Source organism: Sciurus vulgaris (genome assembly GCF_902686455.1).
Source record: "Sciurus vulgaris genome assembly, chromosome: 17".
Classification (NCBI taxonomy): domain Eukaryota; kingdom Metazoa; phylum Chordata; class Mammalia; order Rodentia; family Sciuridae; genus Sciurus; species Sciurus vulgaris.
The window spans coordinates 26,599,670-26,722,776 of record NC_136478.1 but is presented as its reverse complement, the minus strand read 5'-3'; the positions used below and the strand labels follow the sequence as shown (position 1 = coordinate 26,722,776).

The 123,107-nt window shown below is 42.3% G+C and overlaps 3 protein-coding genes across 6 annotated transcripts; 1 reads left to right on the top strand and 2 right to left on the bottom strand.

The window, feature by feature from the left end:
• Nucleotides 1-29,263: 29,263 nt before the first annotated feature.
• Nucleotides 29,264-34,906, bottom strand: LOC306647739 (transmembrane protein 41A-like; the record flags this gene model as incomplete). The annotated part of the gene is made up of 2 exons (XM_079117224.1): nt 29,264-31,706; nt 34,900-34,906. The coding sequence occupies 2 exons, from the start codon at nt 34,904-34,906 to the stop codon at nt 30,865-30,867; spliced, it is 849 nt and encodes a 282-aa protein (XP_078973350.1). The 3' UTR covers nt 29,264-30,864.
• A 1,590-nt stretch (nt 34,907-36,496) lies between these two features.
• Nucleotides 36,497-59,810, top strand: CFAP263 (cilia and flagella associated protein 263). Of its 2 annotated transcripts, XM_079117256.1 has the most exons (9): nt 36,497-36,692; nt 38,266-38,392; nt 39,148-39,309; nt 43,586-43,741; nt 44,790-44,870; nt 47,083-47,238; nt 51,825-51,932; nt 57,937-58,092; nt 59,295-59,810. In XM_079117256.1, exons 1-9 carry the CDS (start codon nt 36,592-36,594, stop codon nt 59,379-59,381), a joined length of 1,134 nt encoding a protein of 377 aa, XP_078973382.1. In that variant the 5' UTR covers nt 36,497-36,591; the 3' UTR covers nt 59,382-59,810. The 2 variants fall into 2 exon arrangements, with proteins under 2 accessions (XP_078973382.1, XP_078973383.1); XM_079117257.1 differs by lacking the exon at nt 51,825-51,932.
• Nucleotides 59,811-59,821: 11 nt separating this feature from the next.
• PRSS54 (serine protease 54) lies at nt 59,822-117,125 on the bottom strand. Of its 3 annotated transcripts, XM_079117255.1 has the most exons (12): nt 117,026-117,040; nt 108,462-108,531; nt 106,323-106,404; nt 104,157-104,296; nt 102,236-102,444; nt 81,259-81,482; nt 80,601-80,839; nt 80,401-80,492; nt 76,864-77,039; nt 64,436-64,690; nt 63,771-63,902; nt 59,822-60,365 (listed from the first exon to the last, which is right to left on the bottom strand). In XM_079117255.1, exons 8-12 carry the CDS (start codon nt 80,456-80,458, stop codon nt 59,823-59,825), a joined length of 1,164 nt encoding a protein of 387 aa, XP_078973381.1. In that variant the 5' UTR covers nt 80,459-80,492; nt 80,601-80,839; nt 81,259-81,482; nt 102,236-102,444; nt 104,157-104,296; nt 106,323-106,404; nt 108,462-108,531; nt 117,026-117,040; the 3' UTR covers nt 59,822. The 3 variants fall into 3 exon arrangements, with proteins under 3 accessions (XP_078973381.1, XP_078973380.1, XP_078973379.1); XM_079117254.1 differs by lacking the exon at nt 106,323-106,404 and having other exon boundaries at nt 117,026-117,061; XM_079117253.1 differs by lacking the exons at nt 106,323-106,404; nt 108,462-108,531 and having other exon boundaries at nt 117,026-117,125.
• Between the last annotated feature and the right edge of the window lie 5,982 nt (nt 117,126-123,107).

Here is a 123,107-nt window from a genome sequence, read left to right as displayed (position 1 = left end):
TCTTTTAACATTAATACACATTTTTCAAAGAATTCAGAGAAAAACCAAACTTGCTCCTCGTTGCCTTTCATAGTCCCACAGTTTGGTGTGTATCCTTAGGGCACTTGACCACTGAGCCATGTCCCCAAACCTATTTTGTATTCTATCTAGAGACAGGGTCTCACTGAGTTGCTTAGGGCCTCGTTAAGTTGCTGAGGCTAGCTTTGAACTCACAATCCTCCTGCCTCAGCCTCCCGACCTGCTGGGATTACAGGCATGCACCACCAAGCCCAGTTCCTGTGCCTATTTCCAGGCCTTTTTCTATACAATAAGAATATATGATACAAGCTACATTCTTTTGCTTTGCTTTGCTCAGTTTCAAAGCAAAATACCCAATGTATAGCCAAATGTTTGATAAGTAAGATTGCGGGCACAGAACAAATGCATGAAATGAACTGGAAGGAAATACATTAAATGCTTTTCGGTCTCTGAATACTAAGATTTTACTTTTACAAGCAGGAAGGAAAAACAAAAACAAAAACAAAACCTCAAGTTTACAGGCTGTTGACAGATTCTAGCCTTTCCCCTCACAACTTGTGGGTTAATGAGGGCTTCTCAGCAGTTGGAAGTTGGTACAGGAGGAGTAAACTCTCTCTCTGTAATCCAGGGAGCCCTCAGGCAACACTGGCCTTTCAGGCAGATGAATAAAATGTGTTCATTAGAGCCCAGTGGACTGCACTCCACCCGGGTACGTTGCACACACATTCCTTAAGGATATCATTGTTGGATTCTTTATGCCTTCATCGTCCTTACAGTGTGACCCACTGTGTCCTCTATCCAGAGAATGTGCCTGAAGAGGCTGGAGAAGGGACACATCCTGGCCCAGGCAAGAGAGCCATAGAAACTGAAATTTTCTGCCAGTGCACCAGTGGGGACCCCTTTCATTCAGTCCATCTGGCTGGGCTTGGGAGCACATTTTTAGCATCTTCCCATAACCCTTCTATTCTCCAAAGCTCATGAACTTGAACTCTTCTCTACTATCAGGGAAATATAAAGTCATTCAGACTAACATGCAAGTGCAAGTTGAACATCCCTAATCAAAAAAATTGAATTCCTGAATTCCCCAAAATCCAAAAGCTTTAGAGTGCCAACAAGATGCCACAAATGGAAAATGCCACATCTGACTTCATGTTTTGGGTCACAGTCAAAACGCAGGCTGGCTAATTACCTTCAGACCACATGCATGCTATGGCACGTGTGAAACATGAATGGATTTTGTGTTTAGATTCGAGAGCTATCTCCAAGATACTTCATTACGTCTATGAAAATATTTCAAAGTCTTAACAACATCCAAAATATTTCAGTCCAATTTTGGACAAGGGAAGCTCAGCTTGTAAAAGTGATCTCAAAGGGATTTGCATTTTAAACAGGGTCAGGACTAAGGTATCTAGGAGATGTATCATTGGTCCTGCAAGGGAGTATTTTGGAGCGTAGTCCTTCCCTAGGGGACACACCCACTCCACTTGGTGGGGATGAGCATTTGGAGGAGTGGGCTGAACTCTGCAGGAGCAGACACCTGTACCCTGGCAAAGCCAGGGTCCCTCTTCCTACCAAACAGCTCTTCCTTACATTCTCTTGGCCCAACCAAACTGCCTAGAATCACCATCAACTCCCACATTCACCCATCACAAGGCCAACTGGCTTTCTCTTCAGATGGCTGCTCGCTTCTACCCTCTTGTCTGTGCCCACAGACTTTGCCCCAATTTAAGCCCATATCATCTCTGCTCTGTGGGCTTTCTATAGGGCCCTTTCTGGAATGATCTCTGCTCTTTCTGACCTGCCACATGCTAGCCCAGGGGTCCTTAAATGGGGTGGGTGGTCAGAACTTTGTAGGTTATAAACTTGTACAAAAAGTTTACATCATTATTGATTAACCTCTAGGTAAAATTTAGCATTTCTTCCCATTCTAAATGTAGTAAAACAAAACAAAACAAAACAAAACAAAACACAGAAGTAACAGCAGTACCAGTGACTTTGTGACTGTGGAGATCGCAGGTGGTTGCTTACCGTTGGTATTATTTTCAAGGTGAAAAGTTTGTTCTCTGGAAAGATCAGCTGGAACCTAGAGGACCCCTCCTGAGGTTGGGCTTTCTCCTGAATTCCAGCCCCAACCCTTTCTCAGCTTAGCGTGTTCATTCAGAAGAAGCTCAGCCTGAGGTTTGATGCTTTTTATTTCCCCCAGTAGATACTAGCTGTTCTACCCAAAGAAAAATTAAACTAAAAGACGGTGAAAACACAAGTCGGGCTTTTCGTTTTTGGAAGCGTGCCATTCTGAATGCCTGCAAAAGTCTTCACGATCAACTGGAAGATGATGGAAAAGCCCAGCTATTAGCGATGAGCCCTGTGGATCTGGGGATCTGCTTCCTCTGCTGCTCACAAGAGCACAGAGTGCAGCTGAGCATAGAAGCTTCCAGAGGTGATCGGTCAACTCCAAAAAGCATAATCCAAGCCTAAAAAGAAAATCAAAACTCTGACATGCCTCAGGTGATGACCAATCCATCCACTGAGAAAGTGGAGGAGCCAGAGATGACAGTGGGGAAAGACGGTCAGGAGAAGATGGCCCCAATGGCAACCACACAGGACCTGGAACCATTGCTGAGTCAAGGAGGGTCCCTCCCTAATCCTCTAGGTGTGTCATTTAGCCGGCACCTACTCGTCATGACTGCCCCATCCTAATACTCCATTCTAACATTGTCACTCGGCCCAGTCATGTCTCTAGAGCAAAAGGACCATTCCACATGCTCTTAGTATCTTTTGGAAGATTATAGATTATTTTGGGTAGAATATAACACAGTTTGAGGCTATCTGATGTTTCTTAGTAATTTAGTTCAGATTATGTATCTTTGACTGAAACACAAAAATAAAAATTGTGTTCTTCTCATGGCCTCCTACCAGGTGCACACAATGTTCTTTGTCCCGTTTCTGGAGTTAGTAACTTCAATTATGTTGATTCTCAAGGTGGCGACTGCCAGATTTTTCCCCTGGAAATTTTCACTTTTTACCTTTTCAATGAATACAGATTTGGGATGTAGGAATTTTCCAAAACCATACAATTATCCTGGACCTTGTCAAACTTTCTATTGATTTATTACATTATGGAATCGTGGATTCCTATTTTATTCAATGAGTTATAATCAAATATTATCATAATTACTTTGATGCTCAAATTGTCCCCTTCCAAGTAGCTCCTGAATCCTTTTGACAGGTCCCCATCATCATTTGAGTACTTTTTTTTTCTTTTTCTCTTTCTTTCTTGCTTTCTTTCTTTTTCTTTTTTGTTTTCTTTTTTTTCTTTTTTTTTTTTTTTTAGTACAAAAGATACTCCAGGCTCATTTTGTCTGTTTCCTGCTCCAACTTTGGAATCAACCATTGTTTCCAGGGGTTCTGATTCCCTTTTATGGAGAATAGCATTTGGAGGTCAAATCAGAACATGAAGTGTGCTCATGTTATTGAACTATTGTTGCTCCTAGGCTTCTCACGCAGCCAGAGAACACCATTTCCATCTTTACCACACACCATTTACATCTTTATTTATTTCTATATCTATCTATCTATCTATCTATCTATCTATCTATCCTTCTATCTAAAGCTGAGTTCACTCTATATCTCCAATTCCAACCTAACACAGTAGAATTCATTCTAGTTTTATCCCTTTCTATATTTGTAACCCTCCTTTCTGACAGTGAGCAATCTGGCAATGAAGGGCTCCTAAGTGGAGGAGGAAGTGTTAAGAAGAGCCCAGGATGAGGAGGCATTCAGTGAGAGCATTTACCGTGCAGACTCTGGGACCCAAGCGTTTTAGCAGAACACGGCCATCATTGCCCCTGCCCCAGTGGCAGCTCACTGGAGCCCTGCGGACAGCCAGCCAGCACAGGACAGCAGCCAAGTAGGAAAGGGTAAGGGAGGCAGCACTTCATAGACCATCCTGAGGACTTTTGGTTTGTAGAGTGACCGAGATGGGAGCCATCAGAGTACACTGAACACAGGAGAGACCTAGCTTTAAAAAGGATGGCTCGGACTGCCAATGTGGGAGCAGAGAGACCCTCTGTAAACCAGGCAAAGGAGAAGAGTGTTTGGGGAGGGGTGAGGAATCTCAGATCAGGCATCAGTTTTGAGGGCTTGCCAACAGGATGTGGCCCACAGAATGTAAGAAATAGGTGGTGGCACAGGGTGCCATATAAGTGATTGTAAAAAGAAGCAAACAAATAAACACAGTAGGAAAATCATATGCAAAGCCCCTAGCATAATGTGTGGCCTGTAATAAACTACGTCCATTACGTTGTCAGTCCCTGGGAGAATGAAGATGCCTCGTCCCCATGCCGTGTCCTGGAACCTTACCTTTTGAGCAGTTACCCCTTTCCAACCCAGACTCCTTCTTCTCCCTCCCCCATCCTTCCCAATGAGTCAAAACTCCCACTTCCTGTGGGCAAGGTCAGGCAGGGTGTGGGTTGGCATCTGATAAGCTAATTAACAATAAAGTATTGACTTGCAAATGCCTACTCCCTCCCAGTAGGATTCACATTTTTAAAAAGGCGGCCAGGTATTTACTTACTTCTGTGAATGTGGTGGAATCTCTCATAGGATGGCAGGATGGTTAAGGAGGTCATTTTGTTCTGGGCAGCCCTCAAATGACACCTTACAGAGGTCTGGGACCTCCTGGAAGGGGCCCAGCCCAGGACCGGGCTGCATTCCTCTCTCCCTGCCTTGAACAACAATCCTTGGCATTTACTACCCTATTTCTCATGAGAACTTGATCACTATGTGACAGGAAGATCAAGAGTAGGCCTGGTGTAGCTGCCCTGCCCCTTTGTGAGTACCCACTGTTGCTGAAAGCTCGGACCTTGTCCCTGATGTCAATCCAATAAAAGGACATAAGGACAGGGTTCTGAGAAAAAGGGAAACGAAGGTTTATTATTTGCTAGCAAAGAAGAAACACAGGGGACTCCTGTCCCAAAGACTGTGATTCTGCCCATCAGCAGGAACAGGGGCCTTTTAAAGAGGTGACTCACAGGCTACATGTGTTCTCTGTTGGAGTTGTAATTCACTTGTTAATTTGGGAGACAGTCATTTCTGAGATCTTCTGGTAACTTCCCCAAAGTTTGGATTACTTCAGTCCTATGGTGGGTGTGTCCTCAGGGACAGATAACTCTGCCTAGGATGGGGAAGAAAGGTAATCCTATTTTCCCTGAGATTAGGGAGGGGGAGAGATTAGGGAGGGACAGGGAGAGAGGAAGAGAAAGAAACATGTCCATTTTAAAAATAAGTGGCAGTGGCAGAGCAGCAAGGGCTACATTCAAAGCATAAGGTGGGCCACTGTTACATTTTCCCACAGTCAATTTCTATATTCCATTTCTATTGAAAAATGGGTGACAACATCTCCAAGCTGCTTCCCATGGAGTTGGAGAAGTAACCCAAAGTCCTTGTTCTCTATCAGGTGGAGCATGGACAGTTAAGGGCATTCAGCATCAGAACAGTCCAGAGGTCCACAGTGGCAGGTGGCAGGTGACTGGGCAAGGCCTACATAGGGCAAGGATCATGCTAAGAAAACAATAAAGACAGCAAAGCATTTTTTTTGTAAATAATTAGCACAAAAACAATTAGCATTTCAGTCAATCTCTGAAAACTATGAGAACAGTAACTCATAATCTCGTCAGTGAAAAAGAGATCAAGTTCATCAATGTAGGAGGTTAGGAAGATTTGTAGGTCAATGAAATCAAACTCAAATTAACTCAAGACAAATTTGCGACCTTTGTTATCATTATTATTGGGCACTCTCACACAAGAACCCTTCCTTTATAGCCTCTAGCTTTACTTACTTTTGGTAGGACTGACATAAGTGTACATCTTAAGTTACATTAAAAAAACAAACAAACAAACAAACATTGTTTTTCTTTTTAAATGTCCATGTAGGACTGTGCTTTTAGGCTGTATTCTATTGCCAGGTGTTTAAAACCAAGTGGGTCAAAATTGACCTTGTTCCTATCTACTCTTAAGAGTTAGCCAAGATTCCTCAGAGATCACTCTTGGGGACATGTGCAAAGCCTCCTGGCTCCTTTACCTTTCCTCTACCAGTTGTGCCATCTGCTAGAATGGGTTATACATGGCTTCTCTTGGAAGCACCAGAGACATTTCCTTTTCCAATGATACTCCTTTTTGCAGAATGTGCACTGGTTGCCTTCCTGTTCTCTAGGGTCCTCTTGATCTCCCTGATTGGCAGATTGGGTGACTCATAAGATTTCAGGACCTAGCGAGGGGTCCTATTGTTCTCTGGGTCCTGGCTGACCTTAGAGGGAAAGGGCCAAAATGTTGACTGCTTTTTCCTTGGTCCTTTTACTTCCTTGACTTTGACCTCCAAGTTTTTGGTTTTAAACACCCAGCAGGCCAGTTTTACCAGTCTTAAAGTGGGAGTAACAGGTTATAAATTCAATATCTCTAATTTTAGAGTCATCCTTTTCATTTAATTGGGGATAGTATTAATACTGGAAGTCAGCATTATATACTATCTGTCCTATAGGTGATAGCTTATTTTATCAAATTAACTCAACTTGCTTTATTAGAAGCAATACCAATGCAAAACACTAACAGGCAATAGTTATAAACTTTACAAGGAAAATACAAATGAAATTAACAGAGCAAAAAAATATTCAATTTGTATACTAGCTATGAACTGAGAAAAATTATTTTTATAATCTTAAACATTTACTTAGTTGTATACTATATTCCCTATTTATTGAGATCACAGTAATCTTTACAACAAAAATTGATCTTTGAACACAAATTTAAAAGAACTCAAGTCTAGCCTATTCTGGAGCCTTCTAACATGGAGTAAGATGAGAGGCAGAGTTTTATCTCAGGTAAGGCAGGGCTCTTTACAAATAATAAAATACAGTATTACATCTGGAACATGAATCAAACAAAGGCTAAGAGTTTTAACTTTTTGTGTGTGGAAAAAGTGGCAAAATGCTTCCATGTTTTATAATTCCACCTTTAAACAGATCAGGCTTTCCTTATTACCTTCCAAAAATACATTTAAATTCCTATTCCAGTGTAAAGAGTAACACAAAATTGTATATAACTGATTGACAACAGATTACTTTATCCAGCTATAAAACATCAAATGACATGAATAAATATCAACCAAATTTGTTATTTCTATGCAAATCTGAGACTATTGCTACAGATAATTTTAGTTTGGAGAATATCAACTTGGTAAAGTTGTTCTCCCCTAAGCTTTACATTTAACTAAGTTTAACTTTTAAGGTACAATTTAGAATCCATAGTGTACAGTAACAATAATCACAGGTCTGTGTGGGTTAGCAGTACTAGCAAAAGTCAAATAATAGCCTTAAATCTCTTATACATTGAGGAAACAGTGTTAATGATCAGAAATAGAACTAGTTGAAGCAAACAGATATAAGATAGGTCTTCAAATGACAGTGGGGTCCTTTTGTGTCAGACACAATGTATAAAGGAGAGCACTTATTAGTTACCTTGCCAGTAATCCTAGATAAACTTCCATTTTATAAACTTTTACATAACACTTAGACAAGGCTCAGGTAATATAGTTCTCAGATGTATACTTATATGTAGTCACATATATTTAGAATGTCAGATATATGGTTATAACCTAAAGCAATAGTTGTTTATGTAACCAGTTACAAAGAAATTATTTAAAAGACTTTAAAACAGGTACAAATCCTAATTCCTTTAAGATATAGTTTCTGTAAGTGGTAAAACCTAACAGATACAAGAAAATTATCTTAATAGATAACATCAGATTAATGTTTCAGACTTTGCATCATATCAGTGCATTAAAGTTCAAATAAAACCTGTCATATCTGTTTGCTTCAACTAGTTCTAATTCTGATCATTAACACTGTTTCCTCAATGTATAAGAGATTTAAGGCTAAAGTTCAAATAACTGTGACTGTGCTTATTATAGCCAATTTAATCACAAACACAAACTTTTTGAGATTTATCTACCGCAAACCTTCCGTGACTTCCTTAGACAGTTGCAATTTGTTTACATCCCTAGTTTTGTCTTCTCTTTCATCCAGGACTTTAGTACAAGAATATGACTTTACCAGACAACATACTTTCTCATCCAGAAATATTTCTTTGACCTTCTAATTTTCTGTACTAAAATATATTTCCATACCTATACCTTTCCTTTATCATTTTTAGTTTTGGACCCTTTCTTAAATTCACCTTTTGAATATTATCTGTGCATTTAATTTACACAACAAATTTCATCCCAGGAGAGGGTTAGACAATCCAGCATATACAAAAACTGTGGCTTAATCTTTTTTCCCCCAAGTTGCATTCAAGGGATTGGTACACAGGATATTTTTGAGCCTGATCAGTCTCCTTTATCATTGTCACAATGCCATCAACTTTAAGTAGGTTCCCCACTGTTGATTGTGCCCAGAGGCTCTTTTTGGACCTTTTTCTTATACTAGGCATATTGATTCTCAATGGAGAGGAGGCCTTTTCCATTCTTTTCTTTAGGTTTCTTTGAAGATCCCTTTGCAGAGGCTGCCTACAAAATATGGATGGGTTGGCCTTAGTTTCTGTCTTTTTCTTTTCTGGATTCAGTTGTATATTCTGCCAGTCTCCCCATGCATTTAGTTTGATGGAATGCTGTCATAACAAGAATTGCTTTGCCCCCGTGATAAATATCTCCTGGCCAAATGGGGTGTCCTGTCAGATCTTAAAAGGGCAGATTATTCCTGTTCTCAGGTCATAAACTAGCAGTGCTGGAACCTACTGCCACACCCTTTGTGGCCAGTTGTCTCCACCCACTGTGGGCAAAAGGGGCTGGAAGGCAGGGCAGAGGACAGGTTCTCTTTGGCCAGTTTTCTGCAAGCCAGAAAGGTTTTCTGGGATTCCCCACCACATGCTCGCACACCCCCCACCACCACCACCTTGCTAGTGTCCTGCTATGCTTGCACACACAGGAGGCCCTGCTCTTTGGCACCTTCAACTTAGTCTGTGACATTCATGCAACTGTATAAATGTCTGAACATACAGATATCTCTTTCATATACTTTACCCCTGGCAGACCAATTTCAATATCAAGATTTTGTAATAATCCAGAAAAACCATTCAAAGACCAGACTAAGTTACAGCAAACTATCTTTCTCTTAGACAGGCTTATACCTATATGTGGCACATTCAACCACAATCTCTCTGCTCAAGAGACTACTGGTAAGATCAATGCAGCATGGCCCATGTCTTCTAGGGCCTGTAACATACAAGAAACAGATGAAAGAAGATCACAGAAACCAGGGCTGGCAGACAGGAACCTTTAAAACAGACAGACCTGCACGTACAAATTTCTTCAACTTTACCTTTGACAGACCAACTCCAACTGTAAGATTGTATAATAATCCAGAAAGCTATTCAAAAGTCAGATAGGCTAGGTGTGGTGATGTATGCCTATAATCCCAGTGGCTTGGGAGGTTGAGGCAGGAGGATTGTGAGTTCAAATCCAGCCTCAGCAAAAGTGATGTGCTAAGCAACTCCCTGTCTCTCAATAAAATACAAAATAGGGCTGGGGATGTGGCTCAGTGGCCAAGTACCCCTGAGTTAAATACCTGGTAACACCACCACCACCACCCCCCAAAAAAAAGCCAGAGAGTCACAGCAAAACATTATCTTAGGTTTATATTTGTAGGAGGCCCTTTTCTTCAAATTACTTTACCTTTGACAGACCAACTCCAATTGCAAGATTGTACAAAAAAGAAACACAGAGAGAGAAAACCAGAGAGGAGCCCCAAAACTATGGCCCACAGACGTGAACCTTTAAATTGACCAACCAAAATCTTTCCCAAGAGATTACCTATAGGATCAATGCAGTATTGGCCATGTCTTAAATGGGCAGTAACAGATACAAACAAAACAAAAAGACAGACAGACAACCAGAGGGAATCTCCAAACCCAAAGCCAACAGACAACAACCTAGAACAGACGAGGGAGTAAATATCCCTAGGTTCTCAAGTCCCACTTACCCATGATTCCTACACCAGTGGTACCACAGGTGTCCCCACAAAGAGGGGCCAGATGTTCACACAAAGAGGAACCAGATATACAGAATCACGGGTCTCAGCATGCACACCGGGGGACTCACCAGATAGCCAAGAGTGTTGTGATTTACTGAGTTCTGTTTCCTTTTTCTCAAAGTGGACCATGATGGAGCAATCTGTACCATTCAGGGAGGGAAGGCAGGAGTTCCCCAAAGCAAAAGGAGCTTTGGCAGCTGCTGGGACAGTCCCTCATTCCCTCCTTCACTCACAGGAACAGCTCCTCCAGAGGAAAGCTCACCCGTCTCCTGACTCTCCTGCAGCTGGCTCTCAGTAAGTTCACCAGCACCTCGAATTCTCAGCATGGAAATGGGATTCGTTGGAGAGCCAGGCCTGCCCAAGAAATCTGGAGTCAGGGCTGCTCTCAGGACCCATCTGAGGTGCCAGATTTTTTACCGAAAGTTTGTCCGATAATGAGGACATGGTTTTGAGAAAAAGGAAAAGGAAGGCTTATTGCTTTGCTAGCAAAGGAGACACACAGGGGACTCCTGACCCAGAGGCTGTGGTTCTCTAGTTTTGTCCTTTTCATTAGTTCATTAGTTTTTTTTTTTTTTTTAAACTGAAGTCACCACCTGGGGTCCCTATCAAATCTAGTGTAACCAGGTAGCTCATTACCCCTTCTAGACTGTGGCATAGGTTTGCTCTATAGAAAAATGGGACCAAGGAGACTCCAGAGCTAAAGACACCGGGCATGGCAAAGGGCAGGGAGAAATGCTATACTAAAAACAAGAGATGATATGTGATAGTCCATGTGAACCTGTCCCCTCCTGCCACATGGTTCCAAAGATTCTGCTAGCCAGGCACATATCCTGTCATAGCTGCAGAGTCTCCAATGGGGGAAAAAATCAGAAAACTAACCTGCAAATACTACAGGCCACACCAAGTCTCCATGTAGCAGAAAGAGTGAGCTCGGGGAATGGCGATAAGTAATCAATCAATATTAAATTTCATTTTAACCAATATCTTAGAGAGATAACTAGATGCGACCTCCATAAGACAAGAATAAGATTCTATTTTTAAAAGGGGGAGGAAGTTGTCTTGGTTTGGGTTTCCTCAGAAGTGAAACCTGAGACAATGATTCCACCACTAGTAATTTTTGGCACATAGTCCAGGAAAACACTGGCTGAGGATTGGGGATGTAAGATAGGGAAGGGAAGGAAACCAATGAAAGGTGTGTTATTAATCTATTTACCACTGTGAACAACTGGAGCTTGGTCTTGCTGGAGAAGTCTGGGAGATGGTGGGAAGAACATGCCTTGGAGGTATCGATGGGGGACAAGGATCCACTAACTGCTTCCAGGGGAATCTGCCATTGCTTCTTGCAACTTATCCTGCACTCAGGCCAAGGATACCACCTGGAAGAAAACAGTCCTTGGGCAGAGTCATAGATATTCGCAACAAACAGCCGTGGGCAGCAAGCAGGGCGAATGCCAAGGGTGTGCAGATAGGATGCCAACCGCATCTGCTACGAGAAGCAATTAGGAAACAATAAAGAACTCTTGTAAATGAAAAGTGAGAGCAGAAATAAAGCATTCAACTGGAAGTAGAAGAGGAAAAAGTTAAAGAAATCCTTTGAAAAAGTAGAATAAATAGTCAAGAGAGATGGAGAGATAAAAACAGGGAAGAAGAAAAATTTTAGTGAAACAACATATGACTATTAAGAATTTAAGAAAAAGAAAACAGAGTACAGGAAACTGTTCTAAGAATAATTTACGCAAAAAAAATTTAGAACATGACTTTCCAGATTCAAAGTGGCCATTAAATGCAAAATGAGCTGGGCATGGTGACACGTGCCTGTAATCCCAGTGGCTCAGGAGGCTGAGACAGGGGTACCGAATGTTCAAAGGCAGCCTCAGCAATTTAGCAAAACTCTAAGCAACTTAGTGAGAACCTGTCTCAAAACAAAACAAAACAAAACAAAACAAAAAAAGGGCTGGGGATGTGACCCACTGGTTAAGTGCCCCTGGGTTTCAATCCCCAGTACAAAAAAAAAAAAAAAAAAAAAAAAAAAAAACAATAAAAACATATTTGTGACACCAGAGCACATTGTCACAAGATTTCAAGCAACAGGAGTTTAAGAGAACAGTCTAAAAGCTTCCATAAAAACAAGACAGACCAGGTGTGGTGGCACACACCTGTAATCCCAGCAACTCAGGAGGCTGAGGCAGAAGGATCTCCAGTTCAAAGCCAGCCTCAGCAAAAGTGAGGTGCTAAGCAGCTCTGTGAGAACCTGTCTCTAAATGAAATACAAAATAGGGCTGGGGATGTGGCTCAGTAGTCAAGTACCCTGAAGTCAAACCTTAGTCCCCCTCCCTAAAACAAAACAAGACAAAACAAGACAGAACTTACACAAAAGACCAGGAATAAGCACGGCATTGGACTTCTCTAAAGTCACACTAGAAGTCAGAACATAATGACTTCAAAATTGCTTAGAAAAAATTATTTCCAAGTCTAGAAATCTAAACCAAGACAAAATTTCAATCTATTAAGTTTGAAGGTGGGATAAAAAATGCTTTGGGGCATCTGAGGTCTCAAAACATATATTCCCATGTACCCTTTCTCAGGAAGCTACTTCAAGGATGTGTACCACTGGAACAAAGGGAAGATCTGTAGAGAGTATTGGGGGCCCAGAAAACAGGGAATGCAGCTCAGAAGATGGCCAAGAGTTGCATGGTGGGCTACCATAGAAGGTGACCTTTCTGTAATAGAGAAGGGTATTGGGGCACTCTGGAGGTCTTGGCTGGAGACAGAACCGCACATGTCATGGCTGACAAGGCAGACATTCAGAGGGCTTTGACATTTCTATTGGGAAGAATTAGTGATAGAGAAAGCAGATGGGGAAATAAAAGAGGGAACATTTTCAAGGGAGGAATACTAAACAAGGAAAATAATATACTCACACCTGGCTTAGCAACAGTGGTCCTTACTCTTGGCTAAACATTGGAATCACTTTGTAAGTGTCGAAAAGTCCTGATGTCTCTGGGTCCCACACTCAGAGAGTCTGACTTAAGGAATGTGGGATGCAGTTGAGGCTTGCGGATTATTGAAAGTTTAGTGTGCAAAACTGAGAACCCCTGGTTGGCAGGGAAAAAGACGTCTGGGGTCACAATGATGTAAACAGGGAATCAGCCAGAAAATGTCGTGTAATTCTATGGGAAGGGCAGAAGGAGGTGAGGCAGAGAAGGGGGCTGGTGAGTGGGAAGCATTCAACTACTTTTATCACGATAGAAGAGCTGTCAATCATGCCTGCAGTGGATAAATCAAGTGGGGTTGATAAACCAAGAAATTGCTTATAAGCACTTTATTTAGAAATATGGAAATAAATACCGGAAGAAACAGCTGAAAGAGTAGCAAATCATCTTAGAGGAGCATCATGCAGCGATGGAAAGTGTGTATGTGGATGGGAGGTGGGGAGGCATCTCTGATTTTATCTGTAAGTTTTGTAATATTATTTGACCCACTAGTACTGTGAGCATGCATGAGTTGGATCAGAGTTGAAAAAGTATTTTTTTTTTTTTTAAATAAAAGACAAAAGGAAAAATTGGAAACAACCTAGATATTCACTAATAGGGACAAGGATAAGTAAATGGTGACATATCCATCTAGTAGGATACCATGTTGTGCCTACAATGAGATCTTTGGGTTGTCCAACAAGGGGGTGGGGAGATTGTCAAGACTCAGGATGACTAGGACTAGCAAATAATAGATGCGATATCAGTATTTGTATAAAATACAGGCATAGCTAAGCGTGGTGGTGCACGCCTATAATCCCAGAGATTCAGGAAGCTGAGGCAGGAGGATCACCAGTTCAAGGCCAGCCATAGCTACTTATCGAGACCCTGTCTTAAAATAAAAAATAAAAAGGACTGGGGATGTAGCTCAGTGTTAAAGTGCCCCTGGGTTCAATCCCTAGTACCAAAACCAAAACAAACAAACAAAACCTCCCAACCAACCAACAATCAACCAACCAATGAAAGAAAAGCACACAAAGATAGAGCCATGTATTTCCTATGGAAGTAGACATGTACACATAAAAACAGAGAAAGGTGGGAAGAGGTACAGGCATAGCCAACAGACCGTGGTGAGAGTGGATTCTGAGGTGGGTAAAGTTCAAGGCATTTTTTATTTTGTTTCATGTTTTTTTTTTTTTTCTCAAAGAAGATAAATTTCCCTTTCTATTTTTGGAGGCATTGCTGGGGATCAAACTCAGGGCTTTATGCATGTGAGGCAAGTGCCCTACCACTGAGCCATACCCCAGCCTCTCCGAATTACTTGTAAAATTAAATTTTAATTAAAAACTCAAATATTTGTAAGACAAAATCTGCATTATTCCACACCAAGCTCTTAGGAATGGTTTCCTCTGGGCTTGGGATGGAAGGAAAGCAGGGAGGGAAAGTGTTCTCTTTTTATTCTAGTTATTCAGTGATAATTGCTGTTGTTCTGCAGTCTGTGATAGACCTTTGACTAGAACAGGATTTGGGAGCTCTGGTAGTTGTGGCCTGTTGTGGGACTCCTGCTTTTGACTTGGGAGGAGGGTGGAGGGCCAGAGTTTTGACTTGGCAAGGGTAAGGGCAGGCCCCAGCTCCAGGGGGATCTGGTAGAACCAGCTGTGACATCAGAAGGGCATGTTGACAGAGTGACTCACTGTTCAGGAGGGTGGAGTTGGCTTCCTCCTCTCCTTCCTGATCAGCCACCCACCACGGAGCTGGAGACTACAGAGTGCCTTGTTTCAGTAACCCTAATGGAGCAGTCCTTTCCAAATCCATCTCAACCTGGGCCTTGGACTGAGTTCCCCTGCAGCCCGGCAGCAAGTAGTAGAAAGTTCATTGATTGGAGCCAAGCATGAGAGAAAGAGTGAAAGGGAAGCTGGGACAGAGTCTTGAGATAGGGCACCCCAGGGCCTTTGTATGTGAAACATTCTAGTCCTCCCTTGAGTATCTTTAGTCCCTTTTATCTCCCAAGAGCTCCTAATTCTAGTTGTTTTCTATTTGGCCCTCAGGACCTCTTGTGAAGCAGATGGAACTAGAGTAAAATCCTCATTTTCTAGAGACTGAGGCCCACAGAATTGAGAGCATTTATCTGAGAGGTAGGTTAGTAGTCTTCCCAGTTCATTCACTCTTTGGCTTTTTACCAGCCCCAGGGCAACTCCTTGAGAGAGAAACAGATACTACCACCCCAAGACAACAGGCTACCTCCTTGGGTCCAATATCAGTTTCACAGCTGGTGCCAGACTAGCAGGAGCAGAGTGACCCTCGGCCAGTCTGGGGCTCCCAGCCAAGAGCTGGTGGCTCCCTGTGAGAGGCTCCCCACAGATCTGCCCAATGCTAGCTCAGCACATGCTCTTGGTCAGGCAGTGCAGAGTTCTTCCATGCCTGATCCCTTTTCAGTCTCCCACAAATCCCTAGTCCAAGTGATCGTGTTGTCCCCATGGCTAGGACGGCCACCCAGGAAATTTTGTATTTTTTCTTTTCCTTTTTCTTCCTTCCTTACTTCCACCCTTCCTTCCTTTATCCATCCCTCCACACATCTCTCTCTCTCTCTCTCTTTCCCTTCCTTCCTTCCTTTCTTCCTTCCTTCCTTCCTTCCTTCCTTCCTTCCTTCCTTCCTTCCTTCCTTTCTTTCTTTCTTTCTTTCTTTCTTTCTTTCTTTCTTTCTTTCTTTCTTTCTTTCTTTCTTTCTTTCTTCAACCATGTGGGTTTTTCTTGATTCCCATCTTGCTCATTCAGCATCTGTTCATTAAGCACCTGGTCTGGGCTGGTCTCTCCTGGGTACAGGGATGCAGCAGAGGACAAAGCAGATGGTATCTCTGCCTCCAAGGAGCCAGCAATCTCCTGAGGGTTGGGCTGGGACAGAGAGTTCAAAAACGTGTCCTTTCTCTTGATCTCCATGACACGCTGGCAGTGGGGCGGGGGCGCCAGTGGTTCCCTCTAGGTCTGCAGAAAGTGGTTAGCAGAGGATGAGGGTCTTCTGTAGCCAAAGGGACGCAAACGTAACCATGGCAAGAAGGAAAGATCCCCTGAGGGTGTCCCGAGGGCCTGAGGTTACAGCAGACCGTGAACAGAACCGAGGATGTCAGCAGTCCTCCACCGCCACCCTCTTCTCTTGTGAGTGACACTGGGGGAGGCAGACAGTAAGGGAGACCCAGAAGCCGAGTGACTTGTCCAGGTCACACAGCTAGCAGGTGACAGAAGACAGAGGAGGTTTGGTTGGCTTTGGACTCCAGATCCAGTTCCCTTCCTCTCCCATCGCTCAGAGCACCTCAGAGGGAGCAGGAGGAAATCCACACTACTAGGGACTCTGGCTTCCTGGGGCAAAACATGGTCTGGTGCTTGGATGTTTAGAGTCGACTTCAACATTCACAGCCCTGCTGCGAGCTTTGTCCCTCCTTTTCTGGTTGATTGGAGTGGACCTTACCTGTGCCCTGGAAGTGAGCATCTGGATTAGCAGGCAGCACATTCAACTGGGTCACCAAGGCCAAAAGGGGTCTCCTTACAAAGGGTTTGGGGAAACTAACCCAAACTGGCTCACTATCCCGGGTCTGGGATAGCAGGGAGCCATCATCCACCCAGCCTAGAGGGAAAACTGGGCCCAGGAAGAATGGGGATGCAGGGAAGGCACCTCGGCAGGGGCCGGGAACTTCAGCAGACACGCAGCCAGCCAACGGAGATCTGGGAGGGAAGATGCTGGAGAACACACACCTTGACTTCACTGTCTTCTTACCTTCCAGTCGCCTGTCTGTGTGCCTCCGATCATTGAATCTAACCTAAACCTGGAAGGCAAGGGAGCCTGATTTAGTCATCTAGCCGGGTCTGCCTCTCAAGAAATAGAGCAGGATGGGAAGGTGGAAAGCAGCCTCGGAGGGGCAAATGGAAGAGCTCCAGCAAAGCACGTGGCCCGGGATTGGCTCATGATCAAGTGTGCATGATCCAAACAGACCAATAGGCACCAACCTTAGGACCTTTATGAAACTATGGAGAAAGACCCACACCTTCTCTTTGCTGGGGTTGCTCAGATGCAGGGAATAGGAGCCTAGGGCTACTAATCATCTTGCTGCCTCTTAAGAAAAGCCTGCCTCAGGGCAAAGCCAAGATAGAGGAAAACTGAGTTCAGGAGAGATGCAGGAGTTAGAATCTTGGTGGCATAATTAATTGTGTCCCTGGATCCATCTATGCCTGAAGGTGGAGGAAGTACCTTGGAACCAGTGGATCCTCATTCTCTTTAACCTGGTAGGAGTTGGGATTCTATCACTTGCACCAGAAAGGGCCTTGACTGATTCAGGTGCCCGATGCACTGATAAGCAGGTATTCAGAACTGAAGTCAGGCCAGAGTGAAGGGCCTTGAATTCTGAGCCATGGCAGCACCAGTCCTTGTGGGTCAGGCATCGCGACGGCCCAGCTTAAGTGATGACCTAAGAATGGGGAGAGTCTCCAAAAGAAGCAGCCTCCACGTGAAGTCATGGCAACTACCAACATCGTATTCAAAACTCTTCTTTGCCAGGGACTGCTCCTTGTGCCTGATGTACATCAAGAAATGTCACCCTCTCCAAAACACTGTGGGGATACCACATCCTCACTTTCCATTCACTCATCAGAGCCAGGATTTGAACTCAGGAAGTCTCAGCTCTTCTGAGTCACCTCCCCCTCCATCCTCCCCTGAAACTTCCCCCAAATAAAGCTCAGTGAAGTCTCCATATACCAGTACACAAAACAGATTTTTTGAAGCTGTTCTGGGATCAAGAATCAAGGCCAGGGATTGGAGAACCCCAGAGCTGAGTGCCTGAGATGTATCACAATGCTGGAATTGCCTTCCCCTCCTCATTTGGGCGTGGCCACAGATTAAGTATTCCTTATCTGAAATGCTTCGGACCAGAAGTATTTTGGACTTCGAATTTTTTTCTTCAGATTTTAGAATGTTTGTGTCCAAATAACAAGATATCTAGGGGATATGAGCCAAATCTGAATGCAAAATTCATTTGAGTTCCATTAGGCACCAACCTAATCACACAGCCTGAAGGTGATTCATACAATGTTTTAGGTTCACCTGTGTTTTGACTGTGACCTGTCACTTGAGGTCAGGGGTGGAATTTTCCACTTGTGTCCTCAGGTCAACATTCAAAAGGTTTTGCCTTTTAGAACATTTTTGGTCTTCATATGTCAGAGATCAGGGATGTTTGACCTGTGGCATGGGGCCTGTTATGGAGTGCAGAGGTTATTTGGACACATTCTAGAAGAAGTGCAAATGTAGATTTATAGAAGGCACAAGGTTTGCATGGTATAGACACAACTGGCTCACTAAATGTAAATGTTCAGAACATATTGCAGTATTTGTATTCTTTTTCTTTTCTTTTTAAATTTCTCCTCCTCCCCTGTTTTCTTCCTGTTCCTCTGTTTTTAATGTTGAGTTATAAATTCTCCACTGAAAAGAATTAGGACTGTTTGGAGAAATGACTGACTCCAGATTTGTGTAAGAAAAATATATGAACATCTAGTTCTCCAGGAAGTAAGCAAGTAGACAAAAAATGATGGGGACATGTCAAAAGGACAAGGTTCCAGTTCCAAGGGGGCACCTATTGGCCAAAACTGGGATGATTTGAGCATCAGATAAAATAAGAATAGCCAGGGATTATAGCTCATGAAGTAAGAATCCATGGGTCCATGTGGATATTAACAACCAAAGCAGCATCCTGACTGAGGAATGGCAAGGGGATGATGGAATCAGAAGAATCACCATTTGACAGTGGTCACAGTGACCATTTATTTGGGCAAGAATTAACAAAGAAGGCTAAAATTGCTGGGTGAAAACAGGTCGAGAAACAAGATATCAACATGGACTCAAAGTATCTTCCCACGAGATACTTAGACATTACAAAGAAAAAAGAAGTAACTTTATAGCAGAACAACCCTGCAGGAAACATCTTAACCAAGGAATCCAAGTTAAAAGCCACCCCCATGGGAGAGGGGCAAGAATGGAGGAAGGAGGGACTGTATACAGGGAAAAGAGGGGTGGGAGGGATGGGAGGAAGGAAAAAATAACAGAATGAATCAAACATCATTACCCTATGTAAATGTATGATTACACAAATGGTATGCTGTTACCCATGTACAAACAGAAACAACATGTATCCCATTTGTTCACAAGAAAAATAACTTAAAATAAAAAATTTTAAAAATGCGGAATATGGGAGGCACTGGGGAATGATATGGATCAAATCATGTTACATGCATGTACAAATATGTTACTATATCCCACTATTATGTCTGATTATGATCCAGCAATTTTTAAAAATTATTTAAACTATAGAATATGGACATTTCTACCACCTGTCAGTGTCACATGATCTAGAGCTACCCCCATGCCTGATATTTCAAAGACCTACAACAGAAGACAAAGTATATATTTGTTTCCTTTAGGGTCTCTTAAAAAAAAAAAAAAATGTATCCAGTCTGTATTATAATGATTCCCTGTAAAAATGTCTCACCTGAGTTGTGGGTCAATATGAAGTCTTCAGCTTTTATAGAGAATCAGTATTAAAAGGTCTATTTGTCTGTATCTTTTGGGGAAAAAAAAAAAAAAAAAAGCCACCCCCAGACAGGACTCAGTGCTACATTGAGAATGACACTTCCCTACCTGAGATCCCTGCCCAAGAGGCTAAACCTGAACAAATCATGAAAACATCAGAAAAGCCCAAGTCCAAGAGCATTGTCCAATAATCAGCCTTTGCTTTTTAAAAATGTTAACATGAGCCAGATGCAGTGGAGCATGTCTGTAATCCCAGGGGCTTGGGAGGCTGAGGCAGGAGGATCACCAGTTCAAAGCCAGGCTAAGGAACTTAGTGAGGCCCTAAGAAACTTAGTGAGACCCTGTTTTAAAAAGGGATGGGAGGGGGGAGGCTGGGAATGAGGCTCGGTGGTTAAGGGCCCCTGGGTTCAATCCCTGGTACCAAAACAAACAGACAAAAAGGATACCTCAAATATTGAGATTATTAATATGATCCCCCAAAAGGGCAACTTAATGACCTAAGGCAAGTTATCTAGAATAACAGGTAAATTTCTAACAAATATTATTTTATCAGATAAAACAAGCTAATTGTTGGTTCATTAAAACCGAAGGTTATGGTTTATTTTCAGTCTGTTAATTATCATGAATAAGTAAGTACATGATTGAAAAAAAAATCAAAGTGTAATGTACATGAGATGAAGTATAACTTTACATTATACATAGATGAACTTGCATACATGAATATGCATGCAAGAATATGAATAAATATTATGTATTTATGTATATATATATAAAACAACATAGATATGTAATGTAAAGTTGCACTTCTTTGCCTGTACGTACACAAACACACACAAGGGCTCTTCCACTTCACGAAGGCTTGTTCATTATCTAATTCCCTCCAGAAGTTCGCCAGGTGAGTATCATCATTTTCATTTCATAGTAAAGGAAATGGAGGAAAGTCACATGCTCATAAGGGGCAGAATCCCAAATTCAAATGATTGCCTTTTGAGTTCCAAAGCCAGTGTTTTAATCTCTCTGCTATACTATTGATGTTACAGTCATCAACAAATTTTGTTTGGGTACCACTTACTTTACCTCCCTGTGCCTCAGTTTCCTCATCTGTGGAATGGGATTATAATGACCCACGCTTGACAGATTAAAACTCAACGAGTGCTCAGGACAGTGTCTGCATGTCGTAAGTGCTCATGTCTGAGTAATCACTGCTTATTGTGCATAAGGCACAGGGAGTACCATGAGGTGTCAGAGGCCACTCTCCACTCCAGAACTGCTTCCGAGCCAGGAAGACGTAGCTCCTTCACACAAAGGTCTAGAACACAGCAGGCTGTGGACTGGCCTGTGGATCTCTGGCATAGAACCTGAGGGATGCCTCGGAGAGAGCAGCCTTGGACAGCAGGACACGGAGGGGGGCACAGCAACATTGCTCCTTGATCTGGGGGGAGCTACTGTCCCTATTTAATAGTGGTCCTCTTGGTAGTCCCCCAGGAAACCTAAAGTACATACAACCCCTCCTGCAGCAAGTCCCACCTGCCACCACCAGCGTGATGGTCTTGATGAATGAGACTTGTCCTTTTGCCTGGACATGTCCCTACTGGCCCTGGGGGTCCCAGCCAGGATCAGTAAAGGTCCAAGTCCAATGGCAGAAGGGAACCCATTTGAAAGCACCTGAAGAGGGCATGCTGTGGGGAGTTGAATGTACCAATAATGGCAGAGTGGGGAAGACGCTGCCCCCTGCTAGCTGGGGAGCAACGGAGCAGTGACGGCCCCAGAGCCCAAGGAGGAAATCTGCCACAGGAAGGGGTGCTACTGAGGCAGAGAGAGGCGGGAGTTCCCCGAGCTTCTTCCCTTCTGCTTGCTGGGCTCCGCTTCTAGTTGACCCAGGGGCCTGGGAAATCCAGTCTAAAGGGCTCAGTGCCACCCCACCCATCCCTGCCACACCTCTCTCTCTCTCTCTCTCTCTCTCTCTCTCTCTCTCTCTCTCACACACACACACACACACACACACACACACACAAGGAGAGGTGAGGAAGAGATCACATCTCAGGGCGGATGGGCCAGCATCCTTCCATGGCCTTTCCACCTTGACATTCCAATGGCTTGTCTGTACCTGGCACAGGTAGGGACTTCATAAGTATGCATGAACAAATGATTGATTGTTTAGGAAGGAGGGCACAGTGCCCCCGTGCCTCTGACTATTGTAAAAAGTGAACATCTGGTGTGACCACTCGGGAAGCCATTGGTCAGCGTCTGCTCAACGCTGGTCAGTTGAACACGCTGTGACCTAGCCTAAGGCCCTCACCCATCCGCCTCAGATTCTAATTGGTAAATGGGAACCCCCTTGCCAGGGAACAAGCCCAGCTTCGAGGCTCTGTGGGGACTTTACGACTCTGTCTCCTCTCGGCTGGCACGAAGAAAGTCCTGAACACCATGATGCCTGGCCATACCAGATGCCCCCGTCTGCTTCTGGATGAGGCAATTCTATTCCTAAGTGTATACTTAATAAAAGTGTGCACATATGTTTACCCAAACGCATGCCGGAATATTCATAGCAGCACGTACTGTAATAGCCCCAAACTGGAAACTCCCCAAATGCTCATCAGCAGTGGAATGGGTGACCACAATGGAATACTACACAGTGACAAGAATGGGGCTGGGGATATAGCTCAGTTGGTAGAGTGCTTGCCTTGCAAGCACAAGGCCCTGGGTTCAAATCCCCAGCACCACAAAAAAAATGACAAGAATGAACAGCCTGTAATTACCCACCGAGGGTGGATGACTTTTATCAGTACGATGCTGAGCGCTCGGCCTGAACAATTAATTCCATCTCTGATTGATAGAAGAACAGGTGACGCTAATGTCAGGCTGCAGAAGTGGGGTAGAGGTTGCCGTGGGGGGTGGTGACCACAGGTAAGGCCTCCTTGCGAGGCTCTAGGATCCGGTTATGTTCTATTTCTTCAACCATGTGCTGGTTACACAAGTGGGTTAATTTTTGATGCTGTGTCAAGATGTACATTTGTCATTTGTGCACATTTTCTCATATGTAATTCTTTAATAAAAAGTGAATACCTTCGTGGAGGGACTATTTTCCCTCACCACTTCCTGTTTCCCCTGTATCAGTCCATAGAGCTTCACCAGAAATTGGATGAAGGAAGAGGCTGGGCTTGGACTCACAGCCGAAGAGGAGAAAGAAATAGGTCCAAAGGATTGCCCTGTGGGGGGCCAGAGTCCTATGCTGAGCTCCTAGGGGAAAGTCTGGTGACGCTGCCAATGCACCCGTGGGGACACACCCCTAGAGGCCAGCGCTGTGACTATAAGCAATGAGTCTCAGAGTGGTCACACAACTAGTGAATGGCCAGAGCAGAATTTGAACCCAGATTACATTTGCTTTGGAGCTCAGAATCCGAAGCCCTTTATTCCTCTCTGATCCAGACGGAACAGGAAGCACAGGTAATGCTGCCTACAGCTCATTATGTGCCTCTGATTTGGATTTTTAAAATGGAAGCTCCCTTACCAGGGACCAAGCTTCAGTGTTAAAGCTCTGTGGGGACTTTATGCCTCTGCTTCACTCCTAACTGGGACAAAACAACTTCTGGACACCAAAGAGGACTGGCCACTCCTGATGCCACCATCTGCATCTGAATGGGGTCAAAAGTCTTTGTCCCGCAGATCAGTCCTAAACAGGGCTCCCTGGAACTCTGAGAAGAAGGGAGTCAAGTTCAACATGGACACCAACAGAAATCATCCAAACAGCTTTCACTAGAAAAGAGGCCATCGGGAGCCACCCAAGGACAGTAGGAAAACCAAAAAGTGGATACTAGACGTGACCTTCTCTGCTTCACCCTTCCAAAGGGGTGGAGCATGGACTGACCTTCCTTCAGTTCTCTGCTCTCTTTGATCTCTGGGACTGAGGACAAGCGCTTCCCTTCCCAGACATGACTCTTGCCTTTGCTTGGGGACTCAGCTTATGGTTGAGTTTGGACCAAGAGTCGGCTCACCTGGGTTCTCATTCTACTCATTCTTGTTCCAGGAAACCTTCCCTGATGCTCTGAAATCTGGGGAACTTATACTTCTGCTCTGGATACCCACCACCCAGGTCCATGATTGTTGACACTAGACTGACCATTGATCTTGATGCTCACTACTGCAAGCCCAGGGTCAAGCACACATTAGGTGCTCAACAAACATTTGTTGAAAGAATGAAGGAAAGCCCTCTGGCAGCCGTCAATGAACGTCTACCTCACATGGCTGGTACTGTTTCCATAATTTGCAAATAGCCACTTGTCTATGAGCCCAAGCTCCTTCATTTGATTTTCAAGCATCTCCCTTTGGGGAGGAGTAGGATAAAGACAAGCACTTCTGATTTATGGTTGACATTTAATACTTTGTGAATCTGACCCTATTGTTCAAGACAAGCTCCTGCAAAGGTGCAGGCAGGGGGCAGAAACATGGAGACACTGGGAGCTAAATCAGTGGAAGTGGTATCAGAAAAGTGGAAGGGGGGGGCAGGAGGGAGTGGCCTCTGGACTTGAAGCCACTCACTCTGAGACACTTGCTGTTTGTAGCAATCTAGATAAGCAGAGGAACCTTCTTGCTTCTCAGAGAAGAGATCTTTCTCTAGAGCAGGGTTTCTCAATGCATTGATATCTGGGCGCAAATAAGTCTTTGTTGTGGAGACTACATTTCAGGGTGTTCACCAGTGTAGTAGTTCAAGAGTTCCTGTCCCAAATTCATGAAGAATTGAGAACACACAAAGACACAGGGAAGGAGGCCATGTGCAGAGGCAACAGAGATAAAGCCAGGTAGGCACAAGCCACACAATGCCAAGAATTGCCAGAAGTCACCAGAAGCTAGGAGGAGTCAGGGAAGAGTTCTCCAGAGCCTCCAGGGGGAGACTGGCCCTGATTCCAAACTTCTCCACCTCCAGGACTGGGAGAGAACAAATCACGTCTGCTTTTACGGTCTTTGTTATGGAAACCCAAGGAAACTAATGCTGGCTGCAAATCTGCAGCTACCCACTGGATCCCTGCAGCCCCCTTCTCAGTTAGGTCAAACAAAAACATCTCGGATATTGCCCAAAGTGGGAGGTGGGAGTTGTGTAGGAGCCCTTACTTACTGCTGGGAACCCCTGCTCTGCCAGAATGAATAGGCTGGGAGGACTGAGCAGAGCCAGATGAACCTGGATTTCAACATCAGCCCCGCCCAGAATAGCTACGTGACCTTGGGAAGTTATTTAGTTTTTCTGAACCTCAGTCTCCTCATGAGTAAAATGGGGTTTTGAAGGTCTCTGTATCTGAGAGCATCTTCATGATGAAGAAATGAGATAATGAGTAGAACGTGCTCCATATGGACAGACAGCTAGCACTCAATGAATAGTAACTGAAACAGTAATTGGTATGTGTTTTATTAAGCAATAATATTACCTAATAGGTAATAAATATATAAGAAATAACAATGGAAATTATCACTATTATTATTTAAGCCTGCAAGCTGAGTCAGTGTGTCACATAGTAATCTACTATGAACTTCTGCCAATCCGGGGCAATGCCTCCTCCCAGATAGAGAAGATGCGGGGTGCCATCTTGGCTTCATACCTTTTCTTACTCCATCCCAAGATAGTGATCACTGATAGTGATATCATCACTGATAGTGATTTTGTAAGACTTTAAAATGTATTGTCCCCATTCTCCAGAGGTGGAAACTGAGGGACCAAAAGCATTGGGAGACACAAGTTTTAAGCAGCCAGTCGCCAAACCAAGGCTGGAACCCTGGGCCATTAAAGAATCTGCTTCTGACTCCCCCACCTCCCCTCCAAGCCATTCCCTTCCCCACTTCTAGACACTGGCTACCACCTTCAAGAGCCAAACTCTAAGAACAGAAACCACTGACTGATGGTTTAGAGTGACTTGCATTTACCAGTTCTCTCTTCTGGGAGTATCTGTAGAGTACATCTCTCTGTCCTGCGGGCAAACAGTTTTTGAAGTCTAGATGTATTTTGAGTCCAGATGCGTTCGTTAGTCAGGGTCCTCTAGGAAACAGAATTCCACTCAGTGCCACCGAACAGACCTTAGTGAAGGGGCTCTTGGTACTCACACAGGCAGAGGTGAGGGAACCAGTAGGCATGGTAAGGCCCTCAAGGGACCACAGTATTCTCAGATCAGAGGGAAAGGGAAGGTCGGTAGCATTGAGTGAGGCGCCACCAGACCAGAAGTGTGCTTATACAGGGACTGTGCCCTTCAGAACTGCAGCAGGGAAGAAATTCCTGGGTGCTCTCTCTTCCTGCTTTCTGGTCTTCCATGGATGCCTCTTGTGGACAGAAACCAGTCAACCAGCAAGGAAGCCTGGGAAATCCACAGGCGCCAGCCTTCCAGGGTATATTAGCAGCTTTCTGTCACTGTTACAAATACCTCAGATACCCAACTTGTGAAGAAAAAAGGTTTATTTGGCTTATAGTTTTGGAGATATCAGTTCATGATCAGTTGTCCCCCTTGCTTTGGAACTGTGTTAAGGCAGTCCATCATGGCAGGAGTGTGTGGTAAAGCCAAGTTGCTCATTTTATGGCCAGGGAATGCAGAGAGGAAGAAGAAAGAGCTGGGATCCGACTGTCCCCTTTGAGGGCGCACCTGAAGACTTGTCATTAGGGCCTCTCCAAAGCACCAAAGCTGAAGTCCAAGCCTTTACCACATGGATCTTTGGGGACATTCCATATGCAAACTACAGCACAGTGTCTAGGGCAGTAGGAACAGGATTTGGGGGAAGGGACAGAGGAGGGAGTATTGGTGGCACAGACAAGAGGAGGGTGCTGATTTGAAGGGGCAAAGGGAGGATCAGCAGCCCAGGAGTGGGTGGGGGGGATAGGCTATATTGGGGCAAACTCTTCTGCCATGAGAGGGAGCCTGAAAATATACTGACTCTGACTCCTGTATTCTGGGTGCTGGTTTCACAACCAACCTACTTTGCTTGCTAAGTTTCCAGGACTGAGAAACAGAATGGAGGAGATATCCTTGAATAAGAACAGAATCCCAAGGAAGTGAAGGGATCAGCCATGTGGTTTATCTGAGAAGAGACTGTCCAGGCAGAGGGAATGCCAGGGGAAAGGTCCAGGTCAGGAGCATGTCTGGCATGCTTGAGAAATAGCCAGGAGACCAGTGTGACTGCAAAGAGAAGGTTAAGGGGTTGGGCAGGAATTGAGGTCAGATAGGAAACGGCAGGTGTGGGGTGGAAGGGGTGGACCACCATAAGGGACTTTGGTGCTTACTCTAAGTGACATGGGAAGTCATTGGAGGGTTCTGTGCCAAGGAAGCATGATCTAATTTTTGTTTAACTGGATGCCTCTGTTGGGTGGCGAATACACTACAGGAGGTGGAGGTGAGATCAAAAGGGGACCAGGAATTGGGAGTTGGCAGAGTCTCCTTCCCTTTCTCCCTTCCTTCCCTTCCTTCCTTCCTTCCTTCCTTCCTTCCTTCCTTCCTTCCTTCCTTCCTTCCTTCCTTTCTTCCTTCTGCCTACCTCTCTTCTCCTCCTCTTCTCTCCTTCTTCCCTCTCTCTCTTCTCCACCACCTCTCCCCTACTTTTCAATTTTATTGGCATGTAACAAAGTACACAGTGGAAAGATAACTGCAGTAATTCAGTCAAGAGATGATGGTGACTTGGGCCAGGATGGTTAAGCTATGAGACAAGGTCAAGTTCTGAATTTATTATGAAGGTAGAAAGAATGGAGCAAGAGCAGATTTGGAGGTGGGTGGTGGGAATCATGACTTTAGAGGGAAACTATTAAGATTGACATGTCCATTACACATACAGAACAGATGTTGAGTTGGTGGTTGGATGTTCAGGGCTGGAGTAGGGAAGAGAATATGTTTGTTTTACGGTTTTATTGAGGTACAATTGATAGGTGATAAATGCACATACTTAAAAAGTATACAGGGTACAACCTGATAAGTTTTGATGTTTATTTACATCCATGAAAATCATCGCCCCCAAAAGTTTCATTATGCTTCTGAGCAATCCCTCTTCCCATAGTCCCACCTCCCTGCCCCTTCTGTATCAGGCAATCACTGATCTGCTTTCTGTTTTCTTTTTGGTGGGGTGTGGGATACCAGGGATTGAACTCAGGGGCACTCAACCACTAAGCCACATCCCCAGCCCTATTCTGCATTTTATTTAGAGACAGGGTCTCACTGAGTTGTTTAGCACCTCGCTTTTACTGAAGCTGGCTTTGAACTCTCGATCCTTCTGCCTCATCCTCCCAGTCCGCTGGGATTACAGGCAAGTGTCACCGTGCCTGGCCCACTGATCTACTTTCTATCACTGTAAATTACTGTGTATTTTTTAGAACTTCATACAAATGGATCCTTACAGTGTGCACTCTTTTTGGTTTGACTTCTTTTCATTTGACATAATTAATTTGACATTTATGCATATCGTTGCCTGTATTAGTAATTAGTTCCTCCTTCCTTTTTGAAGAGTATTCAATTGTATAGATATGTCACAATTTCTTTATTCTTTTTTTTTTTTTTTTTTTTTTTGGGATATTTGGGTGTTTCTAATTTGGGGCTTCTAAAAATAAAGTTTTGAACATTTGCGTCTTTGTAGATGGGCACAGGTTCTCAAGTCTCTTGGGTAAACATTTCAGAGTAGAATGGCTGGTCAGATGGTAAAAGCGTTTTTAGCTTTTTAAGAAACTGCTAGGCGGCTGGGGAAATAGCTCAGTTGGTAGAGTGCTTGCCTTGCTAGTACAAGTCCCAGGGTTTGATCCCCAGCCCCAACAACAACAAAAAAAGAAACTACTAAACTGTTTTCCAAAGTGGTTGTACCATTTTATATTTTGACAAGTAGTGGGAATATTCACCTAATACTTGGTATAACTAGTCTTTTAAATTTTTGTGCACTCTAATAAGTGCATGTCAGTAGCTTGTAATTTTAATGTTCATTTCCCTAAAGACTGATGATGTTGAGTGTCTTTTCATGTGCTGGTTTACCATTCATATAACTAAGTATTTCATACCTTTAGATGCTATTGAAGATGGTATTATTTTTTATTTCAATTTCAAATAGTTTATTGCTAGAATATAGTAATACAATTGATTTTTGTATATTGATTTTATGTCCTGTAATGTTACTAAACTCACTTGTTCTGGTAGATTTTTCTATAGGAGTCATTGGATTTTCTATACATACAATCATGTAATTTGTTAATAAGCACTGTTTAATTTCTTCATTTCTGATATGGACATATTTTACTTATTTTTCTTGTCTTATTACACTGTCTAGAATCTTCCAGTACACTATTGAATACAAATGGTAAAAGTGGATATACTGGCCTCTTCTTTTGATTTTAGGAGGAAAGAATTTATCTATTATCATTAAATGGGATGTTAAAAGTTTTTTTTTTTTTTTATTTTTTTCTTTCTTTTTAAGGTGTCATTTGTCAGACTGGAAGCTCCCCTCTATTTTTAGTTTGCTGACAGTTTTTTAAAAACAGAAATGGATGTTGATTTCATCAAAACCTTTATACATGTATTGAAATGATGATATGCTTTTTTCTTTTTTCTTTTTGTCTGTCAATGTGGTGAATTACACTGATTAACTTTCTTTTTTTTTTTTTTTTAAAGATTTAGGTCCATTTATTTATTACAGAACATTTATATCCATTTATTTGGTAAATCACTTTACTTGTAAACTCATAAGTACTTTACTTGTAAACTGATAAGGCACATTGTTGCAAAATCATGCAGGAAGGATGGAAAGAGGCAAAGATCTGAAAAGGGGCAAAGAACACATGTTTGCAACAGTGTGGAAAACGTCCTGGCTCTTCCCTCCCTTTATTCCCCAACACTAAAAGCCACTGATTACGAAGTCCAGATAGGCCTCCTCCTCACCTCAACTCACTTTCAAGCCTTTTTTTTAAAAAAGCAGCACATTCTTGAAAGTGAAGTCTGCTGTGAAAAGATCATACCATGTCCAAAAAACACTACTTGGGAATCCATTCTTCCTATGGAATGTAAGTTCCAAAGAATTCATGTAGAAAAAGAGGCTCAGATGAAAGCCTTGGCAAGATTCTTAGCCAATCCAAATTAAAAAAAAAAAAAAAAAACAATGGATGATGCCCAAGAGTAGCAATTCTGATAAATTATGATGAGGATACAATATTGCAGAGCTGGTCAGTTCAATGCCAAGGGTCATTTGTCCTTAGAGGCAATAATGCAGGTCCCTGCCAATCCAAACTGCAGCTATAGGAAGCAATGACAGCTTTAAATAATTATAACATAACCAAGTCATGAGACCAATGTTTCCTCTTTGAATTAAAAAAACACAACTACTTATCAGTTTTTCTCAACAAATAACAAAATGAAAAACATTCGCAGGTATATTGGCTAATAGCCTAGCGTACTGAATCCATTCTCCAAGCAGAAGGAGGTAGAAGGGATTCCCAACTGAAAGGACATATTAGATAATGTACAGATGGACATTTCAATCAGGTAACTCAAGGGCCTGGCCCTGTCCAGATAAAGATTTCTCTACAACAGATCCGTAACATGAAATCTGCTCCATTCATATTTAATAGTCTGACTGTAGTCAGCATAATTGTCAGGACATACAACCATGAGGAGATATGACATACATGGTTAAGAGCATCACAAAAATCACCAAGCATTTGCGCTACATGTGGAAGTCTTAGGCAATTTCCCTTGGATCATGGAAGAGGTAGATCAGCAGCAAAAAAAAAAAAAAAAAAAAAAAAAAAAAAAATACAGAAGAAACATCTCAAGAGACTAATAGCAGGTGGAAAGTCATGTCAGCAATATGGGTTCACAAGTCAGCAATGATCCTAATAACAGAACTTAACAGAACAGCTGTCACACAGCCTATCATTTTTCAAGAGGTACTCTGGACAAGGACAACCAACAACTTCTCCCAAGACAGCCCAGGAGTGGGCAAGAGGCAAATCCAACAGACTACCCTGAGTTCTTTTGTATTTAATAAAACAGAAATGGGATTTTTCTAGGAGGCCATCCAATTCAGTCCTGCTAAACTGAGGCCAGACAAAACCTAATACAATCAACTTTTAAAGCTGAGTGCCCTTTGTGACAATACACTGCACACAGATGAATAGTGTCCAGATCGCCTGGTGAGAGTAATTAAAAAAACAAGGAGGACCTTCAAAGGATCACATCCATTACACAAATCATCAGAGTCCAAGGATGTGACAAACAGAAAATCCAGATCACGTGTCTTTTCTACTATTTATAAGATTAGTGTTGCTTGGCTCATTCATTTGAAGGTGTTTCTGGCTAAATTTTTTAATGAGAGTTCCAGGAAATAAGGCCACTAGAGCAATGGCCAACAGCTTAAAGACTGTTTCCCAGGAGAAGAGAGCATCCAGGGAGGTCAGGGTTGACAGGATGGAGCCTGTCTGCACACAGATGAAATTGTATGGTATCAAACCAATAAGAACTGAGAAGAAGAATTGCACAATAGGGATGTTCAGAATTGGGGCCGAGAGGTTCAAGAACCAGTTTGGTGTCATAGGGAAAAGTCTCAAAAACAGTAAAAAGAAGAACAAGCTGTTTCTGTTCTCCTCCACCTTCCTCTGCAGCAGGGCCACTTTATCAGGAAAGTAGGAGACCACCAGCTGTTTGCCAAAAATACTGGAGAGCAGGTAGCAGCATGTGGCACCCACCGATGTCAGTATACAGCATAGCACAAGTCCCAGCCATGGCCCAAACAAGGCACCAGCTAATACGTTCAGGAAGCTGGAGCCAGGGATGGCAAAACCCTGTTTGTAGAGGTAGGCGCTGCAGAAGAGCAGGAACACATAGGCCTGGTGCTCCTTCCTGTACTCTCGAAGGACCTCGGAGAGCTCCCGCAGCTCTGCTAGGTCTGAAGGGAACCAGAGCAACCTGCCTTCAGGCTCCTCGGGGGAGCCTCGTCTCTGCGCACGGGGTAGACGCGTCGACAGCACGTACAGGGCAAAGGTGCAGCCGGCGAAGACCAGAAGCAGGCCGAGCAGCCGGCGCAAGTCGGCGCCGCACCCGGCCCGCCGGGCCACACGAGTGCTCTGATTAACTTTCGAATGTTAAAACAACCTTGTATTCCTGGGATATATCCCACTTGATCATGATATATTATCTTATTTTATATATAGTTTGATTCTATTTGTTAAAATTTTAAGAATTTTTGTGCCTGTGTTCATGAGGTATATTTATCTGCAGCTTTTTTTTTTTTTTTTTTTTTTTTGTTATGCCTTTGTCCACTTTTGGTATCAAAATAATGTACATCTACTAGAATATGTTGAAAAGGATTCCTTCCTCTTCAATTTTTCCCGAAGAGTTTGCATAAATCATTTTTATCTTCTTTACTTGTTTGGTAGAATTCCTAAGTGAAGCTTTTTGAGCCTGGAGGTGTGTAGTTTTTTTTGTGTTGTTTTTGAAGGTTTTTCAAATATAAAATCAGTTTTTAAATAGTTATAAGGCTATCCAGGTTGTCCATCTCTTTGGGAATTTGTGTCCTTCAAGAAATTTATCTGGTTCATCAAAGTTACCAAGTTCATTGACTTAAGTTTTTCTTTTAAGATATTTTTTAGATGTTGATAGACCTTTGTTATCCTTTTAGTATCTTAGAACCTATAGGAATGTCTCCTCTCTCGTTCCTGTTGGCAATTTGTTCTCCTTTTTCCTGATCACCTGTGCTAGAGGTTTATTTACTATTTGCAAAGAATCAGTTTTGTCTTCACTGATATTTTTCCTTGTCTTTAAAATATTTCATTGGTTTCCACTTTGATGTTTATTACTTCTTATTTACTTTGGTTTTTGTTTGCCCTTCCTTTTCTAATTCCTATTAATTATTTTTTTAAATTTGTGGTAAAATATGCATAAAGTTTACCATTTAAACCATTTTAAGTATATAGTTTTGTGACATTAAATACATTCACACCACTGTGCAGTTTCTACCCCTATCTATTTCCCTTTTCAAATTTTTTAAGGTAGAAGCTTGAGTTCATTGATATAAGGCTGGTTGGCTGTTTGTCCTTTCTTTCTTTCTTTCTGTCATTTTAATACTTTATTTTTGCATCTAAATACCACTTTGACTACATGCTATACATTTAAATATATTTGGTTTCTTTTTTCTCTTTCTGTTTCTTCTTTCTTTCTTGTGTGTGCGTGTGTGTGTGTGTGTGTGTGTGTGTGTGTAGGAGGGGCTTTAGGGATTGACCCCAAGGCTTCATGCAAGCTAGATTATGCTTCATTTTTACTCAGTTGAGATTATTTCTTAATTTCCTTATTGCTTTCCTTTCTGACTCATTTGTGATTTGAGTGTGTTGTATTCAAATAGTATTCAGATATCTTTCTGTTATTAGTTTCTAATTTTATTTCAATGGTGTGAAAGTACATATTTTGTATGATTTCAATCCTTTTGAATTTATTTAAATTTATTGTTTTGTTAATATGATCTTCTTGGTAAGTGTCCTGTGTGTACTTGAAAAAACATAAATTCTGCTGTTGTAGAGTAGGGTGTTCTGTAGATGTTAGTGAGTTGGTTTATAAAGATGCTCATATCCTCTAGTTCCCACTGGTTTTTATTTACTTGCTCTGTTAATTACTGAGAGATTGGCAGTGATGTCTTTAAAATCTTTGTGGAGTTTTCTGCTTGTCTATTTCTTCATGCACTACTACTAATTTTTGCTCCATGTATTTTGAAGCCCTATCCTTTCAGTAGGTGCATAAATAGTATATGTGGGACCCTTATTTGTTATGAATTGATCCTCTTTATCACAGATAACATTCTTTGCTCTGAAATCTACTGTATCTGATATTAACATGGCTATTTCAGGTTTCTTCTACTTAGTATTTATATATCTTTTCCCACTCCCACTTTTTTTGAGGTGGGAGGGGTCTTGCCATGTTGTCCAGGCTGACCTCAAACTTCTGGGCTCAAGTAATCCTCCTGCCTCAGTCTCCTGAAGAGCTGGGACTACAGGCATCTGCCACTGCATCTGGATCCCACTCTTTTTACTTTTAACCTATTGTGTCTTTATCTTTAAAGTGCATTTATTTATTTCTTTCTTCTTCTTTTTTTTTTTTTGGTGCTGGTGATTGAACCAAGGGTCTTGTGCATGCGAGGCAAGCACTCTACCTAAACTGACCTATATCCCCAGCCCATAAAGCACATTTCTTATAGACAGCATATAGTTCGGTTTTGCTTTTTTAAAATATTATTTTTAGTTGTAGATGAACACAATACTGGATGGAACCCAGTGTCTCACACATGCTAGGCAAGTGCCCTGCCACTGAGCTACGACCTCAGCCCAGGTTTTGCTTCTTAATTCAATCAAATAACCTTTGCCTTTTAATCAGATGGCTTAGACTAATTATGTTTGATATACATGTTGATATGATTAAATTAAGCTTACCATCTTTCTGCTTACTTTCTTCTTGTTTTATTATTATTATTATTATTATTATTATTATTATTATTACTATTACTACTACTACAGTGCTGGGGATCAAACCTAGGGCTCCAAGCATGGCAGGCAAATGTTCTACCACTGAGCTACACTCCCAGTCCCTACTTGTTCTTTTTAAAAAAACAGCTTTATTGAGATATAATTCACATATTTTAAAATTCACCAAAACCATACAATTCAATGGCTCTTAGTATATTCAGAAGTTGTGCAATCATCACCATAATTAATTTTAGAATGCTTTTTCTTACCCCAAAATACATTCTACGTGCCTTAGCAACCACTCCTCAACCCTCATTTCTGCTGCCCCATCCCTAAGTAACCACTGATCTACTTTTTCTACATATATTTGCTTATTTTGGATAATTCTTAAAAATGGAATTATACAATATATGATCCCTTGCAATTTGCTTCTTTCACTTAGCATAATGTTTTTATGGTTCATCCATCTTAAAGTACATATTAGCACATCGATTCTTTATTTTAAAATTATTTTTATATACATTTTTAGTTGTTGGCTTGTTTAGGGTTGGTTTGTTAATTTTCCTCAATTAACTTTATTTGTATTCATTTATTTATATGTGGTGCTGAGAATCGAACCCAGTGCCTCGCACATGCTAGGCAGGTGCTCCACAACTGAGCCACAACCCCAGCCTCACATCATTTCTATTTATTGCTGAATAATAATCCATTGTACAGACATACACTTTGGTTGGTCTACTCATCACTTGATGGACATTTGGGTTATTTCCACCCTTTGGTTGTTATGGATTATGCTACCATGAACATTCATGTTACAGTTCATGCGTGAATATATATTTCTATTACTCTCAGGTATATACCAGGAGTAGACTTGGTGGGTCATATGGACATTCTATGTTTAATCTTTTAGGATTTACCAAACTGCTTTCCAAAGAAGTTATATCATTTTACACTTCTATCAGAATTTGGGAATTTGCCCCACATTTAATTGTTTTTATTTTTAAATTGTAATAATCATCATTTATATGTTCCAAATACAAGTCCTTTATCAGATTTATGATTTGAATTTTTTTCTTTCACTCCGTGGATTGCCCTTTCCGTTCCTCGATAGTGTTCTTTGGAGTGCAAGGTTTTTAGTTTTGATGAGTTCAATTTATCTATTTTTCTTTGCTGCTTGTGTTTCTCTTTGTTCTTTGTTTCATATTTCTGCTTTCCTTTTCTGTTTTCATTTGGATTAATTGAGGGTTTTTAAAATACGTAATCCTATTTAATCTCCTTTGTTAACTTGTAAATTCTATTAGCTTCATGTGACTACTGCCACAAACTTGGTGGCTTAAAAATACACAAGTTTATTCCCTTATAGTTCCAGAGGCCAGAATTCCAAAGTGGATTTCAGAACTAAAACCAAGGTGTCAACAGGCTGCACTCCCAAACCAACACACAAGGACAAATTTCAGTCTTAAAGATATTATTCAGGAATGCGATTGTGGCTCAGTGGTGAAGCGCTTGCCTAGCATGTGTGGGGTCCTGGGTTCCATCCTCAGCACCACATAGAATTAAGTAAGATAAAGGTATTGTGTCCGTCTACAACTAGAAAAAAAATAATTTAAAAAAGATATTATTCAACTTCTGTAACGTATTACATGTGTGAACTAAAATTTGCACTTACCCAACCGAGAGACTACATCCTGAAGTTCACATTTGGTTTCACTGCTTTACTTTTTTAAAAAGTTGTGGTTAAAAATCACAAAATACGAAATTTACCATTTAACCACTTCTAAGTGTACAGTTGCGTTAAGTATGTTGTTACTGTGGTCACCCAGTCGAACAGGCTGCATTGGCTTGTGTAGGGGTCATTTTTCTCAATTAACTAGGAGACCTTCGAGGGCCAAAATGTCTTTTCTGCATGTTCCCCCAGGATACTAAGGACTCTGCAGAGATGAGTGCGTATTTAGGCATGTCTCTTGAATTTATACCAAGGTGTTGATACCTGAGAGAAACTGCAGTTAGCACGCATGAAACAGCAGGTGGTGGACAGAGTATAGGCTTCACAGTGAAGTGGGGAAAGAAGGCGCTCGGCCAGACAGACATATCAGACAAATCGTTTTAGCTTTCGGGATCTCAGGATCCTGTTTTGGAGAATAGACGGAATAATATTACAAGGTTGTTGCAGGATTTTCATAAACTGCTTTAACACAGTGCCAAAGACATAAGAAGTGCTTAGCAAACGGTAGCTGCTAGAGTTGCTGTCAATTTAAAAGCTACTGTTTGAAAAAAAAAAAAAAAAAAAGCGAAACTAAAAGCGCTCGGGTGTCTGGGCGAGGCCTCCGGTCAGCGCGGCGATAGGCTGGAAGGTCTGGGCGGGGCCTTCGGAAGCCCCGCCCCTTTGCTGGCGTCCGGTTGTCCCGGCAACGCGCCCTTTGGGTAGGAGCCTGATTGACGCGTGGCGGCTAGCGTCCGGCGCTCCTGGGCACACTTGGCATTGGCAAGGGCCGCTTGGGCACAGCGATGACTGAAGAGGACTCTGAGAGCGTCCACACCGATTCCCAGGCCGGGGAGGAGAGCGAGCTTTCCGTTATCCAGCTGTGCGGGCTGGTGGAGGAGCTCAGGTACCCGCCAGCCGGCTGCTGCTGGCCGCTTCTCGGTACCGTCGACCCCTTGCCAGAGTGCCCTCGGACCTTGGCTCCATCCTGGAGACCGTCCAAGCCCACACTGAACGCGGGGGAATCTAAGATCCCCAAAGTGGGTGTTATGCCTGAGGCTCCATGAGCCTCTGAGCTCCTGAGCCACTGAGCTGACAGGACTGGGCGAAGTTGCGAAGGGGCGAAGGGGCGGGGCCTGGTGGGTGGAGAGCCCGGAGAGTAATTGGTGAAGGTAGAGTTTTCACCTGGGGTCTGCCTACTGCCAGACCATGTGTGCCTAACTGCTCCCCTGTTCTGCACCAGAAAAGCCTTTCCAATGCTGAGATTCTATGGTAAAATGAATATGGAAGCAGGATGGAAGAAAGCTAATGAAATGATTTTACTGTGAGGCAACGTGGACTTGAAAGAGAGTAAGCATGGAGGGAGACGGTAAAGAATGACTGGTCCGGTATTCTGTGCTTTTAGCAGTCTGTTTTATGTCTACTATAGTTAGTAATGGGATATTAAGATTCTGTGATACTGTGAAGGTAAATTGCACAACTTACTGGTTTTGCACAGAATAGCCTGACTGGCAGTTAAACAGATGTTACTTCTATACATCTACAAATAGTTTTGTCCAGAATTGAGGTATTATTACCATGAGCAACAATTTTTGTATTTTGAATTTATGGCCCTATATAAATGACACAACAATCCTAGGAAGCACACAGGATTAAGTCCCTTTCCTAAGTTCACAGAACTCATGAGTGCTCATGCTGGGATTCAGATTCAGAAGCAATTCATCAGGTACACTGGAAACATGATATATGCTGAGAAAGCAAGACATTTTGGTATTTTGTGTTTTCTATTCAGTCTTCTTTACTAATCTTAAAATTCAGTCAAACAGGAAGTAGCTTAGTAATATATGAAAACCTCAAAGTCATTTCACTCATACGTATGTATATGTAACATGTATGTATTATAACACATATATAAAACATATGTTATATATATATGAGAAGTTAAGACACTACACTAGATTTGTCATCTTTAGTTGTTTACAAAAACATTGTTCAAAGTTTTTTACAGTTGGTGATAAAATTCCAGCAGATTCTTTCATCTCTTGGGTGCTAGAAATAAAAGAATTGAGAAACATAAACCAAAGGAAATGTCTGGAGTCAGTGGATATGTGTAGTTTCAAAAAAGTCGTGCTTAGGAAGGAATTTCACAAATGAGTTAGATGATACTTGAAGATGGAACCAGTAACAACAATTTTCAATAGAATACCAGTGCTGTGACTTTTGTGGCTCATTCAATGTGATAGTAAAGATATTGGAGCCTTAAACAGCACTTACAACGTGGCCAGCAGCTGACCTAAAATCTTTGCAACTCTTATTGCAACCCTAACAGGCAGATGCAATTCTTATTTCCTTTTTATAGATGAGAAAAATAAGACACCAGAGGCTACATGTCTTGTGGAAGGTCACACATGGCCGATAAGTTGGTTATTTGGGGCTTAAACTCTTTTTAGAACTTAACTTCAGTACTCACTCTCTTGCAGCTATGGAAACTCTGCTCTCAAAACGGAGACAGAGATGTTTGAAAAATACTGCAGTAAACTGGATTCCAGAGATCACCGACCTCAACGAATTTCAGATGTTAAAATGTCAGCAGCAGAGTTTGCACAGGTACACAACAGAGATCTGAACTGTACTTTATCCTGTCTGTCCCCTTAAATGCAGGAGATTTCTTCCTTTGGTGTTTCAGAGTTTCTATTTCAAGTCAATGTGAAGGGAATCAGGTTCAATTAGTAATGAATCGACTCTCCCAGAATATCTTATTTTATCTGAAAGAATTCCCTTAAATTGGAGGATTCAACCATAGAAGACCTGGCCAGCTGCGTAGGGGAGTGAAGTGGCCTTGCTAGGAGCCCTTGTCTCAGAGGGCCTATCTGTGTAGGCTTATCCTTTGAAGATCAGATAAAGCTACTTGGAGGCCCATGCACTGCCTGGAACACTTACTTGTGACCTTTGCCTTAGATGTCTAGGAAACCCACAACTTTGATTTATTTGTCTGTTTTGCTGAACACTGTGCTCCTGGATGCACTTTCTCTTTGGTGTTCAGTTTAGGAAGCACTGAGCTCCAGGTTTCTCCTGATCTTGATTTAAATGTTGGTCTACAGTGGTTCACAGTCTTTTCATCTTCAAGATGTTTTCAGTTTGGAATTTTTAGTTCATTTTTAGTTCATAGGCCTTCAAGGAAATTCACATGGAATCTTAGACTGACTTGTGAAATAAACCCCACCTCTGACCAAATATCCCAAATCCTTTCACCGTGAGTTTGTTCCCATTCAGGCTCTCATTTAGGATAAGTTCTAGCAGTTCTGAAGGATCATGTCGATGCTCACCTCTTTGACAGTGGCTCTGGTTTTGTTGGGTTGCAGTTACGGAGCAGGCGTAAATCCAGATCCCGGCCAGGTGGTGAACGCATGATAGGCCTCACTGTCGAACAAAAACTTGACCTTGTGCAAAAGGAGCTGGAAGATATGAAGGACGAGTTGAGGCACATGAGGGCAAATGCTGAACGGGACCTGCAGTACCATGAGGTGACCCTCCTCTCAGTCTCATTACCTTCTTGCACTCCCACTTCCTCCTGGTCAAGAAGTTCCTGTGGTGTGTCTGTGCTATTATTGGTGCTTTGGAAGAAACAGACGTAGGATAAGACAAATCGAGGGCATGTCTTTAAAGAACTTACCATTTGCTTGAGGATACAACAAAATTGAAACCTTTTTAAATGGAAAATTTCAAATGTACTCAAATGTAGAGAATTATCCTACGAACCCCTATGTACTCAATATTCAGATGCAGGTAACATCAACATATGGCTACTTTTGTATCATCCGTGTCCCAACCAATGTCCCCCTCATCCCACTGGGCTGTTATGAAAAGAATCCTAGACATCATTTATCTCTAAATATTTTAGATATGTCTCTAGGATACGGATTCTTTTAAAAAATATAACTACAATAACCATACATGCCCTTAAAAATTTGTAATAATTTTTTCATAATTCAGGGGTTTGAGGTTTAAGGCCATGAATTAGGTGAAAAGTCCCTAAATCATCATGTTAGCTTTTCATTGGTATGACCAAAATGCCTCATAAGAACAACTTAGCGGAAGAAAGATTTATTTTGGTTCATGATTTCAAAAAAAATCTCAGTCCATGGTCAGCCGACTCCAATTAAGAAATATCATGGCAATAGGAGGAAGGCTTCTCAGCTTATGGCAAGAGGGAAGGGGGAGAGAGAGAGAGAGAGAGAAAGAGAGAGAGAGAGAGAGAGAGAGAGAGAGAGAGAGAGAGAGAGAGAGAGAGAGAGAGAGAGAAAGAGAGAGAGAGAGAGAGAGAGAGAGGACGTGTGCAAGGGGACAGGGATAAGATAAGCCCTTCCAGGTCACATCCCCAGTGACCTACTTCCTCCAACTGGGTCCTACCTCCAATAGTCTAACTCTCAAAGGATTATTTCATCAAATAGATTAATCCACTGATGAGGTCAGAGCTTCATGACCCAATCTCTGAACCTTGCTGCTTTGGGGACCATGCTTTCAGTACGTGAGTTTGTGGGGGACATTCTAGATTCAAACTGTAACAGTCATCCTTTATGTACACATGCATGATCATGGCCGAGTCCTTGGAGACCACCAGAGCATCTCTCAGTGAGTCAAACCAAGTCAGTTTCCCTCCAGAGAAGAACTATCCCTATTAATTCATTTGCCCATGGAAGGAAGTTGTTGCCTTGCATTTGAGAGCCATGTTGTATGAAAAATAGACACTTCTTGTGTGTGTGTGTGTGTGTGTGTGTGTGTGTGTGTGTGTCTGTATTTAGACTTTATTGGAAAAAAGAAAGAAAATCTCCTAAATTTTATTAACTTTTTTTTTTTTTTTTTTTTTTTTTTTTGTACCAGGAATTGAACTCAGGGGTACTCAACCACGGAGCCACAACCCCAGCCCTCTTTTTTTGCATTTTATTTAGAGACAGGGTCTCACTGTTTGTTTAGCGTCTTGCTAAGTTGCTGAGTCTGGCTTTGAACTAACAATCCTCCTGCCTCAACCTCCTGAGTCACTGGGATTCCAGGCATGTGCCACTGTGCCCGGCTGGTAACTTTTAAGAGTGCACAAATTAGAATGTCCCAATAATACAGATATGTGCAAAGTAGAGAAGCTGATTCATGCCATCATAGGGGACCCAAAATAAGAAAACTTAAAGTTTTCTAAATTTTCCATACTTATGCTTAAACACTAATAGTTAAGCAGCCTGAAGTAGCTTCTTTACTCTTTCCAAATATAGTAATTTTTTCTATTTTTAAATTTTGTTCTTTTTAGAAATGTATCATAGTAGAGTATGTTTTGACATATTATATATACATGGAGTATAACTTCCCATTCTTATGGTTGTACATGATGTGGAGTTACACTGGTCAAAAAATAGACACTTCTTTTTATTTATTTTTTTTGTTCTAATTAGTTATACATGACAATAGAAAAATAGATACTTCTGTTCTAAATTTTTCTGTTTCTGTTTTTCTAATGAAAGGTAGACACACATAGAGTCACCCTCATTGCCTGCAGAGGGCCATATCATCTGTACCACATAAACCAACCCCACCTCTCTCCCTTCTCTCCCTCCCTTTTGACTTGCCCCATCTCCTTTCTCTTTGTAAACATGCACTGTTAAATTGTAGCAAGCTAAAATATCTTAGGATATGATAGGTAGCATTGTCCTAATCTGCTAGTTTGTGTGACATCAATGTCAAATGCAGAGAGAGATTGGTGTGGGCTGCTGAAGTTAAAAGGGCTTTTTTTTTTTTTTTTTTTTTTTTTAATGGTGCTGGGGATTGAACCCAGGGCCTCACACAGGATGGTCAGGTACTCTACCACTGAGCTATACCCCATCCCCAAAGAGGACTTTGTTGAGGAGGTGGGGCTTAACATGAGACTTGGCATGACCTTGAAGAAGGATGGCTTTTATTTCAGGAATAGGAAAAGAAGGGCACCCCAGATAAGGTGAATGACATGAGTGAGGAAGGGGAGATGGGAATGGGATTGGCAAATTCATGATGTTGAGTAGACGGGATTGATTAGAAAAGAGGGTGCTGTGTTAGGAAATCAGATTGAATAAGGCGGGGAGACATAGAGAGGCAGGAAGAGGAGTTTATCTTGGATGTGTTGGAAAACTGGATCCCACTGAGGATGCCTGGGTGGGGAAGCAGCACATCCAAAGCAGTGTGTAAGGTGATCTCTGTTCCAGCACCTGAATGACAGGCTGGCAGGGGACTGCAGCCTGAGAGGTCCAGAAAAGATGCTTTAGTGTCTTGCTGTCATAGGGGAGAGTCCCAAACTGAATTGATTTGCTGTGAGACCATAGATACCTTCTCAGTTTATGCTTTAAAATGATGTGTGAGTATGTGTTTATTCCAAGGCAATTCATATTTGTTATACAACATTTTATATAACATTTTAAAATATAGGTTTTGAAAACATTCACAATGGTGTCTCTAACTAGAAGTAATTACGGTTGACCATTGGATTCATCTCCTTCTGGAGTTTATATCATTTCCTATGCATATATGAATTTCTTTTTTAAAAGGTATCATTGTTTTGTGCACTGTCTCTTTGTGTGTGTGTGTGTGTGTGTGTGTGTGTGTGTGTGTGCCTAACAATGTCTTTCTATGTCAATTTACCAGTTCCCCTTAACTGTCAGAGGATACGTTCCAAGACATCCAGTGAATTTCTGAAGGCTTGGACAGTATCAAACCCTATGTTTTTTCCTATCTTATGATACAATTTAATTTATAACTTAGGCACTGTAAGAGATTAACAGTAACTAATAATAAAACAGAACAATTGTAACAATACACTGTAATAAAATTGTCCCAATGTCAATACAAATGTCATTTGTCCTTTGGGGCCATTATTAAGTAGAATAAGGGTTACATGAATGCAAGTCCTGCAGTGCCACCACAGCTGATCTGAGGCAGATACTAAGTGACTGATGGCCAAGCGGTACATTACATAAAGTTACACTGGACAAAGGACGATGCATGTCCCAGGCAGGACAGAGTGGGACAGCATGAGATTTCATCAGAATGGTATACAATTTGAGACTTATGAATTACTTATTTCAGAAATCTTCCATTTAATGTTTTTAGATGGTTAGGTTGTAGAAAATGAAAATGAAGATAAGGGGGGACTCTCTGTATGCATACATATATATAAATATAAATATATATATATTCATGGATAACATCTTTTTTTTTTTTGTGGTGCTGGTGATTGAAACTAGGGCCTTGTGCACATGAGGCAAACACTTTATCAACTGAGTTATATCCCCAGTCTGATGACATCTTTTTAAATTTTTTTTTTAATTCTTTTTGGATATACATGACAGTGGAGCATATTTTGACGTCTATGGAATGTAACTTCCCATCATTGATAACATCTTTTTTCAAGTTACATAAGTACATAATGCTTTATCCCACTACTTCATCTCTTTAGATTTAACTGGGTTCACATTTTGCTGTGTATCCTCTCAGATATTTTTCACATAACAATTTTTAATGGATGCATAATATTTCAGATATGGAAATACATACTTTTACCTGAGACCTCATTTTTGATTGCTCATTTTTTATGGATACTATCACTTTCCTGAAGCATGCTTTTTAATAGTAATATTCACATAGTCAGGTTTATGCCTTAAGGACATCTTTCTAAAACTAAGAGGCATTTTGCCCTGGGACAAAGACCTGGGAACTTGGGCATCCTCAGAGGATTTGTCCTTGAGAAGCTTTGGAAACACTCCTTTCTTGTGCTGACTCGACCAGGCTATCATCGAGGAAGCTGAAATTCGATGGACTGAAGTCCAGAGAGCAGTGCATGACTTTGAAAAAGATATTCTAAGAACCATATCCAAGAAGAAAGGGAGTATTTTGGCCACCGAGAAAGTGTTGAAGTACATCGAGGACATGAACCACCGACGGGTGAGTTGACTTGGTGGTTAGAGCTTCAAAAGGGAGACTGGAGTCATAGCAATGGCACAAATTATCCGTGTGGGGCAGCCTAACTTCATATATGTTGCCCACATAGGCAGTTTTCACATCTCCTGAAGTGTGTGCGTGTGTTTGAAAATGCATATTTAAAATGCATATTTATCTAGGCTAAAACCAGTCAGGCAGGATGAATATTGGTAGTATAACAGACTGACTTCCTTTCTTTTCTTTCTTTTTTCTTTTTCTTTTTGGTACCAGAGATTGATCCTAGAGGTGTTTAATCACTGCACCACATCCCCAGCCCTTAGTGTTTTTTTTTTAATTTTGAGACCCAGGTATCACTGAGTTGCTGAGGCTGACCTCAAACTTGTGATTCTCCTGCTTCAGCCTCCCAAACTGCTGGGATTACAGGCATGCACCACCACACCTGGGTGACATCCTCTTTTCTGTTGTTCCTATCTGTCTCAAGAGCAAATGTATTTTCTTGAAAAAGGTGTAAGACTGGGCTAGTCAGATGACTACACGGAATGGGACAGGTAAAACTCAAGCTTTTTGAATTTCCTTACTATAAGGAAGTGGACCCCAGGCTGACATGGCAAAGGAAAGAAAAGAGGATAGGGAAAGGGCATATGTGTTCATTTCCAGAGATTTTATAGCATGGCAAGATTTGGACCCAGGGGACAGCTAGATAGGCTTGCTGACTCTAACATGAGATGAGTAATAGCTACCAGAAGAATACAAGACCCACGAATCAGAAGATAATTTGGTCAGGAAAGTCCTCTACACTATATCCAAAGAATCTCGAATTTAAAAGCAATGTGAAATGCTCACAGGGCAGACCCAGCTTCCTCTGCATCTTGATCGTAAGTGAAGTGCCTTCACATGGCCATCTTGGGCAGAATAGAAGGATCTGAAAACAGAAAACCGAACATTAGGGTTCAAGGTTTGATTTGCATCCCTAGGTCTACTTTTCAAAACAACAGAAAAGAAATTCATTAACTTAGGTTTTTACTTTTTTTTTTTGTTTTTTTTTTTTTAGGATAATTTGAGGGATAAATTACGTTTGAAAAATATTTCCCTCAAAGTTCAGAGGAAAAAACTGCTTTTACAATTGAGGCAGGTATGTAGCTTCTTCCTTTTTTCCTTCTTTCCTTCATTTATTTATTTCATGGACTGAATGATATTGCCCCCACCACGATGTCCCTGTCCTACTTCCTGGAATCTATTAATGTGTTGCCTTCCATGGTAAGTGAGTCATTTAAGAATCTTGACATGGGACATGATCTTAGATTACTGATTGGGCCTAATATAATCTCCCTTCTTATCAGAGGGAGGCAGGAGGATGAGAGACGATATGGTAAGGGAAGCAGAGAGGGGAGTGATGAGATTATGAGAGAGGAAGGGGCCCCCAAAGCCATGGGAGGCAGGGAGCCTCTAGAAGCTAGAAATGGCAAGGAAAGACTCTCCCAGAGCCTCCAAGAAGGAAGGCAGCCCTGCCAACATCCTGATTTAAGTTCTAAACCCATTTCCAAATTTCCAACCTCCAGAACCATAAGATGATAACTTTGCCTAATTTGAGTCATTGATTTGTGGCAATTGGTTTTAGAAACCATAGCAATCCAACGGATACTACGCAGGCAAATCAGGGTTCTCTGTGGACAGAGCTGGTCTGAATTTAGAAGACTCTGTTGGATATATTCGTTGGCCCCTCTGGGGATGGGGAAGGGGTGGCAAGCTGTGTGCATGATGGAACATGCTGTGCGGCACCTCCTCCTGGACTTTTATCACCAAGTCAAATATGAGCACTGATGTGCCAGATATGGGCATGCGCATCAGAGGCGGCCATGGATGGCGACACAGAATTGGGCAGGAGAATTAACATACTTGATTGGCTCAGGATCCATAAAGATCTCAACCAGCTGGAAGAGCTGGCATGACATGATTAAGGACAAATGTGAGCTCCAGCACTTTGATCTCCCCAAATACCTGCACAAGCACGGCTGGCTAAGCGACAGAGTGCCTGAGAGTCAGCTTGGCTGAAAAGCTGTGGCTTAGCTGCCCTCATGGAAACACCGCGCCCAGGCCAGGAAAGGGCTGGCCTTGCTCTCTGTCCTGAGTAGCCCTGACCTGGAGTTTTACATCCAGCGTGAGCTGCACCCTAGAAAGAATCACAGACTAGAGTTCATGTAAAGTGAGGGATGATGGCGAGGGGAGGAGAAAGCACATGGGAAGGCCAAGGACGGTGGCCCAGGACGGCCATGACCACCATCTCTGAGTGCCCACGGAAGGTGAATGCACCGACTGGTGGGGCCTGAGGGCTGAGCTGGGCCCGTCTGGAGGTGTCAGGAAGGAGGTTCGAGTCAGGGTAAGAAGGATTGTTGCACCAGGGGAGCTGCCTGCAGAGCATGAGTCCTTGTTCTTGGAGTTCATGCAGATTTAGCCATTTTGAAACAGGGATTATCAGGTTAAATCAGGGAGGAGAAAAATGACAAGCTACACCCCATTGCTGCACAGAAATGACACCGATGGGGGCCCTGCCCTGCTAAGCTCAGGTTAGTGTGTCGTGAGAGAAGGGAAGGAGCCACAGTGCTGTACAGAGGCCACAGCAGTAGCAAGGACCCAGGGCTACAGCTTCCAGAGGCTCGGTGGAAAGAGGCTTACTCCCAGGTGTGAAGAACAGGTTGGCGCACTGGAGCAGGAGGATGGGTCGTATTTGGGCTTAAGGACATCATGTTGTTTGGGGGGAAGGGGAAGAAGCATCCCTGGAACTCACACAGCCAGACCAGAGCTCTGTGGGGAACAGCAGCCCGAGTTGGGCTATTGCCACCACAAACATACATAAGATGGCAGAGGCCTGGTGGGGCCAGGTCAGAGAGGATGCTTGGACACACCTGCTCTACAGTAATGCCATAGGATCGGAAGAGAGGAATTTAGAGGCTGCTTTTTCAGTGGTTTGAAATGACTTTTAAATGGCCTGACTCCTAATTTTCCTTCACAGCCTTGTCTGGGCACTGTCTCCTCTGGGAAGCCTGCCCTGGCCTGGCTGAGGGGCCCTGGGTACATTCTGCCCCCGTCCACCCACTGCCCCTCACCCACACCACTCTTGGGTTACCTGTGATTTTGGACATGTACTCCTCGAGGCCAGGAAGCACTTTATTTACTCAAAATCTACCTCCAGTGCCTAGCACCATGCCACCCAGCAGATGTCCAGTACATGTTCATTGAGTGACAGAATAATGACTGGCCTCCAGAGTCTCACCAGGTTGCTAGTGTGAGCCTACGTTTGGAAGTCAGACCTGATTGTGCCATCTTTTCTTCTTTCTGGGCTGTAGAAGGAAGAGGTAGGCGAGGCCCTCCACGATGTTGATTTTCAGCAGTTGAAGATCGAGAATGCTCAGTTTTTAGAGACGATTGAAGCACGGAATCAAGAACTGATCCAGCTGAAGCTGGCATCCGGAAACACCCTGCAGATCCTCAACGCGTACAAAGTAAGGCCCACCCCAGTGCTGGGGACCCCCACCAGGCCTACTTACCCAGCTTCCCAGCCACAGGGTTAGGACTAGGTTTCAAACCCAGCACTGAAGCATCCCAAATGCAGCACATGAGAACCACCTGCGGGGGTGGTTTGTTTTGTTTTGTTTTTGGTACCAGGAATTGAACCCACAGGTGCTTAACCACTGAGCTACAACCTCAGACCTTTTTAAATATTTTATTTTAAGACAGGGCCTCACTAGGGCCTCACTAAGTTGCTCAGGGCCTCGCCAAGCTGCTGAGCCTGGCTTTGAACTTGTGATCTTCCTGCCTCAGCCTCCTGAGCCTTTGGGATTGTAGGAGTGTGCTACCACATCTGGCAAGGTTTTCTTCTTTAAAAATACACCAATGTCCTAGTCCCAACCTGACTCATTGAAATAGGGGTAAGGGTCAGGTATCCTGCTTTATTTTTAATTCACCAGGTGAATTTTATGCACAGAGTTGTACACACTACCACCTTTAGGGCCCTGTTTAATTTAGGCATGTACTAAGTACTTCCCTGCTTACAACCCTGTAAAGAAAAACAGTCTTAGCTCTAAATCAGGAAACTATTAAATTATTTATCATCCAAATGCAATGCTTTTGGGAGAGAAAAGGCACTATTAATAATTAAGCAGGGATTCTGGGCATGAGTAGGGCCTGACCCCAGCAGACCAGGCCATCTGGTCACCTTCTAGCAACCACCTAATGTAGTGGTCAACAAACTGGGCCAGTGTATTTCCACCCACTGACCTGTGAGCTAAGGGTGGTTTTCATAGAATATCTGCAAGTGATTGCATGATAGAGAATACTAACTTTGAAACCCAGTTAAGCAAAATTATTTCTCCCCCAGAAATTCCATTCTTCTCACTAGTAGACTTGTATTCCAATATATTATACTCAACTATAATTTTTGTCAATAAAACATACTATCATCAATTAAACATTTGTAGGGTTTGGGTCTTTTCTCTTATTAATATAAGTAATCATGTTAATAATTAATAAATAATTAATAATAATAATTAATAAATAATAGTCATTTTGCCTCTGGGCCTACAAAGTCTAAAATATTTACTATCTGGTCCTTTACAGAAAGTTTGCTGACTCCTGGCCCAGTGACCAGGTGGCAATAGTGGCTGTGAGCCTAGGTAGCTCACAGGTGACCTTCAATGGGTCCACAGTGTCATTTAAAAATGTGAATTTGAATATGTTTAGACCAGGCTTATGTTTGTTAATATTTTTCTATTATGAATGGAAAAGACTGAGGCTCCAAGATGCAGAGTATTTGCCAGATTCAAGCTTCAGGTTAGTAGCAGAGCCAGGACTCCTCTCACTGCCTTCTCCTGGCCTAGAGTATGTGGAAAATATTGTGCTGGCATGACACGTTTATGTGTCATGAGCGTCCAACAGGTCACCTGCTTTTAGGTTACCTCATCACACTTGGCATCTGATCACTGTTAGTTCAAGATGAAACAGGCCCCTTGCTGCTAACCACCTTGGATAACTGGCTGTCAGGTACATGGGACCTGAATCTCATTCTGTGGAATCAGTTAACTAGCACAGGACCTGTCGGGTCTTGGGATTTTGGAAGTGGAGCTACTGCTTTATAAAATGGATCTGCCAGGTTGCAGGGCCTGAGGTCCATAAGGCTGAATCTAGACTCAAGGTGCGGTTTGTTATCCAATACCAGAGCAGTAGCAGCCGCATAGGCCACTGTGGGCCAAACAGGAGCCACTTTGGTCCAAAGACCAGTGGCCACTGTGTCCATAGACCTCTTGCACATGATGGCAAGCAGATGGCAGAACTTGAGGAGAGGCCCCACAGGAGTCCAAAGGTAGAGCAGGTTGAGGGACAAGCCGAGTCGCTTCCTCCATGACTCACTTCAGCTCTCCTGGGAGAAATGGAGGCAGAACCTCACCTGGGATTGGAGATGGCTCTGCTGGGGGAGATGCTTCATCTGGGCAAGACGCTTCACCTGTCCGAGGTGAGGGTTTGTGTCTTACCACCAGGATGGAATTTTGTGTAGTCTATGCTGTGTCCCCAGCACCGAGGACAGTGCCCAACAGAGCAGGTGCTCAGCCGATATTGTCAAATGAACTGCTAGGAGGAGATGAGATGGCAGCAGAGTCGCAAAGTGGAGGCAGAGCGGGCTGTGCAGGGGTGTCGCTCCAGGATGTCAAAACTGGCAAAGCAGAGCCAGAGCCCCTGCCTGGCGACCTTAGGCCCTGGGGGTCACTCTCCTCCCCACTGCTCATCTCTCCAGCCAGCACTTCTTTAAGGCTCATTTCCTGTTCCACATCCTGCACTTGAATAGGAGACCAGACTCCGGGGGTCAGCTTGGGGAGGGGGAGGCAGTTCATTGACAATATTGGCTGTGTTTTTGGTGGGGAAAACAGGTGACAGGAGGGGCCATTTTGATATAAATATCAAAAGACCCCAAAGTGGACCTTGTTAAAAATACACAGAATAACTTCCCTCTATTAGCAAAAGTATCAATACCTGTGTTCTGCCAGGCACAGGGCCGAGTGCTGAGGGTCTAGCACTTAGACAGCACAAGACAGGTAAGGTGTCTTCTGTGACCTCCCCGAGTGATCCTGAATCAGAACAATGGTGTCTTTTCCTGTGACTTTATGCCCTCAAACCTGCATGGTAGTACCTGATAGAGCACAAGCCAATAACTATGGCTGCAGTAAGTTGCTCTTGACCGACTGAACTAGTGATAGGTGCCTACAGAAGGTAGACCGCTAAGATACCCGCAGACCCTGCCCTCAGGTGCAACTGAGGGTTGAATGCTCATGAGGCTCTGCCTGTTACATCATATGGCACATTCGACCTGAAGATGGGGAGGTTATGCAGTTGGGCCTGACTAATCATGTGAGCCTGTTGAAAGCAGAGTTCCTCTATAACCCTGAGCCCCAGGTGAGAACCACAGTCCTACAGTCCTGGCCACTCCTTGATTTCAGTCTGGCTGGGTCATGGGCAGAGAATCCAGCCACTCTGTGCCCAGACTTCTGACCTAGAGAAACTGAGAGACAACAAATCGCTATTGCTTTAAACCTCAAAGTCTATGCTAATTGGCCACACCACAAGAGAAAACTCTGGAAACCTTTCCAGCAGCAGCCTCCTCAAGTGACTGGCATCTGAATGGAGCATCGGACACCAGCTCTTGCGGCACTTTGTGAAGACCCTGCCCCAACAGAGCCAGTCCTTGTCTTGCTGTGGCCCTTGCAGGTCCACTCTCTCCTGACCCTCCTCTCTAAGTTGCTGGCTGCACTACCTTCCCTCTGCTCTCTTTCCCTCCCTGTGAATGGTTGGCTGGCAGAGGAGTCTTGTCCTGCACTCCCCGCCCCCCAAGCTGACCCCTGGAGTCTGGTCTCCTATTCAGGTGCAGGATGTGGAATAGGAAATGCACCTTAAAGAAGTGCTGGCTGGAGAGATGAGCAGTGGGGACCCCCAGGGCCTAAGGTCACCAGGCAAGGGCTCTAGCTCTGCTTTGCCAGTTTTGACATCCTGGAGTGACACCCCTGCACAGCCTGCTCTGCCTCCATCTGTTACTCTACTGCCCTCCCATCTTCTCTCCCAGCTTGTTCACACCCTCTCCCAGGCCCTTTCCTTACCTTGGATAGTTCCTCTCTTCCCTCTTCCAGCGTTCCTTCCTCAGGACCACCTCCCCTGTCATTCTGACACCTTGGTGCAGTTCAATTCTGAGTTTCTTCTTGCATTTATTTGCCTCCTGGAGGCAGGACCTGGGTGGTTACCCTGAACAGTATCTGGTGCAGGGTGGGTGGGTGGATTATCTGGAAATCACTGGCTCCTTCCCTTGGCCCACTCCTCAGCCAGGCAGAGCGTATCTCACCTCCTCTGGTTGACTTCCCCCTGGGGGACAGCACCCAAAGGGGACCAGACTGAGAAGCGGGGACCATGGGGAGCTGGTGGAGGGCAAGTGATGAAATGGGAACCTTTAAGGGGGCTTTGAGGATCCTCTCCCTACCCCATGACATCAGCAGGACTAGCCTCTTTGGCAGTGGGTCCATGGTAGATGGAAGCGGGGGGCTATGGGGTCACACTGCTTAGGTTCAAATCCTGCCTCCCCCATCTTGAGATCTTGGACAAATTGCTTCACTGCCCTAAGTGGGGATAGTGGTAGCACCACTTCCTGTGGAGTGTCCCTTCTTCTCCATCCTCACCAGGTAGCCATGACAACTGTTTGTCGAATATCCTCCATATGCCAGGCACAGTGTCCAGCTCTCTACCAGGATATCTCCTGTAACCTTGCCACAATCCTATAAGCTGACTGGATCAAGCTCGGAGAGGTCTGGGACTTTCACAACGTGTCCCTTAGTAAACGGTGGGTCCTGGTGTATTAACCACTCTCCATCTGAGGACAAAATCCTGAAGTCCTCTCCTCTTCTGCCAGTTCTCAGACATGAGGACTCTGGAAACCTGGGACCCCATGAGAGGGGTAAGCCCAAGTTCCTGGATGGTCCTGTTTTCTTCCTACTACCCTTCCCACCATCTTGAGAGGAACTCTGGGCTCAAGACTTGCTGTGTTACTGTGTTTCAGAGCAAGCTTCACCGAGCAGTGGAGATGTACATCTGTTTGGGCAAGGAGATCTTGCTGAGAAAAGAGCTACTTGAAAAAATTGATAAAGAAACCATACAAGTAGAGGAGGTAGGAAAGGGAGAAACGTTTCTGACATTTGTCTTTTGTCTGAGAGGGTTCGGGTGAATGTCCACCAAAATCCAAGATGCCTGGTTTTTGATCTCGAGAAGTCTAGACCATCCAAATCAAAATAGCTCTGAGCCATCAAAACAGAAGGTGGACGTACAGCCCAGGAGTGTTACATTTACTGCTGAGTGAGGTTCTAGAGTGAATTAAAAATCTCGTAGAGTCGTAGAGTCCAAATAGCGCAAGAATCTGTAAAATACAATATTTAAAGTTTTGTGCCTACAACCCCATAAAAATGTTTATAATGCATGTCATGTACACCTGGCAAAATATAATGTTTTGAATAAAGGAGAGAGAGAGAGAGAGAGAGAGAGAGAGAGAGAGAGAGAGAGAGAGAGAGAGAGAGAGAGAGAGAGAGGATGCTCTTTTAAAACACAACTCTTCCTTGGTGCAGTGGCTGCCCTGAAGGACAGCAGTCCTTGGTTCCTTGGTTCCATGCCTATCTATGAAGGATGGCAGACCTATGACTTCTGCCCCAGGCTCACTCCAGAACCTGTGGTCACTGTGTGGAAAGTGAGAGGAATCAGCTGACCTTCCTACATATCTGCCTTGCAAGTTATCTCGTGCATTATTTTCTGAGCACATGGAGCTAAATTTTTGTAACTTTAATGCACACAGGATGTGACTCAGCTACACACAGGATGTGAGTTTTTTGGAAGGATGGAGGAAAAAGAACACTGGACACCATAGTTAAATGGCCTGGCCTCGGGTTTCATGCTGCCAGCTTCTGACCTTGAACAAAACTTTACATAATTATTAATTTTATTTTTGGCATTGCTGGGGATCTAACCCAGGACCTCACATATGCTAGCTAGGGGCTGTAACACTGAGCTATATATCCCTCCTGAACAAGCCTTCAAATGAGACAGGACTGTTTCCATATATGTAACACAGAGGTCACAGCTCTTCTTGTGGCAATTAGATGAGATCACATATAATGATGCTTTGTCAACCTCAAAAGCTTTGACAACAATTATTAGTGCTTTTGTCTTGAGTAGGTCTCAAGTGTACCCATCCGTGTGGCCCAAGCCTGCCCCCAAGGGCCAGAAGTCCAGAGGATTACTTGAAACAGTTTTGTCATGCCACTCACATCGTGTTTGCATCAGTCATGTTGTCATTGTGATCAAAATACTGAGAACAACAACTTAGAGAAGGAAGGATTTCTTTGGGCTCATGATTACAGAGGAGCCAGTCTATAGTCAGCTGGCTCCAAGGCAGAAACATGGTGGAATGGCATGGTGGAGCAAAGTCATCAGCTCACAGCAGCCAGAAAGCAGAAAGAGAGAGAAGAGGGGGTTAGGGATAAAAGGCAAACTCTTCCAGGACTCGCCCCTAGTGTCCTACTTCACCTGGGTCCTACTTCCCAGTGGTCCATCCATGTATCAATGGATTAATCCATTTCATTAACCACTGATGAGGTCAGAGCCCTCATGATCCAATCATTGCTGAAGAGCCCCACCTTTGAACCCTTTTGCATTGGGAACCATTTTAACATGAACTCGGGAGGTACATTCCAGGTCCAAACCATAACAGTAGCCTCAATGGAGAATCAACACTTTCTACAAAAGACCCAGCCTCCGTATAGAGTGACAGGTGACAAAACTGAAGCAGAAGACTGTGTTCTCTCTCCATGCAGGATTTTTGTGCACTTACTTATTTTGTCTTTGGGTTGATAGTTATTAGATAACAAGTAAAGCTTAAAATAGACTTTTAAAAGCCTAGCATTCACTACTTAGTGTGTTTAAAAGGCTGGCATACTGTTTATTAGCTTTTTGAAAACAGCTTCATTGAGATATAATCCACATACCATATCATTCACTCATTTCATCCATTTCAAGTATATAGCTTAAAGGTGTTTGGTATATTAAGAATTATGTAACTATCAGCACAATAATTTTTTGTGACATTTTCATCACCCCCAAAAGAAACCCTGCATCTATGATAAGTCCTCTAGTTCCCACCTTACATCATTCCCTCTCTCCAGCTCAAACAACTACTAATCTACTTCCTGTCCCTTCAGATTTGTCTGTTCTGGATATTTCACGGAAAAGGGGTCATAGAATATGTGGTCTTTCCTGTCTTGTTTCATTAACATGGAATAACATTTTCAGAGTTAATGTTGTTGTAGCATGCATTAATTCTTTGTTTCTTTTTTTGAATGAATAATATTCTGCTGTATGGCTAGACCACAGTTTATTTTCTATTCATCAGTCGATGGATATTTGGGTTTCTACTTTTTGACTAAGATGGATAATGCTGATATGAACTTTCTTGAACAGGTTTTTTTTTTTTTTATGTGAATATGTGTTTTCTTTTCTCTTGGACATATACCTAAAAGGAGATTGTGAGTTATATGTGGTAACTCTATGTTTAACATTTAGAGAAACTGCCAAATGGTTTTGTAAAGTGGTTACACTATTTTACATTCCTACCAGCTTCCAATTTCTGTACATTTTCATCGATACTTGTCATAAAAAAAAAAATTTTAATGGTCATTGCTGTTGGTATGTACTAATATCTCAGTGTGGTTTTTATTTGAATTTCCCTACTGATGAGCATCACTGGTCATGTGTCCATCCCTATTTTGGAGAAATGAATATTCATGTTATTTGGTCAGTTTTTAATTGGGTTATTTACTTTTTTATCCTTGAGTTATAAGAATCTGTTCTGGACTCAGTCTCTTATCAGAAATATAATTTGCAAATATTTTCTCCTGTGGGTTTCATTTCATTTTTTTGATGGTATTGTTTACAACACACATAAGTTTTAATTTTGGCGAAATCCAGTTTATTATTTTCTTTAATACTTGTTCCTTGGTTTCATATCTAAGAAGTCTTTGCCTCACCCGAGGTCATCAAGATTTGCCTCTAAGTCTTAAGAGTTTTATAGTTTTAGTTCTTACATTTGGGTTTATGATTGATCTGGAGTTAATTTTTTAAGTGGTATAAGGAAAGGGTTCAAAAGCCAAGATAAGAAAGAAGATGAAGTTTGTTCACAGATTTTGTTATATTAACTTTTTTTTTTTTTTTTTTTTTTTTTGGGTCTCTTGTGTTTTTCTTCATTTCTTCCTGTGGATTTGAGTTACCATCTGCTGTTACTTTCTTATTCAAATATAGTTTTGTTTCAACCTGCCTTCTTTATGCCATTACTGTCAAATATATTACAATTTTATGTTACAGACCCCCTGCATACATAGTATTCTATACTCTTGCTATTTAAATTGGTTGAGACAAAATATGAAATTATATTATCTTTTACAACTACCTCCATAAGTAGCTTTTTTATAAAAAAAAATGTGAATTCTGAATTTACTTGTTTTCAGTCTAAAGAACTTCCTTTACTATTTCTCATAAGGAAGGTCTGCTAGCGATGAAGTCTCTGGGTTTTTGTTTATTTGGGAAGGTTTTTATTACTTCTTCATTTAAAGAATATGAAGAAATATGAAGTGCTTATCTTCCTGGCACTACAGGATGCTCTAGGTTCATCTTGGAGAATTCCTGCTCCAACCCCCAAATTAACCATTTCTCCAAGAAATGGTTCCTTTCAATCATGGCATTAGTAACCAAGATCTCTGTGTGCTCATTGTCTGCTTTGATTATTGAAAAGCCATTTTGCTGCGTATAAGATGTGTGGTGGCTGTCACTTTTCTCTCCTTTCAGCATGTGTGTCATCCCTTTGCTTTCTGATCTGCATCATCTCACATGAAAGTTTGCTGTTAATCTCATCAGGCTTTCATCTTATATGTGGTGAATTGTCTTCTCTTGCTGCTTTGAACAATCTCTCTTTGCCTTGTGTGGATTTCTTTGCATTTATCCTACTTGGAGTTTGTTGAGTTCTTTGGGTATGTACTGTTTAAATCAAATCTGGGAAGTTTTCAGCCATTGAGTAAATATTTTTTTCTGTTCCTTTCTCTTGTTCTGTCACTCTCATTACATGTAATTTGGTGCACTTGGTGATAATCCACATTTCTCTGAGATTCTATTAATTGGTTCTTTTTCTCTCTGCTGTTTATATAGTATCATCTTTATCAACCTACCTTCAAGATTACTGGTTCTAATTTTTTTTTTTCCTGATGGCTTAAATTTACTGTCAATTTCCTTGTGGTGAAATTCTACTTTTGGTCATATTGAAAAATAACCCAAATTTTCCATTTGGTTCTTTTTAAATAATCCCTGTCTTTTTATTGATATTCTCCACTTAATAGAACATTATCATCATGTGTTTCTTTAAGTCCTCAAACATGATTTACTTTGGTTCTTTGAATAGCTACTTTGAAGATCATCAGCTAAGTCCACCATCTGGACGTCCCCAAAACAGTTTTTGTTGCTGATTTTTTCCCTGTGTGGGTTGCACTTTCCCATTTCTTTGCCTATCTCGTAATTTTTGTTAAAAACTGTACATTTTAGATATTGTAGTGACTTTGGATAATCCCTCTTCTCCTTTCTTGGACTAGTCATTGTTTATGACTTGGTTAGACTAGGTCAGTAGTTTGCTTCCCTTGCTGTTAGCAGAGGGTGTAGCCTTGGTCTTGGATATAGTCTCCCTGACAACAGGGTTGATTTCTGTTTCAGCTGACTTCTCTTTGGTTTTTCATCTTTATGCCAAACTTCTGGCTGCTTCTATTGGCATCAAACCTAGCTATTAGCCTCTATTAATTGCTACCCAATTTTTCTATTGCTTTCAACAACACCCTGAGACATCAAATCCAATTAAAGTCAGGACCCTTTGCAGGTGCAAGGTGCTGCTAGTCTTTGAGGAGGCTTGCTCCAACCACAAGAGGACTCTGCTTTTTATTTATGTGTGTGTGGTTCTGTGGTGCTGGGGATTAAACCCAGGGACTTGCACATGTTAGGCAAGCACTCTACCACTGAGTTACATCCCCAGCCTTTCTTAAATTTTAATTTTGAGTCAGGGTCTCACTAATTTACCCAAGTTGGCTTCAAACTTGTGATCCTCCTGCCTCAGTCTCTGGTTTGGCAATAGTGCTTTTCTTAGTGGTCTCTTTCTCTAACTCTGCTGGGCATGGTGGTGCACATCTGTAGTCCTAGTGACTAGGGAGACTGAATCAGGATGATCACAAATTTGAGGCTAGCCTCAGCAACTTAGCAAGATCCTTGACAACTTAGCAAGACCGTGTCTTGAAATAAAAAATTAAAAAACTGGAGAAGTAGATCAGTAATAAAGTACCCTTAGACTCAATCCCCAGAACAACAACAACAAAAAATCAGCCTTAAAAAAGGAAGGACATTCCGACACATGCTATACTGTAGATAAATCTTGAGGACATTATACTAAGTGACATAAGCCAGTTAAAAAAATACAAATACTGTATGATTCCATTTATAGGGGTTACCTATAATAGTCTAATTCATGGGGACAGAAGATTGGTGGTAACCAGGGGGTGAGGTGGGGAGGAAATGGTGAGTTAGTGGTTTAGTGAGTAGAGTGTGTCAGTTTGAGAAGATGAAAAAGCTCTGGAGATGGATGGTGGAGAAGTCACACAACAACGTGAATGTATTTAATGCCACCGAACCAAAGGCTTAAGAATTAGTTAAAATGGCGATTTTATGTGTGTTTTACAATAAAAGAAGACAGGAAAGTGAAGTGAGACTGATCAAAGTGTACTTTAATACCCAATTTTTTACCTATACACCAAATTAAGAAATCAAAATAAGTAAAGCATATTCCTAAATAAAGAAGAGAAAGGAAGAAAGAAAAGGAAATGGGGGGAAGAAAGGGAAAGAAGAGTATTGGATGAATGGGATTAAGACGTCACAATCTGTAAAAGTCCAAACCTCCCAAAATTCAGCAGAACCTCTTGACTGCCCCACCCTGTGAACATGTCACCGTTATTATCAGAACTACACGGAGAGTCAGTGGGGCCAGCAAGGCCCCAGAGAAAGAGCCACCAGGGTTCCCTTGGGGTCATTGGTCCTTTCCAACCCAGGACCGGGCCAAAGCCGAGGCTTCCAACAAGAAGTTACGGAAGCAGCTGGCTGAGTTCCGGGCACCACAGGTGATGATGTACCTCCAGGAGAAGATCCTAAATGGGGAGATGGAGAAGACCATCAAGATGTGGGAAAGAAAAGTGGAAATCGCAGAGGTGAGCCCCCGAGAGCCCAGTGGACTGGGACTCCTCATGTCCAAGGGTTTGTCCAGTTTTTAAGTGTCCGTGATATCTTGTTTAGGATTTTATTTGGGGAGCTAAGAACATGGATGTTTGGGTAGATTTTATCTGTGGGAAATCTCAGCAGTTGCTTCAATTATTAAACCAAAATGAAAGATAATTAAAAACTCCCTTCTCACTATTAGGGGAACAGTATTTTCAGGTATCAGGGAAATACTCTGTAGTAATTGAGTGGTGTTAGCTGCTTGTTTTTTTTTTTTTTTTTTTCTTTTTCTGTTTTTATTTGGTACTAGGGATTGAATCCAGGGGTGCTTTACCACTGAGTTACATCCCCAGCCCTTTTTATTTTTTATTTTGAGACAATTACTGAGGCTTGCCTCTAACTTGCAGTCCTCCTGTCTCAGTTTCCTGAGGTATTGGGATTACAGGCATGCACCACCAACTCCAGTGAGTTGTTTTCTTAATGAATTCTAGAAGCTTCTGAATCCCTCCACATCATGGGTAATGTAATGATTGCTACTTTATACATGGAGAAGCCAGTTTTTAAAAAATGAGATAATAATGGATTTTTAATATCACTCAGAACCCAATTCCATACATTTACAGAGTTACCATGGGACTTTGTCTTTAACTAATACCATAGCCTTTGAATATGGTCCTGTGTGTCCAGAAAGTGCCCTGGCTCCTTGTGGGCTGTGGAAGAGAAACAGGCAACATAAAAACACTGTGCTGGTGTCAAGACTGCCACAGCCAGGTTGCAAACCAGGGTCACTGGGAAGACATCATTTGAATAGCTTCCGGGTCAGGCGGCTTGGGAAACTGGGGGCTTGGCGTTTTCACATCTAGGCCCTCACTCCATTTCCCATGTTCCCTTCTCCTGCCTTTCCCCTGTTCACTTGGTGGCAGGGAGAAAATTAGATCCAAACTCGGGCTCACTAAATCTGTAGCCGAGAATTGCAGCAGGAATCTGCAACTCCTCGCCTCATGGGGATGAAACAGGCTCCTTAGGAAGATCTCCTGACGGGCACTCACTTCCCCTTGGTGGCATGTGCAGGGAGAACACTGCCCCCCACAGGCGGGCCCACACTTTCAGCAAGGCTGGATGAGTGCTGCATTGGGTATAGGCACTCAGACTTCCCCAAGTGACCTTCTCCCCCTCCCCTCTGTCCATTTTGCAGATGTCCCTGAAAGGCTATCGCAAGGCTTGGGATAAGATGAAGGCAAGCAATGAGCAGTTGCAAGCAATTTGCTCCCCTGGGAAATAGCCAGGGGTAGGCCACAGCTCACGGACCAAGAAATGATCCATTAAAGCACTCAGCTCTTTTCTAGTCACGGGGTCCTCTCACTGGTGTCCCCAACTCCCCAGCCAGGCTGACCCTCACCTCCCAGGCTACATCTGCCCACGGGGGGGGGGGGGGTCTTCACCGCCTGGCCTCTGGAACCGTTGTCACTGAAAGAACCACAGGGCACGCTAACGGTTTGACACTTGTTAGCCCACGTTTAGTTCACAAGCACAAATGAAAGTGACCTTTCCGCATGTGGGAGTGGGACAGAGGAGGGAGAGCCAGCCCCGTGTGTGCTGTGGGGCCATCTGTGGCAGCCCAGGTGTGCAGCTATCAAAAACAGACAGCCCAGCAGCATGGCGAATGCCCAGCACTTGGCATCCTGAGCTTCCTCTTCAGTGTGGTGGGTGAGCTCCCCTTAGACTAGACACCGCTGCCAAAGAAAACAAGCACGAAGAAAACCAAGATAATTTCTTGGGGCTGATGTAACCTGTTCTGACCTGCAAAAGACCCCCCCTCCCCAGCCTCCCCGCCGTAATAGTCATAGTACATGGGTTGAAGGGCCGCCTCCGAAGATCTGCCTGATTCCCGGAGACCCTTTTCCCGGAAGTCCAGCCCATCTCTAGTGCTGTTGGTCATCTGTGAAGTCACAGTGGAAGCGGAACTACTTTGTTCTTGGAAGGAGGTTTGGGACCATCCAGTGTGGCTCACTTCAGAATATGAATTCCGTGTCACAGCAGCGTGCTCTTCGAAATAGGGATGAGGGATAAAGTCCTGCCAGTGGCGGAGGGAGGACAGGGGGTGGTCGTCCATGCGAGTCTCGGACATGATCCAGTCGCTGTAGTCTTCCACCCTGGTGTACATAAAGAGGCCTGGGCATGTATCTCCACCTTGGGTCAGGATTCCTCTCAGGACCCACAGGTCCAACTGCTGTAGCTGGCACATCATGGGACTTCCTGGTTCCCCCTGCAACAAAGGACAGAAGGCATCAGGTCTTAGAAGACCTTGTTTTCTTTCTTTTTTTTAATAGGTTCTTGTGCAATTTACTGTTTGTTCTAGAAATATTTTACACTGGTTCTCCCTGGAAATAGGGCAAATTATAGGATACTATTTCAAATCTAGTCACCACCACAAATTCCAACATGATGGTTTTTCCTGTTTATTATGCAAAGTATTTGTGGACTGAAATTTCCTGGTTCATATTGCATTTTCTTGTCCCCAGTACTTTGTCTAGTGCTTCCTTCTTTGGGCTCCTCATTCCTCAAATACTGGTATTATTCTTCTTTCTGGCTTGGAATGCTTCAGTCCCCCCTTCTCTTCCCCAGCTTGCTCCCATCTTTCATCTAAATTGATCCTTTCCACCTGCAGTCCCAAAGGGAATGGCTAGGGAGGGGTGCAGAGCCAAAGTCCCCAGGGAACGCACCCTGGGCTAGCCTTAAAGCTTTCCCACCCAATCGCTGTCTGACATCCCAAGGGGCATTCCTCTGGAACTCAGGGATTCTGTAATACACCCTATCTTACATATGATGAGTGGGTAGAAATTTGGCATGCTTAGCTAGATGGGTGTCCCTGGGCAAGTGACCTAGTTCTTTCTGAGTCCAAGTGGGGACCCAGTTAATGCCTCTAACACATGCAAATCACCTAGTATGGCACCTAGCACACAGCATGCACTCTCTGAAGTGTTAGCTACTATCATCTTGACATCTATAAAAAGCCATCGTTTTGGTACAAAAAGTTGAGAAAAATGGAAAAAGCAACAAGACAATTACTAGGAATGGTTTACCTTACTTGTCCCATCCACTCGCCACCCCAGGCCTCCTCTTAAAGGAATATCCCACGCCCACCCCAAGCCCGTGGTCCATCTTTGGTCTGAGAAGGGGGTTGTCTTCCAAAGGCTAGTCGGCCACATTGGACCTGTGAGGCCTGCCTGGCTGGAGGAGCCAAGCAATGAAACGTTGCTCTCACTGTTTGATGGAGACATGGAGTGTCTGACAAAAGGAGCAGAGAGGCAGAAGAGAGGCCACTGCGGCTACTTCCTATCTGAGGCGGGGGTGTTTGGTCTGTTTGGGGTATCCTCCCTCAGTAAGCACCCCTTTTCCTGAGGAAGTCACACCAGAACAGAGGTGAGGGTAAACAGAAGAAAGGAGCAACTCTGCAGGAAGGGCAGTAGGGAGGCACGCCCCACAAGGCCGCCATCACGCCCTGGTAGCCCCTTGGAAGGCCAAGGCCAGATGCATGAGGAAGACAGTCTGGGCTTCACTCTGTGCTCTCATCTAAAGGAAGGAGTGCTGTGGTAGCTTTGATCTTTTTCAGTTTCACCCCACCCTGACAGAGGATAGAGATCTCATTCCACAGTTCTGGTTGGTTACCTAGGACTGGTGAATGGGTCCTTTTCCCCACCTCACTGAGTTTGTGTGAGGCATGGAGACTCCCTGGTCAAGAAAGTATGGGTCCCTCCTTTCCCAGACCCATTATCAGCTGATCTCAACTGTGCTCAAGGAAGGGGAAAAATTGCGATTCAGGACAAACAGATTGAATGATGGTGTGGTGGATGTCCCCGGCTACTGCATGGTTTTGCAAGTTGCTTTTCCACCTGGCTCCAAAGATGCTGCTCTTTCTTTTCCACACAATCCTGTGGGGCTGTGAAGCAAAAGAGCTGAGAGAATTAGCATCAGGTGCCTCTCTGGAGCAGCCCTACCTCATCTCCCAGGCTGGGTAAACACAGCACAGAGGGGCTTTCATTGAGTGATCCTCTCCCTTGACATTCTTCAAAAGTCCCCAGAGTTATAAAAAAATAAAACTAAGTGGTGTGTGGAGTGAATTCAACTTCTGTTGGGTTTCTGAGGAAGTTTAGCTACTAAAACTGGGAGTGTCTTTGACATGTGAGAAGTACGTCTTTGAGAATCTCTAGATAGACGCTAGATCCCATTTCCAAGAGAGGAGGAAATTCTTTTTTTGTGGGGGGGGGCGGTGCTGGGGATCGAACCTAGGGCCTGTGCTTACAAGGAAAGCACTCTACTGACTGCGCTATCTCCCCAGCCCCGAGAGGAGGAAATTCTAAGTAGACACCAATAGATGGGTTGCAAGCACAGTTCTGTTTTGAAACAAAGGACTATTTACAGATGTGCCCCAGTTAAAAATAAACAAACAAAAACCCTGAACTTCGAGGGATGTAGAAGGGCGATCATTGCATGCGTAAACAGCTTATCAGATTCCATTGAGTGCAAGATACACTTCAACATTGACATCCTTAAGACTAAAACGGGTCTCTAATGAGTTGATATCAGAGTTTGTCCGGGAGCATTCTTTACTTTCTTGGCAATACTGTAAGAACTGTGGATTCTACCACGGGCGGCCTCTTAGACTTGACACAGTATGCCAATGGACTGATGGAACGGTTGGCAGCCAGGTTTGGTTAGCTGCTGTGTCCTCTACTGTATTTTAACACATTATCTGATTTAGGAAGTTGCTAAGGTTGCCTACATGGCAGAGGGCCCAGGACAAAATAGGCTCTCAAGAAACGTTGAACAAACCTCAAAGAGTAAACTTATTGCTTCACAAGAGGCAGGCCTTCATGCTTTTGCAATAAAAACACTTTTAAAATGAATCATCTGTATATGTGTATATGTCCCCCTTACCCTAAAAAGTTTGCCCTTTTCGATCCTTGGATGAAAAATTATGTCCCCTTGAGAGAGTCCTGAAGGTCATTTAGAGGAGAGTGAGTGATAAGTACCTTAAAAAGACTATTTTAGAATAGAGGAGACAAACTCTACCTGGAGTAGCACCCAAGTCTACTGGCCCTGTATTCTTGTCTGTCCCAACATTCCTTGACAGGCCCTGATGAGTCACACTTTGTCCAGCCTTGGATGCCAGGGTGCCTGAACCAGATATTTGTGAATACTACACATTTTCCTGAAACACTAGGACACCAAATCTGTACAGCCCTCAGGTGGGGGAGGGGCAGGGCTTCTCGCAGAAGAAAGCCCCAATATCTGATATCAACAGCACTAGAGGAGAGTCTAGATTCCAAAGATGCTGGGTTCAGTGATTCCTCTCCTACAGACCTGCTCAAATATATCTGCATGTGGAATCGGGCACAGATTTTCAGCCCGTTTCACATTTTTAGCCCATTTAAAAATCTGTGATTTAGACATGTTTAATCATGTCACACTGAAAACGTAACTGTTCAGTCAGCAGATTTTTATTGAGCACCTGCTATCTGCCTAGTGCTACTCCTTCCATGAGACAGCCATGAATCCCAAGTCACGCCCTCACGGAGATCCTCATGCAGTGAGGAGGAGCGTCAAGGCTCTCCTGGACGTACCCAATGCTCACTCTCAGGATTTAGGTTCTACTTCATCAAGTTCTTACCAAGCAGACGGCTTCAGTTTCCTGTTGTGTGTGACTGCCGCATCCTGTTTTCTGGAGTAGGTGTAAGGGACACAGGTCAATGTCTTTCACGGAGATTCTCCTCAGGATACTCATTGTCATGTGATTTCCTGTCTGGAGCATGCAACAGAGAGCCCAAGAATTATTAAGAAGACGGCCGTCCCCTGTGTCAGTGCAACTGCAACTCACAATCCAAATGACAACAAGCAGGAGATGTGCCCAAAAATCCCTTTTCTTTCTAGAAACCAGAACCTATGTCTGAGTTTTTGTCTTTGCTTTGTATGTGTGAACAGGCAGAGAACAATACACCCTCCTCCACATCTTGAGAACATCTATTTCCTTGTTTCTTTTCCAGAAATGACTGGAAAATTAGCTCTAGGCCAGGGAATAATATCCCCATCCCCACCCCCTGCCCTCCATAACCTTGTGCACATTTCAGACAGTCCACTACCAATGCACTTGTAGTTTGGATATAGGCCTGGAGGAAAAAGGACCAATGTAATATAGAGATTCCATGATTGGGTGAGGGTTCCAGCCCGACTCCAGAACTTCAAACAGCCTGCATTATTAAAATAAGCCCTAGAACAGTTCATCCAAGTCACATCCAGCACACACACAGCCTCCTCCAGGAGGAGGATTGCCTTAACTGCAGACGTGGGATTCCATCCTGACACCCAGCAGTTGCGCAAGACTGGCGGCTTATGCAGTTTTCTGTCCAGGAAGCAGATGGACTGGACCAGGTCGTTGAAATGCATGGCCGAGTCTGTCCTCAGGAGGGCTATGTTATTGCTCATTGAGCGGTTATCAAATTTCTCGTGGATGATGATGGTATTGACGGGATACTCTGTGTGAGCAATATTTCTGTGATCCATGTTAGCTATACCAACCATAACTATGGCGGCCTTCCTGGAGAGAGAGAAAGCAAGAGAACATTGAGAAGCCATGGCTGCCAGGAGCTTCACATTTCCTCGTTTTCCTACCAGCATGAAATGGGCATCCAACTCATCTTCCCTGGGCTTATTTTTACTCATTCCTTTTGATTCCTTTTGGTCTCCAGGAAATATTTTCCAAATCCCTAGGCTTGTGCCCTCCCTTGGGAGCCTGAAGGATCTTCTATGTCACACCCTTTGTCCCACCCCCAAAGACAATCTTGTTACCACGTTGAACTTTCTATGAATGTTTTTAAAAACATATCTGTAGTCATGCCAATTATGTAAGCCTCCTGTTTTTAGCACTTGACAATTTAGTACAAGCATCTTTCCATCATATACTTTGTAAATACACTCTGGGGGAAGTTCTGGTTTTACTAGTGATGGGGTTAAGTTTAAGTTAAGGTGGCAAGGAGTCCCTTGGTCATCCGGATGAACAAAATAAAGTCATTCTACATTTGGTCATATCATTTATTCTCTAACACAGGGAACTTGTGAAAAGGAAAGGAGAAGCTAACAGCAGGAAGCTGGAGCAGCAGGTATAAACCAGACTTCTCCCAGGTGGACTAGAACGAATGGTCACTCTACCCTGAGGTAGAAAAGAGCGACTGCAGACTTCTCTATAACAAGAGCCAATTCCAGAAGCCAGAGTTGGGTGGGGTGGGCTGAAACCTTTAAAATCCTCAAAAAGAAAGAAGTCATGAGCCATGAAATCTGTCCTTAAGTGATGATTCAGGATTAAGGACAGCACAATGCTTTTGAATATGCAAAGACCCAAGGAAACATGGTTCTTGGGAGCCCTTTTGTACACTACCCGAAGACACATTTCAGCCAAACCTAGGGTCCAATGGAGAAAATCTAGAGAAAGGACTGTCAGGAAGTGTGAAATTCATTATAATATTGGACTAAACTTAAAAAACTTTCAAATCTTATAGATTAAAATAAAAATGTAAACCCTGGCAAAAATCAAATAGCATAACAAGTTAGAAAGTAAGTCAAAGGCAGGTATGTAAACCAATGTTTTCATCTTTTGAGGAGTCTTAAACATTTTATTATTTTTGTACAACTAATATATGTAATAATGCAACATGCAAATACATAAATGAAATGAACACATATTAATCCATTAAAACTGGATGATGAAAGAGGAGAGAAGTGGAGAGACAGGAGTCCTGGCACTGGCCACCGCAGAGTCTTGGAAGGACTGTCTAGAAAGAAGCAGAGGATTTGGGGGTTTTACACGAAATTATAGCTCTAAGCCAAAAAAGGTTTTTCATTCTGAAAACCAGAATGAAAAAACAAACTTTCCAAATTTGTCAGCGGAGACATCTAAAGCAAAAGAAATGCCATAGAGTGAAAAGAAAACCAGAACACACAACCAAAAACAGGAATGAGAAGCAGGGGTCACATCCCAAGCATTGACTCAGAGAAGAGCATTAAGTAAGATGACAATCGTCTCTTAGAAACAACAATGAATTCAGTCTGTAATGAAGTGACCCAGGGCTCATAAAATAAAAACCACGGGACACAGGAGGAGAAAAAGCCAGAAGCTTGCTCTTGGTAGGAGATTTCAACTCACCTCTATCAGTCCAGTAGATGATCAGGTAGACTTCCTCTTCCATTTTTTTTAATGTACTAAATTATATATCAAAGACAGAGAATGAACTTTTTAATTTACTTTTGGAAAATATTACCATAGTCCACATATAGCAGACTACAGGACAATCCCAAAAAATGGCTACATAACTCACCATGCAGCATAACTCAAAATGAATAAAGTTAGGGAAAAACCGACAAATGACCCTAGCATCTGGATATTTTAAAACTCTGTCTTTAATAAAACATTTGAGTCAGAGCAAAACTCAAAACCTGAGCTCAACACTTAAAACCAGGACTAAGTGATAGCGAAGAGCAACAATGAGAACTCTAACAGAAAGTAGAACTTCCACGCAGGGCTTGTTGGCAAGAGCAATGGAGATTATATAAAGGCGTGTCTTTTTAATTCCATCTTTCCACACCTAGGTTATTCATACAACACCATATTTGCATGTGTGTGAAATAATATTTGTACAACTCTACTGCAGCATTTTTGATATTAGTAAAAGATTGGAACCATTCAAATTTCCATTCTTAATGGACTGTGTGATTATGGCATATCCAAAATGGGATATTGTACAGTTGGCCCAAAGAATATAAACTATGCAAATATGATTCGTATCTATAAGATAAGTTCTCCAAAATTCATGATAGAGTGAGAAAAGCTAAGAGAGGAATAAGGTGGATGGTGAGCTAGCAGTTGTATCGGGGGTGTTATGGACTGAATTTCATCCCCCCGCCCAAAAAATTGCATAAGTTGAAACCCTGACCACCAGTGTGACTGCATTTAGAGAGTAATTGGAGTTAAAGAGGCAGGGCTGTAATTCAATAGGACATATGTCTTTATTGGTGGGGAGGATACACCAGGGGCATCCACATAGAGAAAAGCCACACAATACAGCTAGAAGCAGTCACCAGTAAGCCAAGGAGAGAGGACTCAGGAGAAACCAAACCTGCCAACACCAGAACTATGACAAATAAATTTCTTTTGTCAACTTTAGCAAACCGATACAAATTTTAGCCCTGGAGTCCCACCGTTAACCCCACAGCTCCTATGGTAGCCTTGAATGGCCCTTTCCCATCCGGCTTCCTCTGCTGATTGATGTTCTAGTGGTTTTTCTCCTGTCCTTGGTGTCATAAGGCAGAAACAAGGACCTCAAGTCTCCATCCCCTACCTAGTTTGGCAGCAGGGTTTTTTGTTGTTGTTTTGTTATTTTGTTCCAAAATTAAATTACTTAAAAATGTGAAAGTGCCTTTGAACTGGGAAATGGGTAGAGGCTGGAAGAGTTTTTGAGGCACCTGTTTTCAAAATCTGTACTGCCTTGGAAGGACTGGAGATAGAAATATGGTTGCAGAAGTTTCTTCTATCGAGGTCTCAGATGGAAAAGAGGAAACTTATTGGAAATAAGAAGAAAGATGATCCTTGTTATAAAATGGCCAAAGAGGCGGAGGAGCTTTGGCTGAATCGTGTGTTTGCATTTTGTGGAGAAGGTACCATTGCTACCTTAGATACCTGAGGTTTCTAAGCCAAGCATTGAAGACGCAGCCTTACTTCTCCTTATTGCTTATAGTAAAATGTCAGAAGAAATTGAAAACGTAAGTGTTAAGCAAAAAGGAACCAGAATTTAAAGATTTGGAAAATTCTCAGCCTGTCAATATTGAAAAAAAAGAATAAAAAAGCATGTCCTAGAGAGAGCATTAAGGATGTGGCTGGACTTCTACTTGATAAAGAGCTTATGGGATTCTCTAATACCAGGAGAAACACAGCTAATCTGGAACAAAGGAGACAGAACAGGATGAAATAAAGGAAGGTGTTAGATTTCTTGGATTCTTCAGGACAGGGTGTTAGAGTGAATGTGCCTTTTCCTTCAGAGAAGGGAAGGAAGACCCCATGGGTGATTCAGAGGCCAGCAGGGCTGCCACCCCCACCTTGGGCTCAGAGTGCACAGGCCTGGATGCAGGGCTGTCTCCTCAGTTTCAGTGGACGAGGCTGCCACAGACCAGTGCCCCAAGGACAAGGCCTCCAACCAGAGCTCCGGTGTAGGAGTCCCTGCTCAAGGGCTGAGCGGGCAAGGCTACTCCAGTGAGGCTAGAGGGCAGAGCATCTATCCTAAAAACGGTTATTCTTAAACCTTCAGATCTGGGGCAGGGGGAAAGAAAGATGGCGGAATGAGACAAACATCATTACCCTATATTCATGTATGATCACACAAATGGTGTGATTCTACATCCTGTACAACCAGAGAAGTGAAACGTTGTACTCCATTTGTGTACCATGAATCAAAATGCATTCTGCTGTCATGTATAACTAAAAGGAACAAACAATAAAAAAAAAAAACGAACCTTAAGATCTAAGGATTTGCCTTCATAGATTTTAGACTTGCTTGGAATGAATCACCCCATCATTTTGATTTGTCCCCTTTGGAATGGAAATATCTATTTTAGGTCTGTCCTACCATTGTATTTTGTAAGCATACAGTGGGTTGGGTTTTTCAGGTTTCACATGTGGAGAATTTTGCCTCAGTAAGAATCACACCTCTGTACCACTAATACCTGATTTAGATAAGATTTTATACTTGGAGTTGATGCTGGAATGGGTTAAGACTTTGGTCTGCTGGGATGGGATGAAAGTATGCCAGAAGGATAAGAATTTTGGGGTTGACTAGGCAAGAACGAATTGTATCCCTCCAAAATTCATAGGTGGAAGTCCCATTGGCCCCAGTGTGACCATAATTGGAGAAAGAACTCTTTTCTCCATATTTGGAGATAGAGGTAACTAAGGTCAAATGAAGTCATAAAAGTGGAGTCCTAATCCAATAGGATTAGTGTCCTCTTAAGAAGGGCTACAGGTATAACTTAATACTAGAGCCCTTGCCTGACAGGCATGAGGCCCTGGGTTCAATTTTCAGAAGAACACAAACATTATATTCTTGGACTTTTAGCCTCCAGAATCCCCCAAAATGCATTTCTGTTGTTTAAAACACCCAGCCTATGATGTCTTGTTATGGTAGCTTGAGATGGCTTAAACAGGGGCTGGAGGGAAAAAAATTCCCTGTCAATAGATACAAGAATCAATGGGGGGGGCCTTCCAAGATGGCAGACTAGAGGGTGGCTGCATTTCATGTTGCTCCAGGACTCAGGATTCAAGAAGAGGAAATACTGAGAGACTTGGGACCAACTCAAAGCCACCCGGTGAGTCTCTCCCATTGGGGAGGCATCCTGGATGGGGTGGTAGTCCCAGAATGCAGGGAACTGTGTGAAGTAGAGCTGCCCAACGAGACACCCCTCCCCCGCTGGAGCAGTGAACTCGGACAACTGGGAGCATCGTAGAGGAGACCACTCAGCACGACGCTGGGACTTGGAGCAACCCACCAGGGCTCCAGGCGGCTGCCCAGAGGAGGAGCTGCATGGCGAGCTGTTTGGACTCAGAGCGACTGCTCCTGAACACCAGGGGGCTGCCCGGAGGAGGAGGAGGAGCGCAGCGGGTCACTTGGGCTCAGAGTGACTGCACCGGGGCTACGGGCAGCTGCCTGGAGGAGGAGGAGGTGTGCGGTGAGTTGCTTGGACTCGTAGCGACCGCATGGAACACCGGGTGGCTGCCCAGAGGAAGAGGCGTGCGGCGGGTCGCTGGGACTTGGAGCAACTGCACGGGGCTCCAGGTGGCTGCTCAGAGGAGGGGTCGCATAGCCAGGCGATTAGGTGCAGAGCAGGGTCCCAGGACCTAGGCAGCTTCTTGGTGGAAAAGCCGCACAGAGACAAGCTGAGGGGCAGAGCGAAGGTTCCAGGACTGTGGGCAGATTCTCGAGGAGGGGCAGCCTAAGGAGACTCATCTACGAAGGGCGAGACTCCCAGGCATAGGAGGTAGGTCCGGGCCCCTGGGAATGTTGCAGAGGAAGGCTGCCCAACCCAGGAGGTAGTTGTGGATTGAGGGGAACCTCTAGGAGGGGAACCGACCAGTGAGACCTCCCCACTGGGTGAGTCTTCCCTGCCGGGTGAGGTTTTCCCACAAGGATGGTTAAACCAGAGACACAGGCCCAAACAGGCCTTGCCTCAGCCCACAGCCTAGTTCCCCTTTGGATGACCATTGGTCAACAAGTGGAGGCACTTCTGCCCACTAGCAGGGAATATACCCCACCTGAAGGCCACCACCCCTAGAGAGGCAGCTTCCTTGTGGAGCACCACATTATTAATTTCATCCAAGACTTCAGGCTACTGAAGGCTAAGAGGGGATATACTAGAAATCTTCAGGGACATTATAAGTCAATAGAGGAAATCTGCAATATCTCAGCGGTCCACTGATACTGAACAATATGAGAAAACAAGGAAAGAAAATGCTGCAAACAAATCTAGATGTTACATCAATGAAACCCAATGACAGCATGGCAGAAGAAATGACAGAAAAGGAGTTCAGAATGTACATAATTAAAATGATCAGGGAAGCAAACAATGAGATGAAAGAGCAAATGCAGGCATTGAATGATGAGATGAAAGAGCAAATGCAGGCATTGAATGATCACACCAATCGACAGAAGAGCAAATACAGGAAGCAAAAGATCATTTCAATAAAGAGTTAGAGATATTGAAAAAAAAACCAAACAGAAATCCTTGAAATGAAGGAAACAACCAAATTAAGAACTCCATAGAAAGCATATCCAATAGTATAGAACACCTGGAAGACAGAACCTCAGATATTGAACACAAAATATTTAACCTTGAAAACAAAGTTGACCAAACAGAAGATGGTAAGAAATCATGAACAGAATCTCCAAGAACTATGGGATATCATGAAAAGGCCAAATTTAAGAATTATTGGAATTGAGGAAGGCTTAGAGAAACAAACCAAAGGAATGAACAATCTGTTCAATGAAAAAATATCAGAAAATTTCCCAAATCTGAAGAATGAGATGGAAAATCAAGTACAAGAGGCTTATAGGACTCCAAATACACAAAATTACAACAGACCCACACCAAGGCACATTATAATGAAAATACGTAACATACAAAATTAAGACAGAATTTTAAAGGCTGTGAGAGAAAAGAATCAAATTACATTCAGGGGGAAACCAATACGGATATCAGCAGATTTTTCAATCCAGACCCTAAAAGCTAGAAGGGCCTGGAACAACATTTTTCAAGACCTGAAAGAAAATGGATGCCAACCAAGAATCTTATACCCAGCAAAACTTACTTTCAGATTTGACGATGAAATAAGATCCTTCCATGATAAACAAAAGTTAAAAGAATTTACAAAAAGAAAGCCAGCATTTCAGAACATTCTCAGCAAAATATTCCATGAGGAAGAGATGAAAAACAAAGAAGCAAATCAGCAAAGGGAGGAATTATCCTAAAGGAATTGTCAAATAAAGGGGGAACCAAGTCATGTCAAAAAATAAAAAAAAAATTTAAAAATGAGCCAAATGACCGGGAATACAAATCATATCTCAATAATAACCCTGAATATTAATGACCTGAACTCATCAGTCAAAAGACATAGACTGGCAGATTGGATTAAAAAGAAAGATCCAACAATATGTTGCCTGCAAGAGACTCACCTCATAGAAAAAGATACCCATAGACTCAAGGTGAAAGGATGGGGGAAAATATACCATGCACATGGACTCAGCAAAAAAGCTGGAGTATCCTTCCTCATATCAGATAATGTGGACTTCAAGCCAAAGTTAGTCAGAAGGGATAAAGAAGGACATTTCGTACTGCTTAAGGGAAGCATAAATCAGCAAGATATAACAATCATAAACATCTATGCCCCAAACAGTGGCTCATCCATGTATGTCAAACAAATCCTTCTCAATTTCAGAAACCAAATAGGCCCTAACACAATAATACTAGGTGATTTTAACACGCCTCTCTCACCACTGGACAGATCTTCCAGACAAAAATTGAACAAAGAAACCATAGATCTCAATAACACAATCAATAATTTAGACGTAATGGACATTTATAGAATAAGAGTGAATACACTTCCATCCAACCAAGAGCGAATACACTTTCTTCTCAGCAGCACATGTATCCTTCTCTAAAATAGACCATATATTATGCCACAAAACTAATGTTAGCAAATACAAGAAGATAGAGACACTACCTTGTATTCTATCAGATCATAATGGATTGAAAATAGAAATAAATGAAAGAGTAAAAAACAGAAACTACTCCAACACCTGGAGATTAAACAATATGCTATTATATGATGAATGGATAACAGAAGATATTAGGAAGGAAATTAAAAAATTCTTAGAGGTAAACGAGAACAAAGAAACATCATATCAAAATCTCTGGGACACTATGAAAGCAGTACTTAGAGGAAAATTTATTTCATGGAGTGCATTCAATAAAAGAAGTAAAAATCAACAAATAAATGACCTAACACTACAGCTCAAAGCCCTAGAAAAAGAAGAACAGACCAACACCAAAGGTAGTAGAAGACAGGAAATAGTTAAACTCAGAGCTGAAATCAACGAAATTGAAACAAACAAACAAACAAAAAATACAAAAAATTGACAAAATAAATAGTTTGTTCTTTGAAAAAAATAAACAAAATTGATAAACCCTTAGCCACACTAACAAAGAGAAGATGAGAGAAAACCCAAATCACTAAAATTCGGAATGAACAAGGAAATATCACAGCAGACACGAGTGAAATACAAAACGTAATTAGAAGTTATTTTGAAAATCTATACTCCAACAAAATAGAAAATTTCAAAGACATCAACAGGTTTCTAGGGACATATGAATTGCCTAAACTGAACGAGGAGGACATACACAATTTAAATAGACCAATTTCAAGTAATGAAATAGAAGTCATCAAAAGCCTACCAACAAAGAAAAGTCCAGGACCAGATGGGTTCTCAGTCGAGTTCTACAAAACCTTTAAAGAAGAGCTCATTCCAATACTTCTCAAAGTATTCCATGAAATAGAAGAGGAGGGAACCCTCCCAAACTCATTCTATGAAGCCAATATTACCCTGATACCTAAACCAGACACATCGAGGAAAGAAAATTTCAGACCAATATCCTTAAATGAACATCGACGCAAAAATTCTCAACAAAATTTTAGCAAATCACATACAAAAACATATTAAAAAGATAGTGCACCATGATCAAGTGGGTTTCATCCCAGGGATGCAAGGTTGGTTCAACATCAGGAAATCAATAAATGTAACTCACCATATCAATAGACTTAAAGTCAAGAACCACATGATTATTTCAATAGATGCAGAAAAAGTATTTGATAAAATACAGCACCCCTTCATGCTCAAAACACTAGAAAAAATAGGGATAGTGGGAACATTCCTTAACATCGTAAAGGCCATCTATGCTAAGCCCATGGCTAATATCATTCTAAATGGTGAAAAACTGAAAGCATTCCCCCTAAAAACTGAAACAAGGCAGGGATGCCCCCTTTCACCACTTCTATTCAATATCGTCCTTGAAACTCTAGCCAGAGCAATTAGACAGACGAAAGAAATTAAAGGGATACGAAAAGGAAAAGAAGAACTCAAACTATCCCTATTTGCTGATGACATGTTTATATATTTAGAGGAACCTGGAAATTCCACCAGAAAACTCTTAGAACTCATAAGTGAATTCAGTCAAGTAGCAGGATATAAGATCAATACGCATAAATCTAATGCATTTTTATACATAAGTGATGAATCTAGCTTCAAAAAAAATAAAATACTTGGGAATCAATCTAACAAAAGAGGTGAAAGACCTCTACAATGAGAACTACAGAACACTAAAGAAAGAAATTAAAGAAAACCTTAGAAGATGGAAAGATCTCCCATGTCCTTGGATAGGCAGAATTAATATTGTCAAAATGGCCATACTACCAAAAGTGCTCTACAGATTCAATGAAATTCCAATTAAAATCCCAGTGACATACCTTACAGAAATAGAGCAAGCAATCATGAAATTCATCTGGAAGAATAAGAAACCCAGAATAGCTAAAGCAATCCTTTGTAGGAAAAATGAAGCTGGGGGTATCGCAATACCAGAACTTCAACTATACTACAAAGCAATAGTAACAAAAACGGCATGGTATTGGTACCAAAATAGACAGGTAGATCAATGGTACAGAATAGAGGACATGGACACAAACCCAAACAAATACAATTTTTTCATACTAGACAAAGGTGCCAAAAATATGCAATGGAGAAAAGATAGCCTCTTCAACAAATGGTGCTGGGAAAATTGGAAATCCATATGCAACAGATTGAAACTAAACCCATATCTCTCACCATGCACGAAACTAAACTCAAAATGGATTAAGGACCTCAGAATCAGACCAGAGACCCTGCAGATTACAGAAGAAAAAGTAGGTCCAGATCTTCAACATGTCGGCTTAGGACCAGACTTCCTCAACAGGACTCCCATAGCACAAGAAATAAAAGCAAGAATCAACAACTGGGATAGATTCAAACTAAAAAGTTTTCTCTCAGCAAAGGAAACTATCAGCAATGCGAAGAAAGAGCCTACAGAGTGGGAGAATATCTTTGCCAATCATACTTCAGATAGAGCACTAATCTCCAGAATCTATAAAGAACTCAAAAAACTCTACACCAAGAATACAAATAACCCAGTTGACAAATGGGCTAAGGAAATGAACAGACACTTCACAGAAGAAGATCTACAAGCAATCAACAAACATATGAAAAAATGTTCCACATCCCAAGTAGTAAGAGAAATGCAAATCAAAACCACCCTAAGATTCCAATTAGAATCCAAATTAGGAAAGCAGTGTGGAGATTCCTTAGAAAACTGGAATGGAACCACCACTTGACCCAGCTATCCCACTCCTTGGCCTATACCCAAAGGACTTAAAATCAGCATACTACAGAGATACAGCCACATCAATGTTCATAGCTGCTCAATTCACAATAGCCAGGCTGTGGAACCAACCTAGATGCCCTTCAATTGATGAATGGATAAAGAAACTGTGGTATATATATACAATGGAATATTACTCAGCCATAAAGAATAATAAAATTATGGCATTTGCAGGCAAATGGATGAAATTGGAGAATATCATGCTAAGTGAGATAAGCCAATCTCAAAAAACCAAAGGACGAATGATCTTGCTGATAAGTGGATGATGACACATAATGGGGGATGGGAGGGGTTAGTGTTAGGCTTAGAGTTAGGGTTGGGGGGGCAACAATGGAGGAAGGAAGGGCTATATAGAGGGAAAAGAGGGGTGGTAGGGGTGGGGGAAGGGAAAAAATAACAGAATGAATCAAATGACATTACCCTATGTAAATTTATGATTACATAAATGGTATGCCTTTACTCCATGTACAGAGAAACAACGTGTATCCCATTTGTTTACAATTTAAAAAAAAAAGAATCAATGGGGTCTAGGGATATAGTTCAGTGGCAGAGCACTTGCCTAGCATGTGTGAAGCCCTGGGTTCCATCCTCGCACACACACACACACAAAGAATCAGTACATCTAGTCCTATAAGTATATAGATATCCATGCATGCATTGGGTAGTTAAGGAAAAACAGCCAAGAAATTATTAACAGAACATGGTGTAAGGGAGGGAAACTAGTGCCTGAGGGACAGGGCAGGAGGGAACTGCTAGTCACTTTATCTTTGGTTCCTCATGTACATGAATCTATGTGCATATATTTTCAGTTAAAAAAGTAAATCATGTTAAAAATTCAGCAACTACACAACAATCTATCAATGATTTATATTAAAATTTATTTAGTTAATTATACTATATATGCTCTTTCCACATGTTATATATTTTATTTCTATAGTATATATTATCACATATTGCATATTCTATACATGAAAGAAATTATACTAGTTTATTCAGCTGTGATAATTGGATTTTAGATTCTTTTTAGTGTTTTGTATGTGATTATCCTATGAACAACTTTGTGCAGAAATCTTGTCCAGTGGTTGAAATTATTTTCTTAATGTTGATTTCCCAAAATAAAACCATTGGTCCCCAAGTGAGAGATTTTACAAATATTTGCAAAAATATTTTAGAGATATTTACAAAAAAAATTTTTTTCTGGTTTCCAAGATTATATGCTTATTGTGCAGAATTTAGCAAATACAGAAAAGTTCAAAGAAGAAAATAAAATTCACGTGTGCTCTGATCTCCTAGAAATAAGCGCTCTTAAGGGGTTTCTGAATTTCCTCAGTCTTTTCTCTGGGCACATATATTTGTGGCAGGGACATTTGTAGGGTCTAAGGTGTCTCTATGTAAGGTCTATGACTCGCTTAGCGGGATAAACGGTGGGGACGTCTAATATTAAGAGTCGGTGCCTCTGTGATTGCAGTGAAATCAGATGAAAGTCCTGCCTGTAGGGAATGGAGGAAAAGGCACTTTGCTCCTCAGTCGCCACCCGCAAGTCCTCAGCGCAGAGGCGCCTTGGCAACTTGCGATTGTAGAAACCCAGGTTCGCGGCAGAGAAAAAGCTGGGAACCAGCCCCCTGGCGGTGGGAAGCCGCCCTGCCCTGCAAGACCTTTTCGACTCAGCAGGCACCAGCCACCCCGCTCCCCTGTCCTCCGGGTACTGGCCTGTTTTGAAAGGCAGATGCGATGCTGAGGATCCAGAACTCGCTGAGGATGCAGCCGAAGGCCAGGTGGGTGTACCGCAAGTCCTGTACCGACACCACCCAGGGGAACTGCGTGCTGATGACCAGGTTCTCCTCCGAACGGTCCTTAAGTGGGAACTTCTGGAGGCCGCAACCTGCAGGGGGAGCGTGGGCCTCACTGCGGGGCAAGGGGTTAGTGACCTGTAGGCGGCCACCATCCACCAGCTTGGGGACCCTTCTCCTGCTGGCTCTCTTCTTGCTCATTATGATTCTGCTACCCGTTTCTTTTCTTTCCTTATCCTAGGAGGTGGCCTTCCACATTAAAGATGTTTGGTGGCATCTTTGGACCTAAAAAAATCACATCTATTGATATTAATGCTCATCTGTTGAGCATGCAGCACTACACTCCAGGCAGTACCTGAGCTTCTGATATGTCCCCAACCCCCAAACTGTCCTCTGGGACCTGGGCAGTGGAGATGCTTTTCTGCCAAGTTAAAACTATAATTTGCTTTTCTTTCTCTTCTTTTCTTACTACGGTAGGTGGAATTTTCCAGAGGCTTGGTGATGTCATCCCTCTGATGGCTAATGGTATGTGTAAATCTGTGTGTTCTTATGTTTTAAGTTTTTCCTAGTTTAAATTTCTAATATGGTAAATACAGAAAGCTATAGCCCCAGAAAGCAAAAAGTCTTTGGGCATCATCAATAATTTTCCAGAGTGTTAAAGGGTCCTGAGAAAAGTTCGATAATTGCCAGCATTCACCACCTCACACAATCCCCCGACAACCCTGAGGGTTGGGTGTTGTCACTCTCAGCTCCTGGGTGAGAAAATCAAGGGTTAGGGTGACTAACCCTTGTCTGGTTTACACAGCTGGTAGTGTATGAGGCCATTCCAGATGAATCCAAACTCCATCCTCTCAACCTCAATGTTTACGTTCCAGCCACATCTCATATCCTCGAATCCACCCTTGCTCTCTCCCAGCAAGCTGTGTGAGTCTCCCTGCCATGTCAGTTTTGCTTGGAATATATCCCTAGGATGTAACATGGTGCCTGGCACCTAGTAGTTGCTCAGTAAGTTACCTGGTTCATGAACAAAAGGCCTCTGCCCACCAAGGCTCCCTGACCCCTTGTCATTGAGGGGCTAAAAGGTGCTGGCTATTGGGGCTCATCTGTGTCCTCCACCAGTTCTGCGTGGCCTCTGCCTTCCAACTATCCAACTGCACAATCTCTTGGGAAGCCTGGATTTTGTTTCCAGTGAGATTTAAATGTTGATTAATGTTTTAAATAATATACTCCCCTACCAGTGCTGGGTTGGTCCAGGATGGTCCTGTCTTGCCCTGAATTTAAAAAAAAAAAAAAAATTCTATATACATAGAGTCATGGAGAGTGTTAGGATGTCAGAACAGGAGGACTCAAGATTGATCTACTTGGGAGGGAGTACCCCACAAATAGGTGCAATGAAAGAAAATTAAAAACAAAATATATTTGAGACAGGAAGGAGAGAGGGAGGAAAAAAGGAAAGTATGGAAGGAAGAAAAAAGAAAGGGAAAAGAAGGGAATTGACTTCCTCAAAGCCCCAGGAGGGGTGAGCTGAGCCCCCACCTTCCAGGCACCCTTTGTTACAAGACGGCAACTCCAAGGGCTGTTTTGCTCATGCAGGCTGCTGGCTCTCTCTGTGCCTGTCTTCTTCCTCCGTCAACGTGCCTCGTTCGGAGGAGTTCCATACCCACGGGACTCTGTCCCTGTCTACCTTTTGAACCTGGAATGCCCCTCTCCTGCTCACCTAAGCAGAGGTGGGGGCAGAGATTCTCTGTCCTGGCCACACACTGCATCTACCTGAATCCTGGGCACTGCATTTAGTGAAAGTTTCTCAGGGTAGATTCTAGTGTGTATTCAGGAAGGGACCGAACACAGAATCCAAAGTCGAGTTGCGAAGGCTGCAAGAGGTGGGTGAGATGCTTCACCTCTCTGAGTCTCCGTTTCCTCATTGGAAACGTGGGGTATAGTCCAGGACCCACACAGCTCGTAGGGATGTTGTAAAGATCACAGAAGGTGAAATTATGGGACAATGCTTTGCAAACACTATCCCTAAGACAGATAATGCACAACCGCCGCACAGAATAGACCAAACCATTGCCTTGGTGGCTCTTTGTAAGTTCAGACCTGCGAGCACCAACATTTAGGTAGAAACTGGTGGCCTTGGGTCTCAGGTGTCACATGATGAACACCCCTAGCAGCCTGTATGGATTATACTATTGGTGACTGCTTTTTCAGCCATGAATTCACCTGCACAGAGCCCTGCCAGGTGTGGGCACATGCTAATTGAGTAGTGGCCACATGGGCAGATGTAAGTTGAGGGAGTGTACCTGGAGCATACAGAAGAGAAGCCATGAATTCTTCCCAGGGCGTGAAGTCCGGGAGGTGACCTTTCATGTCAGCGCCAAAGACAGAGTTTCCATGATATTATGGGTCATGATATTAGGGGTCAATTGTCACCTATGGTATTATCATTAAAAGACCACAGAGGACCTCGCTATTATGGGCCATCATGTGATCAAACATCTCCACTAAGGGACCCATGGAGACTTTGCTGGAACAATAAGGAGGCTTATTATCAAATGGTATCAGTAAGGCCACTAAGTGCTTCAGAAACCACCAAAGATAGGATTCCTTATCTACAATTTGATATTTTGGTTGGGACACTGCAATCTACAATCCAAGACATTGATCAGTCCTTTCTTACCCAGCGCCTTGGACGTGTGATGGTTTGTGCTTGTTCAAAGCTCTTATGGGCCCACTCAGTTGACCTAAGCAACCCTTGGAAAGCCAGGTTATCGTGAGAGCTGATGCAGAGACAAAATGTTTATCTGGGTCACTTAGCTGTGTTTTCCAGGCATCCACTTGTCTCCTTGGGGCCGCAAGGAGACAGCAGAGGTGAAGGAGGCTGAGGTAGGCGGAGGGCCTTTGCATGTGCATGGGGGTGTCTGCCATCTTTCCCAGGAAGACAGGGCACAGACAGCTGTGATGGCTGCAGGGTGGGACCAATCCTGATTTAGTAGGCTTAGCAGCCAGCCCGCCCCTGTCCACCGGCCCTTTTGTGGGCTGGGACTCTTAGTCCTAAAGAGCCTGGAGATCAGGGGAGGAGGGGATTGATTGTAGCTGCCACTTTTGCCACCTGAGGCTCTGGCAGCCTGCAAGCCACCTACAGTGGAAGGAGCCTGCGCTGCTCCTGGGACCAGCCCTGTACTCAGGGGTTACAGCTGGCAGAGGGTGGGATATCCTAGGAAGGCAGGGTGGTGGACAGGCCTCACGCTGACCTCAGCCCAGTGTCCCTTTCTGCATTCTGAGGCTTTTTTTCCTACCCTAAGGATTAACCCTGGCATTGGGCCTGAAGCTGCTTTCCTACATCCACACCCTGGTTCCTGCCCCCAACACATGCCGTTAGAGCAGAGCCCCTCTCTGGACACTGAGGACCGCTTCGGCGAGCCAGGCCACACACGACGACAGCTGTGCACTCACCAGCAGAAGATTGGGCCACGCAGAGCAGCACCAGCAGCACCCCTCTCATCTCTGCCATCCCCGGAGAGGACCACCGCGGGCACCATGGGCAGCTGGGAAGACAGGAGGTTCAGCGGCTCCACATCTTTGCAAGCACACAAGTGTTTCCTCTCCTCCCCAAAGTGGTGACTGCCCCCGGGCCGGCGACCCTGGAAACCAACCTGTCACATCCCTCGGGCTTGGTTCTGTGCAGTAAAGGGGCAGAAAGCAGCCGTCTGGCACTGAATTTCAGCTCGCAGTTTGTCAGATAGCTCCGGGAGAGAAGGCAGCACACTTCTTTACAGTTTTCTTCTCAATCCAGCCTGGACCCCTGGACGTCCTAGAGAGTTAGGTCACTGAAAAGGGTTTGTTTTTGACTCATGGAATTCAACCCTTGCTTTAACTCTGTATCCATAAAATGCTGCTGAAAGAAAAAGAAGAGTAAAATCACAGGGGAAACCTCTGTCTCTGTGTGTGATTTTATCCTTCCACCAAACTCTGCTGGGGTAAGTCACACTGGGATTTCTTTTCACTAGTAACAGCCAGTACTTGTCCATAAGTTGCAGCCCCAGCACGTGACTCATTCATTCACACAACTACCCCAGGAGATGGACCCTCTCATGATCCTCATTTTACAGATTCACACAGTGACTCTCAAAGACATTGAGAAACCAGCCCAAGGTCACACAGCTCCCAAGTTGTGGGACCTGAAATTTGACCTCGGGACTGTCTGAATCCAAGCTCTTGGGTTCTTCACCTCACACCACGCCCCAGGCCAGCACCCTTGCTTCAAAGAGTGCACAATGACGAAAGACACCCAGGTTCACCGTTCTGAGTCACCTTGTTCCCCTCATGACATGGATGTTTCTGGTCCTCAGGATGGTCTTCAGAGTTCTTCCATGAACTGCTCTCACTAAAGAAGAAATGAATTCACTCTGGCGGCCTTACACAGCAAGCTCCACAGAGGAGTTTGTTCTACTACCTCGGGAAGAATGTTCCATTGTGGCATCGTGGTTACCATGGCGCCTCCAAGCAAACGTCTGGATGTGGGACCTCAGGAAGACCTAGGATGAAAAGTCTCTCGTTATCTAACCTAGTCAGGTGCTCTCTGAGTGTGTTTGGGGAGACATCCCTTTTGCTAGATCACAAAGTTCTCACTGGTCGTAGCCATGGTGCGTCTTCGCCCTCAGTACCCGCCCCGTAGCTGCACAAGTTTGTTAGACTGATGGACTGAGGAAGCCCATCACAACTGGGGTAGGTTTGGGGTTTCGGGTTCCTGACAGCATCCTGTATCCCCAGTGTGGTTCTTCAAGGTTCAGCCCAGTAGATTCAAACCAAGCAACAGACCAGCTCTGCCAAGCCATGGAGCCAGTTAGAACCTGTGCTTCAGCCATTATGAGCAACTTTGGTTTCAGCACTAATGCCACAACTCGAGGAAAGTGTTGACGGTACGGGGTAAGATCTAACTCAGTGAGCCACAGGGGCTCACAGGCACCTGGCACCAGAGTGCAGGGGAGATTCACTCCATGGATGCCTGGAGGGAGACAAAATGGCAGGATGAAAGGGGCTGCTGTCTCCTGGCCCTGGTGGTCCCCCGACGCCCTGCATGCCTGCACCGATCACCATTAACCCGACGTGGGGATGACTTCCGCTGGGAGAACAGAATGGGAACAATTTTGGGCAGCGAGAAGAGTAGAAGTTGGTCTTTCCTTTGCTCCACATTGAAGGTCTCGCAGAACTTTCATGTATATTTTCTCATTCACAATCCAGGTCACCAGGACAGGATGAAGGTTAAGCTTTGCAGATAGAACATGGTGGCTCAGAGTGTGGAAGTCCCTTTCCTTGAGTCATAAACCTAGAAGGTGGCAGGGACAGGATCAAAAAAGATCCTTACAACTCCAGGGTGGTGAGCCACCTCCAAGTCTGGGCTTGGCAGTCTGGGTCACATGTTGTCCTTTATAAGGGACTGAAGCAGAAATGGTAAGTGGGGCAAATCCATGGGTTGCTTTTAAGGTACTGTACCCTGAAAGTCAAATTATAATCAATAGTCATAGGGATTGACTAATAACGAACATTTATACCATGTTTCCTGTGTCTACTGATGTAAATTTTAGTGCAAAGTTTAAATTGAAGTCCCATGAAAACTTTAGATCATAAGTTACTCAATTTAAATGGAATATTTGTAAACTTTGTCATTAAATTTATCATTCAGTTTTTTTTGGGGAGAGTTACTAGAGATTGTTGAACCCAAGGGTGCTTTATTGCTGTCCCTTTTTTAATTTTAATTTTTAGCAGGGTCTCACTAAGTTGCTTAGGGCATTGCTAAATTGTTAAGGCTGGCCTTGAACTTAGGATCCTTCTGCCTCAGCCTCCTAAGTCACTGAGATTATAGACATGCATCACCATGCCTGGCACCATTCACTTTCTTACCATTAAATTCTGTGTACCATTAAACTTACAACAGAAGTGCTAGAATACAGTATCATCTTGTACCTACCCAAAAGGTTCCTCCTTTCTCTTTCTCCTGCTCCTGGGAGAGAATGCGTTTCTTATTCCTTTGCTCTCTAATAGGTTTGCATACATGGATATATGCCTAAACTCTTTATTAAGCACATGTACAAGAGTTTCTTTGGGGCAAAGTTCCATGTATCAGTTAGGACCCTTGGTATCTTATTTAAGAAATCCTTTAGTAGCTGAACATTTGAGAGATCAGTTCTACTTTATCTTCTCAAACCTTTCAAGTTCTTCATAGTAAGTCCTCTGCTTCGACATTATTATTATTATTTTTTGAGGTACATGGTGTGGATCCATTTCTCACTACATGCCCAGTTGAGCCAGGATCATTTGTGTCTATAGGTCTTCAATGTGACTCTATCAAAGTTCCACGTGTGCCTGGGTTTATGTCTGAGATCATTCTCCTGTTATATTGGTCATTTGTCTTTTGCCCTGTGCAAATTCTACAAATTTCACACAATCTAAAATATTACAGCCTTGTATAAGTCTTAATATCCTACCTAAATATTTTTCTTTAGCAATATCTTAAATATTCTTGGTTCTTTGTACTTTCATATGTTTTGGAAACAACTTGGCAACTTACACACACATACATACACACACACACACACACGAAACCTTGCTAAGATTTGGATTAGAATTGCATTATATTTGTAGGTCAGTTTGTGGATAGATTAATGTCTTTTCAATATTGAATCTTCTTATTCATAGGCACAAAATATCTTTAAATTAACTAGGTCTCCTTTAAGATTTTTCAATAAAATTTTATGATTTTCCACATAGATCTCATACATCTTTTGATAGAATTGATTCCTAGATATCTTAAACTTTTTGGTTGCAATTAAATGATGTCTTCTCTTATTATTATGCTTTAAAACCATTTTAAATCAATAATAAATATCATATTTAGATTATTTTGGGTTTTGCATGTAAAGAATCATATCACTTGCAAATGATGAAAATTTTGTTTCTTCCCTTTCAATTGTTATGTCTTTCATTTCTTGTCTTATTGCTTTGGCTAAGACCGCCAGTACAAAGCTAAATAGAATTGGCTATTCTATAGAGGGCATTCTTACCACAATCATGGTCAAAGGGAAGGCTTCTAACTCTTCCCCATTTAAAATAATATATGATATAGGTTGTTATGTAGATTTACTCAGTTAAGCTAAGGAATAACCCTTTCACTTTTAGGTTTGATTTTGTTTTGATAAAAAATCTGAGGCTGAATTTTGTCATAACTCTTTGGCATTTATTGAGATAAAGATATGCTTTTTTCTTCTTTGTTAATGTAATTAATGAAGTTTATGGACTTTCTCAAATTAAACCACTCTTGAATTTCAGAGATTGTTTTCTCTTTTTAAACACTATTACTCATCAGTGTTTCAGTAGGATTTTTGGCAAGCATCTTTATGAGTTTGATTGGCCCAGAATTTTCCTTTCTTGTACTCTTCTCTGTTAAACTGGTCTCATGGAATTAGATAGGGAGACAGAAATGACCTGTTCACTGAAATTTTGCAGAACTTATTTGACAACTCTCTAGGTCTGGTATTTGCTTTGTGTGGAGAATTTTTAACTGTGACTCATTTTTTTTTAGTTCCTTCTGGATTACAGAGACTATTTGTTCTTTATCTCTAGTTCCTTTTAAGAACTTTAGTTTTGGTATACTGTGACTTCACTATAAGTTGAAGCATGAATTCCTTTTCATTTATTTTGTTTAGGATATAGCATGTTTCCTAGATTTGTGTATTTATATTTTCTTATAGGTTCTGGTTGTTTTCTTTTCAAATATTGCCTCTTCTTCAGGTCCCCTATTTTTTATTTCTAGGGTTCCAAATAGATATATGTTAGACTTTCTCATTTTATCCTTCATATCTCTTATCATTGTTTTCATATTTTTATCACTCTGTGTCATGATCTGGGTGATTATTGTGGTATAATTTCCAGTGTATGTATTCTCTTTTCATCTATGTCTAATTTTCTGTCCAACCACCTTCTGGAGGTTTGTTTTGTTTTTTAATTTAACAAGGTAACTTTTTCTTCTTTTTATTTCTAAAAGATTCATTTTTAAAGCCTGTTTATTTCTGATTGTGTTTCCTGGGGTCTTACGTTTGTTATTACATCCTTCATCAAACACTTCATATGTGCATCTATCTGTTCTATCTTTGGTTTCTGACAGTTCCAAAGTCAGCTCTTTGAGAGGTGGAGGGATTCTAAATCGGGTTTTTTGGTTGGTCTGCTACCTGGCACACAAAAGTGGCTTGTCTTCCCTTGTATCTTCATAATTGCTAGTTTTTTATTCTTGCTCCACATGGGTGCCCTAGGGGTCTAAAGTGAATACACTTTCTTCCAGAGAGAATTTGCTCCTGCTTCTGCTGTCCCCAGAGAGTACCACTCAGCAGGGCCTGTGGCTGGCTTCCGGGCTCTGCACTGGTTACAGCTGGTCACAGCTGTGCTGCTGAGAACCCCTGCCCTAAGGCACCCCTTCCTCTCCCAGCTGGCTGCAGCTCTGAGCTCAGCTCACTTTTCTTGGGGTCTTCTCCTGAGATTTGTGCGATTGAAGATAACTCAAAGGGGTGTCCCCTGTACTGTGTTGCATGAGAGACCTTCTTAGGCCACCCGGTCTGCAGCGATGCTCCAAGTCAAGAGGGGCTGAGCTTTACAATAGACCACGTGGTAGAAGCTGGACTAGTGGCTTCCCAGTTGAGTGAAGTGTCACTTCAGGTCGCCTCAGACTTCCTGTTTGCACCTTTGGGTTTGGTGTTGCTACTGTTTGGTTTTATGCATTCCGGTTTCTGGCTGCTTTACTTGAAGCCATCGTACCCTTGGATTCACATATTCCAGTATGAATGAATCATGCTTGAGCTCCAGTCACTCTTTCTGAGTTACAGCGTTTATGTTTCCATTTTTTGTCACTGTACGCTTTACAGAACCTCTTTAGCCTTCTCATTTGTGTGTGTGTGTGTGTGTGTGTGTGTGTGTGTGTGTGTAGGGGCTATAATGCCACACAGGACTGATATGCTTCTTGCTTCACCATGTGACCTCTCCCTCTCACATGTGCTCCTGTCATGATGCCATGCACCGTGATGTGAGGCCACCTGGCAGGGACCCCCTCACCAGAGTCCATGCCATGACTTTCAGCTTCCAAAACTGTGAGCCAAATAAACCTTTTTGCAAGTTACCCAGCCTCCGGTATTTTGTTATAGCAATGGAGGACAGGCTAATACACAAGATAAACACACAAAAAAACAGCATTACTGGGTACCTACAACCCAGCATATAAACTAGACTAGAGCATCACCATGTCATCCATTTGAACTTCCCAGTCATATTCCTCCTCCTTCCCAGTAAGGGGGGCCCCATGTTTGTTTGTTTGTTTTTCCACCCAGTCAAATATGCAAAAATGCTTTATTGTTATTTAAACAAAATTACATTATTTTAATAAAATATAAGTTCCCTAGTACAAGCAGTCCTACACAAATGTTTTATTTATTCCAGGTTGATGTAGGCCAGCCTCACTAACTCTCAACCAAGTTGGACCTGACCTTGGGCCACTGCCTGTTCACCACATGCACAGGAAGAGGTCAGGTACACATTCACAGTGTTTCAAAGTGACAGGGTCACATCTACAAATAGTGGTCACTTGATCCCAGCATTACCTGTAGTTTTATAGGAAAAAATTGGAAACAACCCAAATGTTCATTAATAGGGCATTGATTTAATAAGCAATAGTACTATGAAATGCCACCCACTCATGAGGGCGATATAACTATTATAGATACTGAAAGCCGATGGGGCAAGACTGAGTACACCTGATTCTACATTTACAAAATAAACACTAATACCATGTCGAAAGAGAAAACCGGATAAACTACTGACCCTGATTTTCTAGAGGTAGAATGAAAGATTGAAATTAGCCTGGTGGAAGGGCACACCTATAATCCCAGCAACTTGGGAGGCTGAGGCAGGAGGATGGAAAGTTCAGAGACAGCCTCAGCAATGTAACCAGGCCTTCCGCAACTTAGCAAGACCCCTTCTCAAAATAAAAAAAAGCGGGGGCTGAGAATGTAGCTCAGTGGTAAATCTCCCCTAGATTCAATTCCCAGTACCAAAATAAAAAATAAAATTACGATAAAATTTTTATTTTTGGTATTGTTTGAACTATAAAGTCAATTTATAATTGGGGAAAATGCTAGTTTTTAAAAGTAAGGCACTGTTTTAAGTGTATAAATTCTCACTACTGATTCTTTAAATGAAGTGGAGAAAAACTAAATATTATTTCTTTACTCAATATCTGCAAGAAAACCAATAAATAGTCTAGAAATAAAGATAAGATTTTTGGCCAAAAAAAAAAATTTTTTTAAAAGAATTTACAGGGAATAAAAAAGCATTTTTCCCTCAGATGAATAGTCCTAAATTGAAAACTATTTCAAAGATTTCACTTAAAGATTTCCACTCCCTAATCCAGGTCCCTAATTGTCACTTGTCCTTCATTGATCAAAATATCCCTGATGTCATCTGTAGATCTTAGAGCATTCAACTCTTGGAGCTGCCTTTTCCAACTAAGGGCAATTAGTGGACCTAAGGTAGGTTTTCACTTGCCAGTTATTTCATGAACAGCACAGAGAAAACTCAAACTATAGTATGCAATCTAACATCCATCACCTGCTTTTGTCACTTTAGACATAAAATTATTATACTTTCAATGTTGGAAGCAATTCCCACTAAGTTATGAATGGCCCTTTGGGGTTTACTTATAAATACACAAACTTTTATCAAAAGCAAAGAGTTCTTCAAAAAAGCCCAAAACACTTTTGAGGGAACTCTGTTCATTGATTCCTCTCTGGGAAGGTGTCTGAAGTAAAGAGATCCATTTCCAGTCCCAGAGAGCTAGGTCTTTGGGAAATGGTGCCCAACCATCTGGTATCCCTCTTTACTCTGGGTGACGTTGATAAAAGGAAATAAAGTGATTGGCTGGAATCACAAATACTTGGTATCCACACTGCAGCTCTGAGCTCTCCAGTGCTTTGCCCAGAGCAGTCGTGACATTCCACTAAGCTGCACCCTTCCCCTCTGAGCCTGAACTACCTCCTTGGAATGCTGCTCAGAACAGGCATCACTACCGATCCGTCAGAGTTGTTTCATAAGGAAAAACCCTCTGTCATCTCTGGGCCACAAGAATAAAATCAATAGCCTCACTTTCCCCTCCAAAGAGAAGACATATTTATTCGGCAGCCCCATCCTTTAAAACAAGGTTATTTCATGCCAATAGCCTAAATCAAATATTAATTTCTAAGTTAAACATTTTAAGTTACTAGAAAAGAATGAAAATGCTTATGTTATGATTGCTGGTTTAATCGAAGTAGCATAATGAATGAATGCTTGCACAAGAGGGTATCTGGTTATTTTGTATATACTATCCAGTAGATTGAAATTTGTGGTAAAGGGGATTTTTTTGGTTTTGTTTTCTGAGACAATATGCAAGTATTTTATTATGTGAACTCAACACAGTCTGACAAACGCATACATGGCAGAGAAAACAAAGCAAAACAGAATTTGATTGTAAGGAAGAGATGGTTAGAGTTGCCTGTGGAAGGGGAAGCACATGAGCCATCTTGTTTATCTGCGTTCTCCCCTGAGATTGTGGACCTCAGGAAGATGGATTCCTCCCCACCGTGGACAACCAGGCTGCCCAAATGAGAATGGATTGTAGTTAAGAGATCAGAGCCCCCAGTTAAATAAGCAGGCACTACGTAGGGCTTTCAACTTATTTCATCTGTAGCCCTTGGCCTTGGAGTAAGTTTCCCAGTCAGGCTTCTGTGGAATGAGACCAAGACATCAGTTGGAGAAGGAAACCCAGTGTCTTAGTCAGCATTTTTGCTTCTGTGACTAAAGGATCTGACCAGCACAATCGTAAAGGAGGAAAAGTTCATTTGAGGGCTCATGGTTTCAGAGGTCTCAATCCACAGACAGCTGCTCCTTGGGGTTCAAGGTGAGGCAGAACATCATGGTGGAAGAGTGTGGTGGAGGGAAGCAGCTCACATGATCAGAAAACAGAATGAGAGACTCCACTCTCCAGATAGAAAATATATACCCCAAAGTCATGCCCCGCAACAAACCGCTTCCTCCAGGCGGATTCCACTTGCCTCCAGTTACCACTCAGTTAATCCCATCAGTAATTGATTAGGTTAAGACTATGACCCAATCATTTCTCCTCCAAACCTTCTTACATTGTCTCACACATGAGCTTTTGGGGGACACCACATCTAAACTGTAACACTCAGGAAACAAGGGAAATGAAAAAAGGCAGAGAGGTAAAGGAAGGGAAAAGGTAAAAAAAAGGCAAGATGGAAAGAGGGTAAGCAAATAATTCAAGACTCAGAAAACCTTTTCTGTTAAGGGCCAGTGTCTTGGTCAGCTTCATGTAACCATAGTAAAATACATGAGGCAGTCAACTCACAAAGAAAAATAGTTTATTTAGCTTATGGTTCTGAAGATTTAAGTCCAAGATCAGGTGGTCCCATGGATTTGGGCAGAGTACATGTAGGAATAAGTGCTCACATCTTCAACCAGAAAAAAGAGAGGGACCAAGAGACTGGGGTTCCATACTCTGTTTCAAGGGCATGCCCCAGTGACCTCAGGATCTCCCACTAGATCTCACCTCTTAAAGGTTCACTTCCAAGATTACCACCCTGGGAACTAAGCCTTTATACCACACAGACCCTTGGGGGACACTACCCATATTCAAACCATAGTAACCAGGTAGGAAATATTTTAGGCTTTGCAGGAGCAAACATTGAAGATATTATATAGGTATTTATATAACAAAAGAAAAAAACAAATTTCCAAAAATTTTGATTGACAAATGATTGTCAAATAGGATTATGTTGCTGTTATTAAGACAGGTCTACTGAGAAGAATGAAATTCTTTTTAGAAGATCGTATTTCAGCTGGGTGAAGCATCGGAGTCCTCAGGACAGCCTCATGGGGGAGAAGCAGAACAAACCAATCAGGCAGCTTCCAGGGGCAGGAGCCTCAGAAGTCCTAGGAAGGAGAAGGTGCTGTGGAAGGCACGCGGGTCCTGCGGTCACTGGAGAGCGCCTGCTGGATGAGGGTCAAGGGACTACCAGGCAAAAGAAGCAATGCTGGGTGCCCCACGCCCATCCCTTCCTCTCCTCCGCTCAGTGAAAACCAATCCCACTGGGCCTTGCAGGAAGAGGCGGCAGCTGGATTTGTCCCACTGCCTATAGTTTGCCCTTCCCGGGTTTAAGTCATTATGGAGATAAATGGGGGAAGAAAGCATTCCCCAGGGATAATGGAGTCCACATAAGGACCGGTTCCTGATCTGGCCACACCATGGAGTGCCCATTGTTCCCATTCATTTTGTTGAAACCGTTGCAACCTGTAGGGACTGGGAAATCCACACACTGTGATTGGTAAACAAGGTGACAGCTGCTGACTCTGGAGAAGAGGGACCAGAAGTAGTCTCACAAAAATCCTGGAGGAGAAAAAGGCATACTAACTTTTTCATAAGCCACTTATTTTTATTTCATTATTTTGTAGCTTGGTATTTTTTTTTTTTAATTGAGCTAAAATTCACACAACATGTTAAGTACCCATTTTAAAGCCACTTTAAAGTATAAATGCATTTCTGGGGTTTTTAGGGTGTTCAATGTTGGGTAATTGTCACCACCATCAAATCCCAGCAGAACATTTGTCTCACCTCAAACAGAAACCCTGGACCCCTTAGGTTGTCACTCCCTGTTCCTCCACCTTCCCCTCACCCTCATAAACACTAATCTGCTTTGCACCTGAGTCTTATGCTGTCTGGCCTTTGATGTTTGGTTCCTTTGATCTAGCATGATGATTTCAAGGTTCATCCACACAGGAACATGTATCAATGTTTCCTACCTTGAGTAATACTGCATTGCACGGATATGCCACGTTTTGTTTATCCATTCATCAGTTGCCTGAACATTTGGATTGTTTCAGCTTTTTGGCAACTATTAATAACATTACTCTTTATGTAACATTCATGTTATTCTATGTTTCATCCTACTTGGAGTTCGCTGTGCTTCTTAGATGTGTGGATAAATGGTTTTTATAAATGGTTTTTATAAATGGATAAATGGTTTTTATCCACACATGGGGGATTTTTCGACCCTTATCAAAAAATATTCCTGCCCCTTCCTTTCTCTTCTTTTCTCTCATTTTACATATGTGTGATATGCTTAATGGTATCCTGCAAGTCTCTTGGTCTCTGTTCATTTACCTTTGTTGGTTTTAGTAATCTTGGTTGACAAAGTTTTACATTTGCTGATTTCTTTTTCTGCTTATTCAAATCCGTTACTGAGGGGTTGGGGCTGGGGCTGGGGCTCAGTGGCAGAGCGCTTGCCTAGTTCTTGTGAGGCACTAGGTTCAATTCTTAGCACCACATTAAAAATAAATAAATAAACAAATAAAATAAAGGCATGCTGTCCATCTACAACTACAAAATAAAAAATTTAAAAACAAAAAAACCCCAAATCCATTACTGAAATCCTCTATTGGATTTTTGTTTCAGTTATTGTGTTTTTCAGAATTTCTATTTGGTTTCTTTATATATCTTCCATCCTTTATTGATTCTTTGTTTCTAGATTCCCAGGGCTTTTCAAAGCCTTTATTCCATAAAAAATTTAATTCCCCAGATTTTTTTTCCAAGCTTGTGATCAATTTTTTCCCCTCAACTGTTACCCACTGCTCAGGTAGCTACAGCAGACAGGTTAGCCTTGTAACTGGAGAGCCACCCAGCACTGGAAGGATTCTGAGTTCGATGAGTGTAGCAAGACAAGGAAAATAATAGGAATTGCTATAGTTGTGTGTTATGTAGTGATAATAAGTTGTATTTGGTATTTGCCTGAACTTGTAAAATTAAAATCATAAAACGTAGCAGATGCCTTGTCAACTTGTTACACACTTGCTATATGGAGCAAGTATGGTGGGTGTGTGGCAGGTTGATAAGGCACCTCCTGCCCAATACTCCTGACCAATGTCAACATGAACCTTTATCTATGAGACCAGAACATGACTAGACTAAAAATCACCACTTAAGCCCCTGGACTTTTGGAGCAAATGATCAGCAACACTGCAACCAGAGAACTCCACATCATTCTGTCACTTGACTTCCCTGGTTGCTGTCCACATCTTCACTAATTGCTGATGGACTGTTGTTACTGAGCCTGGATAACTAATCACCACTCCAGCGACGGCGACTCCTATCCCGAACACCCAACCCCTGACTCATTGGACAATCCGAGGACATCTGTGGACATCCGAGGAGCTGAGAGAGGCTATGGTTGACAAGAATTCCCTTGGTCTTGCTGACTGACCTCTTGGCTAAGAGATGTTGCATTGAGTAAGTTCATGGGGATTGGACTCTAGGTGAATAAGAGGGTGAATCTTTAATGTATTTGTTACCTGCTATTATTAGGAATGTTAAGTTGACTTGCTATTATTGGGAATGTTAAATTGAGTGTGTATTGCATGAATAAAATCCACTTGTTGGAACTAAACTCGATTCCTCTCTTACTCACTGCTCATGACAATGAGATAAATTACGCCCTTTAAGCTGATCCTCCATGGAAACACCGGACAGGTCAAAACCATCAACCACAATTCTTCATGAATCAGGTCCTTCCTCTACCCTCCAAAAGAGGCCATAGACTCCAGATAGGGGCTGTTTTCTTCAGGGCCCTGCTAAGCTGGTAAGCAGGGGATGGGACCAGACAGTTAAGACATGCAAAAAACTCCCTGTTCTTTGACTCAGCTGGATTTTCTTTATTAAGCATTCCCCTGGTTGCATTTGGCTTTTGTTAGTTTCCAGAATTTTAAATAAACTTGGTTCTGATCATGTTTGCCAGTTCTTTCATTGATTTTATGGAGGGGCAGACTTTTGGAGCTTCCCACTCTACTATTTTTAGTAATCTGCTGTATTTGTAAAATGTATTTGTAATTCGCAAAATGAATAGTAACATAAAACTTATCAGTTGACATTTTTGAAGTGTACAGCTCTGTGGCACTGAGTACATTCATGTCGTCATGCGACCATCCCCAATGTTCATCTCCAGAACCCCTTCATCCTTACAGAGTGGAATTCCTTACCTATTAAACAACCCCACATGGCCCCCTCTTCCAGCCCCTGGCAACCCCACTTTATTTTCTGTTTCTAGGAATTCGACTATTCTTCCTTCTTCCTGTAAGTAGAATCTTATAATATTTGTCCTTTGGTGTCTGACATTTCATTTGGCATATTGCCTTTACTATCCCTCAAAATTATAGCATGTGTTGGAATTTCATTCCTTTGTAAAACTGCATAATATATCACTTTATAGAAATACCGTGTTGTCTACATTCATTCATGGTTGTACATTTGGGCCATTTCCACCTTTTGACTACCCCAAATAATGTTGTTAGGTAGTAACTAGTGATGAAGAGCAAAATGTGAACCAATAAAAGCAGGATCATCAGGGTTTTTTGAAATTGCCTTTCATGAACAATCAAGTAACTTGAAGAATATCAACTAACCCTGAGAATAAGCACATAGAAACAAAGGGAGTTAATTAAGAAGTCCGTCAAGAAAGAAAAATCAATGGGACTAACTCCTGGCAGGGTCCACTGAGGTCATTGTAAAGTTGGGATTTAAGGCCACAGGATTCTCCTTGTATTTCAGAAGAGAAAAGTCCTCAGCAGCACAGGCACACTAAGGTAAATTCTGTCCAGTCACTCACCCCAATACCCACAATAACATACAATTGACTTGCAGATGTCATGGCCACCATGACAGTTCTGGAGAAGACCAACTAGGGTCAAAAATTCCCCCACCCCATGTGAAGGAGGAGTGGAATTTTATCAATCAGTGTAAACATCTGATTGATAGAGATGGCAGGAAGTGGAACACAATTCTCCTGGCAAACATCAAACAGCAATATATCGGTAAGCAACATTGTTTCCCTTGTCATTCTCTGCTTTGAGATGGATTTCTCCCCGCCCCCTCTTCTCTCCTCTCATGCTTTTTTGGTTGAGCCTGACATTACTTTCACTCAACTAAAGTTCTCTTATTTGACTTTTTGTGTCTGAATTGAAACGTTCTTCGGTTGGGAGACAAGAAACGCGGTTTGGAGCCTCAGCTCCCCACCCTTCTTTGACAATGCTGCTGTGAACATTGATATCAAATCTCTATCTAAATTTCTTGTTTCAATTATTTCAGGTATGTACCCAGCAGCGATGTATTTTTAAGTGCTTCCCACTAGGATTAAGTTGGACTCTCATAGTTAGTGTTGGCAAAACCTCAGATACCCTCTTTCGCTTTCTTTAAAAGACCCTCTGTATGTCTCTGCTTTGCTACTCGAACCAGTAGCAGGGGAGACCCACCCGTGGAGCCCAAGCAGCAGGGGTGTCCACAGCCATCTATCCGTTCTTGTGATCCTACAGGAAGAATTTCAATCAAGTTGCACAAAGTATAGACAGGAGTCTAGTAGGAAAGTGAGAAATAAGGATAACCTATAGTATACACCACATGAACTGCCTCTAAAGAAGAGAGATTGGTGTGGATTTTACAGAGTCTGGGGTCTTTAAGGGTTTGGGGTTCCTTTGTTCTTAGTTTTACAATTGCCCCCTCAAGGGGTTGGTTTCCCTTTCTATAGCTTTCAGCAAGTTTCCTTAGTGAGGGCCCTGATGACCCATCACAGGATGGGGCGTGACATGACCTTGAAACAATAGTTCCTTTAAGGAGTTAAAATTAAGTATGGCGGGGAGCATTTTGGCTACCTATTCCAGATGTTTGTTTTGATAAGGTTCCCTGTGATTCCCAGTCCTGTGACCTATGGACCCTCTTTGATGTATATGTCTGCTCTCTCTTCTATAAATTACCACCTTTCATTGTTCTTCCCCTACCTCTGTGTTCATGGCTGACTAGCTACCTAACAACCCCAGTGTAAAACCTTTTCTCTCAACTATGCTACTATCCACGTTTGCCCACATTTTACCATTTCCAGATGGGAAAGCTTCATTCAATCTATTTTCTTGCAACTCTATAGACCAAATTCATTTAATCTTCAGGTCCATGTCCAATGCCACCTTCTGCATGAAACTTTCTCCACACGCCATCAGTTGGGGTCAGTCATTATCCCTTCTGAGCTCTTATTGCCGTGACTTTATAACTGAATTCACCTCTATTCTTCCTCTAAGTCATAGCAGTTTATGAAGTTCATCCTTCCAAAAAGGTTTCATTGCATCTTCTACTGCATTCACACAGACTTTACCCCAGATTAGGCCTCTCATTCTAGAAAACTCTAATTTTATGCTATTTTGTTTCGATACTTTTCTCCATTTCTAATATCAAAAGTTGAATTTAACAAACAGCTTTTGTCCCCAAATGGCCAGATTGTCTATGGCCTTGGTTTTCTTGTCTTCTGTTTATGTATCTGTTTCTGCTTCTGCTAGAAGCTGATGAATTTCTTATCATTCAGTTCCAATCCCTTAAAGGAGATCCCTCTGGGACAATCAATTACTTTCCAAGTCACCTTTGCTTTAATCACTAGCAAGAAAAAAGGGGTTGTCATCAGGAGCTGAGGGATGGACAGGGGCCTAGAGCGTGGCCACCTTAGTTCCTGTTCACATGATCCTACATACAGAAAACCCTAATCAGTTAGAATTGTTAAAACTGAGAAACCAATACAGAAAAGTTGCAGGATATAAAATCAACAAAAATGGGTAACATTTCTATACACAACAAACTGAGAAAGAAATTATTTTAAAAACCCATTTACAATAGCATAAAAAATGCTTAGGGAAAATTTAACCAGGGGGGTGAAATATCTATACACTGAAAACTGTAAAACATTGATGGAAGAAATCAAAGACAGAAATGATTGAAAAGATATTCCATGCTCATGTATTAGAAGAGTTAATACTGCTAAAATATCCATACTATCCAAATCAATCTATAAAGCAAATAAAATCTCTGTCAAAATTTCAAGGACATTTTCATGTGGAATCATATTGTCTACCCTGAATAGATTAAGCAATTCTGAGCAGAAAGAGCAAAACTGGAGGCATCACAATACTTGGTTTCAAAATATACTACAAAGCTATTGTAATCAAAATAGTGTGGTATTGACATTTAAATAGACCTATAGACCAATGGAACAGAGTAGAAAGCCTAGAAATAAACCCATGCACTAATAGTCAACTGAAATTTGACAAAGATTCCAAGAGCACACAAGGGGGAGAGGAGCATCTCTTCAGTAAGTGGTGCTGGGAAAACTGGACATCCACATGCACAAGAGTGAAATCGGACCTTCATCTACACAGTGTACAAAATTCAACTCTGGATGGATTAAAGATGTGGACATACACCCCGAAACTGTAAAACCCAGTCCACAAAAACATAGAGGAAAAGCTGCTTCTCAACATTGGCCTGGACAATAATTTTTTTGAATGTGACCCCAAAGCACAGCAACAAAAGTAAAAATACACCAAACTAAAAAAAGCTTCTGTGCAGCAAAAGAAACAGCCAACAGAGCGAAGAGATGATTTATGGAGTGAGATAAAATATTTGGAAGCTATTCATCTGATAAGTAGTTAATATCCAAACTACATAGGGAATGCAACCCAATAGCTGAAAGATGATAACCTGATTTTAAAAATAGGCAAAGAACCTGGATAAGCATTTCCCAAAGAAGACATACGAAACGGACAAACGGTACGTGTGGAAAATGCTCCACATCACGAATCATCTGGGAAACGCAAACTAAAACAATGAAGCATCACCTCGCTCTTATTGGAATGGCTATTCTCAAAAAACGCAAAAGATAAGCATTGGCAAGGATGTGGAGGAAAGGAACACTGTCCGCTCTCCTTGGGAAATGAAACCAGCTGAACCATTATGGAAACCAATATGGAAGTTCCTTGAGAAACTGAAACCAAGTTCCAGCAACAGGATGTGATCCAGCAGTTCCATTTCTGAGTATTCAGCTAAACAAAGTGAAATCAGTACAGCAAGAGACATCTGCATTCCTCACGGCCAAGATACGGAATATTCATAAGAGCCGAGACAAGGAATCAACCTAAGTGTTCATTAACAGATGAATTAATAAGGAAACCATGGTATTTATCCACAGCAGAGTATTATTCAGCCTTAAAAGAAAAGAAAATCCTATCATTGGCAGTAACACTGAGGAATCTGTGGGACACTATGTTAAAGTGAAATAAGTCAGGCACAGAATAACAAATACTGCATGATCTCACTTGTAGGTAGAAGCTTAAAAAAAAATCAGCCTCAAAGAAGCAAAAAGAATGTCGTTGTCAGAGATGAGCATAAGGGGACAGAGATACCTCCAAGAGTACAAAGCTCCAGTTAGGCAGGATGAATAAATTCTGGAGATTTACTGAACTAACATGGTGGATATAGTTAATAATAAGAATATATTGTGGCCAGGCACAGTGGCACATGCCTGTAACTCAGGAGTCTGAGGCAAGAGGATCTCAAGTTCAAGCCTAGTCTCAGCAATTTTTGAGACCCTAAGCAACTTAGTGAGACCCTGTCTCAAAATAAAAGAAACGGGGAACGTTGCTCAGTGGTTAAGCACCTCTGGGTTCAATCCCTGGTACTACTACAACTAATAATAAATTGTATACTTGGAAATTATTAAGAAAATAGATCTTAAATATTCTTACCACACACAAAGGATAACGATATGATGTCACAAATATATTACATAGCTTGTGACAATCATTTCACAACACAAATGTATATCAAAAAAATCACCTTGGAGATGAGCACAGTGTGCCCACTTGCAATCCCAGCTACTCAGGAAGCTGAGGCAGAAGGATTGCACGTTTGAGGCCAGCCTGGGCAACTTAGCAAGACCTGGTCTCAAAAATAAAAAGGGCTGGGGATGTAGTTCGGTGACAGAGCACTTACCTGAGCATGCATGAGGCCCTGGCTTCAATCCTAGGACTGCCAAAAGAAGAGGAAAAATCACATTGTACATCAGGAATATATATAATTTTGGTCAGTTATATCTGCATAAAACTGGGCCAAAAAGGGGGAAGGGGGGAGGAAAGACTTCAGTAGATTCTTCTAAAATTTCAAAAATAAAAAGAAGAAGAAAAGAAATCAACATCACAGGTACGGGTGAAGTCCACAATTCGGCCAGCTGGGAAGCTTTTTCCCTTCCTATCTCTGCAAGGTCATGAGCACAGTAATTCTGGTGTTTTTACATTTTACCACAGATTACATGCATCTATAACATTTGCATGTTTTAAATGGCCTCACACCATCCACACCATCTGCTGCTTGCTCTTTCACTCAATGTTAAAGACCCAGTTCACTGACTTTCCTTGCTGTCAAGTACTCTATCCTATGACTGCACCTCAATTTATTTGTTTATTCCCTTGCCAAAGGACATCTGAATTGCTACCAGTTTTTACAATATTAATAATGCTGCAGCAAATGATGTTGTACAGGGCTCTGTGTGCAGGTGTCAAGGATTGTGTGTGTTCCATATCACCAAAGAAACATCCTCACTAGACTCTTCTGAGTGAATGCTATAATTGGCTTTCCTGGGAGGAACATCTTAACAAAAATCAACTGGCCATTACATTTCTCAATGTCAGTGATCAAAGCCCCGGAGGAAACGCAAAATGTGTTTAACCATGTTTTCTTGGGGGCTCTTGGGATCTCCTGAAAGAATCTGAACTAGCAACAAACCCTTCTCCAGCCCTCTGGGGCTGGCCCTTGCCCAGTTCCGCCTGGGACCTCCTTATTCCCTGAGGAGGTATGGAGTTTCCGAGAGAGGCACACGGCATCCGGCCACAGGCTGGTGCTTTACAAAGGATAAAAACTGCCCTTTTCCCAAGAATCCCTGTGCAAATTAAGCGGGTGGAATTGAGGTCTTCCTTTTCTACTAAAGATGCCCATAGGAACAAATCCTGCACAGAGAGGACTCAGCAGCCCAAACAGAATGGGGTACAGTCAATGCCCGGACTTCCAAAAGGCCATCTTTTGTGGAGAAAAGCAAGCTACAAAACAGGATGTAGATAGAGTGTGGGCTCCTTTCTGTCTCTTTTTAAAGTACATTATAAAAAGATACATTTAGAAAATGTCTGACAAGCTACATCCACACCTCTGAGGAGTGGGTTAAGGATGCGGGGGTGGTAGGAAGGAGATGGGAATCTTTTATTTTGGCTTCATTCAATTTTGTCCTTTTTCTTTAATAAGCCTGTGTCAGTTTTATATAGTAAAGAACATTCCCAGAATGTAGGCTGCTGTCCCTCCAGCCTTTCCGTGGGCCTCAAAGGAGCACAGTTAATTTAAAGAACATTCTAGTATAAATAATTAGTAACAAAGATTATTGTGTTTCAAAAACTCCATGATATCTTTAACATCTATCAGCCAATGAACGCGTATTGACTAAGGCTTAGCATGAGAGGATCTTTTTTGGGAATGAAGCATGACGTAGCAAAGTCAACCAACTAAGGAAAGGCTCCACATGTCCCTCCATGTGTCCCTAGCTATAGAATAAAGCAATGTCAGAGACTGAGGACCCATCTGTCAGACGAGCTGTGAAGGTATTCTGCCTCCTGGATTACCTACATCACCTTACTGAGACAGACGGGAGCAGCAGGAAACTTCTGGCAACAAATACCTCAATTGACAGTTGCAAGAAATGGGGAGAAGCAGGAAGAGGTTCCCAGTCAAGCCCTGGCATGGTACTGGAGTTCCTTCCCAGTGCAGGTTCTTCCGCAGCCTCCTGATCTGCCATCCCTACCCCTGCCCCAACCCCATCCCCAGGACACGCTGGGGTCTCCCTGCCTCATTCAACCCACCCTGTGCAGCTTTGCCTAGGTCTCCCCTCCTCACCCTCGGGCAGGAAGCCCCCAGCACCTCAGTAGGGCCGCAGAGTCCTCTGCCATCCAGCTTCTGCCAACCTGTCTAGGGACACACCCACCTCTCCCCACCTTAGTCTCACCCAGTCTCACCAGTTCAACAGGGTTGGACACAGCCTCACAAAGTCACCCCTGCCCCTGTCCTCTTCTCCCTGTCTCTTATGAATCCTCTCTGTTTGCTTGTTTGTTTTGGTACCAGGACTGAACTCAGGGGCACTCGACCACTGAGCCACATCCCCAGCCCTATTTTGTGCTTTATTTAGAGACAGGGTCTCACTGAGTTGGTTAGTGCCTTGCTGTTGCTGAGGCTGGCTTTGAACTCTCGATCCTCCTGCCTCAGCCTCCTGAGCTGCTGGGATTATAGGCATGTGCCACTGAGCCTGGCTTGTTTTTCTCTGTTGTTGTTGTTGTTGTAGATGGACACAATACTTTATATTATTACAATCATTATTATTTTTTATGTGGTGCTGAGGATCGAACCCAGGGCCTCATATATCCTAGGCAAGTGTTCCACCACTGAACCACAACCCCAGCCCCTGGCTTGTTTGTTTTTAATCTAGTCTTTCATACTCAAATTCCATCTTCACCACATAAAGAACTGATTAATTAATAACCAATATGCAAAAAGTATTTTTATTAGCTCACTTAATTTTCACAAAAAACCTGAACAGTAGTAGGTACTATTATTATTGTCATTTTACAGATAAAGAAACTGAGGTTTGGAAAGGTCAAGACCCAGGCTCTGAACTCAGGTCTCTGTCCCTCCAAGTCCTGGGTACTGATGCACTGGACCACATCAGAACTGTGTGCACACATGTCTGTCTTCTGGAGGGCCCTGAAGGGAGGATTATGTGTCTGTTTACCTTTATACTCCCAAGGTGAAGCAAAGGATCTGACGGGAAAGCACAAAGAAAGGTGGAGGAAAGGAGGGAAAGAGGAGAGTCATTTTCAGGTTTAGTAAGGAAGGTTCAGTTGGGTGCTGGCCTTCCCAGGCATTCATGTTTTTAAAAAATCCAACTCATGTTTATTGAGCAATTGCTATGTGCTGACCCAGTTCTAGATGTATAAACCAAATAAAATCCTTCACAGGGGAGCTCACCTGCTAATCATGAAGACAATTTACACACACACACACACACACTCACTCAGATACAATATCAGGTCTACAATAAGTTCTAGGAAGAAAAATAAGGTTAGGTGAGAGGCAGGGTATGTGTCTAATTTCGGATACAGTGTGGAGAGGGGAAGATAACTGGGGGAGAACAGACCAGAAAGGCTACAGTGGTGGCAGCAGGAAGTCCACTTAGGAACTTTCTTCAGTAATCTAAGGGAGAAGGTGGAAACACAGACCAAGGAGGTAAAACTGGATTTTAGTGAAAAGTGGTCTGCTTTGAGATATATTTGAAAGTAAAACAGATAAGAGGGGACCCAAAGGTGAGGCTGGCCTGGTTCTTTACCATAACACACTCATGAACCAGGGTGGCAGTTTCGCTTAGTGATGTCTTTGATAAAATCATTTAAATGATTAATTCTATTAAATTTTGACATAAGTCCATGATTTTTTAATATTCCGTGTGATGAAACAGGAAGATTTCCTCTGCAAATTAAAGGACAAAGATCATTTCAAGACAAACAACTTCATGATTGATTTACTAGCTCAACTATCCCCCTTTATGATGAAATATCATTTTTATTTGAAAAAATGACTGACACACTGTGGATTCTTAGACTTAGGTATTCGGCAAACATTTTCTTGAAAAGAAAGCAAGCCTGTTACTTCAAGGAAAACAACTGAAATATTCGTTGTCAATGATAAAATCTGAGCTTTCAAATGAAAAGTAGCATTTGGAAAACTTGTGTCTACTACAATGAACTTGACAGCTTTCTGATATTTTCTTTTTTTTTTTAATGAGATGCTTGGTGACATCGATGAATGTAATTTTTAAAAATTTCCAAACATTTTCCTTATATAACTCAATGAACCAATATTTTCCAAATGATGAAAACACAATATTATAAAATCATGCATGAGGAGTAAAGATCCATTCAAAGAACAATGCAAACCTGCAGGTTTTTAATATGAGAGAACAAAAAGTTAATTCATATGGTTTCAGATTGCACAGTGCTACTAACCTATAAGATGAACTATCAATTTTCAAGTTTGAGTACACTATCAAAGAGGGATATTTACAATGATCTGAAAGACCATTACAATAGTCTACCTTTTCCAGTTATTTATCTGTGTGGGGCCAAACTTTCTCCATTATTATTAGTCTGGTACAGATGCCAAAACAAAGTTCGACCAAGTAGGTGACTTGGAAAGCAAATATCAATTTTTCCCACAATTCTACAGTGTAGAAGTCCAAGATCAATATACCTGCAGACTGGTTTCTTCAAGGCCTCTCTCCTTAGCTTGTGATAGTGCAATGTCTTTACAGGTCTTTCTAGGACTGAAGTCCAGACATCCCAAACACCAGTTATAATGGGTTAGGGCCACTCCAATGTCCTCCTAACTTAATTATGTCTTCAAAGAACCTGTCTCAAATAGTAATATTCTGATGCGCTGGGTTAGACTTGAACATGTAACTATGGGAGGGAGAGAGATACAATTTAGCCCATAACAACATATTTCAAAAAAACAACATTTTGCAAGAAACTGAATATAGAAGCAAATTTAAGAATCCAACTGTCTACTACTAAGCCAGATATCAGAAAGACTGATAAAGTTGTAAAATAATGCTACTCTTCTCTGAATTTTTTTTTTTTTTTTGGAAAGTGCAGTTATTTTTCACAGAATTATGTTGTGTTAATATTAGTTTATTGTTTTTAAAAATATTAATAGAAAATAACTTTAAACTTTCTCCATTTTAATTTTAATAGGTAATTTATTTTGGGTTGATATAGTCTGCATAAACAAAAATTCTTTGAATTTAAGATTATATATATAATAATATTTATTTAATATTTATTATATATAATAAATATATGTATAATATATATAAAAAAAAATATATATATATATATTTCTTTTTTAGCCACACCAGGAATTGAACTCAGGGATGCTCTAACACTGAGCTACATCCCAAGCCCCTTTTTTTTTTTTTAATTTCTTTAAATTTTGAGACAGGGTCTCACCAAGTTGCACACAATGGCTTTGAACTTGAAATCCTCCTAACTTGTCCTCCCAAATGACTGAAATTACAGGCATGGATCATCATGCCTGGCCCCAGTAATTTTTATAAAGGGGTCCCAAGACCAAAAGTTTGACAACCACTGTTTTACAGTGAACATAATTTGTGTTTAGATCCTTTATCCAAATAACCCACTAGAACACTGAGGGCATTTGTACTCTCTCTTCTTGGCAATCTCATTCATCAAGTCCCACAGGATGACAAAAGGGTGTTGGAGGGGGGCCTTACCCATCACCTTCATTTGTTTCCTCAAAGATAGTTCAACTGCCCCCTCCCCTTCTAACCTGAGAAGTGTCCCAAGTCATCTCCTATATAGAAAATCTAAAGTGCCATTGTTGAGGTCTTAATTTAAATGTCACTTCCTTGGGGAGACTTTGCCTGGACTCTTCTCTTGCACCCCACCCCACAGAGCAAAAATAGACTCTCATACACCCTGCCTCCTTCCTGCCTCCCTCCCATACCAGGGGGATTGTAAAACTACATCTGAGAGTATTTTGTTTCCTATCAGCCTGTCCCATTCAGAGTAGATGCACAAAGCTAGTTTCCTTGCCTGGTTTACTGTTCTATCTTTAGTTCAAAGAATGAATGAATGAAGCTGTGCTAGGTGGTTACCACTTAGCATAAGCCCTGGGGCTCTGCAGCTGTGCACAGGGTGTGGCTGGTATCCAGCAAGATTTATGAGGATCCTTCCCATCTTAAACCACAACAAATTTCATTATAGAATCCATTTTCCAACAAGACATTGCTGTGCTGAGGAAGGAGTGGGGTGTGGGAGGTTGGCTATAATCTCCCCTTCCAGCTGTGTTGCCCACCAAAGGAGCAAGAGAGCGGGGGACCGAGAGAACGAACGGGCCTACTTCTTCCTGGGGTCTCCTTTCCCTCCTCCTCTCCAGGGAGAAGGCAGGGTACAAACAAGGTTTTTATTTATTTATTTATTTATTGTGTAGATTTGGAAAATGTGCAATTTAAAGAGGCCCAGGGTGCATTCCTGGGAGTTCCAGAAAATAAGTTTTAATGATGAGGAAAGAAGGAAATGATTGTCAAAATATGAATTCATAAAACATAGTCCCTGGAGCCTGTTTTGGCAGTAAAGGTAATTAAGCTTACCTTTTAAAGGTCAGTTTTAACCAGCGCATGAGGGGAATGGCAACAGTCATGCCATTCTGGTCCGCTGTGTCCATGGCAACAGACTATCAGAGCCTTGATTAAACATCAAAGTAGAGGTACTGCATCAGTCCCAGCACCAGCTACAAATAAACACACGTGAGAACAAAGTGGGCGAACTTTACACAACCTTTGAGGAGATTCTGGCCATTTACAGGGAAAACAAGACAACAGACACTGCTGTTAACCCTGCCTGCTAATGAGGCCAGGGCCTGGCCCCCAGTGCCCTCTGCGGCTTTGTGTAAGAAAAGGATAGATCCCACATCAATGGTTTCCATTCATGTATCGGTCATAAATTGGAGAGGAAAAGTATCAAAAGAAGGTGATAAAACTGTTTTGTTTTTTTTTTTTTTTTTTTTTTTTTTGCTGGGGAGATAGCTCAGCCGGTTCAATCCCCAGCACCAAAAAAAAAAAAAAAAAAAAAAAAAAACTGTTTTTTTTTAAAGTATTTCTTCTCATCACAAAAGTAATGACTAAAAAAGAAAACAAGACATATTTATTGTAGAAAACTTCTAAAATTCAGACAAATATAAAGAAGAAATAAGCTGGGCACTGTGATACACAGTTGTAACCCCAGAGAGCAGGGGAACTTGATCACAAGTTCAAGGCCAGCCTGAGCAACCTAGCAAGACCCGGTCTTGAAATAAAATAAAAAGGGCTGAGATGTAGGTCAGGGATAGAGAATCCTGAGTTCAATCCTCAGGACCAAAGAGAGAAAGTTAAGGGAGGAGGAGGAGAAAAAGTACTTGAAATCCTAGTTGGGGTACTTCTTTCCTGTCTTTTCTCCATATATATGTATATTTATTTCATAACATTAGATTTAATCATATAGTTTTCTGTCCTGTGTTTTTTTCCTCCTTCATAATAGGTTATGGTCTTTAATGTACATCATTATTCTTCAAAAGTACAACTTTTAACAATGGTATAAAATTCTACCACATGAACCCACCGTAAGTTATTCTTATACTTTAATCTTGTTCAATGCTAATTATAAGATTGTTCTTTTTCTTTTTCCTCCTGGTGCTGGGCATTGAACCAGGGCTTGATGCATGCTGATAGGTGCTCTACTCCTGAACTGCACCCCAAGCCCTGAAGGTGGTTGTCTTTACAGCCTCTTAGCAGGTCCTGGAGAGATGATCTGACTTTCAGAGGAGGGTTCTTGGCACCCATGGCACTGATCTCACCCTTTAGGGCCTCAGCGAAAGCTGAGTGAGAGCCCCATCTTAGCATCCTATTACATATGTAAAGATAAATTGCAGGAAATAACTGAGACAAATCAATAGAAATAGGAAGGTAGTGGTACACTTGCACCCACTTATCCAGTCTTCGTTGGACTGGGCAAAGGGGAAAAAGCAGGGTATTAAAGACAGGGAGAGCTGGGTGTGGTGGTGCATGCCTGTAATCCCAGCGGCTCAGGAAGCTGAGACAGGAGGATTGTGAGTTCAAAGCCAACCTTAGCAACTTAGCGAGGCCCTGAGCAACTCAATGAGGCCCTAAGCAACTCAGTGAGACCCTGTTTCTAAATAAAATACAAATAGGGCTGGGGATGTGGCTCAGTGGTCAAGTACCCCTGAGTTCAATCCCCGGTAAACACCACCCCCCCTAAAAAAAAAGATAAGGAGAATATAATTACTATATATTCTGAACTCTGACTTTGAAAAGAATAGACTTTTTTTCAAATAGGAATGGAAAAAGTCATGAGAGTTCATTGATGGATGACTGGATAAACAAAATGTGGCATATGTATTATGGAATAGTATTCCGCCTTAAAAAATGGAAATTCTAGACAGGTGCAGTGGCATGTGCTCCAGCTACTTGGGAAGATGAGGCAGGAGGATTGCAAGTTTGAGGTCAGTACAGGCAACTTAGTGAGACCCTGTCTTAAAATTAAAAATACAAAGGGCTAGAGATGTAGCTCACGGGTAGAGCACTGGCCTAGCATGTACAAGGCCCTGGGTTCAATCCTCAATACACACACACACACATACACAATCTATCATATGTAACAACGTGGAAGAATCTGGAAGACACTATGCTAAACAAAATAAGCCAATCACAGGAGGGCAAATGCTGTTGGATTCTACTTAGAAACAAGAGAAGGGTGGGTACCTGAGGCTGGGGGAGATGAGAATAAAGAGTTGCTAATCTCGGAGGCCAGTAAGCTCTGGAGATCCGCTAATTGACAGTGTGCCTGTAGATAACAATACTTCGTTGAACACTTAGAAACCTAAGAGGGTAGATCTTATGTTAAGTGTCATTACCACAGTAATATAAAATAGAAATAAAAGATCAATTATACATAACAAATTAGAACTAGTACAAATCACACTCTCTGATCATAACACAACACACCTAGAAATAAATTAAAAAGTAGAAGCAGAAAGTTAGTCATTTTGAGAATGTGACGACTTTCTAGCAAACTACTTATGGACAAAAAATAAATAAATGTATAGGATATGCTATGGTTTGAATGTGTCCCCCAAAAGTTTGTGTGGGAAACCAAAATGCCTTAGATGAGGCTGTGAAGTTGAAGCCCCAAGATAGCAGTAGTGGCTTTTGAAGAAGAGGGACCCAATGTAGCTCGCTCCCTCCATCTCACCCTACCGTGCCCTCCGCCATGTTGTGGTACAACAGGAAGGCCCTCACCAGAGGCTGAGAAGATGCTGGCACCATGTTCTTAGAATTCCCAGCATCCAGAACCATGAGCCAGATGCATTTCTATTATGTGTAAAGTGCCCAGTCTTGAGTATTTTATCATAGCAACAAAAAACAGACTAAGAATATTTGAGAACTAATACTAATGAATACACGACATGTCAACACTCCTGGAGAGCGCTGGAGCTGTACTCAGTGGAACATGCCTACTCTTATAACACTTTGCTGAATCAGCAAGAAAAATAAAATACAACTGTCAGCCAAGTGTGCCCAAGAAGTAGGGATGAGGACCATTGTTTTTGCTTGGGAGCTTCCTGAGGCGAGGATCTTGTTTTGTTAAACTCCCCAGAATCAAAAACATTAGTTAAGTAAAATGCTTCAAGATGCAAAACAATAAATATCACAATTATGAACTTATTTGGAGTGTAATGAGTTAGACATTGAGTATTTGGGGATTATTTTGGGTACCAGGGATTGAACCCAGAGGCACTTAACCACTAGCTACATCCCCAGCCTTTTTTATTTTTTATTTTGAGACAGGGTCTAGTAGAGTTGCTTAGGGCCTTGCTAAATTGCTGAGGTTGGCTTTGAACCTGCAATCTTTCTGCCTCAGCCTCCCAAGCCACTGGAATTACAGGCATGTGCCACCATGCCCAGCATTTTGGCATTTTTTTTGAGCAGATATATTGAAATATAATTCACATACCAAAAAAATTCACCCATGTAAGGTATACAATTCAATGATTTTTACTATGTCCACATATTTGTGCACACATCCCCATAATCAATTTTAGGATATTTTAATTACCTTTTAAAAACCTCATACCCATTAGCAGTCACTGCCTGGTTTCTCTCAATCCCACCCCTCCCCAGCTTCTGGCAAGTATTAATCTGCTTTTTATGGCTAAAGATTTGACTATTCTGGGTATTTCGTGTCAATGAAATCATGTGGGGAAAAGTGGAATGGACAATGACCGCTTAATGGGCACAAAAAGCGGTAGGAAAGTTCTGGAAGTAGATATTGACACAATGTCGTGAGTGTATTTAATACCACTGAATTATACACTAAAAAAGGTCAAAATGGTTGATTTTCTATAATGGGTATTTTACCATAATAAAATTTTAAATCCAAGCTAAGCAAAACCAGTATTTGTGAAGTTTTTGGAGGGGATCATACTTAATTTAAGAATTAGTCATGAATATTTAAGTGGATTATTTTTTGTCACATTGTAATTAAGAGAAACAAAAGGCATTACCAGCATAATAGTATCCCAAACAGCAAGTATTTAAGTGTATTTAACTAAAACAAGGATCACACATTTGTTTCTTCAACAGCAAAGTATAATTCTAACTAAACAAACATATGGAGTTAAAAAAATGTTTTAACTATAAATATGAAATGTGTTGGTGCATTTTAATAGGGTGGCTAGGAAAGGCTTGGAATGTCAGATCATGAGGCTGGCTTCACCTACTGTGTTTGTTAACAGATTAGAAAAGAAAGATAATCCTTCAGCTTTTTCAAGTCCTTCAAATGTCACTTCAGCTGCATGAAGCCACGTGGACTGCAGAACAAGGCCTTGCTCTCTTCCTCACCTGGGGTCCAGGCCCTCCTTCGGTCATTGGATGCAGAGAGCACGTGGTCTCCCCCAGGGGCTGTCAGACCCTGAAGGCAAAAAGGTTCAGGGAATAGCTTCAAATTCCAGAGCCAGCTCTATGTGTCTACCACGGCTGTGCTAAACCTCCTTCTGTTTCCAAATGAAGGAACACTAGACCAGTTTCAGAATGGTTTAGAACTTTAAGAAATGAAATTATTCAAGAATAGTGCAACTAAGCACGAAGGCAGTGGTTTCTGGTCTTGGTTGCACTTTTAAATCACCTGGGCCTTTTAAACCCTTCCATGCCCTCTTTGACCCTCCGACCAATTGACACTGGTGTGCGTCCCAGGCATCCCTAGAGCCTTAACGCTCCCCAGGTGACCCCACTGGAGGTAACAGCAAGAGAAGCTTGGCAATTGAGAAGTTGGAAACACCTTCCCACTGCCAGCATTGAAGCTACTCCTCTCTGCAGGAATAAACCTGCGGGAAGTCCCGCTCCCAAAGAAACCCTTCCAAAGTTCTGTTACGAAAGCCCCGGGCAGGCTAAGCGGATGGAAGAAATATACCGGGGACAGACGAATCTCGCTTCCATTCACTCCGTCACTCACACACGCACCCACGGCGTCATTTATCCCTCATTCCCCGCTCATTCATTCATTCGTTCACTCTGTCATTCTCTGATTCGCTCATTCATTCCCTCAACCCCGCCAACCAAAGGCCACGCTGGAGCTTATTGCGATGATTCCTTCCGCCGGTAGGTGGCGCTCGTGCTTGCAACGTTACACACTTAGGTTTTTGCAAAAGGGTGGACTGGGGCGGCCTTCAAGAAAATTAAGATAAACCGTTGCTACGCTGATAATTTGTTGGCACAGAAACTGCCATTTGCAAACAAGAGAAAACGTGCCCGAAGCAAACGAGCTTTCTCTGGTTTCCTATCGCTGTTTTTAGGAGGAACCGCTGGGGCGGGGAGACTGCTTGCTTTTGTTATTGAGAATGTTAAAACTTTAAAATTAAGATGTGTTTTTCTTTCTTCTCTTAGTTGGTGTTAGGTGACTTTTCCTTTTGTCATTTCCAGTGAGGCAGAGTGGCAGCCTCCCCTTTGGCTCACAGAAATGAACTCTCAAAGCAAATTGACCTTACAAGAAAGGGTCTACCTGTGGCTGTCACCATAACTGGATGCACTGCTTAGAACATTGTTTCTGCTGGAAACTTGGAATTCCAGTCACACTCTGGCTTCCTTTGCAGCATCTTATAGACCAGAATGAACCTCAAAGTCTGAGTAGAACCCTTTTTCAGGCCCAGCACCTGTTTTCTCATTAGAGTTCAAGGGTGAGATTTCTTATGTTGGAAATTCTTTGTTGCTGAAAAACAAGTTCTCCAAAATCACTACTTTACAGAGGCCTACCAGTGTCAACTGACATAGAAAGGCAGCTGGGGATTAGATTCCAAGTCTCTAGACAAGAGAAATAAATTAACTTGGCAAAGATAAAACCTCAATTGCCAGACAGGATGTTTAAGCCGCATTATGATCAATTTGAAGATGTTCTCAAAAGTTAGCATTTACCAGGTGTGATGGCGCATCCCTGTAATCCCAGCAACTCAGGAGGCTGAAACAGGAGGATCACAAGTTCAAGGCCAGCTCTAGCAACTTAGCAAGACCCTGTCTCGAAATAAAAAAACAAAAGCAGAAGAGGGCTGGGATGTAGCTTAGTTGTAGAATGTTGCAGGGTTCAGTACCCAGAACCATCAAAAAATAATAAAAAAGTCAGTGTTTGTGAGCTTGAATTTTAAATGAACGATCAAGGACATCCAGGCTTTAGAGAAGAAAACTGTAATCTCAATTTTTTTCTTTTTTTTGAGACAGGGTCTTGCTCTGTTGCCCAGGCTGACCTCAAATTCCTGGGCTCAGGCGACCCTCCTGCTTCTGTCTCCTGAGCAACTAGGACGGCATGAGCCCGGCCACACCAGGCTTGGCTAATTGTAATCACAGTGATTTTTGAAAGATGGCCAACCTGCAACCCTTTCAACTTTCCACAGATGAGAGCTATTCCAAACCTGGAAGGGTGAAAGTAGGCATGACTCCCAGGAGCACCCTGCCTCGGGACTGCACAGCACCCAGAGGTCACCTCCTGGTGGTGGACAAGAGGAAACGCCTAGAGGGGGCGCAGCTCTGCAGGGCAGCAATTTGGATGCCTGCTTTTCTCACTCAGACTTTCCTCCCACAGAGAGAATTCTGTCCTTTCCTACCCGGCAGGGTGGGGCAAGTCCCCATTGCTGGGGGCTCCTCCTGTCCTTTCTTCGCCTTTCTCAAACACCATCAGACTCCATTTTGTTGCCTCAAGGAAAACCACAGAGACATCTCTGTATTCTAGCCCCCAGAGCAGGTGGGAGAGAGCCACCAGGGAGAATTGTGGCATTGGAAAGGGCAGCGTTTGGACGTTTCCACCCTCAGTTTCCAGACATGGAGGCGGTTAGGGACTTGCCTGGGTATCACAGCTGGAGCGAAAGTTTAATTAGGAGTTTTTCTCCATCACATCCCAAGTGACTAAGACCAGCCCAGAGGGACTGTGCACATTGAAAATTGCCTTGGAACTTCTTATGACCCAGTTCCCAGAGAATTCTTTTTTTGGCTACTGACAGACCTTAGTTCCTATGATTGGAAAATTAAAAGAATAGAGAGTTTTCAAAAATATTCTGGTTTTTTTTTTTTTTTTTTTTTTTGTCTCCTATGGCCATAATCTGTCTAATAAAAGAACTTTTCAACATTCTACCCCAGAATGAAGTTGATGAAAATGTAGCATTTAGGTTAGTCATTGTTTCAAAAGCAAAAGTCCCTCTATGTTTTCTCAGGTTCAGTTCTCTGTTCCTGTCCCTGACAAAGCCTCCCTCCGTTAACCCAGGCAATCTTCCTTCCACCCCTCGAACTTCCTGCCATTCAAAACTCTGTTCAAAACCCTCTCTCCAACATTAAAAATTATTTTAAAATTACTTCCTTTACCAGCCTAAAGCCTGAGTTCATTATTTTCTTCAGAAACAATTTGTGTTAGTCTCCCTTACATTTATATCATTATCATCTGAAACTTTTGCCATTCTGAGACATGAACACATAAACATTCATTTTTCCCTTTCAGTAAGAGTTTGTAAGTTTTTTTTGTTTGTTTTGGTACCTGGGGATTGACCCAGGAACATTTAAACAATGAGTCACATTCCCAGGTCATCTTTTTTGTTTGTTTGTTTGGTTTTTTTAGTTGTAGGTGGACACAATACCTTTATTTTATTTTATTTTTTATGTGGTGCTGAGGATTGAACCCAGGGCCCCACACATGCCAGGTGAGGGCTCTACCTACCACTGAGCCACAACCCGTTCCCCTAAGCGGTTTTTGTTGCTGTTCTTTTATTTTTTATTTTGAGATAGGGTCTTACTAAGTTGCTTAGAACCTTGCTAAGTTCATGAGGCTGTCTTTGAACTTGCAATCCTCCTGCCTCCACCTCCCAAGCCACTGGGATTACAGATGTGCACCACTGTGCCTGGCTGTAAGCTTTTTTCATTCATGAGACATCATAAACCATTTTTGCTTTCTTTTCTGAAGCCGCTGGTTCTTTTCCAGTATCCATTTTCTCTTGATTTCATTGGACTTCTTAATTTATCAATAGGAGTGCTTTATCAAATAATTCTTTAAGATTGATCTTACAGTATTCTCCCCAATTTCTCATTCTATTGAAATGTTGTTTCTGATAAAAGTTGTCCTGTGCATTATCTTTTAATCTTTATATGATAAGATTTATCAATCTTTTTCTTTCAAATTTCTTGGTTTTCTGTCTAGCTTGGAAAGCTCTCCCCACATCAAGGTTTAAAAAGCATGTTTGCCTGGCTGGAGTCGGGGGAGGTAGCTCAGTGGTACGGCACATGTTTTGCAAGTGGGAGGCCCTGGGTTCGCTCTCCAGCTCTGCAAAATGAATTAATAGCATCTTTTTTACTATAATTCTTCTAAGTAGTTTAAAGATTTCATGGGCTTTAAATCTTTGATCTAATTGAAATATATTTAGGTATAAAAAGTAAATTGGAATTCAACATCATAAATTCTCTTTTTCTCCCACTTTTTTTAATTGGTGCGTGTACTTACTGATGGGATTTGTTGTTACATATGCATACTACACAATACAATAAAATGTGGCCAATATCACTCTGTAGCACGTCCCCCTCCCTCCCGACCTCTCTCCCCTTGGTCCCTTTCCTCTGCTGAGCTGCTTTTGATTTTCATAAGATCTGCCTCCACCTTTCTTTTCCTTTTTCCTCTCTAGCTTCAGCACATAAGAAAAAACATGCAACCCTTGACCTTCAGATTCATTATTGGTGGATTTGAAAAAGACCGTTTTTTGGAGGTTGATTTCATAACTGGCTACTTTACCAAATTTATTAGCTCTCGTGGTCTTTTGGTGCAGCTTTTTTTTTTTAGATCTTCTAGGTATAGGATCATATCATCTGTGAACAGTGATAACTTGACTGCTTCCTTTATTATTTTTATTTCTTTTATTTCTTTTTCTTGTCTAATTGCTCTGGCTAGAATTTTAGCAGTATATTAAATAGGAGTTGTGAGAGTGGACATCCTTGTCTTGTCTCAACATAATAATTTCTACATCCACATTTATTAAATAATCTACCATTTCCCTCTGATCTGAAATGCCACCCTTATGAGAAAACAAATTTTCATGCATGTGTGGGGTAAAAATGGATCTTGTGTGTGTATGTGTGTGTGTACTCTGTTCTGTCACGTAGATTTGTATGTTATTCGAGTGCCAACATTAACGTTTATACTATTTCTTGATTATTCTTACAGTATTTCTTACTGTCTGCCTTACACTATAGTTCTTTATATACATGCCCTAGCTTCTTTATTAGATTAAAGCTCTTTAAGGTCAGAGAAAGTGTCTTATTCTTTTTTGTGAGATTCGTAAGCTTATCTTTACTGAGAATTGTGTTCAATCAGCATTTGTAGTTTGAAAAAATTGAAGACTAGATTCTTCAGTTCACAGCAATGTCAAGATCTTTCATACCTCTCATTTTTAGGCCATTTCCCACCCCTAGACAGCAGCCCGGGAACTTTCTGCCTTCTTCCTTAAGCTTATTAACTGTATCACTCATTTGAAGTTGTCCCCTCCTCAACAATGAGCTCAGTCTGTCATGTACTTAATATACCCAGTCAGTCTCTGGAACAATGCTAGGAATGTAGGGAAATTCTGAAAATATTATTGAAAAAGAACAATTTCAGAATTGGCAGCAATTAACACAATGCTTTTAAATAACATTAATTTCTGAAGTTACTTCTCTCCAGAATCATTTCTCTTAATCTGGTCATTTTTTTAATTTGCAAATTTTGTTCGAATTTATTTATATTTTTATTTATTTTTAACTGTGGAAAAAGTTGCCATTTTAACCATTTTTAAGTGTGTAGTTTGGTGACATTGAACACATTTATATTGTCCTGTAACCATCACTACCATCCCTCTCCAGAACTTTTCTCGCCTTGTAAAAGTGAAACTCTGTACCCATAAAACTACTCCATTTCCTGCCTCCCATCAGGCCCTGGAAGCCACCACTCCGTTTTCTGTGTCTATGAATGTGACTCCTCTGGGTGTCTTCTATTTGTGGGATCATGCACCTTCTGTGACTAGTTTATTTCACTTAGCACAATATTCTCAAGGTTCATCCATGTTGTAGTATGTAACAGAGCTTCCTTTTTAAGGCTGAATAATATTCCCCTTCATGTGTATATCACATTGTTTATCCTCTCACCTGTTGATAGATACTTGAGTGCTTCCACTTTGTGGTAACTGTGGATAATGTTGCCATGAACATTGGGGTACAGTCTGTTCCAGTCCCTGCTGTCAGTCTTTTGGGTATGTACCTAGAAGTAGAATTGCTGGATCACAGTCTTTAAGTTTTTTGAGAAACTGCCATACTGGTTTTCCAAACAATGGCACCATTTTACATTCCCACTGTCAGTTCACAGGGGTTCCAGTTTCTCCACAGCCTCACCAACACTTGCTATTTTCTGGAATTTGTGTTGGTTAGTTTGTTTTCCTGTTTTTTGTTTGTTTGTTTGTTTTCGTTTTTTTTTAATAAAATACATTCTAATTGGTGTGAAGCAGCATCTCATTGTGGTTTGGATTTTCATGTCTCTAATTATTAGTGACGCTGAGCACCTTTTCCTATGTGAAGTGACTATTTGTACACCTTCTTTGGAGAATGCCTATTCAAATCTCTGATCCATTTTTTGCTGCGGGGTACTGGGAATTAGACTCAGGGGCACTCAACCACTGAGTCACATCCCCAGCCTTATTTTGTGTTTTATTTAGAGACAGGGTCTCACTGAGTTGCTTAGCGCCTTGCTTTTGCAGAGGCTGGCTTTGAACTCACTATCCTCCTGCCTCAGTCTCCTGAGCCGCTGGGATTATAGGCCTGCGCCACCATACCTGGCTCTGACCCATTTTTAAGTCCAGTCCTGTTTTTTGATTATTGTCAAGGTATAGGGTCCTTTAAATATTCTGGACCTTAATCTCTTTTCAGCAGTTTGCAAATATTCCCTCTCATCCCATGAAAGTTCCCTTTTCACTCTCATCAGTATCCTTTGACTTACAAAAGTTTTAACTTTGTACTTCAATTTACCTTTTATTATTAGTAATATTATTATTTTGGTGCCATGTTTTTGGTGTCATATCCAAAAACAACCTGTCAATCTGACATTACAATACAGGCCCCCCAAGTAGGCTCTCATCCTAAATATTAGAAGTTCTACACCATCTTCAAGCAGGAAATGTTGATATTTTATTTATTAAAATGTGATTTTGATCAGGAATCATATTGCAATTATTGAGGATATTTGGATATTATCTTTGTGTTGTGCCTTACTGATTAATAAGAGAGTCTGGGTGGGTCAGTTATGTAGGTTTTTCCAGAGGATATGAAAGTACATGTCCTGAGGCTGAGGTAATAGCATCCAGCTTAAAAGTCAGCTTCAGCAACTTAGTGAGGCCCTAAGCAACTTAGTGAGACCCCATTTCAAAATAAAATATAAAAAGGGCTGGGATGTGGCTCAGTGGTTAAGCACCCCTGGGATGAAATAGGGAAGGAAGGAAGGGAAAGGAAGGGAAGGGAAGGGAAGGGAAGGGAAGGGAAGGGAAGGGAAGAGAAGGGAAGGGAAGAAGGAAGGAAGGAAAGGAGGAAGGGAAGGAAGAGTCCTGACTCGCTTAATCAATAGATTGGATCAAAAGGCTCAGTATAGTCTGATTTCACTCCCAGGTAAAACTCTTTCCGTCTCAGAATCCTTGCTTAGGAACAGAAGGGTACAGACATAATTCTACAGATGCAATTAATTAGGGAGAAAATGTTGGGCAAGATCATCTCAGAAAAGATGGTTTAATAGGTTAGCTAGTATTATAAATTTTAACTGACAGGCATATGCATGCCAACTCCTAGAACACAATTTGTACTTCAGAAAACAAAGGGGAGCTGAGTATAACTGTGATCCCGGGACAGGAAGGGAGGTCTGAAATACATCCTGTTGGCAACTTTGTGCTTATCCTGCTATCAAGAACTTCAGGTATGAATTCCAGAACATTCTGCTTAACCCAAAAGGTATTTATTTTTGTTACTCATTTATAGTATCCATAAAGTATCTATGTCTGCTTTATGTGAATTAAAGAAGTTTCTCTTACTTTTCCATCAAACTTGAAAGCAGCTCTTTTCTTTTGTGAGGGCTCATGTAAAAATGTCAAGGTCATGTGAATTTTTGTCTTAAAATATAGACACAGTCTCATATCACCAAAAATATTTGAAGGATTCAAAATACATTTTTATTATATACTTATATGGAGTTTTTTAACATTTAAAAACCATGTCTTTATATTAAAACATAATTTGGTCTTTTTCAAAGTATAGTTTTGCTGATGTATAGAACAGAGATTGAAATAAAACGTGTCAGTTATACCAAGCGATTCATTTGAGTGAAGAGTTCTGAGCAAACTGCGATAACGGCAATAACATTTTAGAGTTATCCCTTGGAGATGAGAGATAAAGATTATAATAAATATTTTTTCCTTTTATATTGAGACAAAGAAAAACAAGCATAATATATTTTCCACCTATAGATGGCAATATTTGTACAATCATCATCATCTTTATTAAAGGAAGACAGTACTAATCTTTTTTAAAAATATATGTGTGTTTTTAGTGGTAGGTGGACACAATACCTTTATTTTTTTATTTTCATGTGGTGCTGAGGATCGAACTCAGGGCCTCACGGGTGCTAGGCGAGCGTGCTATCACCGAGCCACAACCCCAGCCTTAGTATTGTCTTCATGCAAAAAAAATGTTTTGACTTTTTATTATGGAAAGTTTCAAGTGTACACAGAAGTAGGGAAAGTACCCTAAGGACCCGGTGTGTTCCCACCACCCCTTCAGCAGCTTCCTTTCACTGTCCCCTTCCCCTCCATCCTGATAGTTTGGAAGCAAATCCCACTCTACCACAAAATGAAAATAGAAAAAGTCACCATACCCCTTACTTGTAAAACACCTCCAAAGAATTCGAGTGTCACCCCATGGAATCCTAAAGCGTGAATAGTGGACAAAAAAGAAACAGCCACCCCCCAAACCCTTCCTGCTATGAAGAGGAAAAGCACAGGATGCCACATCACTGAATGAAAAACCTCAGTGTGTGTCACATGGTATCAGAAGATTCATACGGGTCCCGGGCAGGTCGCATGCAGGTCGAGTTGATTGCAGAGGTAGTGTTATTTTAATTATTTTTTTTTAAAGTGACTCTTAAATTACAGAAGTTACAAAATGTTAAGTGACAGACATATGACAGGCAACTCTGTCTTTGGAGTTAAAAGAATAAAACCACGTTGGAAGTTTTTGCAGAGTGACAGGCTGGGTATAGACCGGGAACAGGAATGAGCAAGGGCAATGGAAAACTACCGACTTGTTAGGACAAAGCAGTGGCAGCTGCTGGCTCTAAAATTAGGAACAGAGACAAGAACTTGTCAGGGCACCACCCAGCGACTCACAAAGGCTCAGTCCCCCCAGCACCTTTTGGAAAGACCGTAACCCCTAAAAGAATACCAGGCACTGATCTAGTGGCGGTTCGTTTTCCCAAACCTTGCAGCTCACTGAATAAAGGGCCCCTTCTCTCCACAGGGTTGCCCTTGAATGACAGCCCAAATGAAAGCCAAGGACACCGCCGCTCGCATCTCTTTAAAGACCTCTGTGTTCTCTGTACTTGACTGAGAATTTTCCGGCTTCACAGACGACTTCAAGTCAGCACATGTCGCTTACATCTTTGTCATACCCTACTCGCTTCCCTCCAAACTTGGAAATTACATGATGACCCAAAGCAGCCTAGTGACATCACAAGAAGCGTGACTGCTTTTAGGCTGCTGGGTAGTAGCTTCTTTTTTACCTATCTGAAGCACAAACTTAGCCAGCTACTTAAAAAAAGAAAAAAAAAAATCCCACATAACGACCTATAAGCAGAGCAGTTTTGCCCTCTGGATAAATAGAAGGCAACTTTAGGAGCCCAAGACCTGGTTTCTAATCTAGCCCCTGCCCTGAATCCAGCTGCCTCTGGGACCGATCTGGGGTTGGGAGGCTGGGTATTCTGAAACAGGAAAACAAAAGTCCTCCCTCATAAGACACTTGGTAACTTGGTGGAAGGTACTTAGCATCGCGTGGGGAAGTTCGCCACAACAACACTAAGTGCTATTATGGTTTGGATGTGAGGTGTCTCCCAAATTTTCCTGTATTAACGCAGGAATATTCAGAGGTAAAATGATTGGGTTGCGAGAGCTGTGACCTAATCAGTCCATCCTAGTCTGGATAGACTGCTGGAAACCATACGCTGGTGGGGCGTGTCTAGAAGGAGGGGGTCACTGGGTGTGCCCTGGAAAGGTGCATTTTCCCTGTGACCCCTCCCTGCTTCTCCCTAGCCCTCGACTTTCCTCTCTCCCGCTCTCTTTCCCCCACTTCTTGACTTCACCACAAGCTGAGCTGCTTTCCTCCTCCATGCCCTTTCACCATGATAGTCTTGACTCATCTTGGGCCCAAAGCAATGGAGTCGGTGTCTATGGACTGAGACCTCTGAAACCATGAGCCCCCAAATAAACTTTTCTTCCTCTAAGTTGTTCGTGTTGGGTATTTTGGTCACAGGGATGCAAAAGCTGACTAAAACACTAACTATCTAACTTAAACTCAGAGATTCATTAAGCCACTGACTAGCCCATAGAATCTGGAGGTACTCTTGATTACTTCCAAGTTAGAACTCTTAAAAAAAGTCTAAGGGGTTGGGGTTGTGGCTCAGTGGTAGAGCACTTGCCTAGCATGTGTGAGGCACTGGGTTCAGTTCTCAGCACCACATATAAATAAATAAATAAAATAACCATCCATCAACATCTAAAAAAGTATTTAAAAAAACACCTACAAACATTGTTTCACTTCCTCTTCTGGGAAACAGGGAAATGCTATTATGGATACTCCTCATCTTACGATGGGGTTATATCCTAATCAACCTGTCATAAACTAAAAATAGGGCAAGTCAAAATGCATTTACTACACCAAACCTACCAAACATCATAGCTTATGGCCAAACACTGAAGGGCATTGTTTGTGTCTCCTTATGATCACATGGCTGACTGGGCACTGTGGCTCACTGCCACTGCCCAGCATTGCAAGAGAGTGTCCTACTGCATATCCCTAGTCCGGAAAAGATGCAAATTCAAAGTATGGTCTCTCCTGAATGCATTCTGCTTTTGCACCATTGTAAAGACAAAACATGGTCAGTCAAAGCATCGTTAAGTCGGGAACCATCTGTTCTTGGAATTTTGAAGATTTTTATCACAGTAGGATAGCTGCCAAGCAGATGGAATTTTCCTGGTCCTACCTGTTTCTGATTAATTGGTACATAGTGGTATTGATGTGGAAATAGTTGCTGCAAAGAAATAAATTTGTGGATCATATCCACTTTGTAGGCCACTCGAAAGCAAGGAACCTGAAAGTACTCTTGCATAGTAAGGAAAAGGAGTCCCAGCCAACATGCTGGAACACGGGTGTCATTTGTGGTTCCACTGTAAAATTCTAAAGGTGTGAAGTAAGTTGCAGCAGGCTAGGAATGCAGCACACAGGACGACTTTCAGAATCCCTGCGCAGGGGAGTGACTGGTTAGGATTTTTGTTGGTGGAAAATGAAAGCAGTTAGACCCTCCCTGTGTCTTTCTTCAGAGAAAGAAGATGATTTTCAAATTCCATTATGTCTGCTATGATTCATTCCTTGATTGAAAAGTTATGGTCAGCATAGAGCTGGGAAAGGCCACCACTGTGAAGGTCAGGGTCTCCTGACTTCAACACTACGGACGTTTTGGATCAGAGAATCCCTCCTCAACGTGCTGGGCATTGTAGAACGTTTAGCAACACTCCTGCCCAGAGGCCACTAGATGGCAGGGGCACCTGTCCCCAGTTGAGATGACCAAAAGTGCCTCCAGATATCTCCCAGTGTCCCCTGGAAAGCAAATTGCCCTAAGTGTAGCACCACTGGTGTCCAGGTCCAGCCACTGAAGCATGACTCTCATCAAGTTGAAACAGCAGGTTACAGTCAACAGCATTTGGGACACCATCTGGTGTAGCCATTATGAAGATCAATGAAGAATTTGTCTACCATGCTTATTTGGGAAATTTCTAAAAGTAAAATACGGGCTGATCATCCTACCATGGTTAAAATAATCAGACTATGGTATATTCCAAGTGTTTATAAATTGTAAGCAATTTTTGTTCAATAAAGTTTCTTTTCTTTAAATCATATAGTGTCAACGACGGCCATAAAACTATAAGGTACCTAAAATAGTCAAATTCCTCCAGACAGAAAGCAGAATGGTGGTGTCAGGGACTGGAGGAGGGGGAGGGTGTAGTTGTTTGACAGGCATGGAGTTTCCTTTGTGCAAGGTAAAAAGTTCTGGCATTCATTTGTACAACCTGAATGTATTTAACACTGCTGAACTCACAATGATTAAGGTGGTAAATTCTATGTGTATTTTACCATGAAAAAAAGAAAAAAGTTCACCTCCTACTAGAGGTAGGTGAACTTTCTCCACACACTTAAACATCTGTCTGCTCTCCAGGATAATAAACCCAGAGAAGGGCTCTGATTGGCCCCAGCTTTGGATCCTCCCCATGCCTAGACCAATCAAAGATGAACAGTCTGAGGGCACCATGATTTCCCCAGGCTGCCGGAGAGGAGCAAAAATCAGATACCCGTGACTAGCCCGATTAACTCTAGCTAGGAATATGGAGTCTACAACTGCCAGCTTCCATTCAAACCGCAAGCTAGCGTGGACACAGAAGCGTGCTCCCAAAAAAGGCAAGGGAGAAACGGGGAAGAGGTTCAGGGAAACTGGGCTGAATGGTCCAATATCCGACCATCATAAATAGGCTCTAGTGTTTCTGTCTTGATTGTCTCCTGTCATCGCTGTCACTGTCTGCAAACTGAGCTGGGCACATCCACTCAAGGATTGGAACACCATCTGGTACAGTCATTACGAAGAGTTAAGACTTCTGCAAAGGGAAACCTATGATTTATAAAAACTATGGCTATGTTGAGTAAGAGCCTGAGTTGCATAAGCCTGCAAAGAGCCTGAGTTGACAGAGTCAGCTTTATGCCACACCCTGTCAATTAGATATTCAGTCACATCCCCACAAGGCTTCGGAATCCATGAACCGGAGTTCACAGTCCGGCTTCACACTTTGTAAGGTCACTTCACTTCTGGGAGCCTCCCGATCCTTGTGAAAATTAACCCAGTGACAAGTACAGACTCTCTATCTGGCAGAGGAATAAAGACACAGGCAAGTAATCGGGGCCTCATCATGATGATGTCTGCAGCAAGATCAGACGCGGACTCCCACCTGCTGGATTTGTAGAAATGGCCAACACCAGGCACGAGGGAGACCTGCCTAGAGGGGAGAATGCAGCCTGGCTGATACCATAATATTCTGCCACCCTCTCCGGTAGCGTTCCTCCATCCTCAGTATCACTGGCTCCTCCCTGCCCCTGCCTTTGCTGGGGTCACTCCCCACCCCATCTCTGAAATGACTTTGTTTCTCCACTATGCAACTTTCCACTGCTTCATTGCTTTTTGTTTATTTGTGGCTATCAGCATCTGATGGCCTCTTGCCATATCTTTTCAGCTTCTGCATTTCCTACTAAGTCTTCTCTTGAACTTCCCTGCTGAATTCCCAGGAGTAAATCTGATGGTCCCCGTCAATCACTAGAACCCTGATGAGGTGGAGCTTTTATAATGAGCCCCTTCTCAGGCTGATGATCATCTGTGGGTGGGCTGGTTTTGAGTTGGTTCCTCATCTCTGTTTCGGGCACCGGTGGTCCAGGACTGGGGTTTCATGGTGTAGAAAGTGACCAGCTCTGGCTGCTGCCTCTGCACAGGGCTAGAACACAGCTGTTTTCTAGGAGAGGAGGACTGAGTATCCAACAGGTACCACCTTGACCAAGTTCACTGCCACGCATACAGTACACACTCAACACGTGCTAGTTCTTATCCTTAGCACAGCCCTGTGCTGTGTTCCAGTTACTGTATTGGGCGCCAAGAGAGCGAGTGGGAAAGATGAAGTCCCGGCTTCCCTAAGCTCACTATCCAGCAAGGGAAGCCCATTAAGTTAAAAGTTAAGTTAGTTATGGGTGGGGGAGGGGAAGAATAGAAATTCAGTAGATTAGACAAAGGTGCATGAAGGGAAGGGAGAGCAGATAGGAAAAGAAAAGACAGTGGAATTAAGCGGCCGTAACTTTCCTATGTACATATAGGGATACATCATAGTGAATCCCACCACCAGGTACATCCAAAGAACAGGGTCCTAAACAGAAGATGATATATTCCATGCTTGTATAACTACATCAAAATGGAGTTCACTGCCATGCATAACTAAAGAGAACCAATAAGAAAAAAATTAAAGTTACATTTATTTGTAACATTTTCCCCAGAGAAAAGTTAGATGGGGCCAGGCAGGATCAGGGAGGGCACTGGATGCCATAGGCATTTTCCTGGGACCCCACAGGGTTTTTAAATAGAGAGGAATATTTTATTATATCCAGGACAACAGTGACCCCGATCAGAGTAATTAGAATGGTGGAATTAACAGAAGTACTGTTTACTAATAAAAACCAAAAGAATAGAGATAGAAGGATGGAGAAGAGACCAGTCGCTAAGAGTGGGATGTAGGGGGCAATTTTTAGGGGAAAAGATAGGAAAAATAGAACATTTTTTAAAAATAGACTATATTTCAGATCAGTTTGAGGTCGGTGGCAAAACTGAGCAGAAGGTACATATATTTCCCATATATTCCCACTCCCACATGCGAACAGCCCCTAAAAGTCCCACACCAGGGGCATACATTTGTTACAATTGATGAACCTAGATTAACACATTGCCACCACCCACAGCCCAGAGTTTTCATTAGGATTCGTTTTTGCTTTTGTACCTTGTATATTTTAAGACAAATATATTCTCCAATACAGTATCTTATGGAGTAGTTTCAAGAGCCTAAAATTTTCTGTGTTCCATCCATTCATCCCAATCTTTCCCCTCCCTCTGGA

Bases quoted from the DNA above. Each gene is read 5' to 3' on its own strand.
- CFAP263 (XM_079117256.1), top strand. From the start codon at position 36,592: ATGACTGAAGAGGACTCTGAGAGCGTCCACACCGATTCCCAGGCCGGG. The intron at 39,310-43,585 runs GTGACCCTCCTC...TGACTCGACCAG, and splicing joins GGGACCTGCAGTACCATGAG to GCTATCATCGAGGAAGCTGA. The intron at 47,239-51,824 runs GTAAGGCCCACC...ACTGTGTTTCAG, and splicing joins AGATCCTCAACGCGTACAAA to AGCAAGCTTCACCGAGCAGT.
- PRSS54 (XM_079117253.1), bottom strand. From the start codon at position 80,458: ATGGCAGAGATGAGAGGGGTGCTGCTGGTGCTGCTCTGCGTGGCCCAA. The intron at 63,903-64,435 runs GTTAAGGCAATC...TGCATGCTCCAG, and splicing joins GATGGAATCCCACGTCTGCA to ACAGGAAATCACATGACAAT. The intron at 60,366-63,770 runs GTAAGAACTTGA...CCTTTGTTGCAG, and splicing joins AAACTGAAGCCGTCTGCTTG to GGGGAACCAGGAAGTCCCAT.